Source organism: Magnolia sinica, chromosome 6, assembly GCF_029962835.1.
Source record: "Magnolia sinica isolate HGM2019 chromosome 6, MsV1, whole genome shotgun sequence".
Taxonomy (NCBI): Eukaryota; Viridiplantae; Streptophyta; class Magnoliopsida; order Magnoliales; family Magnoliaceae; genus Magnolia; species Magnolia sinica.
Window position 1 is genome coordinate 27,396,878 of NC_080578.1, and position 144,179 is coordinate 27,541,056.

The 144,179-nt window shown below is 40.0% G+C and overlaps 2 protein-coding genes across 2 annotated transcripts; one reads left to right on the plus strand and one right to left on the minus strand.

Annotated features, from left to right (window-relative positions):
* Positions 1-27,085: 27,085 nt before the first annotated feature.
* On the minus strand, positions 27,086-27,994 carry LOC131249574 (uncharacterized). The gene has a single exon (XM_058250377.1). It carries the CDS (start codon positions 27,992-27,994, stop codon positions 27,086-27,088), a length of 909 nt encoding a protein of 302 aa, XP_058106360.1.
* A 23,259-nt stretch (positions 27,995-51,253) lies between these two features.
* Positions 51,254-105,819, plus strand: LOC131248600 (CDPK-related kinase 6-like). The gene is made up of 5 exons (XM_058248952.1): positions 51,254-51,444; positions 86,236-86,331; positions 86,438-86,474; positions 105,207-105,374; positions 105,467-105,819. The coding sequence occupies exons 2-5, from the start codon at positions 86,327-86,329 to the stop codon at positions 105,659-105,661; spliced, it is 405 nt and encodes a 134-aa protein (XP_058104935.1). The 5' UTR covers positions 51,254-51,444; positions 86,236-86,326; the 3' UTR covers positions 105,662-105,819.
* Positions 105,820-144,179: the final 38,360 nt, after the last annotated feature.

Consider the following 144,179-nt stretch of genomic DNA (forward strand, 5'->3'; position numbering starts at 1 on the left):
AATAATAATAATATATAACAATAATAATAATAAAATCTTGGTGAGCCACCACGTGGACCCACTCATGATATATATGTTGTATCCTCACCGTCCAATATCTGGATGGTGGGATCCACTACGATATATGTGTTTTATACCTGCCGTCCAAGACGGTGTGGCCCCTGGTGTACACGCGTGGCATCCACACCGTCCATCTGAGGACGTGGGATCCACCGTGATCTAAGTGTTTTATCCACGCTGCTGGCCCCACGTGGGATTCCACCTTGATGTAGGGGTTTTAATCCACCCCGTCCATCCGTGCTGGGCCCACCTTGGTGACACGTGTGGTCACTGGAGGTGGGGCCCACCTAGACAAACTGCCTCCAGTACGTGGGGCTCTAAGATGATGTGTTGAATCCTCACCGTCCAACCCATGGACAGTGGGAAGCAGGTTGGCTGGTCTATCACACACCAGCCATATATCCACTGTGTGACGTCTGCAATTCCGTGGGACCCACTGGATATATCCAGACCGTCCGTGGTCCACCATGGTGTACATGTGAATCCACGTCGTTCATACGTGACAGCAGCGTGGTGTACGTGTTTTATGTCCAGGCCGTCCAAGGCCTAGACGTAGCAGCATCATCGTTTATATTTTTTAATATAATATTTTATATATATATTACATGTGGTGGCCCCACATGGGACCCACACGTGATGCATGATAATGGTCAGGACACCACCTAATGTATGTGTCTTATCCTGGCCGTCCAGTCCATCCAAGGACGTGGACCCCACCCACCTTGAAATATGTATTTAGTATCCACACCGGACGGAGGAAAATCCACCTGCTGGCGTGTCTAATCTAGACCGTCCAGATCATGTGGGGCCTACCTTAACACTTGTGGTGCATCCACACCATCCAAGAAACAGATTCAAATCTCTGGTGGGCCACGCCCATGAAGTATATGTTGTATCCTCACCGTCCAGCCCTTGGACGGTGGGACCCACCACAATGCATGTGTTGCATCTATACCATCCATCCATTTGGTGAACTCGTCCTAAGGACTGAGATTTTTTAAAAAAATAAGACAGATCTAACTATCAAGTGGTCAACACAACAAAAGCAGTAGAGGATTGAACGTATACCATTGAAACCCTTCTTGGGTCACAAAAGTTTCGGACCAATATGATATTTATTTTTCCTATTGGTTCAGGTCCTTGTGATCTTATGAACAGACTGGATGGAAAATACATGTTATGATGGCCCCTGTGAAATTTGTTGTACATTGGGAATCACTGTCTCCACTGCTATTTGTGATGTGGTCCAATTGACCATTTGATCACTATCACTACTCTTATTTGTGGTATGATCCGGATGATCTTTTGATATGATTCATTTTTTTTATATAATACTCTAAATGACTTCTAAAAATATACAAACAGTGTAGATGGTGCGGCCCAAGTAGTGCGGCCCACTTATTGTATTTGAGAGGCCTAATAAGTTGTATTTGTGGCCCATTTGTTAAGGCCCATTATGATGTGTTTGGGGCCCATGCGTTAAGGCCCATTGGTGCGGCCCGTTGATGTGTCCCACTTGGCGTATATAAGGCCCATATAATGAGGCCCAACTTGGTGTACTCGAGGCCCGCCATGACGTATATTTGAGGGCCCATGTGATAGGGCCCACCTGCCTTGTATTTAAGGCCCAAATGATGGGGTCCACCTGCTTGAATCGAGGCCTATGGACAAGGCCCATTGTGATGTATTCGTGGCATATGGGCAAGGCCCATTGTGATATGTATTAGGCCCATGACGCATGGCCCATTTAATGTATTTGAGACCCAGATACGTGGCCCATTTGATGCATATGAGACCCATGTGTAAGGCCCACATGTTATGTATATGAGGCTCATTGGTGCGGCCCATTGATGCGGCCCACTTGTTGTATTTAAGGCCCATTGATGCGGCCCATTTGTTGTATTTGAGGCCCATGGGTTGTGGCCCATTATGATGTACTGGGGCCCATGGGTCGTGACCCATTGAGATGTATTTTCGGCCTATATGTTGTGGCCTATTATGATATATTTTCGGCCCATATGTCATGGCCCATTGTGATACATTTCCAGCCCACATGTTATGGCCTATTGTGATATATTTTCGGCTCATACGATTAGGCCCATATGATGTTTTTGAGGCCCAGGTGCAAGGCCCACCTGTTGTGTATACGAGGCCCGATGTGATGTATATGAGGCCCATATAGCGAGGCCTGATGTGATGTAGATATGGCCCATGAGTGAGGCCCATCATGATGTGTACTAGGCCCTTGACTGAGGCCCATGGTGATGTATATTAGGCCCATTGTGTGAGGCCATGGGCCCACTATACTTTTGGCTATATGTAGGCCACTCCTTGGAAGCAATGTTGGTTAAATGTCCACATTGATGGGTAATGATGATTTAATGTTCACATTGTGACCTTCTCTTAGGCCCTTTGTTAGGCTGAGTACCAATTCCGATTATCAAGGCCGATTGTCGAGGCCGATTCCATTTGATGAAGCCGATTCCATTTTTCGGGGCCGATTCCGATTATCGAGACCGATTCCGTTTGGTCGAGGCCGTTTCCGTTTCGTTGTCAAGGCCGGGTCTAATTGTCAAGGCCGATTCCGATTGTTGAGGCCGATTCCGATTGTCAATGTCTATTCCGATTGTCGAGGCCTAATGTAATGTATATAAGGCCCATGGGATGTGGCCCTTTGTGATATATATTAGGCCTGTGTTAGAGGCCCATTGCAATATATATGTGGCCCATGTGATGCGGCCCACTTGATGTATATGAGGCCCAATGTGACGTATTTATGGCCATTAAGGCCCACCTTGATGTGATGCATAATGGACCCGTGTGAGAGGCCCATTACGATGTGTTTGGAGCCCATGGGTTGTAGCCCATTGTGATGTATTCGGGGCCCATGAGATGTGGCAAATCTGATGTATATAAGCCCATGTGACGCAGCCCATTATGATTATATGAGGCCCATGTGGTGCATTTGAGGGTCAGGCTATAAAGCCATTGTGATGTATGTTAGCCCATATGAAAGGCCCATCGTGATGTGTATTAAGCTCTTAAGTGAGGCCAATGGTATTGTATATTTGGCTCCTGTGTGAAGCCATGGGTCCACTATATGTTAGGCTCTATGTGGGTCATTCCTTGAGGGCAATGTTGGTTAAATGTCCACATTGTTTAGGTCGATTATCGATGCAGGTTATTGATACCGATTATGAGTATGTGACAGCATAGTATCATGATATATGCCCATATGCATCATCTGCATGTTTGTTATGAGATGTGGTTGACCATTGCATATGTCATTGGGCAGGTTATTATGAGACTCCTGATAGGCAGAGGTTATCTCACATGTGCACACGATATACGTAGGATTAATGCATAACTAGATTTTATGACTCATGCATCTTGTATTGTGTATTGTGATTACTGTACGTCCTAACGACATCAGGGCCGTAGCCTCCACAGGCATATCGTGGATGGTCAGATGGGACACCGAAAATCTGTTGTTAGCATCGGACTGTCATAGATGGCCCTGGGTGAAAATTTCTAAACCCTCTTGGTACTAGAGGACGCCCTAACGTCGAGGCCGAGTAGATATACATGAGCGCCCGAGTGTGAAATACCAGGAGGTCGCATCTCCCACTGTGTCGTGGTCGGTTGGGAGGGGGTGTGGCCTTACCCGCCCGAGAGAGCGACATAGCTAGGCTGAGTTTGACTAGCTCGAGGATTGAGTCCGCTATTGACGAGCCGGGTAGGTATTGGCAGATTACTGGTCAGGCGGATAGTGAGGTCTCTTCCACTTACCCAGTTGTGCACTTGATGGGGCGGCAGGTGGCGTTGAGTGTACTAGACCCCGTGATGATCCCAGAGAGGAACCCTACTGATATGTGGACTTATTGAGCAGGAGTTGTATACTCATTCATTCATTCACTATCCACTCGAGCTGGTGGTGCGTAACCATTTGTTACATGTACCTTCGCAATAGCTAAGATTTTGGTTGGAGAAGGCGACTAACCTGAGATCAGGAGTTTACCATATTGAGTCTGACTATCCAAATTTAGGTATGGGACTGGTTTGGATAGAATTCCCTTGTGATGGACCCCATAGCCTGCGATACTACGTACTATCATCCCGACTTCACTCCAACTTGGTCATTTCATTTGCACTGCATATTGCATTGCATCCTCGACATCTGATACTTGACTCTTTATGGCATTGTATTGAATACTGGACTTACTATGTCTCCGCATTGCATAGCTGATCTATATTACTTCCTCAGTATTTGCCTAATTATGATCTGCATTGCTTACTCTAATATCATATGATTCATGACTCTATCAGCATGTTTTCGCTTACTTTGATTACTTGATATTGCTTACTTGGCACTTATCTTGTGCACACACTTACACCACCCTCTAAGCTTTCTACAAGCTTATGCATGATAGATGCGTGCAAGTAGCGTTAGGTTGAAGCAACGTTGAGCATGGAGCATGCAGCAAACCTCTAAAGCTTTGATTTTGACATATGTATTTTCCCTTTCAGCATTGTATTCAAATGATTATATTAGTGGATATGTGATGATGATGTTGTCTTTTTGATTTAGGTAAACTTGTGGTTATGTTTCTTATGAGATAAATGCACGTTAGAAAATCCTCCTTATAGGATCTCGGGATCAGAATCTGGCGTATGGACGCTGGGAGCCGAGAATGGGGTACTACGGAAGCTGTCGGCACCGGATTCGGCGATCGAAATTCCTGTGAGTCTGATCTCCGGGTTTGGGGCGTGATACATGCCATCTTTATGCCCATTTTGTACAATTCTTTATACCAATGATATTACGGTTGTTGCAATGCATTGTTGATGGCAAAAACTAAGGCAGATCCAAAGCTCAACTGTGCCACATGATAGGAAACAGTGGGGATTGAAGATCCACAGTTGAAAAAATCATGAGGCATGTGATGCTTGTGAGAAATTCACCTGGTCCATCGATTTTAACGGTTCATTTTATTGCATGGGTCTAAAAATGAAGCCATCGTTAAAGGCAACACATAATCAAGGAATAGTGGGATTTTTTATTTTTTTTTATTTTTATTTTTTATTTTTTAAGGGAATAATGGGATTGAGAACTCATCGTTAAAACATTTTGGGGCCATGATAGGGCTCACTTTGAGCATTGGATCTCTCTCATTTTTGGGCCCATGCCCTAAAGGAGGTAGCAAAACAAATGGACGGAGTGGATTTCTCACAATCTCAAGGTAGGCCCCACAAGGTGGATATTAGGTTGGGACGATAATCAAGGATCAATGAAGTTTTTCAGATAAGTTTTGGACAATTTAAGTCCAGATAGGGAGGGTTTCCTGGCATTAAGTGGGGCCCATGATGATGTGCGTGATAAATCCACTTCGTCTATTGGATTTTTCATATCATTTTACGACATGCGCTAAAAAATGAGGCTGATTCAAAGCTCAGGTGGGCCAAACGAGCAGAAAAGGTGAGGATTGAACGCCTGCTATTGAAACAATCCCGGGATCATACATTGTTTGTGATAAATCTATCATGTCCATTTGTGTCTCCATATCATTTTACGGCACGGGCCAAAAATAACGCAGATCCAAAGTTTAACTGGCCCACACGATAGGTAACATTGGGATTGAACACTAACCGTTGAAACATATTGGGGCCATTAAGGAGCCCACTTTGAACCATGGATGTGGCTCATTTTTGTTGTTGATTCCTTAAAATGAGCTAAAAAACAGATGGACCAGTGGATTTCTAACAAACGTCAAGGTGGGCCCACGTATGGGTTAGGTTAGCATGACAATCCACGTCAATCAATGTGACATGGAGGAAATTTAAGTCAAGACTCAAGAGTAAGAGTTGGTTGACTGTAATTGAGGCCCACCATTAATTTTGTGATAAATCCATTCCGTCCACCGAATTTTTCATCTCATTTTAGGGGAAAATGAGGCCGATGTAAAGCTCCAATACGACAACAAACATGAAACAGTGGGGATAGAATGCCCACCGTTGAAACATTCATGGGGCATGGAATGTTTATGACAAATCCACCCTATCCATCTATTTTTCAGCTCATTTTATGTCATGGGCCCAAAAACAGGCCGATAACAATATCCAGTGGGCCATACAATAGGAAAACAGTAGGATTAAACTCCTACCATTGAAACAAATTGGGTCCATCTTGGAGCACACGTTGAGCTTTAAATTCATTTTATTTTGGGGCCCATGTCATGTAATGAGTCGGAGAAACAGATGAACGGGGTGAATTTGTCACAAACATCAAGATGGGCTCCTCGTGTGGTCAGAATTAGGTTGGTACGTGATCGTGTATTGAGAGGAGATTGGCAAGTGCAGTAATAGGAGGGCAATTTCATTAATATGAAAATATAAAAATCTATTCATATAGATAACTAACAGCAGGCAGTGTTGTGGACCTGAAACCTCATATGAGACCAGGTGCGTTCTGAGTAAATTCTGTTGGGCCCACTTTGAATTCATGTGGTTTATTGACACTGTCCATCTGTTTTTCCAGATCATTTTAGTGGTTGAGCCTAAAAATGAAGTATATCAAAAGCTTAATTAGACCATACAACAGGAAACAGTGGAAGTATTGATTTCCACCGTTGAAATCTTTCCAAGGCCCCCAGTGATGTTTATTTGTCATCCAAACTGTTCATAATAGCACACAGATAGAAAACACTAATATCAGCTTGATCTAAAACTTCCGTGGCCCCCAATAACTTTTCAACAGTAGAATTTAATTCATACTGTTTCCAGTGGTGTGGTCCACTTGACCTTTGGGTATGATTATTATTTGGGTTAAAGCCATAAATTCATATTATAAAACGGATGGATGGAGTTGATACAATGAATGAATAACGATGGGCCCACAGAGTTAATGAGTTACTCAGTAGGCAATCCGCTTCCACTTGGATGTAATCCAACTTAACGAAAGGAAGACTATTTTGTTAGTTTAGCACCATTTTGCGAGCAGTGTCATCCTCAAATGTGGCACTGACGTATATATATATATATATATATATATATATATATATATATATATATATATATAAAAACCGTCTAAATTGTGAATCTGATCTTGTGTAGAGCATATCTCCGTGACCATTGGCTTCTTTAGTAATGACGTCCCAGATGGATTATTGAATCAATCTCACTCAAAAAAAAGTTTAGGTCCAACATTCTCTTCATACATATATGCATCCACTACATAAGGTCCAACCTGAAAAGACTTACTATCTACTGGAACTATTTCAATTTTTTCCTTATTACATAAGATCAAGATCTGATGCAGAGATGAAGGAATGCAGAAGTTGGTGTGAATCCAATCATGATTAAGAAGTGCATTGTAGTTCGAATGTGATGGCATGACAAAGAAAGTTATTAATGCTCGCTTATTTCCAACCACCAAATCAACTGAAAAAATTCTTCTACGTTCGTCACTCCACGTGTAATGTCTGTAGCGGATATTTCAGTAGGAATTAGAACGGAATAAGTTTTCCCCAGTTTTCTTAACATGGTAATTGAAAAAATATTTACAGTTGCCCATTTGTCAACCCAAATATGGGGAATGGGACATCAGTTCATATAGGCTAATATAATTAATGGATTAAGATGCTTTGACATCGCAAATGAAGATTGATCGAAAGTTATTTTATCAATATCTCTGTCAGATTTTATAGTGATGGAATATGACTCTTCATGGCATTTCTTATTATCGTTAATCGCTTATTTAATCAACGTTGCTCCAGTTTCTTCAATGTCTCCTTCAATACTACTCGGCCGATATGATTTAACCAAGAAGTTAGGAACAAGTGTAAACACTATGTTGCAATTCACCCTTATTGGATGTAAATTAAGTTCTGAAGGTAATAGTTGTCGATCTTGCTAATCATCTTCATCATTATCCTTTGAATTCATAACTTGCTGAAAGTGGCGTCTGCTTCCAAAAACTTTGCATTCTCCAATAATTCTTCAATCAACAATTTCGGGAGTCATTGATTTGAATCTCCTTTCAGACAGATCATCTGGCGTTTTGCTTCCAAGCTTCCATTGCCCTGAACTATTTATCAATTTTCATGCAGATTGGTTCTTTCAGTCTTATGTCTCTTATTTGAACTGTTCACCCAAGTATAATTATGACCATTATTTGGTCGTTTACATGTCGCCAACCAGTTTTTTTTTTTATTCACAGGATTCTATTTTTTCAAATTTCCGCAGGCCGCTTGTTGTTGCTGCCAACAACATTTGTGTTCTCATCAACTTGGGATGAACAACCCTAGTCCACTGATTAACAACTTTCGCAATTGTTTTAACCATTCAAGGTTTCTTTTCAGCATGTCCTCTTTGAAAAGTATGTTGTCTTACACCCAAGTAAGTGTTCAAATGAGGAGTAGCTTAGGTGTTTCGAATATTGTTATGTTTTTCATATATATTACTTGTACCTTTTGGCAAATAAAATTCATTTGTTGATGTTATTGATGAATATATTTGTGACATCTTTTACACAAACAATTTTCTCTGATCACCAAACCATTACTAGAAGAACACTGCCCCCTGGTGTTCTTTTGGTGATTATCCATCCTGTCGACATTGTTCGACTGACAACCATATTATTTTCTTGTTGATTCAACTTCTTTACTCTGTCTAGAGGTATTTATACTTCGCAGATCTGCTTTGGCCATGTTAATCCCCAACGTTGGTGGGAATGAGTCAACATTGACCAACATATTCTCATTCTCTTTATTTGAGAATTTGAGCATTCCTGAATCTATATTATCTTGAATCATATTCCCGAAAGCAATAAAATTCCTTGTAGAATGAGAATGTGAACCATGACATTTATAATGTTTTATCTTTTTCAATTCATCCTGCAAAGGGATTCTTTGTTTCAACGGAAGTTTGATGAGTTTGGCCACCAACAAAAGATCAAATATCTCGCCAGCCTTTGTAATATTAAAGGAATATCGCCTGTTTTGTTCTAAAACTCCTTTAATTACGTCTAAACCCTGAAGAGATGATTCATTCCCGGTCTTAACTAAAGCCTTACAAACAAATGATTTATTAAGGTTTATTTTAGCCAATACAATCTCATAATTTGGGTCATGATAATAAGTGTCTGAAGATGAGTTTCTCCTTTGGTTTTCCTCATTGAGCAACCATTTATACCTGGTTTCTTAATCCAATAAATCTACTATGGCTTCAAAATCTAGTTCTTCAAATTTCTTCCGAAGCTCCATGTCTAATTCTTCAACGACTAGTTTCACAAATTAAGATTCCAGCAAAAATAGTTGGCATTTATTATTTGCTTTTTAAAACCAAGTAATATATTTTCAGTTGGTGCATTGGGTAGATGTCTGAGTCGAGAAAAATTGAATAAGGAAAACTTAGGTTCAATTTAATAAAACTAAGCATGGAATCCATATCTTGCTCAGGTAAGTTAATATACTAGGTAATGGTGTCAGTTAGCAAATTTTCAAACTATCGCGGTTTCACATATTCATTGGTAAAAAAACTTGCCACATTGTACAGTGAACCAACCAATATGTTCTACAATAGATTATTTTTTTTTCTCTAGAGAATAACAAGAAATCTTGTATTTTTATTCCCCTTGATACTTCTATTAACCGATCAACCCAATTAGGGTACTGTTTATGATAAACAGGATGATTTGTACATCAATCATGACATTAGTCTATTACCTCCCTAATCAAATTAATAATTTCTTCGCAGCTCGCAGGTGAGAGTCTGGGGTTTCTTATTGGAGGTATCTATAAACCATGAGTAGGCTGCATACCGAGCACGTAACCTCTAAGAATGTCATTATTCAACACAAATGGTCATACACCAGCATGTCGTAATTCAAATCTTTTTTAATTGGTCCATTAAATCAACCATTTCTTCCGTTCCTCTTAATGCCTACCTGTAGTGGCATATTTCGACCTACCACATCCAGACTTGGCCGCATATTGCATGGAGATATCATCAGCATTTTAGGCATAGCATTACTGAATCTATGAATGTAACACCTCGAACTTTTCAATACCCGAGTATTGAAAGTTCTCGAGTGTTACGATGAAATTTAACTTAACATGTACATGTGCACGATACCAATTTAGCCAATCCTAACCTTACATCTAAATGACAGTTGAAAATAATCTTCATCCATAGATCAAGTCATCCGACCATTGATTTTTAAGACAAAATCATAGTATATCTGAGTGTTCTCACTTGTCCATCATAACTGACCATTCAGTCAATTAATCAACCCTAAGTAAAAATATTTGACCGTCCATTACGTTAGTTGATATATGTACCTTCCCTTAATTAATTTGGTGAATAATTCTTTATCCATATTAATTTAGATATAAGTTATTTTGTAAAGATTGCTTAAAAACATGCATTAATCATGTAAAACTATTAGATTTCTCAAAACCCTCATATCAACAATAATTACGAAAATGTTATTAACCTAGACCCTAGAATTCTAGATCACCTGGTTCTCATGATCCGTTTAATGTGAAATTTTATACCAAGCCTATGAATCATAAATTAACCATGCATGTCAAATTTCAACCATTAAATCATTGAAAAAGTGGCCCAATTGACAAATCAGTGCTTAATCATTGATTTTGGTGTCCATCGAATGAGGAAAGCTCATGGGTAGTTGTAGTAAGACATTTCCTTTCATATGAATGACTTAGATTTCGCATCATATAGACCAAGTGTAACATATGATGACCCCATTTTGGTAGACTTTTACTTAGGCGCGAAGTTATCTTTTTAAGACTTATCAAATCTGTATAAATCTAGATCTTCAGATTTAACCACTTCCTGCCGTTTATCGAAACTCAAACTTGGACCACACCTTGGCCCCACATGACTATGATACCATACAAAATTTAGATCCCGATCTATACCGTTGAATGCTGAAGCCAGTTCCTTCCTTTTGACGCAAAAGGTGATATTTTAGACTTAAACTTTTCCCACCATCAATGAACTACCAAACTTTGTCCAAATGTTTGAATATCTTGACTATACATTTCTTTCAAAATTGGGCCCTGATCATTAAGTGTTGACCAATAATTAAGATCAAGTCCGTTTTAGCACCCACTAGGAGAACTTTCAAGGTAAGCTTTTGATCAACTCCATATTCGCAACAATGGCCTAATACGACCCTGTAAAATTCATGAAGGGAGTAGATTTTCCAAAAACCCACCATAGTGGACCCCACATTATATGTACAAACAACTGGAGTGCGCATCCAAGCTACCTCACATACAGAGACATGTTGGAGGAAATTTCCTTCTTCAAATCTCTAGTCCTGGAAGATTCTCTATCATAAAGATCAATATAACCCACCTAAAGTTCAGATCAGCTCCATATTTGAACATATGGGTCTAATGGTCCGACTAAGAGGATGAATGGAATGGATTGATCAAACAAACATCATGATTGGACAGCACCTGGACCATGTTTGTGCCAAAAATTGAAAGCCGATAATGTTTTTAAAAAAAAGGAGAAGAAAGAAATCTCTGATTTCTCTCCCTCCATTCCAGCCACGGTTCTGTCGACAAATCCAGTGAGGAAACTTCCTCCTCAATCCCAGCCATGCAAATGATCCCAACCATTTAATAACCACACCCAACTCGTGTAATAAGAAGGTCACAGTATAATGAAGTTCTCTCTCACTATTGGATTATTTAAGAGGAAACTAAGATTTGGATTAGAAATATGTCCAGATCGTTCATCTTACAAGGATCTTCCATCTAAGTGATTTAGGAATCCAACTAAGAGTAAAAGAAGTGGAAGAATCGAGAGAATCAATGGCTCCATTACCCTTTTTGTGATTGTGCATGAAAATAGCCATGATTGTTTTTACGCGAACCCGTTGGATAAACCATCTCCAACCTCCATTTCTGGGCCCCACAAGCTCCGTGGATCCCATATGGACATCTAACGAGCCCCAATCGAAGAGATGCGCCCTGGAATGGAATCTGCCATTAAAGCCTCTATCACCTTCTTCGATTTGATGGTGATCGTGTGATCTTAAAGTCCCTCAATCTAAAAATCTGAAATGGACACTAGCTTGTGCTCCTCTTTAACAAATCCTAAGAATTCTTGGAGAGCTGGTAATTTGGCTATGAAGCTTGAATCCGAACAACAAAAGGCACTCTATGGTTCAATCAGTTGAGTAAGCCTATTGATCATCTCAACTAACATAGTTCCAGATAATCCTGCTTGCATAAGAAGCCGGAGTTCTTCTTTGAGATTCTGCAACTCAGTCAAGAGAGAAGGAGACTCGGCCACGTTAAGATCATCGACAAGAGCTTGTTCAAGGGAGGAGAGGATGTCGTCAACTAGAAGTCTATATTCAACAAACGTAGGAAGGGTTGAGGCATCATCTGTAAGGTTGAGAGGCATCAGTCGTAGGAGCCTCCTCTATGGCTTGTTCGTGCACGGTTACTTCATGAGATGAAGATTCTTTGACATTTGGAGGAAAATGCTTGACAGATGAGGGAACAGGTCAAGGAGATGATCCTTCGTCAGGACTTTGAGGACTGGCACTCAAGGGTTGTTCTTCTTCTTCTTGTTCTTGGTCGACAACAGCAAGTGGTGTTTGGGGAAGGTCGATCATATATTCAGACTTGGTGATAAGAATCATGGTTTCAGGATAATTATAAAAAGGAAGAGCTTCACCACTGATTATGTCCTCAGAATCCACGACTTGTACATCAGGGACTCTAGGAGCATCGGTCATTGGTTGGCATTATTGTAGTAGTTGTGCCACAATAACTTGTTTTTCTGTAGCCAATAGCTCTCTGGTATTTACAAAAGAAAGAGATAGTCAGACGATGCATAAAAAAGAAAGTTCATAGTAGTTATACAAGTAACCTCCACCTAAATCAGAACAGAGGGCATAGGTGACGAATCGTCTATCCACAGTTTGAGGATTTTTTATAATCATTGACATCGCTCATGTTGAAGTGGAGAATGGTGGCGGGCTGAGATGATAGGGAGTAAGATATTTTTTATCAAATGGGAGATTGAGATTATTTAATCTTTTCCTATCATGTCACCATTTGTTCTAACATTTATTATAATGAGCTTCATAGTGACATTTCAAACATTCATCGATTTCTTTAAAGTAATCTTTAGCGGAGAGTCATGGCCAGTATTTAGTTTTGAAGTATTTTTCAAATGAAGACAGCCTCGGCCGAGAAAGTACCTAATTGTCGTCGTCCCTTCGATGAGATCAGCAGCAGCCGATTTGCTGAGATCGGCTAGGAAGGTGGGTTGGAGCGTTTGAAAACCAGAGTAGGAGATTGAGTAGGCGGACCAATAGGAGTTCCTAAGTCAAGAATCCTCTTTAGAGCAAATGGATGCTGATGAGCTGATGTAGATGCGGGAACAATAGGTACCTTCACCATAGCTTTTTGGCACTTTGGTTGAGTAGTTGGTATCTCTGTTGGTAAAGTTTCCATGAAGGACACAACGGCCAATTTTGTCTTCGGCTTATTTGTCTTTTGACTAGGAATTGTGCTTGATATATGTATTGTTCTTTTCTTTCTTCTAAGATCTATGGTAAAAAAGAGATGAGTTATGACATCTTGTGGAGATTTATTAATTAGTTTCTTATAATGGCTATCCCACTAGACAGCAAAGGTGTCCATTTCATGAGGCTAATTTAGATAGGAAGAGAGATTAAGAGTCAAGTTAGCCGACTAAAAGGTTGAACGAAGAGAGTGATAAAGATCAATGCGATCGGTGATTGGCAGACTGAAAAGAGGTTGATTGCAGGTTATTTGAGTAAATGAGTAAGGAATGCACTGGACCAAGCCAAATTGATGAGCAAGTAAGTTCGGGCAGTACCGTTCGATCCCGACCTTAGGGTTTTTGCCAGTGTCAATTGTACCACCATAAGGAAGATCCCTGTAAACGAGGTAGCTTTCCCACACAAAGTGCATCTAAGATAAGTCTTGATCATCCTCTTAATTATATTGGCCAATGAACCAAGAAGGGTCGTATTCTCCACCATGGAATGGAATGAACTACCGACTTCACTTGCCTTTGTATAAAGAAAAGAATAAATACTCATATATATATATAATGATTGAATTTCTTGAGGGAAATTGATGATGCATTTTCCATGGGAAGAATAAACGGCTCCGGAATGGATGGAATTATGCACAAGTGAATGAGAGAAGTATTCGTAAATCCACATCTGAAGAAGCCACAGTAGTCCTCCTCTAAAATATAGATCTTTGGTGGTGATTTCATAGATGCATCTATATAAGTGGCCGAAAACAAAAGGTGTCAGAACAAGTTTTTGACCTTGACCAAGTGTCTCGGCTAGGTGGACATACTCATTAGTAACTTGTAAAGCATCCACATAGAGTAAATGTCGGCAAATCTAGAGCAATAAGAAAGCTGTATGCTCTTCGTAATCGACCGGTCCACTGCATTTGTGATATGTGTGCATAAAGTGAAAATAAGCCTTGCCGGCTTTATTTGTGAGGCGTTTAGGTTCCTTCTAAGCAAAACTAGGGAAAATAGCCTCATCGAAGGGAAGAAGTTGAGTCAGAGTTGTGACGACCAAGATAGTTGAACTCATGGGGCAGCAACCAAAGAAGAACATATTGGTGGACAAGCTCTAAAATGTTGAAACTGTTATAAGAAGAGTGGGATCTAATAGATAGTTGTGGAGGGATAGCTTCATCCATTCATAAATACCCAAATTTCTCCATGTGACCTCATATTGATATGAGACACGAGCAAATCAAGCATCCCGCTTTAGTAATGGTTTCAGCCATATTTGGAAATTCTTCAGAGCATTGGCAGGTTCGGGAATAAATCCAGATTGGATTAGTAGAGTTTCGCCGGAGCAAATGGGAAACAGAGGATCCATTATGCTAACCTCATCTGCAACTATTGTGGAGAGGATACCGGTCCCATACAATAATAATCTCCAATAGGTGAATTGAAGGGTATTTTTTTTAAATATTTTTCAGAGAGAACATCCATTACTGTAACAAAATCTTCTTGATGGAATGATGGAGGAAGACGATGAGGTAGGCATTGCTTGAAAATGAGAGTGAAATTAAGGATCAGAATGTTGAAAAGGGAAAAAGGAAGCGTAGGATGAAAGAATATCGAAGTGGCGCTTATATCGGCCGAGGTGATGGAGCATTTATTAGGGCATCATTATGATTTTATTGGAAATTATGCAAGAACATGTGTCGTAACAGGGTTCGGCTCTCATCTTGAAAAAGGGTGATTACTGCTGACGTGTTAGGATGGATCGGCCGAAGAGAGTTATTGGGATGTCACCATGTGTAAGTAATTAATGTCACATTAATGAGGGGTGACACATCGCTTTCACATTTTTCCAAAGGCGAAGCGATGTGGGGGGCAATGTTCATCCCTATTGTCGTCATTTCTTATGAGAACCAATCAGACTAAGTTATGTGTGATCTTGATGGATCCACGTGGTGTTTTAGAAGATCTATGGAAATATATGAAGAGGATTTTATGATAATACAACTAGAGTGTATCAAACAATACCACGCCATTGTTTAAGCGGCCGATGGAGGAATGATCGTGTAGAAGCGGTTATAGGAAAGATGGTAAGAGTAGAAGTAAAGTAGGCCATGAAGTGTCGAACGGTTATAGCAACTGTCAGAACGTGGGAAGGATCTAAATAGTTAAGGTAAAACTATAAATAGAATAGGAATTTAACAGAAGAAAGTATCTCACATTAATCCAATCAAACTCAAACATTATCTTTCAATTATCATTTCAATTACCAGTCCTTTTACATTCCGTAGCGTAAATTCATTTACTTTTCTTGCCTAGTTAATTACATTTCTTAGTGCAATCCTTTACTTTTTTCCTGTTATTTACATTTCGTAGTGTAATCGTGGCAGTAATCAAATAGCCGATCACCTTAGAGTTGAGTTTACGTTCATACGATGGATTTAGTCCTTCACTCGAAAAGGCATTGCGCAACCGTTCTCCGTGACTAGCTGTAAGAATCTCTTTCTCATTTTTATTTTATCTGTATTAAAAAGTCATTTTGTACCAAAGGCAAAGATGCAACCCATCATCAGAGGATGAACCTTACGCTCTAATATTGCCTGATCCAATTTACACATTGAGCAAGTGGTTGAATAGGCAGTCGATCTTATCTAATCTTAGTCATATACTACATATATGCCTATCTCAATGCTTGGGGCCATAGTTGTTCGATTTGAATTGAGCCACAAATTCAATTCTAGCATGCCCGCATTCCAACTACCAAAAACCAGCCCCAACACAAGGGAGTCTAATTTTTTTGTCTCCATATTATAGGACTAAATATTTGATCAGGGTGGATCTTACATATGTAAGATCTAATAATATGGAATTGTAAGGACCGTGCTATACATAGGATATGGAGATCTGAAGAACTATACGCCGTACCTTGTTGGGACGCCATTGTTGTAGGTCGGATGCCAGAGTCTTCCTCTCCTTAATTACACCCTTAGAGAAGCTCTGACAGGATTGGTGCTTCTGTTGGTGGTGTTAGATTGGGGACCCAGCCCTGTTAATATAGGTTAGAGGGGTGAGGAGTTTGAAACCCATCAAAACTCCTCTCCCCAAGGCTCCACATGAATTGGTAATCCTAGTTTCTTTAAAACAGTGTGTGTGTGTGTGTGTGTGTGTGTGTGTGTGTATCACAATTGTAGCACTCTACCCCTTGCATGAATTTCTGAATATATCACAACTTTGTGGGGCCCACTAGTACCCGCGATCATATTATCCAACTCTTAAGACAATCTAGACCATTAATCAATAAGGCCCACCTTATAGGATTCTTACAACACAAACATCATGATGAGCCCCATCAAAATCAAGAGCAGTGCCCCATACAATTCTCTTGTTTTTCTAAATAATCTCTCTATATAGTTGGAGAGGGACACCAGGAATTGATTTTTGGCTAGGCCCACCATGATGTGCATGTGAAATCTACTCTGACCATTAGATGCATAATCATGCTTTAGGCCTGGAGCCAAAAAATCAAGTTAACTTGTGACGTGGACCAGGTCAAAGAAAACAGTTGGTAGAGAGGCATCCACCCTTGATTTTTACAGGGTACATTGTGATGATTATATAAAACCTACTCTAACCATTATATGAAACACTAAAATTTAGGCTTAGGGCCTAAAAATCAAGACCATCTGTGATTCAGGTGAGTGATACCAACGGAAACTGTTTGGACAAATGACCAATGCCCTGTACTTTGTTTCCAATCACCTGGTCCACTTAAATCATGGATGGAGGTGATTTTTTTGTCCTTGACCTAACATGAGCTGGTACGCCTAATGATCGAAATGGATTTTACAAAAATATCATGGTGGGGACCACCCAAGCAGCCCACCCATTTCGGTACATTTTTCAAAAAGAATTTTCATTATCTTCATTATTTGATATAATTACCCAAGCCTGGGGCCTAAAAATCAAGCCCATTTGTGATTCACGTGTGCGATGGTAAGGGAAACCAGTTGGAAGGTGATCATTGATATGTACATTGTTTCCAATCGTCTAGTCCACCCGAATTACGGGGTGTGATTTTTTGGCCTTTGATCTAACATGAGGTGGTACACCTAGTGGTCAGAATGGATTTTACATAAACATCATGGTGGGGACCACCCAAGTAGCCCACCCATTTGCTCAAACACCCACCCATCAGCGGTTAAAGAAACGTAAGGGAACGTAGTGGAATCATAATTGTATCAAATAATGATGGACCTTTGGAAATTAATTTTTAAAAGAGGTACCGAAATATAAATTTCATACTAATAAGGTTGTTTTTTATTAAATCCCCTAATAATAGTAAACTATCTCTACTACATAATGCCAAAAGTATTAGATATTCTGACCCTAGCGAATAGTCTTCACAGCATAGGTTAAGAAATAATAAATTTGTTATAAAAATATACTTGTTGGGTAGGAACGGTCAAAGATTTCTCCAAACAAGGAACGACATAGATTGCATCCATTTCCTTTAACACGTATAATGCAGACAGGCCTTTTAGCCTACTGTCACATGTGTAATTAAGGAAATCATGTGACAAAGGCTCTCTATGAGCTACTCTAATGGTTGTGTGACGTACATTTCATACATATGTTATGTACGCTCATGTTGAGATATCATCTAAAAAAATTAGGCTAATTAAGGACCTAAGTGGGCCACAATAAGGAAAACAGTGAGACAGGTGACTCTCCGTTCCCTTCTCTCTCTACATGTAACAGGCTAGTACATGAAGCCTTTACCTTTCCTGTCTCTACTTTTTTTTTCTTTGCCCTCTTGAGTCTTTCCGCCTTTATCTTTCACGTTCATCGCACATGCCATGACCCACGTAGTATATATAAAGCTAGTAGTTTTGAACATTTTGCCATTGCAAATTAGTTAGTAATTTTGGATATTAAAGGGTAAAGCTGTTTTTAAAATTGTGGCTACTTGTCAAGAGACAGTTTAAGGCTCGTTTGATTTCATGTAATAAGTTGTAATCTAATTTAAATAATTAAAAGTAATGCTTACACACAACTTGGACATTACATTTTTGTCCAACTAGCTATGCATTTAATGAAAATTTCTTCTTAATTAATATAAGTAAATGCTTCAATTGTAGACTAATTTCATTTTAACATGGAAAAGAGGCCACACTTGGGTGGGCCCAATCATGGTGTTAATGTAAAATCAACCCCAACCATCATGTATGTCACTCCATATTAGATCAAGGTATCAAAATGTATCCTCATCCGCTAGTTCAAGATGACCACATAATTGGAATCAGTGTACATGGAAAGGTTCACCCTCCAAACAGTTTCCTTTATCGTGGCTCACATGAATCATATATGAACCTGATTTTTGGGATTAGGCTTACTTTTAGCGTGACATCTAATGGTTGGAATATATTTCACAGTTTCGTCATGATGGGCCTTGTAAAAATCAAAGGTAAATGTCTCTCTCATAATTATTCTCATTGGAGTGGTCCATCTGAATCACTCTTTATTGGCTCTAGGCATATTACTTGATTACACATCTAATGGTTAGATTAGATCTCACATACATATCAGAGTAGGCCGGTAAAAAAACCAGGGGTGGGAGTCCATGTGGTGCCTGTTTAGGCGTAATTTAAGGCGGCAGTTAATGCGGGTAGTGCTCGCGGTAGCGAACAGTAGCGAGTTTCCTACTTAAGTGATGTCACCACGTTCTGTGCGCCCACGATGATCTGTGTTGTATTCCCACCGCTCATCCATCTGGAGTGATCATTTCAGGGCATGAGCCCAAAGAATGAGGTAGATCTAAAGTTCAAGTGAACCCTACCACGGGAAAGAGTGGGACAATGACGCCTACCGTTAAGACTTTCATAGGGCCCACCATGACATATATTTGATATCCAACCTGTTTATAAGTTAACACAGACATGGAATAATGGAAACACAAATAACAGCTTGATCAAAAACTTTTGTAGCCTCCATATGTTTTTAAGGGTGGGCATTCAATCCCCACTGTTTTCTATGGTGGGTCCACTTGAGCTTTGGATCTGCCTCATTCTTTGCCTCATGATATAAAATGATCTCTCCAAATAGATGGACGGTATGGATATAACACATACATCACAGTGGGGCCTATATAACGTAGTGATAACGAGTCCTGCTACTGCCAATAGGGGTGTACATGAACCGAGCTAGCTCGGTTCGCTCACTCGACTTGACTCGAAAAAGCTCGATTTGACTCGGTTTGAAGATGAGTTCGAGCCGAGTTGAGCTGATTTTTTGAGCTCGAAAATGAGTTCAAGCAAGCCCCAGCTTGACTCGACTCGACTCGAATCGAATCCAGCTTGCATTCAGGTCAATCGAACTATCGGTTACTTTGCCATTGGTGTTGCTGACCAACTGTTTTGATCTAGAAGGATGGTTCTGATTTTTGAGCAGTCGGACGGGTTGTTGGGGATTCCTCCTTGCAGTTGAACTGTACACCATCCAATAGCAGTCGGATAGGTTGTTGTTCACCAAATGAAATTTTCAGAAGAGCTTGCTAATTTTAGTTGGGATTTCACCATGGAAGTTGTTGCCCGATGCCGATGACCCTTTCGGGATGCCGATGACCACATGCGACTCCTTTCCAGTTGCAGAAATGGCGAACTCGGCTCGATCTCGAAGGTGCAGTCCAAGTGTTTGTGAAAATACCTCAATGGCGAACTTAGCTTGATCTTGGCTCAAACTCGGCCTGAGTTGGCTCGAGCTGCTGATCGAATCGAGCCGAGCTAGCCAGTCAGGCTCGAGGACTGAGCCGAGCCGAGTTCGAGCTGAGGTCAGACAGTGGCCGAGCTGAGGCCAGCTCGACTCGGTTCGACTCAATGTACACCCCTAATAGCTCGACTCGGTTCAACTCAATGTACACCCCTAACTGCCATTATCTAATCGTTGAACGTTAGACCATGCAATCCACCTTAGACGGTTTGGATGTCATATGCACATAAAATGTTAGACATTATCTAATCGCCGCCAGATGTTTTTTTTTTTTTTACACACGCACGCACACACACCACACACTCACGCTAGTGGAATTTCACCACTTATGGATACTTGAACCCTTGACATGGTGTCGAAACTCCTTAAGAGACTACCACCCGAGCAAGAGTAAGGATCCGTGGGCAGCCGGACATTAGACCATAGGTAAGATGACAGTAAGCATCATGGTCAGCCGTGGGAAGGTTTCAACTATGGGTCAATGTCCCATCTGCTTTATGTGGTGTGGGTCGATAATCTACCTCATTTTTTTTATTCATGCCTTAAAATAATATGAAAAACAAAAATAGATGAATGGTATATATATATATATATAACACATCATGGTGGGCCCACAGAATTTGCCACGTCAACACAATACGGCCTGGGTATTGTTTCGCTGGGCAGTGTTGTGTCACTTGTGTGGAACCCGGGTCACACCCTAGTGGGTGTTTCACTGATCGTGATGCCCACCTTCATGTATGTGTTGTATATCCAGGACGTCTATTAGTTTTTCCACATCAATATAGGATATGGTCCCAAAAATGAAATAAATGGAAATCTCAAGTGAACCACACCCACTGTAAATAGTGGTGATTGACCATTATAAACTTCTTAGGGTTGTAAAAGTTTTGGATCAAGCTAATATTTGTTTTTTCACTTTATCCATGTCACAATGAACTTATCATGATAATATTGATTAAGGTTTTCCAAGTATGAGAGATTAAGGGTCACAATGACCATTATAAACATTATGATGGGCCCTAGGAAATTTTTAATGGTGGGTATTTAATGTCTACTCTTTTCTGTAGTGTGGTCTACTTAAAATTTGGATCTAATTCATTTTTGGAATCATATACTGGAATGATACGTAAAAACTGATGGATGGTGTGGATATATAGTGCATACATGAAGGTGGTCCTCACGGTTAGGTAAGTAGGAGTGTACATCGAGTTGAACTGAGTCGAGTTGGCCTCAGCTTGACTCGGCTCGAACAGTGGCTGACCTCATCTTGAACTCAGCATGGCTCGATCCTCAAACCTGATTGGCCAGCTCAGCTCAGCTCGGTCTGGTCAACAGCTCAGGCCAGCTTGGGCCGAGTTCGAGCCGAGTTCGCCATTGAGACATTTCTACAAACACATGAATTGCAACTTCAAAATTTCACTGTTTTACAAACAGGGGCAATGGTTTTCCAAGTATTTTCTCAAACACCTTCTAAGTAACATAAAAACCAAAAAAAAAAAAAAAGATATTTGTTTCATGTACATACCTTCCTTGCCACTAGCCAAACCTGCCTTGCCACCTTGCCACCAATGAAACCTTCCTTGTCACCAGCCAAACCTTCCTTGCCACCAGCCACATTTCATCGAGGCATTTTATCAAACAGTTGGTGAGCAACATCAATGGCAAAGTAATCAAGTCACCGAACTAGTTAGATTTGAGCTGGATTCGATCCGAGTCGAGTTGAGCTTGGGCCTGGTCAAACTTGGCTCGAACTCATTTTCGAGCTCAAAAAATCAGCTCGACTCGGCTCGAACTCAGCTTCGAGCCAAGTCAAATGAAGCTTTTTTGAGTCAAGTCGAGCGAGCTAACCGAGCTAGTTCGGTTCATGTACACCCCTACAGGTAAGCACCCCCACTGCTTTGTTATCAGGTAACACTGATCCACTCCCCCACCAATCTCGGCAATGTCCGACACGTATGGGAAGCAACTGTCCAAGAGGTCCACCCTTTATATTTCCAAAGGGCCTAACGTGATGCGTACCACATGATCTACTCCGATCATTGGATGTGTAATCATGTGCAGGGTCCAAAACAAAAAAAAAATCAGGCTGATATGTGATTCAAGTGGGCCATACTAATAGAAAAAATTAGGAGAGACGTTCACCCTTGATTGTTACCAGGCTCACCTTGATGAGCATGTGAAATACATTTCAGTCATTGGATTCCACACCAAACTCTAAGCCTGATGGCTAAAATAAAGGCTAATAAATTATTCAAGTGGGTCATACCAAGGTAAACAGTTTCAGAGTAAGCATTCCTTGTAGATTCTTTTTAACCGTGTGGTCTATCTGAACCACTGAAGGGGCTGATTTAAGATCTCTGGGTGTAACATTGTGTAACTTAGCTAATGGCTGAGGTGGATTTTACATGAACACCATATGGTGGGGCCATCCGAAGCCATTAACTCCTTTTCCTCCTTAAAGTATCTTTTGCATGGGCATCATTAGTTAACGTTAATTAGCATTAATTCAGACAACTAGTTGGACGATCCGACTAGTTGTTTGTGAGCATTACTCTCTTCTCTCTATGGGAAATGTTACTTTGAGGTCAACCTCATGGAAATTTTTCATGAGGTCAAGTTGTGCGGGCTCCACCGTGATGTGTGTCAAACATCTACCTCATCAGATAAATGCATCATTCCATGGTGGGCACGGGCTTAAAAATCAAGTTAATCCATGACTTGGATGGGCCACACCATATACAAAAGTTGAGAGGGTTGATTTAAGGGCCCTGGGTATAACATTGGCCCACTGAGATGTGGTTCACAAATTCAGCCCATCCATTGTGTGTGTCCCACTTAGATGAGCGGTCAAACCAAGTTTCAGCAGCATCCAAAACTCAAGTGGGCTCCACCTAATGCCTTGATATGTTTTGAGGCATGTCTTTACGTGGTTCTATATGGTATGACCTACCAAAGTTCCCTATATGGCTGATTTTTGGGACATCACTAAAGCTAACCCATCAAATGCACCGTGTTGATGTTCGACACACATCACAATGGGACCCACATAGCCCGACCTCATGTGAAAACACATCACAATGGGCCCACATCACTCGACCTCATGGGAAGTTCCCATGAGGTCAACCTCATAATATCCTTTCCTACACACACTGTGGGCCAACATGGAATGGTACATATGACTAATGGGGTAAATGTTCGACATACATCACATCACAGTGGGGCCCACACAGGTTGACCTCATAGTACCATTTCCCATACACACACTGTGGCCCCACATGGAATGGTGCATCTTACTAATGGGGATAAATATTAGACACACATCACGGTAGGGCCTACACAGCTTGACCTCGACCGCATAACACCATTTCCGCTGCTATGAGGTGGTCAAGTTTGTGTGGGCCCCAATGTGATGTGTGTCGAACATCTGTCCCATCAATTGGATGCACCATTTCATGGTGAGCCGCAGGCTTAAAAATCACGTCAATCCATGACTTGAAGGGCCACACGTCACACCACAAACGACAGTTGAGAGGGGTTACCCTCCCATTAAAACATTCATAATCAATTTACCTTCCCATTAAAACATTCATAATTATTTATGTTACGGGCCTACTGAGATGTGGTTTGGCATAAATCCTTTCTAAAATATGCATCCAAGCATGATTATCAAACTGACAAAGGAAGCCTAATTTCCAATCATCATGCAGCCCCAGGACATAAAAACAATGCAAAACACCCAAAAGCTCCAAATTCATGTATGGCCGCACGCAGTGATCATATCTACTTAGGTTTCTGTGCATCTATCATCACAGTGGGGTGCACCTGCTGCAGGGATGTGGATTACATAACCTCTGCCGTGACCCGGCCATGCCTTCTGCGGATTGGATGCACCGAGGTCAGCGGATCCCTGTGGAGCCCACCGTGTGATATGTGTAACTTAGATTCATGCCGTCTATCCATTTTGAAAGCTCATTTTAGGGCATGATGCCTAAATTGAAGCATATCTAAATCTTAAGGGTCTGTTTGGGCGGTGGGATTAGAAGGAAATAGGTAAGATGGGATTCATCTGATCCTGTGCCAAATTCCACTTCATATTTGGGAAGAATGGAAAAGCTTGGAATTACATTAAATGGAATTGCATTAGGTCCCGTGCCAATTGCACTCAATGTTTGGGAAGTTGTGTAGGTCCCACCATGATGTGTGAACTATATCCACACCGTTCACCCATTTATCTAGATTATTTTAGAGCATGGGCCAAAAAATCAGGTAAATCTAAAGCTCAAGTGGACCCCACCATAGAAAGGTACAGGGATTAAATACTTATCATTGAAAACTTCTTTGGGACCACATAAGTTTTGAATCTATCTCATTTTTGGGTTCATGCCATAAAATGAGGTTTCAAAACAAATGAACGGTTTAGATATCCTGTGCCAAATTCCACTTCATATTTAGGAAGAATGGAAAAGCTTGGAATTACATTAAATGGAATTGCATTAAGTCCCGTGCCAATTGCACTCAATGTTTGGGAAGTTGTGTAGGTCCCGCCATGATGTGTGAATTATATCCGCATCGTTCACCCATTTATCTAGATTATTTTAGAGCATGGGCCAAAATATAAGGTAAATCTAAAGCTCAAGTGGACCCCACCATAGAAAGGTATAGGGATTAAATACTTATCATTGAAAACTTCTTTGGGACCACATAAGTTTTGAATCTATCTCATTTTTAGGTTCATGCCATAAAATGAGGTTTCAAAACAAATGAACCGTTTAGATATAACACATGTGTGTTATTCCCAGTAACTTCAAATGATGATGGGTATATCCATTCAATGTACCACTGTATTATCAACCAAGCATGGCATTAATTTTATCCCATGCCAACAGGGGACAATCCCTGCCATGGGTAATAATTATGCTTTTTGAATTCCAACCCACCTAATCCCTTCTAATCCCACCGCCCAAACAGACCCTAAGGGGTCGTTTGGCACCTTGGATTGGAGGGGATTAGAGAGGATTAGAGGGGGTTTCAAACCCCCATGGTTGTTTGGCAGCATAAAGCAATTGGGGATTGCCAATCCAGGGGGTTTCCAATCCCTCTTTGAGGGGATTTGTAATCTAAGGTGAGAGCTTGGATTACACCTAAAATCATTTGAATAGTTGCAGGTATAAATGTATGTCACTGTACACTATCATTCTACTGGGCACATGGCCCACTAACGATGATCAGCACCGTCCAAACATTGTTCATGTAGATCAGCACCGTCCAAATATTGTCCAGCACCGTCCAAACATTGTCCATATCAATCAACGATTAAAAATCGTTGGTTAGTCACTCAGACATGATCTTGTGCTTGCGGTCCATCTGAGACTTGGAATTTCATTGCTTTTAGGCAAAACATATATTTTAGCGGGCTTATCACAACCATAGTGTTAAAAATTATATATCTCACTAATTGGGGATATTAAAGTTGATTTAGTAATTAAATTCAAACCCCCGTGAATATACCATGTATAGGTATTTTTGAATTAAAGTTGATTCACACTCAAGGTTCCAAACACACCGAGAGGATTGCCAATCCAGGGGGTTTCCCCAATCCTGGGGGTTGCGAATCCAGGGGGTTCCAAATCCCCGCTCCCAAACAGGCCCTAAGTGTATCACACCACAGGAAATAGTGAAACTTTTTTGAACCATAGGAATGCTTATTTGCCATCCAACCTGTTGATAAGGTCGTAATAACTTGGATGAACGGACCACACAAATATCATCTTGATCAAAACGTGTGGCCCATAATAAGTTTTTATTGGTCAATCACCACTGGTTCGTGTGGTGTGGTCCACCTGAGATTTGTATCTGCTTCATTTTTTTTATCACCCCTTAAAATGAGCTCTCAAAACGGATGTACAGCATGTATGTAACGTAAGTAGATCATGGTGAGCTCCACACTCAGGGATCTGCCATGTCTCGGTGGAGCTGCGTCTCTGACCGGACACTACACGACCCACTGCAACGTGACCGGACTCTACAGACCCACATCAATGTACGTCGACGTTTGAAACCTACCTAGGGCCCACTCACAAAGACCTGGATGAAGGAAAACACGAATATGAGCTGATCCAAAACTACTCTCACCCCCCTGAAAGAAGTTTTCATCAGCAGGTGTTCGATCCCCTTTTGTTTTCTATGGGGTGACATGCTAGAGCTTTTGATAAGCTCCAATTTCAGGCTCACGTCCAAAAATGAGCTGGAAAAATAAATGGACGGCATGGATAAAACACATGCGTATACATCATGGTGCCCCCACAGCGTCGGGTCATCATGGAGGTCAATGGTGGCAGGGTCACCATACAACCTGCCTCCGAAACATACCACTTCAGGTGAAATCAGATAACGAAATCTCGAGGAAGTACGCCTATTCGAAAAAAAAAAAAACCTGGAGAAATTCACATTGAGAAAATCTCCAAAAATAAAGAATACATAAAATAAGAGAGTTATAATAAAATACACAAAAACGCAATTGTAATTCATTCCGTTCCAATTCAAAGGTTTCTCTCCGTAACAGAAAAATAAAATTAAAAAGAAAGAAAGAAAATAAATAAAGAAAAAGAAGAAAAAAAATATCAATTCAATGGCACAAAATAAACCCGTAGGTACATGATTCCGCAATCCCCACCACCCATTTCCCGAACGGCCTTCCACGTCAGCATACCGCCCTGAACTTCCCTGAAGACGTAGCGCCCAGCAACGTCCCTTCAACCACCAGCGCGTCGGCCATGGGCCGGATGACCAAAATACCCTCCCCCACCACGGCGCACACCAGCACGCTGAGAAACCCCACGAACGAGAGTACCTCGAATACCGCGTCACCCGGCTTCCACCACACCGAGAGCGCGAGGCACACTGCCTGCGCCGGCACGAAGAAGGCCACTGAAAATGCTAGCCCGAAGATCCGAACCCTCAGCGTCTTGTTGATCACGAGCGACACCGCCCTCCAGCAGACCACCAGGAACCAGGTCAAGAACCCCCCGCCGAACCCGCTGAGGACCACCGTACTGAAGAGCGGGTAGGCACAGAATATCCTGTCCGTGTGTCCCGCCCTCCGCAGGACTACCGAATCCCTCCTGAAGATTTCGGGCAAGTTTCGGAAGATCGAAACCCTGGAGGAGAAAAAGACGAAAAAGACCTGGAGGAAGAGGACGGGGAGGCAGGTAAGGAGGATGGTGGAGAGGGCCTTGGGGAGGGTATTATGGTAATTGGAACAGTGGAGGGAGACGCTGACGAGGAATAGGAGAGTGAGGAAGAAAGCGGGTTGGAAGATACCCTGAGAAGCGACGATGTAGGCCTTGCAGAGGGACTGCTGTTGTGGGAGGGTGAGGACCTTGGAAGGGAGGGAGAGGCGGAGGAGTTCGCTAAGGGACCACAGAAGCACGAATGAGACAAGGAGTATGCGGGTGGGCCACAAAGAATTGAAGTCCCGCAGGTGTTGGGAAGAGTTGAGGGTCTTGAGACGGAAATGGAAGATGAAGGAGATGGAGAAGATGGAGATGAAAATGAGGATTAAGAGGAATGTGAGGGTAGCGAGATCGATGATGGAATTGGGTGTGATCATCGCCCATAGGCTTTTCGACTTTCATCTCATCTCTACAGATTTACACAGAACATTCGATGTATGCACGACCGGAGTGAGGAAAGAAGGTCGGCTGGGTTGAATTTCGGGCGGCCGGGGATCGGGCCCTTTCCCAACCGACGGAGTTGTACCCGAGCCCAGCTCGTTAACAGCTGGGGATGAAAATGATAGAGCGCATGATACGGATGGCAACGATGTTTCTTAGGTTGTACTATTTCGTTTGAGAAGCCACGTCTTCTTCTCTTCTTTTTTTTTTAAAACTCGCCCGAGAGACTCGCCCTTTCATTCGTGTATTTTCATGGCTTGAAAACATCCTAATTTAGAGGATTATGTAATTTTTTACACGCAAGTGTATTGTTACTTTTTATTTGGCAAACGTTTAAAATGATCCCAACCGTTAAAAATATTGTAGAGATGGGACATTTCGTAAACGTCAATGATGGGTGACACGTATGCGTCGGGAATGTGCATGACCAATGGCTGGTGGTCGGTGCTCTGTGGGCCCTACCATGATGTATGTGTTCCATCCATGCCGTCCATCTATTTTTCCATATCATTTTATGGTATGAGACAAAAGTGAGATATATCACAATCTCAAGTGGACCACATTACAAGAAAAAGTGTTGAATGAGCGTTGACCATTAAAAACTTTTTAGGGGCCATAAAAGTTTTGGATCAAGCTGAACTGTGTTTTTTCCATCATCTGGGCTGTATGGCCTAATGAACAGATTGGATGTCAAATAAACAGTACAGTGGGCCTTGCCCTAGGGAGATTTTAATGGTGGATATCCAATCACTATTGTTTTCCTGTGGCGTGGTCCACCTGAGATTTATATCCCTCCCATTTTTCAGATCAAGCCCTAAAATGATCCGTAAAAATGGATGAAACACATACATTATGGTGGGCCCAGAGACCACTAACCACCGGCCACGGGGCTGGTGGCAGGGGGAGTAGCCAATCCGTCTGCGGATAATCGTGCTTAACCAGTGTGGCAGATAAACTACGGAGAGGAAGTTGGCAGCAGATGTGCGGATCCTTGGGGAGCGGATTAGGTGAGATCCGGAGGTGGGTGGGACCCGGAATGTGGGGATAACAGTGATATATTACCTTAAATCCACACCGTCCAACCATTTTGAAAGTTTATTTTAAAGCATGGTTTCAAAAATGAAGCTGACTCAAATCTTAGGTGGACTATACCAGGTGGAATAGTTGTTATTGAATCCCACCATCAAAAACTTGGACCATACCAGGTGAAATAGTTGTTATTGAATCCCACCATCAAAAGCTTCATTGATTATGAGGGAATGTTTATTTGCCATCCCACCTACTAATAAGGTCGCAGACACAGCGATGAAGAGACCACACAAATATCACCTTGATCCAAAGCTTTTGTGGCCTACAACAAGTTTTTAGCGGTTCATTTGGTATTTGGAAGTGCTTCAGTTACTGGATCATGCCCTAAAATGAGCATTAAACATGGATGGACGGCGTGTATGTAGTCACATACATCACAGTGGGCCCACCCACCTCGGTGGATCCGGGGTCTCACCTAATCCGCTGGAATGAAGGGTACTCGCGCGAGTATAATTATCGTCCTCCGTATTCATTGGACGTGGTCTTGGACGCCTTCCGCGTATTCATGGGTAGTATCGAGAGAAGGGATCCATGGTTTTGTTTCGATTTACGGAAATGCCATCGTTTGGCCTTTTCTCGATCTACCACGGTGGTCAACCTTCTAAATACGGGAAAGGAAGGCGAGTCGCAGGAGTAACTTCAGGCTGTGGTCCCCACGCGTTGTGGCCGACTCTTGGTGATCATCCTCTTCATCCCTTGGATCACACCACCGATGGATGGATGTCTTTAAATCCGTTGGTTTTGGGATTAACATTTTTCAGCGCTTCGGATCATTTAGGAGTAGGTAGGGCTATAGAAATTCTGGTCCTTCGATCAGCAATTCGATTTTCAGGACTGTTTTGAAAGGTCTGCCTCCCTACAATTGTAGTCCGCGGTAGCATATATTACAGGGGAGCAGATTGCGTCCGAACCCCTCGGACAATTAAGCCGTCCAACCAGAGCTCTTGTGGGGCCCACCATGATGTATTTATTTATCCATGCTGTCCATCCATTTTCTCAGGTCATTTAAATATATAAGCTAAAAAACAAAGCAGATCCAACGCTCAAGTAGACCACACCAGAGATGACTCTTGCATTTAATGCAACCAAGCTCATTATTTTGGTGTGGTCCAATTGAGCATTGGATCTGTTTTATTTTTGGGCTCATATCTTAAAATGATTTAATAAAATGGATGGACAGCGTTGATAAATGGATACATCACAGTGGGCCCCACACTAGCTTTACTCAAACAAGGGTTCAAACACAATGGGCTTTCGAAATATTGAGGTGACTAAGCTTCAATTGTAATACTTTGAGTGATATGTATTATTTTTATGAATTGGATTAGGTAATGAATGAATCCACTGTATTTTTGGCTCATTTGAAAATAATGTTGGTATGCATACGTTGGATGGATTAAGTATGAAACACGAAAGATCTGGGCTCCACAATTATTAATTGTCCACTTTATTATAAAGAAAAAAAAAGACAATAATGTAATTTCTCGTCTAATGAAGGAATGCCCAAGAATTATTTGCTAATATCCTATTGCAAGGGGAATTTCCCAGTAAAAATTCCTTGAAAATAATGCACCAATAGAGGGGACGTGGCCATCTGATTAATTGAATTTTGCTCATTGAGTCAAAACTTTCATTGCCATGATTAATTTTGGCTTTCTTTACTTTTAACCGTCGGATTACAGTCATATGGGGTCACACTGTCATGGAATGGTTAGATTTTGTTCAATTTATGAGACTGCAGCGATTGAACACCTCTCTGGAAACTTTTGCTAATCCCACACACCATACAAGAGACCACACTCGTCAACCTAACACTCGTATAGGACATCCGGCCCGTGCATCAGGTGGGACCCACTATGAAGTTGATGTAGCAAAAAAATCAGGCCAGCCATGCTTGTACAATGGATATGGACGAATGCCAATTTTTTTAAGCCGGCCATTCGTTTTGTGATTGTTTGGCCCAACTGACAAGTTGATCGGCCAGTTCTTGTGCCAGGTCATCTACACATTGGGTCCCACCTGATGCATCACCTGAGTAGGCCCGCACATGTTAACATCCTGACATGTGTGGCTTTTTTTTAGTGGTTCGTGTGGCCTTGGGATAGTTCCAAACAGACCTACTTTGTAAGATACGTGGGATTTAGTATGATTAACAAGCTTTAAGATAGTTTTATTATCTAGTTGGTTGGGGACAAAATTCAAAGCTAACAAAGAAGCTCAATGTGGGTAGCAGTGAGGGGCTATGCTCACATAGGCTATTACCATGAGTACTGTTGTTAAAAAGAAATAAAAAGGACTGGGAGGTTTTTAGTTTTTGATATTGAATGATTTGAAATACTGGACAAGGTACATTATACATGCCTAAAGAACAACTTGAAAAATAAGGGGGGTTGATGGAAGTTGAGATGACCATGAGCAAGTGCTTTGTTGAAATTTTGAAGGAGATGCGAGTCAAATGAGGAAGAATCCAACACCGTTAAGGAAAAGAGACAGAGTTAACTTGGTTAGCTCGCTCGACTGGACTTGAAAAAGCTCAATTCGACTTGGTTTGAAACTAAGTTCGAGCCGAGTTCGAGTTTGCCCGAGCTCAACTCAACTCAGATCGAACCCCAACTCGAATCGAACTCGGATCGAACCAGTTTGGTGACTTGGTTATTTTGATATTGATGTTGCTTAGCAAGTGTTTGATGAAATGACTAAACAAAGCGTCGGCTGGTGGCGAGGAAGGTGTGGATATGAAACAAATACCCTTGTTTCTTAATTTTTATGTTACCTACTGAGTGTTTGATGAAATAATTGTAAACTAATGTTGCTGCTTTACATTCCGTGAGAAATTGAAGGTGCACTCCATGTGTTTGAGAAAATGCTGCAGAGGCTTGATCTTGGCTCGAACTCAGCTCGAACTGGCTCGAGCTGCTGACCGAGCCGAGTTCGAGTTGGGGTCAAGTAGTGGCCAAACCGAGTTAAGCTGTGCGACTCGGTTCGACTCGTGTACACCTCTAAGATTATCTAAGCTCTTGATCCCCACTCTACTTTGTTACTTTAGAAAAAATTGCCCTTACGAGGATGAATGTGTGGTTTTCTTTGGTTGGGTGGACATTTGGATTGTTTAGATGATAGAGATTGGCTTTGATGGGTGGTTTGGATAGTTGAGATTGGCTAGATGGGAGGTTTGGATGGTTTAGATTGACTAGATGGGTGGTTTGGATGGTTGGGATTAGCTAGATGGGTGAAGGGGGATTTAGATGCTTTGAATGTATAGGGTGGATGGATGGAAATGAAGCTTATGGTTGAAGCTTGGGTGTGTGATTAGGCGTTTGTAGGGTATAGATGGGATGGATGGGTGTAGATGGTGTAGAGAGTGGCGGAGATTGCATAGATGTGTATGGAAGGAGAGAATATAGAGAATGGAGGGAGGCATATGGGTGTGGTGTGGGAGGTGGAAGAATGGACTAAGCTGTCAATGGCTAAAGGGAGAAATGATATAAGGGATGAAGAAATCTCTCTTCCCCCTCCTCATTAGTATGAGAATGAATGTTTGGAGGGCAAGGCTTTTTATAATTGGAGGTGGCGGCATGGGTACAATTTTGGGTTAAATGGGGGAACACATGCTAAATAGGGGCTTGAGATTAGATAAGAAAAGCTTAGTGGCACATGGCACCTCCACATTAGCCCATGGAGTGGTATGGTACGTAGTTAATGGAAGGTGAGGGCACTTTGGGAGACCAAAAGTTAGCTCTTGCCCCGAATGAACATCCCCCAACTTTCTCTCCCTTTCACCTAATCTCCCTTATAAAGCTCCAACTATGCCAGTTGGTGGGTGACACTTAAAGTGCCAGCTACCATGTGGTACTACAGCTTGTAATGGGTTTTGTTTAAGCTTTGGGTCCTCAGGTTTGGGCTAACATGGATCTTACAAGGTTTCGAACTTGAATTTATACTTGGAATAAGGTTTGGAATTGGGTTTGGACTTAGGTTTGAGAATTCGGAGATCATTCATGTTTCGAACTTATTATAATCATGATTCCTGTATTTGGGTGGACTGTTTACACCAATGAATTGAACTTTTGCCTCCAATAATCCCATATTGACCACCTTCATCTAATACAGAGACAAACGCCCAATCTAGTTATACAAAGCATTTGACTCGTGGGCCTTGCCCTCAGCAAACCACATTGTGAAAAATCTTGGCCATTTCAACTACTCCAGTAATGTAGGTCTGGCACAATGAGCAATATCTTTATCCACTCGATGATCAACATCATATTGCATGATAACTTTTCATTTGTCACATTGTAGAACATAACAAGTTATTGAGATGCACTCAACCACAGTACACATAATTATATCTACTTAAAATATAGACTATGCATATTGCAAGATCCGCTATAGATGGGGTATATTATCATATCTCTAGGATCCAATTGATTGGATGATTTCATATGGTATTTTTTTAATAATGCATATGATTAATCATTTGTTCTGAGCAATCACTTGTGAGAGAATTAGAGCTCATCATGTACCTTATATTTTGTATGAATTAGAATTTAAATCACAATTATCATGGAATTGATATGAATTAGAATCCAAAATTTGTATTCGTCAGCTTATAATTGAACTGCATTGGAATTCCTTAGTATATTCACAAGATCTTGATTTTGATTAAGTAAATCAGTTTTAATACCCTTTATGTACATATGATGATTATAATAAGCTCATTGAAATATATACTTTGGCCAAATTTGAGGAAATTTCGAGCATTTGATGGGACACAAAAGTGGTCCCATTAATTCTAAAATGTTAAAGCAGTGTCCACGTCTTTAACATGATAAAACTTATCTATTAAAATGTAAAATATCCCTTAACAAAGGGGATTATCATGAGTTATGAAGCATGGGAGAGAGAGATGATCAGAGAAGCAATGAGGCAGTGGGATCTAGTGATAATTATGAAAGGGAGGGAGGGAGGGAGGGAGGGAGGGGGGAGAGAGAGAGAGAGGGGACGAGTTGAGAGAGAGTGTGTGGGACAAAGAGGAGAGCGACAGAGACTTGCATGTAGTGCTTTTGAAGCTTCAAGCCTAATGGTCAATTTTTTAACCATTTGAAGAACCAGTGGTGATTGGAATTGATTTATCAACCATGATGAGAGAAGTCAATAGTATGTAGTTAGTGTGAAATAGATTTTATTTCACACTAATCCGCACCTCCTAAACAACCTTAATTTTTCCTTCACATCAATTTATACCTACTAAATGAACCCTTATAGTTAATGAGAAGCCTTTAGTTCGAACCCTTCATATTAAAAATTTCATAGTAGAAGAATCAATTCTGCAATGATTATAAATCCAATTTTCTACCATTTTGGAATTGTCCTTGAGTCTTTTTTAGTAGAGTTTCTTTATGTTTGGTTTGAAATACAGTCGTTAGTATATGTGTATGATGCCAAGCATGTCAAAGTTGCCCATGACCCAAGTGCTAAGATAGTTAGATGGATTGTGATCGATGTTTACACCCATTTTCGGCACACTGGGGTAGTGTAACACTCCGTACCTTTCAGTACTCGGGTGTTACCTTGAAAACCCGAATTAATCATACGTGCGTGGGATCACGCGTGACTCACCTTACACATCATCATCCAGTGGTCCTCAATCTATCCATTTGGACCATTTAGGACGATCTTCATACATACATTAAGTCATCTAACCGTTGGGAGTGGAATTCACCTATAAATCGAGCTTTCCATTAAATTAATCCTTAAGATAGGCCGTCATGTAGTTATAGAACTTACTATAAGATAATAATCTTTTTGATAGTTAAATACCTAGTTCTTATTCAAGACAGACCACACAATTCCATTAGGACTCCTTAGATAAACTATAGATCGATCACAACGTTCTGTTGATTGATCTAATGACCGATTTCCCTAACTCGACCATCGGATTATAAAATCGACCATAAGACTGTTTAAGTAGTAGATGTGCATGAGATTGGACACGTGGCTCACTAGGACATGATTCAATTCATTGATAACTCTAATCAAAGGCAGGTTGTATAAGATAACAATAATATTAATGATAATCTTATAACAATAATATTAATGATAAGCAATAATTAAATACAATATCTATATATGCGCACGTAAGAAGAATAATAATGATAATAATAATGATAATTAAATATTTAATAATATAAAGTCATGAGATGGATAGTCCTAACTTACAGAGTGTGACCAATAACTTGAATAAAAATGCATGCATGTGTGATGGAGAAAATAATAATAATAATGATGTTAAAAAAAAAAAACTATAATGTGTATAAGGCCATCTGATCCACAATCCAGCCACCAATTCTAGTTAGGAGATCTCTTGAACCCCTTCTTTTCCTTTAAACTATTAATGATAAGTTTGAACGTAATATGGCCATAGGTTTGAGGTAAACCGATAAATAGGGCCCGAATCAAGTTATGGGGCCCACCTAAGCTTTTTATTTGCTTGGTTCATGGCCAAAGGACCTGATTAAGGCCTCCAACGAAAATAGATGGAGTAAATTTGAAAAATACATTACGGTGGACGCCACACAATCATCGCATGTGCAGCAAAGGCAGTGCACCTACGACGCACTAGACGTTCCAGCCCGACCGACCAGCGTTGACTCGCGCTTTCTCAAAACAGAGGGATCTTCTCTCTCTTACCATTTCTGGCAACAGATGGACAAATGTCCGTTTCTCTGATCGATGGCCCACCATCTTACCCCATTGGGACAATCCAAATTGTCCAGCGCGTTTAGGGCTTGGGCTCGACCGAAACCTTGCTCATCTCGCACATTGGGGTGCGTTGCGTGGGCACAATCTACGGTGCAAACAGGCCCTACAAAACCAACATTTTCGAAAATGGAGTCTGTTTTGCTGTCAAGACTAACGATCCGGGTAAGCTCCTCTCTTTGCATCTCCACCATTCAAACCGGAGAAATCCTAGCCATCCATTCCCTTTTTAGAGGCTAAGGTTTTGGGTAGAAAACCAACAGCCAAAAAATAGCTCTCCCCTAGCAGTTTTCTTCTTCCCTCAAAACCACCAGCCAATCCTCCATGGAGCTTCAAAATCTATAATCTAGAAGCATTAGGAGGCCCATCAAAACTGTCCAGTGGCTTCATTCTATGGAGATAGACCCCCATTCGAAATCCACCATTGATGAGGGTTATCTTTCCTGACTATTGTTTCAGTTTCAGCCACGAATTCAGGTCCAAAATTCTAAACTTCTAATTTGTTTCATTCATTAGGTGGGACATCCTAACAATGGCTGATCCTTAGTCCTAAATATTTAACTTAGATTGCATGGCGTTTAGCGATAGGTATGATCCAGCTGTGCGAACCTGTCAGCGTCAACTCGCTGCTGGGGTAAACAAATCGGACAGTCTTTTTGGGCTACTAATGTGCTGTTAATCAGCGCCGGAATTAGGCCATACTGGGACCGAGATATGGGCCATGAGGGGAGAAGAATCAGACCTCCAGTGGACTGCAAACGTCCTCCATTTGGGCTGCAGTCTGCCTTGCAACGCCTCCCAGCCGGGCCAGCAAAGCGAACTCAAACAACCCTTTCAAACGGGCCCTTCCCTAGGCCCTGCTGTGACCTGAAAATGGCCACAGTTGGGCCATGAATGGGGTGGGAATACGGGCCGAAACCAGCCCATGTTCTAAACTGAAATCGGTTCAAAGATTAGGCCGAAATCGGTCCTTTAATGGGCCGAGGATTGGACTAAATCCAAACTCAAAACAAATCTCAGGTGGGCCAAGGAAACATGCTGCATGGCAAGCCAAGATCGGCCCACGTTTACAAACAGTGGGCCGCATGCATAAATAGTGGGCCGCAACCTATGTAAACAGGTGGGCCGCACCTTGCGAGTTTGGTGGGCCTAGTTCAATCCAATACAGGCCCATGGTCAGTGGGCCGTCCAGATTTAGGCCTGGGACGGTTAGCCCAGCGCAGGCCTTGATTTCATAACACAGGGTGGGCCGAACCAGGCCTAGTCCAGGCCCAGTTTCGGGCTGCAGTTGGGCAGCTAATGTTGGGCCGAACTGGGCTAAGACCAGGCCCAGTTTTGGGTCCCAGTGTTGGGCCACAACTGTTGGGCCTAATTAAGATAGGTGTGGGCCCGGTTTTCACTTGGTTGGGTCCCTATAACCCTCACCTACTTGTGGGTCGCCTAATGATAGTAATGCATGCGACATAGGGCATATGAAAACAGGCCTCATCGCCATTGGATGAAAGGAAAATCGGAGTTGAATCGGGCCTAGATGGTTATGAGCTCAAGCCCACCGGGTTGGATCTGAGAGTTAGAATAGAATAAGTCGAACAAAACTCGTTAATAAATGAGTCGTTGTAATCACCATTGCTACCATTACTACCATTAATAAGAATATTAATATTATATATGAACAGCCATTAGTAAATTACCTATACTAGTATTAGTTACTATAGATAAAATTACAATTGTTAAGTGTTTCCACTATCATGTATAGTAGGGCATGCTATTTATTGTCATCACAATGATTAGTAAGGTCACATCAACCAGTATTAATTTCATCTTTAATGTTCAAGATTACCATGAAATTATCAATATTATTAGCGTATGGACAAAAGTAAATCAATTAACATTTAAACCCTAAAAATCTAGCCTATACCTAAACTCTGGGATGAAATCCTAGACCTAAGTAATCTCAGCTTTAGGTCAATACCCTAAGCCTAGATAGTGTGTTGGGTTTGGATCTAATTGTAGAATTTCAAATTCATGGTGGATCATAGCATCTAGTATCATGACTAGATTCACTAATGATAGTTACAACTATTAACATTAGAAAATAGTTATCATTTTCCTTATAGAACTAATATAATACTTGTCAGCAAAATTATTAGCATTAGTCCTTATTATGTAATCGTTAGTAACGATTCTATTATTACTACTTGTATTATTTAAAAAGATTTTTGGTCATCATAAGAATATTAAATAATGTCGGTACATTTAAAACATGAACTTGGGAACCATCATTAATAATAATGATGGAATTAGTACTCTTATTATGAATATTATTCGATCCATTGTGCAATACTAGTAATAATAATAACACTAATATAGGATTCAAATCCTAGAATCTAAGCATTTAACTGAACTCTAGGACGAAGACCTAATTCTACATCCAAACCCTAAAAAAATAAGTAAACCCAAATCCTAGGTTACATAATCTTAACCATAAATACTTTGTAGGAACCTGATCTCACATATAACTTCACAATCCATGGTAGGATTCAATTCTAAGGGTGCACACGTCTCCTACCAATATCAGTTAGCGATTCAAAGTATAAGGTGATGATTCTTCCCCTTGAGCTTTCCATTTTCCCATTAACTTAAGTTATAGTTTTTATTTTAATTTATAATTGATATATCCATTTTATAATCACATGTGTTAATTGTTGGAATTGAATTACTATATTATATGCGTAATGTTTATCCTGCATATTTATTTCATGCTTGTGGATTATTTCTGGATTGCTTATGGGACTTAAACTGGTACATCAGTGGGAAACCCCCACTTATGAATTTACACCTATACTTGGGATGTAACTCGACTGGTTGTGATCGTAATGAACCTTCGACTTAGTGGTTATTGAGTGGTGGTTTAAATTGATCATTGATGTGAGCCTACCATCTAGGATTGTTGCGTCCAATGGTTTTTAAGGAGAGTTTCTTATCGCATGGTTTTGATATTGGCCCTACGTGGCTTAATTTTAATAATTGCCCTATGTGGCTTAGTTTTGTTATTTTCCCTACATGACTTTGTGTTAGTATTTTCCCTAGATGGGTTTGACATTTTATTTTGTGCAACCTTGTGATGGTAAGCCCCATATATTAAATATGATTTGCCACTAGTCAATTGGGTTCCATTAAACATCCTAAGGAGGTAGCCTCATGAGCTAGGAATGGTGGAATGAGATACTATGCCTGAGCAGTCGGCTTACGCTGGTGACGAGCCCCCATAGTGACCTAGAGCTTATTTAAACTAGTTGATTGTAACTGGACTAATAATGGTTTGGCTAATCATGCAGCATATTGGTGATTTTGGATGTTGTAGCACGTGCCCTAGGCTTATCGAGGTATCGTTTCGCTAGCTCCCAGACCACCAACTATCGGCTTACTTTCGGGTGACGAGCCCAAGTTCCGACTGGGTAAGCATTCCTAGGTCGATGCTTGCATGGGTGACGAGCCCAAGTCTGACTGGATGAGCATCCCCAGGTCGATGTGCATTCACGCATCTATGCATCTAAAAAGACGCATCATCTGTTGTTTTGAATGCCTTGTTGTTTTATAACTATACTTACCTAAAGCGACAGTGTGAAATCTTGAAGGGAATTCACACTGAGTTGGTCACTCATCCATCAAATATATAACCGTACAGGTAGCACAGGTGACTTAAGTGGTATGCAGGTTCAGACTGATGAGGAGTCGTTATAGTGGCCAAGGATGCGTGGTTGTACCTGTTAAGGAAGTTGCGCGATTTTGTGGTTTTCGTTTATATGTTTTTACATTTCTCATGTATGTAATCTTGTAATTGTTAATATAGAGACATTGGTTTGTATAAGTCATTATGGGCAACCTCTCATATATTCTAAATGTAAACATAAATTGTCATTTATGTTGACTTGTCCATTCTACGCTTATCTGCTAACTTTGATAAAAGAAAAAGATTATATGTGGAATTTGGCTCTTTTTAGGTTAATACTCAGGTTTTTGGAAAATGAGTCATATACTCAAGTCCTGAAAACACAGGGCGTTACAGGTAGACCAATATAAGAGGTTGCCACATGTCAGTATTATGGGTTCGATGCTGGCGTAATTGTACTTGCACCTGAAGATATCTTTTACTTCACTTATCTTCGGTGTTACACATTTTCGTCATTAATGTAATGGCATAGAACTATACATAAGCCTTTTGAGAAATGAAGCGACGAACGACACGTAGCCCTAATGCGCGTGATCGAGGTAACGTACACAACACGTCTATAAAAGACCTATTGACGTAAGTATCCTATCACAGATTTGGATAAGCTCGGTAAGGTCGTCGCTTATAATCCTTATGAAATGAGAGATTTTCCTAGAGACGTTAGGAACTCTCACAACGATTATAAAGATTCCAAAGATCAAAATATCAGACCAACATTTGAGCAGATTGACACTAATGGATTAAGGCATGATCGGGATCTAGTGAATCCAGTCCCATCGAATATAAAAATAGTCAACGGCATGACAGGCAGAAGGATGGAGATGGGCTCTGCTTGAGCCAGACTTAGATGCAACAGTCCTAAAGATCTTAGCTATAGGAGAGCATATACGTAAAAGTGGAGATCTGACCAACAATTTTGAATTTATAAAGACTCCATATAGGAAGACTATAGGTTGTAGCTGCGAAGGATCTTGGACCATCAAGGAAACCTAACGATGGTTTTACCACCTCCCAGATCCTATAAAAGCAACAATTAATGAAGAGTTGTAGGCCATGCGGCGAACACAATTTATCTTCATTACATTTACCTTTATATTTATCTTAGCATAACCTAGTCTAACTTTAATACTTTTAGCATAGATTGCCACTATCCAGTGGCATCAGTACAATATCATAGGAATAGTACAATAATTCACAACCTTTTGTTGTTAGATTTCGATCAACCGAGTTCTTTATTAGGAGATCAAACCTTTTGGTTACATCTTGCTTACCATTTATCTGGATCGTTTGTTCATATGGACAAATTAGGTATTTTGTTGGGGGGCTGCAGAAGCACACATGTCACACCCCAAACTCGGAAACCGGGCTCACAAAATTCCCGATCGCCGAATCCGGCGCCGACAGCCTCCGTAGAACCCCATTCTCGGCTCCCAGCGCCCATTCGCCAGGTTCCGATCCTGGGATGCTATAAGGAGGATTTTCAACATCAGTTTGATTCGTAATAAGCATAACCAAAGGCATAACCCACAAACAACAACCAAAAACTCCATCACATTTTCACTATGATAAAAAACTTTGCAAGTACAATGAGCATAAAGGGAAATACAATGAAAATGAACAAAAACTCCAAAATGATCTGCCATGCGTCCAAGCCTCAGCGCTGCTGCGATCCAACGTCATCTGCACGCAACGGTCGTGCATAAGCTTATAGAAAGCTTAGAGGGTGGTGAAAGTGTATGCTCAAGGTGGTAATGCAGTTATGCAGTATCAGAGTATGCGGAACATGCTGATGAATGCCAAGAATACCATTAGCCGTACCAAGGCCATGCGGTTTAAAGAATGATGTCGGCCATACCAAGGCCATGCAATGTGAAATGCAACTCAAGCATATAAATCCTCATCTAAGTCCACATCAATACAGCTCAAAAATCTAAAATATCACCGGGGTCTAGTACACTCCAAGCCAGATTGCCGCCCCATCGCGCGCAATAAGGTGAGTGGAAAAGACCTCACTATCCGCCTGCCAATATCGGGCTCGGCTTAACAATAGCGGACCCATTCCTCGAGCTGGTCAGACTCAGCCTAGCTTTGTCCCCTCCTCTCAGGCGGGTAAGGCCGCACCCCCTTCCAACCGACCACGACACAATGGAAAGCGCAACTGTCTGGTAATCGGCACTCGGCGCTCATGTACCCACTCGGTCTAGACGTTGGAGCAACCTCTTGGTACCATAAGGGTTTAAAAATTTTCACCCAGGGATATCTATAGCACCCCATGTAGAACAAAATTTTCGGTATCCAATCCTGCCAACCACGATACGCCTGTGGATGCTACGACCCTGATGTCGCTAGGGCGTACAGTAACCATATCACACAATGCGAATGCATGAATCACACTATCCAGTCATGCAGCAATCCTGTGCGTATCATGCGCTCATGTAGGGCAATACCCCCTATCTGGGAGCCCCAAAATAATCTGCCCGAAGGCATATGCCATGATCAGTCACTTCTCATATCAAGCATACATATGATGCGTATGATCATGAGTTATGGAGTTATACTACACAAGTTATAAAGTAATGCATTATCCTTACAACACAGATGGCCTAGACGGCCTATACACAACGAGTACAGGCCTATCAATGGGCTCTAGGGAGAGTCGTAATGTGGACGTTTAACCAACATTTAAACGTGCAATGTGGACGTCAAATCAACATTGCTCCCAAGGCACGACTGTCATAAACATCATTACATAAACCATGTTGGGATCACACATTGCAATGGACCTTAGGTACATCCCATTGGGCCTTAAATACATCAAATGGGCCAAATCACATGGGCCTTATATTCATCAAGTGGGCCACATCAATGGGCCGCACCAATGGGCCTTATGTACATTGCAATGGGTTATAACTCGTGGGCCTTTGAATGCATCAAATGGGGCATAATCTTATGGGCCTTATGTGTATCAAATGGGCCACACCAATTGGGCCTTATATGTACATCAAATGGGCCTCGACCCATAGGCCCCAATACATCTTAATGGGCCTTAAACCATGGGCCCCTAATACATCAAATGGGCCTCGATCCATGGGCCTTACATATATATCAAAGTGGGCCTCAACCATCGGCCACAAGTAAGTTGAGATGGGCCTCCTACCACCAGTATATTAGATATAATATAATATATAATTTATATATATAATACATACAATATTATATATAATATAATATTATATATATATATATATATATATATATATATATACACACACGTACACACCCACACACGCACGCATAGGGACACACACATCACAGTGGGCTCTACTGTCCGCCTGGACGGTGGGAGTAAAACATATACACCACTGTGGGCTCCACGTGGGGCCCACCATAATGTCTGCTTTCCATCCAACCCGTTGAGAAGGTCACGCAGACCTGGATTGACGTGAAAAAAATAAATTTCATATTGATCCTAAACTTCTGTGGACCCAAAAGGGGTTTCAATGGTAGAGGTTCAATCCCACTGTTTCCTACGGTGTGGGCCACCTGAGCCTTAGATCAGGATGATTTTTGGAGTGGGCCCACGTCAGGGGGTGGCCCACCCGATGAACGGGTCAGATGTCAGATAAACATCAAGGTGGGGCCCACAGCTACAGCCGTGGGTGGCTGTCCGCCAGCCCGTCTGCCCGGACGCTGGTGCGCAGGCAGTGCCTGCTGCCTCTCTGACACAGCAGCCGACGCTGCTGTGTTGAATTTTTATTTTTTTATTTTTGATTTTTTTTCAGTTTTTCTATGGTTTTCACAGGTGGGGTCCACATCCAGACAATCCACTCCGTCCAATGGCCCTCCATGGCTCCAGACAAGCAAAACAAGTCCAATATTGGGCATATTTCGTCGTATAGACAATCAGGGAAGGTTTCAATGGTGAAAACCACCATTTGGTATGGTATGGCTCGCCCGAAGGTCTGATTGATCCCATCTTTCGCTCAACGCCTAAAAGGGGCTTGGGAAAGGAATGGATGGTGTGGATTGAAGACATACATCAAGGTGGGGCCAAAATAAGTGGGCCTCCCCCGTTGTCTTGGAACCAAGCCAATATTTGTGTTTCCCAACCAAAACGTCCAGCGTCCCTGGACGCTGGACTGTCTGGCCGTGCAAGGTGGGCCTGCTCATGTGGGCCACCACTGATGGATGGTGTGGGTACAATACAGGCAAAGTGGGCCCCACTTATAGGTGATTTGGATGGAATACATACCTTGTGGTGGGGTCCATTCAAGTGGGCCACACAACCTCCTTATCATTACACATAAAGAAAAAAAGAGAGGGAGAGAGAGAGATAGAGATTGGGACACGCGTGATGGAGGAACCCCGGCACTATAGGCCCTCCCTTGCACTAAATCATACATCAAGTGGGTCCCATTACATGTGGGTCCATGAAATCGAAATCCAACGGTGGAGATCCCTTCTCCACTAAAATAGACGGTCTAGATGACCCTAAGTATGCAAGAAAAATAAATATCATGATGGGGTCCATGGAGAATGGCCCCATCATGGAATGATCATGATGATCCAAGTGAGCCATCGGCCACATCTTAGGGTCCAAAGTGAGATCTAAACCATTGATCGGTTGGCCTCACTTGGCCCATCTTAAAAACATTAAAAACTACCCTATCAAAGCACCCACCACTTGATCTTCTTGCTCCCTTAGCTTCCTTAGATCCTTGTGCTTCTCTTTGATGGAGGAAGATGAGAAATGGATGGCTAGGATGGGAGATCTAGGGATGGAAAGGTGGGTCACACTTGAAGCTTGGAAGAGTTGGAGAGCTCATACGTATGGAATTTTTTTTTGCTTAGGGAGAGTTTGAAAATGAGAGAGAGACTTGTAAAGGGAGAGAGAGAGAGGGAGTGATGGGTGATGGAGTGATGGATGTGGTGGTGACGGGTGTAAGAGGCTCCTTTTTGACTTTTGTGGCAAAAGTTGTAAGAAAAGCATGGGTTGTAAGAAACTTTTTGACTTTTGGGGTTGCTTGGGAAATGGTGAAAGGTGATGTGTACTTGACATGATGGGATTGATGGGTTGATTGATTGATGTGACACCTTATAGAGATTCCCTCGGAATTCGCACGTGCGGCGTTTTCCTCGCACCGAACGCTGGCCCACATCTCCCGACCAGGGTATCGCCTCGGCGGTTAAGGGCCGAAGGTTGCCGGAATTCGACCGGGAAGACCACGGAAGCCTATGTAACGGTACGGTCTAGGATACGGGGCTAACAACATAGATGAATTAAGAAAAGTATTTCAATCGCATAATCAAGTCCAATCATAAACACTTCGAATTTAACATGAAAAAAATCTTTGTGGAAAAAAACCATGGCACAAAGCGAAAATTATGCACTATAAAAGTAAAAATTATAAGAGATAAAGATTACCCAATTCGGACAAGCCTCGAATAACTCTTACAAGCCTTTAAAACCCTTTGGAACGAATTAGAAAGCTTTGAGATACACCTTATTCCTGATTACACCCATATATGTAGCATCTATGAGAATCACAATCAAAATAGGAAACAAATCCCACACTTACGCAACTCTGCGTAACTCTGAGCAATCATTCGATGACACCTTAAATGGCATTGACAAACTATCATTGGTATTAAACATTTTCGATGTCATCAAACTAAACACCAAAATGTTCCAGCGATAAAACATGAAATTTTCAAATTTTCTAATGACATCGAGCAAACTTTGATGGCATCGAATTGTTAACGACAGACTTGTTGATTTTCATATTTTAAGACATCAACAACAATCTCCACCATGTCTTCAATCTAAAATATTCATAGCTCATTTTTTTTCATCTCTAACTTCGCCTTGCATCATAGCTCCACCATTACTTCTTGTGCACACTTTGTCTTCATTTATGCCTTAGCTAAGCCCAGAGAAGTTACACATAATTTGAATTTCTATGGGAACTACTTTAGTGAGCATGTTAGCCGGATTCATGCTCGTGTGAATTTTCTCTAGAGTCACGTCTCTTTCCTCAAGTACCTATGAGATAAAATGGTGATGCACATCAATATGTTTAGTATATGAGTGATAAACAAAGTTTTTAGCCAAATTGATCGCTCTTTTGCTGTCACAATTAACCGATATGTTCTCTTAATAAAGTTCCAACCGATTTATCGTCTCCCTCAACCAACACCTTCCTTGAATGCCTCTGTCGCTGCCATATACTTAGCTTTGTTTGTGGAAAGAGCCACTACAGATTGAAGCTTCGACATCTAACTGATTGTTCCACCCGCTAACACAAACGAGTAACCAAAAGTCGACCTTCTAGTATCCACATTGCTCGTGTAATCTGAATCCACATAACATACTGACTTGGCCCCTGATTTCTCAAAAGATAAGACATAGTCATGCATATCTCGAATGTATCGAAGTAGCCATTTAAATATTTCACAATATTGCTTCCCGGGGTTAGACATGTATCTGCTAACAATACCCACCACATGTAAAATATTCAGTCTCGTACAGACCATGGCATATATCAAGCTGCCAACTGCACTCGAATAAGGCACACACGACATCTCCTGCTTTTTTTTATCGGTTTTAAGAAATTATTCAAAAGAAAGCTTAAAATGAGACGTGTGAAGAATGCTTACCGGCTTTGCCCTATCCATCCCATATTTTACCAATACCTTCTTAAGGTATTTCTTCTGAGATAATTAAAGTCTGCTCATTTTTCTATCTTTGTATATATCAATGCCGAGAACTCTCTTTGTAGCTTATAGATCTTTCATCTCGAATGTCCCTGATAATTGAGTCTTCAGTAAGTCAATCTCAGACATGTTGTAACTGGCGATAAGCATGTCATCGACGTACAATACCAGAATAATGAATTTCTCATCATTAGTGTCTTGTAATAGACACAATGATCATATTCACTCATTGTAAACCTCTGAATCATGATAAAAGAATCAAAGTTTTTATACCACTGTCTAGGTGACTGTTTCAAGTTGTAGAATGACCTTTTTAGCCTGTAAACCTTGTTCTCTACCCTTTTTATTTCGAAGTCTTCTGCTTGCTTCATATAGAACTACTCTTTCAATTCCCCATGCAGGAAGACAGTCTTCACATTTATTTTCTCCAGCTTAAGATTGTATTGGGCAACCATTTTCAACACGAATATGATAAATACTTACTTTACCACAAGCGTGAATATCTCAATGAAGTTGACATATTTCCTCTAAACGTATCCCTTCGCTACCAACCTTGTATTGTACCTATCTTGTTTCTTCTGGAAGATCCACTTGCACTTGATCGCTTTTTGGCCAACGAGAAGCTCCACCAACTCGTACGTCTTATTTTTGTATAATGAGTCCATCTCATCATCCATCGCGGCCTTCCACTTTTCGACATCTGGCTTATCAAGAGCCTCCTGAATAGTAGACGGGTCCCTCTCATCTGTAATGAAGGCAAACACGATCTTAAAGTCATCCCTATATCTCGCTGGTAACCTGTGATCCGCGGTGGATTCCTTTTTACAAGTAGTTGCTCCACCCGCTCCTATACCTCTATCTACATCTTTGTCTCAGCCTGAACATCCACCACTAAAATTTTCGGTTCCTCATACTCTTCCTTACGGAGCAAGGATCATTCATCGAATTTGACGCATAACTAATGATGATTTTCCGTGTGATCCGATTATACAACCTGTACCCCTTCACACCATCACTATAGCTAACAAATATGTATTTCTTTGTTCTTTAGTTCAACTTATCTTTCTCAATTGATGGTACATGAGAGTAAGCATCACAACCAAAAACGCGTAGCCTTCAGTAGTCTACTTGCTGACCACTCCACACTTCATCTGGAATCTCACAATCAATGGCCGTAAAAGGGGACTGATTCACCAAGTCACAAGCTGTGTTAACGACTTCAGTCCACAGGTCCTTACCCAACCTAGCATTACTGATCATACATCAGGCTATCTCCAAGAGATTCCGATTCATCTGCTCAGTCACACCATTATGCTCAAGTGTGTGGCGTACTGTGTTGTGCTTCATGATTCCTTTATCATTGCGGTATTGATTAAATTCCTTAGAAGTGAATTCTCCACCATTATTTGTCCTCAACACTTTCACCTTTCGCCATGACTATTTTTCCACCACTGCCTTCTGCTGCTTAAAGTTGGTGAAAACATCAGATTTATTTTTCATAAAATAAACCCATACCTTCCTGAAATAGTTGTCAATGAACGTGACGAACCATGATGACCATCCACCAGAAACCACAAATGACGACTCTCATACATTGAATGCACATAATCAAGAACACCTTTACATACATGTTTTCTAGATTTAAAAGATAACCTTAAATGTTTATCATATATACAATGCTCATATATATTTAAATCAAAACTTTTAAAAGCTAGAATTAAATAACGGTCAGAAAGTACCTTCATGCCCCGCTCGCTCATATGGGCCAAGCGTGAATGTCACATAAGTGCATATGTGGAATTCGTTACAGACATTGTAGCTCCACTCGATGAAGTACTCCCGATCAACCTGTAACGGTATCCGTTCCTCTGTGCCTTCATGACAACGAGTGCTTCCTTTGAAACTTTAATGACACAATCAAAGCCGGTGAATTTCCACCCAAGCGCATTGAGTGCTCCAAGAGATCAATTTTTTTCTCATATCAGGAATGTGTCTCACCTCAGTCAAAGTGTACTCTATGCCATAAAAAATCTTGATACGTACTTATCTAAAACCACAACATTATAAGTGTTATCATTGCCCATAGATACCTGGCCACCATCGCACTCTCTGTAGCTGGTGGACCAACTTCGATGAGGAGTCATGTGATATGATGCCCCTGTATCCAAAATCCACTCGTCCTTACGTTCATCGTATAAGTGTCTAATTATGGACACTAATAGCACATCATAACCACTCATACCTACATCAAACTCTGTAGTGTTGGCCTCCATGGAAGAAGCCTTTGAGTTCTTTTTCTTAGCTTTAAGATTTGTACAATTCTTCTTCATGTGTCCAGACATCCCACAGTTTTAACACTTCAACTTTTCTTTGCCAATAGTTGGATTTGGACATCGATTGAAAAGATTCACCATCCCGATCAGATTTTGCCCCCTTGTAACCAATGCATCAGTAGAGGCTCCCACATCACCTCTTTTATTTTTCATCGCCTTTCCCTGAAGAACTGAGATAACGATATCGACGCTAATGGTTAATCTACTGATGCACAATGAGTCATTGAATGACTCATACGAAGCCGTGAGAGAATTTAACAGGATACATACTTGATCCTCATCTTTCATCATTTCTTCTACATCCGGTAATTTACAAATAATCTTATTAAAGTTACTAATGTGAGGCTTAACATCAGCCCTCTCTACCATCTTCAAATCGAATAAATGAAGCTTCAACTATAGGCAATTCTCAAGAGATTTCTTTGCATAGATGTTCTTTAATTTTGCTCATGTACTTGCTGCAGTTTTCTCTTTCATGACATTGTAGAGGAGCTCATCCGTTAGGCACAATTGGATAGACGTTCTCGCTTTCTTATCCATCTTATTCCATTCTTTATCTGTCATAAATTATGACCACTTATCAAGGAGTACATCTTCCAATACCTGTTGAAGTATGTGACCGGTCATCTTGACTTTCCATAGTTCAAATTTATTTTTTCCGGAATATTTCTCAACATCAAACTTAGGATTAGAAGCCATTGATGCTATGCTTTCAGATTCAAATTGCGTTCTAACGTTTATCTCTGATGCCACTTGTTGGGGGACCGTGGAAGTACATAGAGATGAATTAAGGAAAGTATTCCAATCACACAATTAAGTCCAATCACAAACAATCCGAATTTAATGTGAAAAAAACCCTTATAGGAAAAAAACTACGGCACAAAGCGACAATTATACACTATGAAAGCAGAATTTACAAGAGATAAAGATTACTTAATTTGAACAAGCCTCTAATCACCCTTACAAGCCCATTAAACCCTTTTAGAACGAATTAGAAAGCTCTGAGATACACCCTATTCCCAATTACACACATATATATAACATTTATGAGAATCACAATCGAAATAGGAAACAAATCCCACGCTTACGCAACTTTACACGATTGTTCGATGGCATTGACAGATTATTGATGGCATCAAACATCTTCGATGTCATTGAAGTAAACACCAAAACGTTACAGTTATAAAACATGAATTTTTCGAATTTTTTCCGATGGCATTGAGCAGCCTTCGATGGCATCGAACTGTCATCGATATACCTGTTGATTTTCAGATTTTAAGACATCAATAACATATTTATCTTTTTATTTTCTTTAATTATTTTTTACTCTATCGATTGTAATGAGTATCATTAATCAATTAATAAAATTGGCATTATTTTAGTAGTTTTTTGTTTATTTATTCATTTTTGTTATTTGAGAAATATATTGCCTGTAATTATTGGTGAAAGAAAAGTCCCGAACATAAAGAAATTCTCTAATCTATACTCTTATATTAATTGGCTTATCATTGGCACAATCGGTGGTCGAGAGGGCGGCTAAATTTCCAAATATGGTTTTAATAGCTGCATCTCATCGTGGGGGCACTGGCATTCAATTAAACAATGAGTAAGGTACAACTCAGGCATGTCCACACTTTCTTACTGAACATGCAACAAGAATACATGATCTTGCTCACACGTGTAACCTTGTATTTGATTGACACAAGTAGTCACCCTATAATCAATAGCTAAAGCAGGTAAGCCATATATTCATTCATCTTTTAACAAGTTCTTTTTTACTTTACAGTAAAAACAAACTTTCCTCGATCATAGCAGGGATAATTTCATTCGTGCAGTACGAAAGCAGATGGAATTCAATTAAATGACAAAAATATTTCCGGACAATTTAGGGTAGTGATGCAGATGGGGAGGTCTGCTCGGGTGTGGACAAAAGTAAAATACCACTAAGAAAAGAGAGCATGAAAATTTCAATAGCTCGCATCCAACGCTAAAAATCAAAGGTTAGGATACCAATGAAGCGCGGTATTTTAGAATCGTTCATTTATGACACTAATGAGAATATTGACGGTTGAAATCTTGGGACCATTTTCAATATATTGCCCGTGAGTGGCGACACACGCTGCTGCTTGAATCGCGACGGAGGCAAAATAAACTCAAGAAAAGCAGCCAACCAGTCTCCCGCCACGCCAAAATCTTCTTCACCCGAAACTCTCTCGTCAACAATCGCTGCATCGAGCTTCTCAAACCTCGAATACATCCGGCGCAGCTTCCATTCCTCTCTCTTTGGTTTCTTGAGTGCCCCGCTGTACCACCAAAATTCTCGTACTCGCTCACATTCCGTCTTAACTAACTCTCGCGCCTCAACTCTGCTACTTTCGAAACCCTCCCCGATTCAAATATCAAAAGATCGTCGATGTTTTCCCACTAATCGATCTCAACCCGAGCGGTGGGCCTTGGCGACCCCCGCCGGTTCTTCCGCCGGCCGTTCCCGCCACCGTCGCCGGCCAAGCACATCAAGGTGTCGTTAGCCAAGCAGCAGGGCCCACTGAAGCCCAAGGAGGGCCTGATCCCGGAAGAAGGGATGGAGGCAGAGCGGCAACTCGATAAGAGCTTCGTTTCCAGGAAGAATTTCAGGGCAAAGTACTAGCTGGGGAAGGAAGTTGGGCGGGGGGCATACATGTTCGGCCAGGGCGAAGAAAGGGGAGATCAAGGGCCAGCTCATTGCTGTCAAGATCATCTCCAAAGCTCAGGTGCAGTGGTATGTCTTTTCGGAATTCTGTTTCATTCGTTTTCTCTGATAATCTCTAGCTCTTATTGATAGAAGCTATATTTCAGCTTAGGGAATTCAGTAGTACATTTGAATTGAATCAGTATACTTCTTTTCGTTTTTTAAATGTGTAAGAGGAATTGTAGTTTATACAAAATGTAACTGAATTCCGCGACGGATTGTGTTTCTTGATTGTTCTAGGCAGTTTCTGCAATGTTGGCATTTGGGAATGCTTGATTGAATGGGGAATTATTGCACTGCTTTTCAATTCTGGCAATTTGGGCTCATGGTTTGGTAATCCAGGCCATTGAAATGCTGAGTCCCATAGTGGATGGAGCAAGCCCCAAAAATCTCCCAGTGATCAATATTGGGACCCTGTTTTAGTTGAATGTGGACTGTTGTCTCTTATTAGCTATTTATCTGTAGGCGAAAATCAGAAGCTTAATATTGTCCTATGGGGGGAATTTTGACACAGAGTCAGTTCATAGTGGGACACAACACACCATTGGTCTGGATTACCAAAGCAGGGCCCCACTTGTTAGAATTGAAAAACCCATGTTTGATGTCCAAAGATGTAATCATGTGTCATATACTTAATGAATTTGCCACAGTTGTTGGAGTTGTTTTCCTAAATTAGCCATAGGTGAACCCAAGAATGGAAACTGCAACAAACTATGACAATGTACCATTTTAGAACATGGATTCCCTACTTTTATTGTAGTTGTTGGATAAGTAGTTCTACATTTTATGGTGTTCTAGGAAATCCAATTTGAGCCAGTCCACCATCTGTTAGTTCAAGTTATGGGGCTCATTAGCTAAGTTTCATGGGCTCACTAAAAAGCTATCCAAATGCTTTCTTTTGGTCTTCTGTTCAAATCTTCTCTAATTGGTATTTTCTTCACTTCTGGCAAGCGGAATTATGGTTGGATTTAGGGTCTATGGATCATGAAATTTGACAGATTTGCGTGAAATAGAAATAATGAATTGGGGTGACTTAAGAACAGAGCCCGCTGGATTTAAGGGGTTCGACTTTGCAAATTGAACTTGTTGGGTTCTCATCATGGACAAGTTCAATTTGCTCCATTGTTTGTTTTACAACTTCAGTTTCCAAACAGGTAGAACTTTGCCTTTTCTAAATAAATAATTGACAGAGCTTTGTACAGGGACTGGATCCAGTGCCTCTGGATGCATGGCAGGTACCTGGCCTCCATGTCATTGCTGCACACATGGACTAGATTGAAACCATTCATTTGTAAAGTCAAATGGTGAATTGGCCTCTATTTGGATGATCATAACCCTTTTATCAGTGGCATACAAATGGACGCTAAAAGGTCAAAAATCAGCAATGGCTTACATTCAATGAGAAAAAAGTTTGTTTATTATTTGGTTGGGATAGCCCAAGCAAAGCAATTTTTTAAATCTGTAACCAATCAATGATGGAGCTTGCAGGATGCATTGTTTGGATCAGCATGTACAAGTGCTATTGGAATCAAGGTATTCCATAATGGTAAGGGTGGCCATAACGGCCACCGCCGTTACCTTGACGATACGGGTTGTAACCAAAATATAATCGCATAAGCCATCAGCCTGGGCTGATCACTTATGCTAGCGCATAATCGTAAAAAAAGATAAAAATTAGAAAAAAATTCTAAAAAATTAAGAAAAACTGTCTAATTACTACAAGTGATTGAATTGGGTTTACTTACCTATTTCATTGTAGTTTGGCTATTAGGCCATTTATATGTTGAATTATATTATATTATATTATATATAACAAAACAAATTTAAATAATCAACAAGTTACACGAAGAAAGAATTAATTATTGAAAATTGGAAACATAGAAATTTTATTGATAACTTGAATCTTGATGAGTTGATGCATGCAATACAAGTTACAAGTTACAACCTATTACAATTTACAAGAAATTTAATTGTTGGCCATTTTGCCATGGATGCGGTTATGCCATGGCATAACCATCGCATACTTGAGTATGCCATGGCATACTTCCTACATGGATATGCAACCATGGCATAAGTGATTTGAGCCAGTGTATGTGATTGTGCGATCGCACATGACAACACTTGTTGTAATGTCTATTATGGCCCCTGTAACGACCATTACGGTCTTTTCTTCCTTCTTTTTTTCTTTTTTTTGAAAAATATGTATCAAAGAGCCTGTATCGGGCCCGTAATGGACCGTTACAGCCTTTACGGGGACGTAACGAGCCATTATGGAGGTTGTAACGGCATTTATGACTCATTTTTTTCCCGTAACGGCCGTCACAGCCTTTACGACCACGTATGCCACCATTACTTTCATGTAATAGCCTTTACAACCACGTATGCCACTGTTACTTTTACGTAATGGGCTTTACGGCACACCTTGGTTGGAATTGTGCCCTCGAAAACCAATATGAACCCAATCCACTGGCATGTGTATGTGATGATGATGATCTCAATCGTCGATCATGATAACCAAGTGTCCTAGGTGGATTGATTGTTATGCCTTAGTTAATGTGGTGCACCTTAAACATGCATGAATATGGGAGAAGTAGAGTGACTCCTTTGGTTGTTCTTTGGAACTCGAGATTGGACATAACGATCATTGACTAAGAGAAAGTTGTGGTCCATGGATCTCAATACCCTTTATCCTATGACCATCACAGGTTTTAGGACAAACCTGTGGTCATCATATGATAAAAAATATAGTCATCCTGTGTTAGGGAACTTGGTTAGGATGGAAAGTCTCCACCATTGAGCACGACTTGGTGTTGGTATGCCTCACCCTAGCCCACACTGGAGTGTGAGTATGCCATGGATATAGGCTCTTGTTGGACCTATTGGGCACTTGCGTTGGAGTATCGAGATCAAGTCACAAGTTGGGGGCCTATTTGCCTGGACTATGTCACACTAGATGATACATTGGAACTTGATTAACCCTTAGACTTAAGGATGTGTGAGGGTCAGGATCTTGATTGAATGTTTTTTAGCTCCCTTTACAAGGTGATGTGGCCAATAAAAATGGGTGTGGCTAAGTGCATCTGTGAGGGTTTGTTGATCCTTGAATGAGCTAATAAGGCCTTGTTTGGATTCATGGAAAGTATGGGAAAGGAAACCACATTTCTTGAGAATTGTTGTTTCCAAGAAAGCGTGGGAAAGGAAATACTAATTCTAATGTTTGTTTTTTAATAGATTTTTCACGAGAAAATTCATGTTGTTTCCAAATGAGATGTTTGGCAAAATAAAATTTTCCTGACAATTTTTTCTAGGTAGTAATGTTAGCTTATTATCCCCTTGTGATAATGCCTCAATCATCTTTCATACTTGGTTTGATAGGTGGTCTAGTGATCCCATAAACCCTTTTGTTATCTTCTTCTTTTTCTTCTCAGGAACTTGTCACCATGATTGTGGCCCAGGTGAAGCTCTAGTAGGCACTTTTGAGTAGGAAGTATTCGGGTAACCTTTTGGAGTATTAGACATAGAATGAGTTTGTTCTTCATCAAAAGAGTGGTTGTAAGCTTCCTCATCATTGACATTTGGGCTTAGTGGTGAGCATTGCTCAAAGGCAGTGAAAGAAAAGCTTCCATCAGCCTGAACATTGCCAATGACCTTAGCCAACTCGTCGATGATGTGAATTCGCTTGTTTTAGAAGTTCTTTGCATAAGGATGTGACAGCAAAAATTTAGATATTAGAATTGCATAAGCATGCATAAAATAAATGAGATCAATTTATATATTAATTATTTACCTTTATATATTATTTCCATTCCTCATCAATTGCTATTACTCTTTTCATGCTTTCATCCCCCCTAAACTACTAGCATTTATCAGATCTTTCAAACACTTGAAATGACCTTTTAATGTCCTCAGTCTATTCTTGATGTTATCCACAGATAGATCTAGGCTTGTTCAATCAGTAAATTCATTTTCTACATTTACCACTGCCTCTTTCTTTATACCATTATCCGCTTTGTGACCCAATCGGACTTAGACAAATAGTAGCTCAATGAGGATTGCATCTATCTGAAAAGTCCAAATAATATATTTAGATTTGGTTTTCCCAAGTGTAACGTTCTTTCTGTTACCATCTTCCATTTCTAATAGAAGAGAAAAAATATATTTATATACTTATAACAATTTGATCACATGTAATCACACGATGCATCGCTAAATGAAAGAAAGACAACGTTAAAAAATGGCTTGAAACCAAATCCATTTCAAAGAATACATGTGTACATAAAATGCATAATAAAGTATAAAAAGTTTAGCATATATAATTGCAAATCACCTTTGGCATAAAATTTACATAACAAGCTGTGTTTAGGATACAATAAAATAAACTTCAAGTAGGCGGGTGTTCATCATTGTACATTCTCTTTGCTAATTCATCTCTCATTCTTGCCAATCATCCATTTCTCTTTGAGCAGTTGTTTGAAATACCCGATATTGTGATTCATCAGCATTGTCAACTTCATTGACCGATTGAATAATATCATCATTGATGACTTCAAAATCCAGTTCATCACCTCCCATTCTTTGTATGGAGTGGTGAAGTATGCAACGAGTTAATACAATCAGAACTTGTGTCCTTATCTTATACGATGGTGATGACTTCAATATAGGGAAACATGCTTTTAACACGTCAAAAAGAGCATTCAATGGCACAATGTAAAGATGAATGTTGATAATTGAATAGCTCCTTTTTATTTCGAGGAGTTAGCCTTGTTTTGTACTTATTTAGATGGTAGCACACTCCACATTAAGGAGCCACAGAACCAAGAATGTTTGCATAACCAGCGTTAACAACATAATATTTTCCCGCATCACGAGGTAACCACAACTTATGAATGATGATCAAACTTTATACTAAGACAAAAAGTGATTGTTATTTTTAATTAATCCTTACCAATGGGGATAATAAGTTTATCTTCTTTAGTGAATGATGATTGCAATACGTTTGCGTTAGATGTTGAACGTTCCCACCCAACAAGTACAAAAAAAATTTTTAAGTCAAAGAAGCAGGTTGGCCGGTACTAATGTAGCGATGTGAGTCCCATTTATTGCACCAACACAATATTAGAATTTTATAAGGAGTTACATACAAATAACAATATGTTTTGTTTTCAGTATATAATGAAGTCGTATATCACTTATTTCAAAATAGGGACTCCAACTATAATTAGATGTTATCCTTGAGATGTCTGCGAGCTGATTGGCTTTAGAAAATGTTGGTGAAGAGCTATTACTGCTTTCAATACTCATGAAAAATGCCGACTAATGGTTTAACCCGACCGGGTAAATCGGTAACCAATAACTCAATTTCTTAGGGGTCATTTGGCATCATGGATTTGGGGGGATTTCAAATCCCCTGGGTTGTTTGGCACTGTAAAGTAACTGGGGGTTTCAAACCTAGGGGTTTCAAATCCCCTCAATTTGGATTACATCTAAAATTGTTCCAAGAGTTGCATGTGTAACATTTGTGTCACTAGATTATTAATCTATTGGACACATGACCCACTAATGATATCCTAAAATAATTAGATTATCAATTGCATCACTATAATTACTTTAATATGATGATCAACACCGTCCAAACATTGTCCATGTAAATCAACGGTTAAAAATCGTTGGTGATGCAGGACATGAAAATTTAAACATGGTATGCGAGATTCCAGGCTTTAGATCATACTACAAAACAATCACACAAAATTCCGCATCCCACATAAAGTCAAGCACTCAATAAAGGGGAATCTATGTGGTTCCAGGCCTACACATGCTAGGGCTGGATCAATTAAAATTATAGACTAAATAATACTTAAAGGAGAGTAGATTCACCCACACATGCATATGAATAATTTCCCCAATCCAAGGGATTCACAAGTTCAACTCGGGAAATCCTAGGGTTAGAAAAAAGGCAAAGAAATTAGGAGTTTAAGACAATCTAGGGTTAGGGTTAGAGAAATCAGGTAAGAGAGGAGTGAAAGAGAGGAGAGAGTGAACCTGAAGGCTGCTTGCGCGTGTGGACAGCAGGCCATGCCTGATGCACGTGCGTGGGGCCCACGAACCCAAAAACCCACTCCATGGGGCTGGTCGGCTAGGGTTGGACTATAAACCCCCTAAGTTTCGGTCCGATCTAACGTACGGTCCGTGCGTGGTGCTCCACTGAAGTTTCAACCCTCCTGCAGGGCCAGATTTCGGAAATCTGCTGTAGGGAAGAAACGGTTGCAAAATAACGATGGATTTGTAGGTGGAATGACTGTATGAGAAGAAGAATATGGATGGTAGAAGGTGAGGGCGAATCGGGATGGGTGTGATGCAGGACATAAAATTCAAATATGATATGCAAGATTTCAGGCCTTAGATCACACTAGTTCAGAAACAATTACACAAAATTCCATATCCCACACAAAAGTTCAAACATTTAATCAAGGGGAATCTATGCGGGTTTAGGCCTACACGTGTTAGGGCTGGATCAATAAAATTTATAGACCAAACTATACTCAAACGGAAGTAAATTCATCCGCACATGCACAGAAAGATGTCCCCCAATCTAAGGGATTCACAGGTTTCATTTCAGAGAACCCTAGGGTTAGGTAAAATGGGCAAATAAATTGGAATTAATGCAATCTAGGGTTAGGGTTAGGGAAAGTAAGTAAGAGAGGAATGAAAGAGGGGAAAAATTGGACCTGAAGACAGTCCACGCGTGTGGACAGCGGGTCAGACCTGACGTGCGTGCGCAGGGGCCTTTACGCATGTGCGTGGGGGCCACGAACCCGGAAGGTGACTCCTTGAGTCTGGTCGGCCAGGGGTGGACTCCAAAAACCCGAATTTTAGCTTGATCCGATGCATAGTTTGTGCGTAGTGCTCCAGCAAAGTTTCAGCCCTCCTGCAGGGCCAGATTCTGAAAATCTGCTGTAGAGAGAAAAACGCCTGCAATAGAGGATGGATTTGAAGCATAGATGGCTGTAGGAGAAGAAAAATATGGATGGTAGAAGGTCGGGGCGATTTGGGATAGGTGTGGCTTCGCACCACGGTAGTTAGTCCTTCGAGGAAGGGAGGGTTTCACACCCAATTGAATCTCCACAACTCAGAAATTTAGAGGAGCAGAAAAACGCAGCAATTTTATTAATCTTCATTGAGAAAAAAGATTACAAGGGGTGTCTATTTATAATAAAATCATATACCCCCAAACTCGCGCCATGTGCGCAACCTATTACTTGGCGACGAAGTAAAAAAAAAAACAACTAATCAAAACAATCTAAACTACCCATGATATTCTTAATAACAATAAACAAAACCTAAATTACTAGATTAATTAGAATAGTGGGCCACGATCATGAGAATCTACAGTGTAATTCACATGACTATTGGGCCCACTCCAACGAACCAAAACGCAACCCTCTAACTAGGAGTCCCTCCTTGAACGTCGTCATTGATCCAGATCAATGGTGGGGCCCTCCTCCTTGCGTATGTGCGTAGGGAGGCGTGCATGTGCGCAAGATGTCCCTATCAATTCTCCCCGGTTGCGAAGGTTTTGCCATTGGCGAAACAAAACTCCTGGACCGCTCCGAGATGTAAGGATCAAGTCTTTAAAGCTCCTTCTCAGCGAACCACGTACCGTCTGAAGCTAGGTGTGACTTCCACTTGAATAAGAACTTCTGAAACTCGCCGTCCGACCTGGATATTATCAGATAGTCCAGAATATCCGCTATCTCCTCTTTGGGTGTGGGAAGGGTAAGTATGAGAGGTAGACGCTAGGGAGATGGGTCAAGAGGGGGCTATGGATTAAGGGAAAGGTTTGGGGAATCAGGATGGTTAGGTGACAGGTTGGACAATGTATCAGTGGACCCCTGAAATGCAACTAGATCCTCCACATTGAATGTGGAACTAATTCCTATGGAAGGTGGAAGATCTACCACATACGCATTGAGAACGTTTTGTTTTATAATTTTGAATGGTCCAGTGCTACACGCGTGTAATTTACGAACGGCTCCATGAGGGTACTGCTATGGCCTGATGCGACTATCATAGAGTCCCTTACATTGAATTCCTTGAAACGTTTATGTTGGTCTGCAAAAAGTGTGTAATGTTCATTACTAGTCATGATCTTCTGCTTGATTTATTGATGTCATGAATGAATGTGATGCGCAAAAGACTCTGCAGACTCTGACGGCCTATGAAACAGTGACATAGGGACAAGATCAATAGGTTTCTTAGGTTTATAACTAGTAACGACTTCAAAAGGACTTAGACTTGTGGACCTATTGATAGAACTATTAAACGTAAACTCGGCTATAGGTAGTACGGTGTCCCATGTCCTGGTGTGCTGTATATCCCTCATGGGGGGAACTCATTCGATAGATCATTAGGAAAGATATCATGAAACTCATCTACTACTGGAATAGCCTCGGTGGGTAACTTTACACTAGCCTCTGGTGCACTCTCTCTAGCCACAAGGCTATATATGTTGTACCACTCAAAAAGGTGGTCCATGTCTGCCAACCAATCTTGAAAAACTTTAAGGTCCAAGTAACCATCAAACGTGGGGGCATCTACTCTAACTCCTTTGAGAAGTTGCGCATCGGGGTCATAGTGGTCTTGATATACCTCACGGAGTGGGTGCACGGGTGCGCGCCCATAACCAATTCCTTCGCCACCTCCATTCCTTGGTTTATCCTCCTGACCACCTGCCTGAGATTGGGCATCTTTCCCAATGGTGGGGTTTGCCCTGGCGGAGGTCCAGTGTTCGCAATATCGATACTATCGGCTGATATATCGGCCGATATTATCGGTATTACACTCTTGCGAAACGAAACCATTTGAAAGCTATTTCGGGAAAAAAAATAATCAAGAAATAGCTGTTATTGATCAATATATTGCTAAATATCGGCCGATATTCCTACATATCGCATGATATCACTAAAAATCATGCGGTATTATAGCTTTTAGTTTTTTTGCCGATAGCTACTGTAGCCACCTACCATAGTAAAAATTCGACAAAATTTGGGAAAAAAGGAGTAAAAATTTTTCAAGAGGGAGGATTTGGTACCTGAAAAGGGGTTGGATCTGATCGGAAGCTTCACTTGGTGGGCCATTCGAATTAGAGCTTCACGTCGTTTGAATCTCCTTTTCAAAAATGGAATCCCAAGCTTTCCGCATTCAAATGCCAATTTTCTTTGCGGGATTTGTGGAAATTTAGGGTTTCGGAATCCCGAAACCCTCTCCCTGCTCGGCTGCTACTTTCCCAAAAATAAAATGGCTTCGAGCATTCGAGCCTTTGAGTACTGCACACCACCGAGCTGACGTCACCAAGTTCTATGGGTCCCATCATGAGGTATGTGTTATATCCAGACCGTTCGTCCATTTGGCGAACTCTTCATAGGACTTGAGCCGAAAAATAAGGCAGCTCCAATGATCAAGTGGACCACACTGCAAACAACAGTGGTAGATTAAACTTCTACTATTGAAACCCTTTTGGGGGTCGCAGAAGTTTTGGATCAATATGATATTTATTTTTCCTCTTCATCTAGTTCTGTGTGACCTAATTAACAGATTGGATGTAAAATAAACGTTATGGTGGACCCTACGAATGTTTTAATGGTGAGAATCGGTCCCCCATTGCTATTTGTGATGTGGTCCACTTGAGCTTTGGATATGACTCATTTTTGGGTTCATGATCTAAAATGATCTCTCCAAATGCATGAACGGTGCAGATATAATAAATACATTATTGTGAGGCCACGTAACTTTGAAATGTTCGTACAACTTGAGCTCGAGTAGTGTCAGCGCTGGACAAGTATTTCCTGGCAAAGCCTTCTGCAGGAAGTTCCTGTGCTCAAAACCTTAGTGGGGCCTACTATGATGTTTTTGAGGAATCCACTCCGTCCATCCGTTTTGTGAGATCATTTTAGGACATGGGGTAAAAAATGAGCAGGATCTGATACTCAAGTGTGCCAAAAACGTGAGGATTGAACATCCACACTTGGAATATTCATGGGCCATATAAGTTTTGAACCAGACTAATATTTGTATTTTCAATTCATCCTAGTAGGAATGATGTTATGAACGGTACAGATGGCATGTTAACATCATTGTTGACCCCAAGGAGGTTTCAACGGTAGAAATTTTCCTACCCACCTTTTCCCACCTTTTCCTTTAGTGTGGCCCACTTTAGTCTTGGATCCTACTCATTTTTGCTCTCAAGTTCTAAAATGATCTCAAAATATGGATGGATTGGGTAGATTTCTTACAAACATTACAGTGCGCCCCACCTAGGTTTCGAGCGTAGGAACGTAGCAGGAATCTGCGTCCGACAGCGCTCCAGCGTGGTGGGAAACGGATGCATAGTCAGCAGTGTACTCCCTAAGCTCCGTGGGCCCACTATAATTCGTGTATTTTATCCACTCCATCCATCCATTTTACCAGATAATTTTATGGTTTTAACCTAAAAAATTAAGCATATCCAAATCTCAATTGGACCACACCATGGAAAACATTGCAAATTGAACGTCTACCATTAACAAATCTTTGGGGGCCAAAGAAGTTTTGGATCAGGATGATCTTTGTTTTTATTTTTCCCTTCATCCATGTCTTTGTGATCTTATGAACAAGTTAGATGAAAAATAAACATCACCGTAAGCCCCAATATGCTGATAACTTCACATAAGTTTGAATGAAGAGAAAAAACTACTATCAACTTGATCCAAAACTTTTGTGGCCCACTAATGGTCAATTACCATTGTTTCCTATGGCATGGTCTACCTGATTATTGGATCTGCTATATTTTCTGGATAATGTCCTGAAATGATATGGAAAAACGGATGGACGGGGTGGATACTGAGTATAGTTGTCTTAGTTCAATCGGACAACGCATAGCTTAGGACCCTATACAAAGGAAACCTATTATGTGCACTTCTTTTTTGAAACTTTATGATTTAAAAGTGTGTATTGAAGTCTTTTTTAATAATCCCAGAAGTTTTATTGAAAAATTCAACCATTTTCCCAATGTTTCCCCATGTTTCCCAAAAAGTGCGATAAATTACTCGATACAAACGATATATCCCATGCTATAACCGATACGTATCTATATCCCAAGGATGCGATACATTGCGTGATACTGATATTTCGAACACTGCGGAGGTCTCTAGTTGGGTAATGCACACATCGAGCTGTTCAAAGCGTTGGTCTATACGTTGTTCCAAGCGCTTACCCAAAGACTCAAACTGCTGGGTTAGCTTGTTCATTGACTCTTGCAATTGCTCCATGTTTAGTGTAGGGTGCAAACCAAAACCACGACCCGTACGTGTGGGCATACAACCACTAACTCAACTAAAACACCTTCTAACTCAACTAAAAGACCTTCTAATACGACTATATGTGTCTAAATGAGACTAAATGATCCTATGAGACTCTATATGAGGGAAACTACACAACGCTACCAAAATTCAGCAATATAGCTGTCAAAATAAAGGGATAACAGAAAATTTCAGTAATGTGAATTACTAACTTTCTGATAATAGAAATTTCAGCAGCTTATATCAGGAATTATGGACCTCTAAACAGCTCTACATGATGAGACTTGATGCATAATGGACATAAACAAACTAAACCCTAAACATGCAATGCATTCCCCTATAAAAACCTTGTGCTCTGATACCAAATTTGATACAGGACATGAAATTCAAATATGATATGCAAGATTTCAGGCCTTAGATCACACTAGTTTAGAAACAATTACACAAAATTCCATATCTCACACAAAAGTTTAAACTTTCAATCAAGGGGAATCTATGCCGGTCCAGGCCAACACATGTTTGGGCTGGATCAATAAAATTTATAGACCAAACAATACTCGAAGGGAAGTAAATTCATCCGCACATGCACAAAAATATCCCCCAATCTAAGGGATTCACAGGTTTCACTTCAGAGAATCCTAGGGTTAGGGAAAAGGGGCAAATAAATTTAAATTAATGCAATCTAGGGTTAGGGTTAGGGAAAGTAAGTAAGAGTGGAATGAAAGAGGGGAAAAACTGGACCTGACGATAGTCCACGTGTGTGGACAGCGGGCTAGACCTGACGCACGTGCGCAGGGGCCTGTCCACACGTGCGTGGGGGCCATAAACCTAGAAGGTGACTCCTTGAGTTTGGTCGGCTAGGGGTGGACTCCAAAATCCCCGAATTTCAGCTCGATCTGATGCACAGTTTGTGCGTAGTGCTCCAGCAAAGTTTCAGCCCTCCTGCAGGGCCAGATTCTGGAAATCTGCTGTAGAGAGAAAAACGCTTGCAATAGAAGATGGATTTGAAGCGTAGATGACTGTAGGAGGAGAAATACGGATGGTAGAAGGTGGGGGCGATTTGGGATAGGTGTGGCTTCTCACCACGGTAGTCAGCCCTTCGAGGAAGGGAGAGTTTCACACCCAATTGAATCTCCACAATTTAGAAATTTAGAGGAGCAGAAAAACGCAATAATTTTATTAATTTTCATTGAGAAAAAAGACTACAAGGGGTGCCTATTTATGATAAAAGCATACACCCAAAAACTCGCGTTATGTGCGCAACCTATTACTTGGCAATGTCCCCATCAGGGTGTGGCTTCGCACCACGGTAGTTAGCCCTTCGAAGAAGGGAGGGTTTCGGCCCCAATTGGATTTTCACAACTCGAAGAGGAGAAGGGAAACACAAAAATTTTATTCAATCATCAATCATAAAAAAGACTACAAGGGGTGCCTATTTATAATAAAATCCTATACCCCAAAACTCGCGCCATGTGCGCACCCTATTACTTGGAGACGAAGTAATAAAAAATAGCAACTAATCAAAGCAATCTAAACCGTCCATGATATTTCTAATTACAATAATAAGCAAAACCCAAAGTACTAGATCATTTCGAATAGTGGGCTATGATCATAAGATCCCATGGTGGGATTCACATGACGATCGGGTCCACTTCAAGGAACCAAAACATAGTCCCCTAGCTAGGGGCCCCCCCTTGGATGTCGTCATCGATCTAGATTGATGGTAGGGCCCTCCTTGCGTACGTGTGTAGGAGGGTGTGCGTGTGCGCGTGATGTCCTCATCAACTCTCTTGGCTGCAAAGATTTCGCCACTGGCGAAACAAAACTCTTGAATCGCTCTAAGATGTCAGGATCAAATCTCTGAAGCTCCTCCTCAGTGAGCCATGTACTGTCTGAAGCTGGGCGTGACTTCTACTTAACCAAGTACTTCTGAAACTTGCCGTCCGACGTTGATACTATCTGATGGTTTAGAATATCCTCTATCTCCTCTCTGGGTGTGGGAAGGGTAGGTATGAGAGGTAGAGGCTGGGAAGAAGGGTTGAGAAGAGGTCATGGATCAAGGAACAGGTCTGGGGAATCAGGATGGTTGGGCGAAAGGCCGGACAATGTATCAGTGGTCCCTTGAAAAGCAACTAGATCCTTCACATTGAATGTGGAACTAATTCTTATGGAAGGTGGAAGATCTACCACATACACATTGAGACCGTTTCGTTTTATAATTTTGAATGGTCTAACGATACGCGTGTGCAATTTACGAACGGCTCCGTGAGGGTATCGCTCAGGCCTGATGTGGACCATCATGGAATCCCCTACATTGAATTCCTTGAAACGTTTATGCTAGTCTATAGAAAATTTGTAATGTTCATTATTAGTAGTAATCTTTCGCCTGATTTCTTGATGCAATGAATGAATGTTATGCGCAAAGGACTCTGCAAACTCTAATGACCTATGGGACAGTGACATAGGGGCAAGATCAATAGGCTTCCTAGGTTTATGTGTCCCAAATTAAATAGGAACAACATCACATCAAAATGTGTCTTTATATGATCCAAACTGAATAGGAACAAGACAACAGTGCGAGACTGGAATGGAAGTTTTATCAACCCAAGACACTCTATAGGGTTGAGGATGGGCTTCAAGTTTCAAGCCTAGACGACTCACAATGCCAGTTGATGCCACGTTGGCACGACTATCGCTATCCACGATTATCTTGGAACTCTTATCACCACATTTTATGTTAGTATCAGAGATCGTGTTGCGGCACCAATCATCAGTATTCTGTACTTGTGCAAAGGCGCAACGCGTAATCGCAAGGGTCGCAGACTCTTGCGCTGCCTCTTCCTTATCACTAGGGGCTTCTGTTAGCTCATATTCTTCCTCCTCACCGTTACTTTCTGAGGGCGTTACTTCTACTTGCCCCTCATTAAGGAACACCTTGGTGCCTTCTTTCATGCCACACTAGTGGACAAAGTGACCAAACGCCTGACACCTAAAACATGTAGTCGCCTAACTTTTGCGTGAGCCAGATCCGACAACTTCTTTACCCTTATCATCCTTGGGCCTAGACTGAGAGCTACTAGAAGGCTTCTATTGATATCCAGTGCTAGGTTTATCCCCAGAAGGGTTGGCCTTAGCACCAGAATCACGACTTAAAACTGCTTTCCTACAGATGCTTTGAGGTATTGCTTGACCTCCAACATTACTTCATACATCTGTTCAAGAGTGTCTATGTCCTTGACGAGCAATTCTCTCCTAATGTTAGAACGGAGGCCCGTCTTAAATCGAGCAAGGGTGAGTATGGGGTCCTCATCAACTTCACAACGGGTCAAGTACTCTTCGAGCTTCTCAATGTATTCAACAACACTCATGGAACCATGTTGAAGAGATTGCCATTCCTTAACCAACCTCAAGTGGTAAGAAAAAGGGATGTATTTTTCCTTAAGAGTTTCTTTCATTTCTCCCCAATTCACTATTGGGAGCTCCCTCGCCATTTCTTTCTTTCTTTCGCTCTACAGTAGCCCAAAACCTCTTTGCTTGGCCCACAAGCTTCATCTTGGTGAATCGGACTCGACGAGCATCCGACATGTCATACCACTCAAAATAGTAGTCCATATCTGCCAACCAATCTAGAAACGCTTTAGGGTCTAAGTGGCCATCAAACGTAGGGGCATTTACTCTAACTCCTTTGAGGAGTTGCCCATCGGGGTCATAGTGGTCTTGATGTCCCTCACGGGGTGGGTGCACGGGTACGCACTCGTAACTGATTCCTTCGCCACCTCCATTCCTTGGTCTATTCTCCTGACTACCTGCCTGAGATTGGACATCTTACCCAATAGTGGGGTTTGCCTGGGCGGAGGTCTCTAATTGGGTAATGCGCACGTTAATTTGCTTAAGACGATGGTCAATACGTTGTTCTAAGTATTTACCCAAAGACTCAAACAACCAGGTTAGGTTGTCCGTTGATTCTTGCAATTGCTTCATGTTTAGCGTAGGGTGTAAACCAAAACTGCGACCAGTACGTGTGGGCATACAACTACTCAACTCAAAGACCCTTTAATATAACTATATGTGTCTAAATGAGACTAAATGATCATACAAGACTCTATGATGAGAGTTAATGCAAACTAAACGTGAATAGACCAAACATAAATATGCAATGCATTCCCCTATAAGAACCCTAAGCTTTGATACCAAATTTGATGCAGGACATGAAATTTTAAACATGATATGCGAGATTCCAGGCTTTAGATCATACTAGTTCAAAACAATTACACAAAATTCCACATCCCACATAAAGTCAAGCACTCAATCAAGGGGAATCTATGCGGGTCTAGGCCTACACATGCTAGGGCTGAATCAATTAAAATTATGGACTAAACAATACTCAAAGGAGAGTAGATTCAGCCACACATGCATAAGAATAATTTCCCCAGTCCAAGAGATTCACAAGTTCAATTCGGAAAACCCTAGGGTTGAAAAAAAGGCAAATAAATTGAGAGTTTAAAGACAGTCTAGGATTAGATTTAAGAAAATCAGGTAAGAGAAGAGTGAAAAAGAGGAGAGAGTGAACTTGAAGGCCGCCCGTGTGTGTGAACAATAGGCCACGCCTAATGCAAGTGTGCTGAGGGCAGTTCGCACGTGTGTGGGTCCCACGAACCCAAAAACTCCCTCCTTGTGGCTAGTCGGCTAGGGTTGGACTACAAACCCCCCAAGTTTCAGTCCGATCTAATGAACAGTTCGTGCGTGGTGCTCTGCAGAAGTTTCAGCCCTCGTGTAGAGCCAGATTCCAGAAATCTGCTGTAGAAAAGGAACAACTGCAAAATAACGATGGATTTGCAGGTGGAATGACTGTAGGAGAAGAAGAATATGGATGGTAGAAGGTGGGGGCGAATCGGGATGGGTGTGGCTTTGCACCACGGTAGTTAGCCCTTCGAAGAAGGGAGGGTTTGACACCCAATTGGATTTTCACAACGTAGAAATTTTATTCAATCATTAATCAGAAAAAAGATTAAAATGGGTGCCTATTTATAATAAAATCTTATACCCCAAAACTCGCGCCATGTGCGCACCCTATTATTTGGAGACGAAGCAATAAAAAATAACAACTAATCAAAACAATCTAAACCGTCCATGATATTCCTAATAACAATAATAAGCAAAACCCAAAGTACTAGATCATCTTGAATAGTGGGCCACAATCATGAGATCTTGTGGTGGGATTCACATGACGATCGAGTCCACTCCAAGGAACTAAAACACAGTCCCCTAGCTAGGGGGTCCTTGTTGGACGTCGTCATCGATCCAGATCGATGGTAGGGCCCTCCTCCTCCTTGCGTATGTGCGTAGGGGGGCGTGCGTGTGCGCGGGATGTCCCCATCAGTTGGTTAGTCACTCGGATGTCATCTTGTGTTTGTGGCCCATCCGAGACTTGGAATTTCATCATTTTTAGCAAAGTATACATTTCAGCAGGCTTATTACAACCATTGTGTCAAAAATTACACATGTTCACTAATTAGAGATTTTAAAGTTGATTTAGTAATTAAATTAAATCCCCTATAAATATACTATGAATAACTACTTTTGGATTAAAGTTGATTCTCAATCTAGGGTGCCAAACACAGCAAGAGGATTTCAAATCCAGGGGGTTCGAAATCCACGCTCCCAAATGGGTCCTTACATTATGCCCAGAGGTATGTAAGAACATCACAACTTGTTCATCCAAATTAATTCTCCTTGTATCGTGTAGTAGATTTTTCTCTTGTAATAAAGTGCATAAACGAAAAAACATTATCTCTACGCATCGTCTGTTAGTTCAAGCAATATGTATCATTGCTACGGATTACACCTTTTATAAACCGGAGCTTATGCACATTGCTATGTTGTGAAGGTTCCTTGGAGATGTACGTATCATAGTAATATTTATATGCCACCATCATTGCTGCAGTTGTTGCAATTGCCGTCGCAGTTGTGGCCAACTTCCTTTCAATTACGGTTTTGTTGGTTATCCATCTACAGTGTCATGGTAAAGTGCATTCATCACTAGTTGTTTGGCCATGGTGAATTTATTAAACTTGGGCGCAATTACATTGAATTCATGAAAAAAGCGAGATAAAAATTACAACATCTATTAAGCTCTACCAACAAGTGAAGTGATTTGCTGATTTTTCTTTTTTCTTTTTTTCTTTTTTCTTTTTTTAATTATTTTTTTAATTTTTTAAAAAGTTGAATGGTAGGATCTTCCAATCATGGAGATTTTTGGGGCATGATTCATGGCAACTGAATTTGAACAAACCAATTGGGGAAATTACTCATCATCATTTAAAGCCACACCATAATATTTGCAATATTTCGAATGATTCATGCCCATTGGATCTGAATAAACCAATTGTAGAAAAAGCAAGAGGGTGTTGAATTACTCATTATCATTTAGGATGAGTTGTTATTTATGTAGGTTTCGGTTTGTGTGGACCTTCATGCCTATCATGGTAAAATTTCGAAAACTGAATTTGAGGTAGAATATTGTGCATTGGAGTTCGATATCAATTTTCAGAATTCCTGTTGTTAAAAGACTTGAGCATAACGTGTGTTTTGTCTTTGAAAACAACACCATTCAAGTGGCAACCCTACTTTCTATTCCTTTTGCTTTTAGCTTGCTTGTGTTGCAATTTGTAGCTTTGGGCTAAGAACATGCAAACTTTGATACAAAACACACACGCACACAAAAGGTGATACGTACCCAGATTCACGTGAATCACCACATTGGTGTTTGATAACCCTACAGAAGCATCAATCAAAAGGCTTTTCTTTCACAGAATTTATTATATAGACGCTAAAAAGAATGCATAAAATGAAACTCAATGAACTTCTAGAAGTACACCACATTAGTGTTTGACAACCCCACAGACGCATCGGCCAAAATCCTTTTCTAAATTTTTTTTTTTTTTTACATAGAACTTATTGCATGGCTTCAACAAAGAAACTATAAAGAATTCATAAAATGAAACTCATTGAACTTCTAAAAGTACACAATGTTAGTGTTTGACAACCCTACAGATGCATCGGCCAAAAGTCTTTTTTAAAAAAAAAAACTAAAAAAAAAACTTAAGACTTGTTGCATGACTTCAACAAAGAAACTGTAAAGAATTCATAAAAATGGAACTTAGACACTGTCGATAGTAATTTTAGATCTCTAAAGATGAAAAACAAGTGCACTTGTAATACATACGATTAGTAACAAAATAAAGGAGAACTAGCCATCATGAAAAATTAATTAAAATGCTAGATAGATTATAGCCATTCAAAACTAAACTAAAGATAGGCCAGTGGTACTACGTCGCTTAAGATACAATGAAATTTAGCAAATGAAAATAAAACAGAAGAACCATACTAGCATAAATTGGAGAATGTCCAGAACCATGCAAAGTAAAATCCCGAACAAATGCATTAGAATAATTAAAGCCATTTGAAGTACTTAACTTGTCTGAAGCTAATAGGTCAGTGAGAAGCCCGAAGAACAATTAGAATCATGGGTCGTAATTCAGTTTCAATATGAATCTCAAACTCAAGCCACTGAACTTCTTGGGTTGGTCAAATTCCTTCTTTTGCTCCCAAGTAAAAAAAAGAAAAAGAAAAAAGAGCTCCGACTATCCCATGGCGTTATACAGGAGCTGTCTTGGCTTGGTCATCACCCGCCTGTATGGTTGTTTAGCCACAGTTGGTGCTGCTCCATGGTACACATGGTTGTATGGTGGGTGATGATTGATCATCAATCCAGTCAATGTGGGTGAACCACAATAAAAGAAAACATGGGCTTCAATGGTGTTGTCCAAATTCTGGTTGAGGCTCGAAGACAGTCGGTATTGTTGCAAGATGTTGTGTTGCTGGCCTGTGTTGGAAAATAGGGTGTGTCGATGTCATGCTTCCTCGGTGTTGTTGGCCTTTGTTGGGTGTGGCCTTGTTGTGATGGTTATTCGACTAACGGTATGCAGGAGGGATTTGTAGCAGCTGCCAGTTGCAAGCGATGTCGGTGTTAGTCTGTTAATGATGGCCCACTGATGATGGAAATGGGGCTGTTTGGAATGGTTAAAATTAGACATGTGGATGGTTGGGTGATTTCGGTTTATATGGAATGTTTGGGTGCATGCGTTAGTGATGTTTTGGGTTGGTGTGAATATGTTTGAGTTCTCTGTTTAGGTGGACATGCTCCAGTGCATTGGGGTGGTTTGTTTTGGCTAGCTGTGATGTTTGTTGGGCTTTGTGTTGTGGTTAGCCATAGGGAAACTCTTAGATCTGCTTCTTACTCTGCTGTGAAGATGGAAGCTCTGCTCCTTTGTGTTATTGTGTTTTGGGGCTGCTTGTTTGTATATTGGCAGATCCTAGGTTGTGGAGGCTGGGGAGATAGAATCACGCAGGTTTGCCTGCAGGTTTCTGTCCCTATGTTCTGCACAGATGGGAGCTTGCAGCTGGTGTTGTGATGGTTTTTTTATGCTGCTGCATTTTTTATTTTTATTTTTTAAAATTTTGTAAATTTATGGAGGCTTTTACTGTGCATTTCTTTGTTAGAGATTGCTTTGTTGGGGTATATGATAGGCAAGACATGATCCTTTTTGTGATACCAGCCCGAAGATTGTAAATTTTATTGGATCATCGACAAAGTGATAGGTGGTGTGCTCCCAGCTTTCTCCAAAAAAAGAAGAAGAAGTAATTGAACTTCCTGTTGGTACAGAATTTGAAATAAACCCTTTGAAGTAGAGGATCCCATTTCACACAATTCTATGAATTCACAAATGCATCAAGCTAACACCAGAGCATGAACTTGTATGTTCTAGCAAGATATGAGCATTGAAGCTCCAGGCCTATAATAACATCTTTATAGTCGCAACTCTAACAATATCAGTTAAAAAGATATAGATGAAGAATATAGAAACATTTGTGCATGGTATGGAATGTATGTTACGGAGAACACATATAATTGGTGGAAAGTAGTATATATTACATAGAACTTCACATATGACTGGCCATGTTCAATATACACTAGAATAAGCATCTAAAATAGATAACTGAGAGTGGAGAAAAGGGAAAATGCCATAGATTGGCAGGAATCTTTTTTCCTTAGTCAACAATTTTTTTTTAAATTCAACGATAGAGAACACACACACACACACACACACACACACACACTCTAAGGGAGAGGTATTTAGGATCTGACAGTGAATGAACATCCCATAACTTCCTCTTCCAGAAGGGAATCATCTGCCTCATTAACATCCCTCTTTTGCAAGTGCATCTTTTTTATCGGGGGCTGCTGAGAAATTTAAATTCAGGCCACTTATAGATGCACGTGAACAGTACAAACGCTTCCTCATCTAATGTGTGAAGCCAAATGTTTCCACTCCATCCATCACCAAATGTGGGAACATCCAAACACGCCCTAAGGGAATGATTAACTCTGAGGCAGTAAAGTAATATCCCTCACACTTTGTCATCAACCACGTGGGAAAACAAGCTAGTTACTATCATGATTCCAAACACTAACTGATATTCCATTTATAAACAAGCTAACTACTATCATGATTCCAAACACTAACTGGTAATCCATTTTATGAATTACTAATTTAATAATCACCACGACTGGTAAAAGGACGATGTGGATTGAAAAAAAAAAGAAAAGAAAAGAAAAGAAAAAAGAACACCATGGTAGCAAGTCATTGGATAGCTCAATCGTCAATCCTCTATGTTGTTTGTATCTCTGTTGAAGAACCCATGAATCAACTCAAAATTTGGCTGTGTCAATCCAGATTTAGGCAGAAAGGACATCATATTTAACCATATATGATTTCATAAGTACGAGAAAGTTTGGGCGCTCGGTCTTCTTTCTCCAATCTTCTTTCACATGTGTTTTTCTTGAGTGGGGTCTTCTATATGTCCAATCACATGTGAAAGGTCTTCAACTCTTCAATAGTCGCGTATCCACAAGGATGGCACTTGTGGTTGACGCTTTCTTCGTTAGTACACCTTGAATGCGCTTGTGTTCGCGTCAATTCCCCTCGGGTGAGAAAAACTCGACTTCGACGAGTTGAAACTTTTGTAGCGCTCGAGTAGATCTGGATCAATACCCTGCAATGCGTCGTCCGACAGCCACGTAGATTTAGACGATGGTTTGTTCTTCCACTTGACAAAATACCTTTGGAAACTCCCATCTCTCGTGGATACTATCTCGTCATCAAAGATTTCCTCAATTGCTTCTTTATGGGTAATGGGTGGAGGAGGGGGTGGAAGGGGTTGGGTAGCAAACTCAGAAAAAGGCCATGAAAGGGACGATGTATTAACAATGAGAGTATGGGCACGGACTAGATCTTCCACATTAAAAGTTGGATTAATGCTCATTTCAGGTGGAAGGTCAACCTGATACGCGTTGGACCCAACCTTTTGTAATATCTTGAATGGTCCAGCACTACGCGTTTGTAATTTCTTTGCAGATCCTTGAGAGAATCGCTCTAGCCTTATTCACACCATTACATAGTCTCCTTCTTGAAATTCTTGCACTCTACGATGAGAATCAGCTGAAATTTTATAATCATCATTGCTCTTATTTAACCGTTGTCTAATATGTGTATGCAAATCATGAATATGGCGTGCGAATGCATCGGCTGACTCAGAAGACCTTTGGGTAACAGACATAGGTAAGAGATCTATGGGCATTCTAGGTTTATAACCACTTACAATTTCAAGAGGACTCAACCCTGTAGATCTATTAACTGACCCATTATAAGCAAGTTCAGCAGTTGGTAAAATTAGGTCCCAAGTCTTAACATGTTCACCCATTAGACAACGTAGAAGATTTCCAAGGCTACAGTTTACCACTTCAATTTGACCATCTGTTTGTGGGTGGTAAGCAGTAGAAAATTGCAAACGAGTTCTCATAATGTGCCAGAGTGTCTTCCAAAAATAGCTAGTAAATTGAACATCACGATCAGATACTATGGTTTTAGGTAACCCATGGAGACGCACCACACCATTAAAAAAAAGATGAGCAACATGAGACGCATCTGACGTCTTCGAACATGGGAGAAAATGCGCCATTTTAGAAAAACGGTCCACAACGACAAAAACGGAATCGTGCTTTTTTATAGTCTTGGGAAGCCTGAGTACGAAGTCCATACTAATGTCTTGCCACGGAGCATGTGACACTGGCAATGGCGTGTACAGCCCGGTATTTTGCTTTCTTTGCTTTGCCAGCTGACATGTTCGACACTGCCCTAAAACTTTGGCTACGTCTCGCTTGAGGCTTGGCCAATTGAAACGATCTTCCACGAGGGCAATGGTCTTATCACGACCAAAATGGCCAGCTATCCCTCCTGAATGAAGCTCCCAGATGAGGAATTCACGAAGGGACATACGGGGAATACAAAGTCTGTCTCCCTTGAAAAGAAAGCAATTTTCAAGAACATTCACCCATAATATGCTGGTCACTAGAGAGCGACGCGTAAGTACCCCCAAAATCGGGACATATGGGGTATTCATTTTTCAGTTGCTCAAATCTGACTACCTCTACACTCAAGGAGTTGAGTAATGCCACTCTCCTACTAAGGGCATCCGCTGGTTTGTTTTCAACCCCGGCCTTGTGTTTCAAAACAAACGAATATTCTTGAAGAAACGCTACCCATTTGGCATGCCTTGGGTTGAGTTTCTTCTGAGAATGCAAATATCTCAAAGCCTCATGGTCAGAAAACAAAACGAATTCTTGCGGTAGGAGGTAGTGTCGCCAATGTCTCAGGGATTGCACTACCGCATAAAATTCTTTGTTGTAAGTGGAGTATTTTTGTTTTGTCTCATTCAGTTTCTCACTGAAATAGGCCACTGGGTGTCCTTCTTGACTCAACAGTCCACCTATACCGACACCAGGCGCATCGCACACTACTACAAAGATTTTAGAAAAATCAGGTAGACGCATGACAGAATCTTCCACCATCTTGCCCTTAATTTCTTTAAAAGCCTTGACGGCGGCATTAGACCACACGAACTCTCCCTTTTTCATGCACTCGGTAATGGGAGTTATGATTGTGCTAAAACCCCTAATGAACCGATGATAAAAAGTTGCTATGCCGTGAAAACTTTGCACCTCATGAATGTTCCTTGGTTCTAGCCACTCAACTATGGCCCTGACTTTTTCAGGGTCTGCGTGCATCCCTTCAGATGATACTATAAATCCTAAGAACACAACTTGGCTAAACATGAATGCACATTTTTTAAGATTAGCGTACAACTTTTCCTTCCTAAGGACACTACAGACCTTCCTTAAATGTTCAAGGTGTGATTCCTTAGTGGTACTATAAATAAGAATATCATCAAAGCACACTAGGAATTTTTCCATGAATGGCCTCAAAACTTATGTCATCACCTGCATGAAAGTACTGGGTGCGTTAATCAAGCCGAAGGGCATGACCAACCACTCATACAGCCTATCTTTCGTCTTAAACGCAGTCTTCCACTCATCTCCTGGGCGTATACGGATTTGGTGATATCCACTCTTGAGGTCTATCTTAGAGAATATAGCGGACCTGGCCATCATGTCAAGCATATCATTAAGTCTAGGTATAGGGAACCTATACTTGATAGTAATTTTGTTTATGGCACGACTGTCCACACACATGCAGCACGTGCCGTCTCTCTTTGGCGTTAACAATGCAGGCACGACACACGGGCTCATACTCTCTTGGATGAAATCCTTTTGCAGAAGCTCATCAACTTGCTTCTTCAACTCTGCATGCGCTGCAGGGTTCATCCTGTAGTGAGGAAGGTTCGGTAGAGTAGACCCTGAGACAAGATCAATGGCATGCTGTATGTCCCTCATAGGTGACAACTCATTCGGTAAGTCTTCAGGAAATACATCACTGTATTCCTTCAGGACCGAGGTCACCTCACGGGGCAACTCTGATGGAACCTCAGGTGTAATTTCTCTAGCCATAAGGGCATACACCATAGAATCCTCCTTAGCCTCTTTTTCAAACTCTCTTGCGCTGATTATATGTAAAGACTTAGGTTTGGATTTCTCCATTTCTCTAGGCTCACTTGCCTTCTCATCCTTCTTCTTCCCTAGTGTATTCTCAGGTGGCATGGGATTAAGTTTGATCTTTTTACCATTATACATAAAAGTACACGCATTCGAACGGCCAAAGATCGTGACATCATTATTGAATAGCCACGGTTTACCTAGGATAACATGTCCCACATCCATAGGCAAAACATCACACCACAGGGACTCTTTGTATGACCCAAACTCGATGGGGACTAGACATTACTGGGTGACAGGTAGGGATGTCTTGTCAACCCAAGAAACTTTATACGGGTCTGGATGAGGTGTGGATTTCAGTTTTAAGCGATCTAAGGTGCTAGTGGAAATCACATTCTGACAACTTCCACTGTCCACTATCACCTTACAATTCTTTTCACTACACTTGGCAATAGTGTAGAAGATAGTGCTTCGACGCTAGTCAGCACTACTTTTAGACTGAGCTAACACACGCCTGACTACTGCAAGCGTTGCTTCTCCATCCACTTCTTCTTCATCAGTAAGTCCTCCTTCAGGGTGATACTCTTCAACTTCATAATCACCCTGGTCATCTCCACCCTCGTGGGGCTTGCCTATAACTAAGGCTCTCTCATGGCTCTTCGTAGGACACTGATTAGACATGTGACCAAGGTTGCCACACTCATAGCACCTTACTTGGCTCATGTTACTAGGACCGGCACTAAGAACCCCTTTGCCCTTGTCCTCCCTAGGCCTAGACGGAATGGTCGCCTGTGCCCTAGGTTGACTACCAATATTAGGTCTAGTTCCTTGGGAACTAGATCTAGCACTAGAGTCTCGGGACTCAAAACGACGAACGACAGAAGTCTTCAGATATTGCTCTAACTCCTGCATGACTTGATATGCTTCATCTAAGTCCGTTAAGGGCTGAGTAATAAGCTCGCGCTGAAGATCCGCACAAAGGCCCGTCTTGAAACGCGAGAGCGTTACTAGAGAGTCTTCTCGGATACCACATCACATCACATACTCTTCAAATTTAGCGATATAGTCAGCGGCAGGCACTGACCCTTAGCGTAAGGATTGCCATTGGTTAAGGAGCTTCTGACGGTATGAGAGAGGAATGTACTTCTCCTTCAACTTCTCTTTCATCTCATACCAATGTGTGATAGGGGCTCTACCAATTCTCTCTATCCTACGCTCGGTGTTGGTCCAGAAGAGCTTGGCTTGACCCACAAGCTTCATCTTAGCAAACCGCATTTGATGATTTTCCGACATGCCATATCACTCAAAGTAGTGGTCCATGTCAGCAACCCAGTCAAGGAACGCCTTGGGATTCAAGCGCCCATCAAAACTCGGGGCCTCAACTCTCACACTCTTCATTGCACGCTCATCTGGATCATAGCGGTCTTGATGACCACATGTGGCTTGTACCTCTCGCACCACACCACGACCGTTACCACGATCTCTATCCTCACTACCACCACGTGTGGCAGCGCGTTCTTCAATGATTCCTTCTACTTGGGAGTGCTCATCTTCTCCTACAGCGGGGTTTTCCTTTTGGGACGCCTCTAGTTGCTCCACCTTAGTCATGGTAGTGGTAATTTGGTTCTCAAGGCAGGCAAACTCACGCCTTTGACCCGCTTCTAGGGCGGTTATCTTTTGTATCAATTGAGCAAGTTGCTCAGATAACTGCTCGTTATTCATGGTAGGTTGAAGTCCGAAACCTCTACCTCTTCTCGTGGGCATACAATGAAGACTTGAACCAAACTCTACCTAACTAGACTACTAGGTGTTATGACTTTCAAGATGAATGCGATGAATGCAAAACTACTATGAACTAACACAATTAAGTTGAAACAGGAAACAACTCAAATATGGAAATTTTCCAGATTAGGAATTTTCTAAAATTGAAAACTTTCTAAACCTGGAACTTTCCTAAGTTAAACCTAAAAATCAAAACCCTAATTTGATAACTCGATCTAGACAAAAACCATGCAAGCCTAGGCTTTGATACCAAATTTGACGCAGGACAGCCCTAATTATCATGCATGATCATGGACACAATTAAACAGCGGAAATAAAAGGAATAAATGATCTAAAATTCTAACAGTAATCATCATAACTGAGAAAATCATAAAGGAAACATGCAATGGAGCGGGCCATCACCACAACCATGGATTATAGAATTCAATTACTACTTGGGTTGGATCCGGCGAGGGATGAGACCTCCCGATCTTGCATGGTCACACCTAATCGATCAACGAAGATCACTAGTCCGAAGAACCAAGAAGTTTCTCGGATTAGGGATTTGAGAATTTGGGGGTTTAGGGTTTAGATCGGTTCTCAAGATTTTGATCGAAGAAGGATTAGCCAAAACTGGAAAATAGAAGGAAGAAAATTATTACCTTGAAGAAGTTGGAAGGGCACAAGAAGAAATTAGGAGAAGAAGATCAAGGGAAGAGAAGAAGCACCATTAGAGAGAAGAGAGAAAGGAGGCAACCAAAGGGTTTGCTTTTCATTAATCAATAGTTAAAATTCGAGTTTAGGGCTTTAACCCACTTAAATAAGCAAATAAAGACATAAAATTACTAAAATACCCTTAGGATAAGCAAATAAAGACATAAAATTACTAAAAGACCCCTAACTAAGTCAAAAACGCGCAAATAACATAAGTACGGGAAGGTTTGGGTGCTCGGTCTTCTTTCTCCAATCTTCTTTCACATGTGTCTTCCCTGAGTGGGGTCTTCTATATATCCAATCACATGTGAAAGGTCTTCAGCTCCTCAATAGTCGCCTATCCACAAGGACGACACTTGTGGTTGACGCTTTCTTCGTTGGTACACCTTGAATGCGCTTGTGTTCGCATCAATGGGTCGTAATTCAGTTTCAATATGAATCTCAAACTCAAGTCACTGAACTTCTTGGGTTGGTCAAATTCCTTCTTTTGCTCCTAAGTTGAAAAAAAAAAAAAAAAGAGCTCCGACTATCCCATGGCCTTAGACAGGAGCTGTCTTGGCTTGGTCATCACCCGCCTGTATGGTTATTTAGCCACAGTTGGTGCTGCTCCATGGCACACATGGTTGTATGGTGGGTGATGATTGGTGATGATTGATCATCAATCTAGTAAATGTGGGTGAACCACAATAAAAGAAAACATGGGCTTCAATGGTGTTGTCCAAATTCTGGTTGAGGCTCGAAGACAGTTGGTATTGTTGCAAGATGTTGTGTTGCCGGCCTGTGTTGGAAAATAGGGTGTGTCGATGTCATGCTTCCTCGGTGTTGTTGGCCTTTGTTGGGTGTGGCCTTGTTGTGATGGTTAGTCGACTAACGGCATGCAGGAGCGATTTGTAGCAGCTGCCAGTTGCAAGTGATGTCGGTGTTAGTCTGTTAATGATGGCCCACTGATGATGGAAATGGGGCTGTTTGGAATGGTTAAAATTAGACATGTGGATGGTTGGGTGATTTTGGTTTATATGGAATGTTTGGGTGCATGCGTTAGTGATGTTTTGGGTTGGCGTGAATATGTTTGAGTTCTCTGTTTAGGTGGACATGCTCCAGTGCATTGGGGTGGTTTGTTTTGGCTAGCTGTGATGTTTGTCGGGCTTTGTGTTGTGGTTAGCCATAGGGAAACTCTTAGATCTGCTTCTTACTCTGCTGTGAAGATGGAAGCTCTGCTCCTTTGTGTTGTTGTGTTTTGGGGCTGCTTGTTTGTATATTGGCCGATCCTAGGTTGTGGAGGCTGGGGAGATAGAATCACGCAGGTTTGCCTGCAGTTTTCTGTCCCTATGTCCTGCACAGACGGGAGCTTGCAGCTGGTGTTGTGATGGTTTTTTTGTGCTGCTGCATTTTTTATTTTTATTTTTAAAAATTTTGTAAATTTATGGAGGCTTTTACTGTGCATTTCTTTGATAGAGATTGCTTTGTTGGGGTATATGATAGGCAAGACATGATCCTTTTTGTGATACCCGCCCGAAGATTGTAAATTTTATTGGATCATCGACAAAGTGATAGGTGGTGTGCTCCTAGCTTTCTCCAAAAAAAAAAAGAAGTAATTGAACTTCCTGTTGGTACAAATTTAGAAATAAACCCTTTGAAGTAGAGGATCCTATTCCACACAATCCTACGAATTCACAAATGCATCAAGTGATCACCAGAGCATGAACTTGTATGTTCTAAGATATGAGCATTAAAGCTCCAGGCCTGTAATAACATCTTTATAGTCACAACTCCAATAGTATCAGTTAAAAAAGATGAAGATGAAGAATACATAAACATTTGTGCACAATATGGAGTGTATGTTCTGAAGAACTTCATATACAACTGGTGGAAAGGAGTATATATTTTAGAGAACTTCACATATGACTAGTCATGTTCAATATACACTAGAATAAGCATCTAAAAAAGATAACTGAGAGTGGAGAAAGGGAAAATGCCATAGATTGGCAGGAATCTTTTTTCCTAAGTCAACAATTTTTTTTTATATATTCAACGATAGAGAACACACACACACACACACACACAGGGAGAGGTATTTAGGATCTGACAGTGAATGACATCCCATCACTTCCACTTCCGGAAGAGAATCTTCTGCCACATTAACATCCCTCTTTTGCAAGTGCCTCTTTTTATCAGTGGACTGGTGAGGAATTTAAATTTAGGCTACTTGTAGATGTGTGTGAACAGTACAAACACTACCTCATCCAAATATATGAAGCCGAATGTTTCCACTCCATCTACCACCAAATGTGTGAACATCCAAACACACCCCAAGAGAATAATGAACTCTCAGGCAGTAAAGTAATATCCCTAACACTTTCTCATCAACCACATGGGAAAAGCTAGCTACTATCATGATTCCAAACACTAGCTGATAATCCTTTTAAAGCTAGCTACTATCATGATTCCAAACACTAGCTGATAATCCTTTTATAAATGAAATACTAATTCAGCAATCACCACAACTGGTAAAAGGACGATGTGGATTGGAAAAAAAAAAAAAAAAAAGAGCACCATGGTAGCAAGTCATAGAATAGCTCAGTCATCGATCCTCTATGCTGTTTGTATCTATGTTAAAGAACCCATGAATCAACTCAGATTTTGGCTGTGTCAATCCAGATTTAGGCAGAAAGGACATCATATTTAACCATATATGATTTCATAGATTGCTTTATGATTCTAAAGGACCTCTTCCGTTCCCATCCATGGTTTGCAGTAAGAATGGCTAGAAAAATTAAGGCCATTAGAAATTATGTACCTGCCCTGCATCACAACAATCAATGTGGAGGGCCATGGCTTCCGAGACTGAACTTGTGGCAGCCATGGAAGCCCAGTGTCACCTTGCATGAAAAATCGACAAAAAAAAAAAAAAAAAGAAAAAAAAAGGAAGAAAAAAGAAGAAAAAATCAAAAGAAAAGATGCACACCTTTGGTCGATTAGAGGAGGTTGTTATCGAGTGCCGTCAAGCGTGTTAAATAGCATGGGAAAATGTGGGAAACAAAATCGTGTTTCTGACAGGGGAGGGTGGGAAATTTTTTAAGAGACTTTGGGGGAAATATCCATGCATCAAAAACTCATTTTTGGATAATTTTTGAAGGATCCGTGAATGCACACAGAAGGAAACCCTCTCTCGTTTCCGACAATTTCGAGCTATCCAAACAGGCCACAAAGGATCCACTGGTTTATTTATGGTGGAATCGGAAAGAAAAGATGTTCATGAAGTGATTTTTCTGTTGGGCTTAACACTTAAAAGGTTTTAAAAGGCTTTATGAAGGTTTTCAACCGTTGAAGTTTTGGTTTAACCGTCATAATTGTTTTGACCACACTTCATGATAATCTGATGGTCCACCACTTGATGAGCATGGGCTATGGGTCTTTGGTGAATGGCCATAGTTGTAGAGGGATTGGATCATCAATACATGCATGTATAAGGCGAGTTTATAGGATTCTAATGATGTGGGGCATATGTAAAACTATAGGGTGGTGGAGTACTATAAGTGGTACACCCTTGTAATCCTAATCCCTCATAGGAGAGGATAGTAATCTAGCAGAGGGAGGGGGGAGGGAGCACTGGGAATGCCATAAAAAGCTCTCTATTCTCCTTCCATCCAGGATAGATTAGGGAAAGACTTCCTACATTGGAAGATTGGCATCGACAACCTTTCATCTTTCTACTTGGCGTGCTCAATTCAGGTAAAGTCTAACTGTCCATCGTATAGATTTTGAGTTTTGAAATCTGAGCTTATCAAAGATTGGGATCCCAGGGCATAATTAAATCTGGACATATATATATATATATATATATATATATATATATATATATATATATATATATATATATATATATATTAAAAACCTTAAAACTTAACCAACTTAGGGTGAATTAGGTTCGAATTGGCTGGAGCTGTTGAAGACCCCACTGTCAGTGCACACTCCAGTGTTAGCCACCCCCACTAGGGAATCGATACCAAGACCTCAGTGTTGAAACGAGGTATCTTCACTTAGTCTACCACTTGAGCTATGGATCAGGGTGTGTAAAAAAACCAACTTATGCCTTGTGTATGGCTCACAATATAGAGGCACGAAGATGCTGTGCTTTCAACATAAATGGATCAACTTCTATGTATATATTTATGTATATTATGTGCATAATAGGGTCATATGGATAATCTGAATAATCTTCAAAAAAAGAAAAAAGAAAGAGAGGAAAATCTAAAGAAGCGCAAGTATCTTGCCTAAAATCTTGAATCGCTGGTAGATTCAAGGGAAACTCCTTGAAAAGCTTAGGCCTGATTGCCTGGGAGTGCTCCCTCCATGAGGCAAATGACTTTTGGATTCGTAAGCATATTCCTTGAAGCAGAGAGTCTAACTTGCTAAAGCCCCAAGACAGCTGTGGTTTTATGTTTGCCTTAGACCAATACGATGATCATAATTTTGAGAGACAGTCATTTGAAGAAGTTGATGGTGGAAATGCTGAGGTCGGCTGCTATTTTTAAGCTGGGTAGTAGGCTGTACCTGCTGCGCTTTGAGCTTGAGCTGAAGGCTGATGGAGCTGCAGTTAACTCAAATGGAGGCCTTTGAATTATGATAGCTAGATGTGGATATGAAGTTAACTCAGATTCACACATGCGACTCCGTGACTGCCCATTTCTCAACATCCAGCCCATGGATATGGACGCATGCATCTCATTATAACATAATATTGTTGTGGTTTGCCAAGTGTATACGTCAGTATGAGGTATCCCATGCACATGCCACAAGACATCACATCATGGCTGACAGGTGGAATATCCCACCTGTTCATAACGCGGGTCCCACCATTAGATGTTCTCACCCTAATATAAAGCTGGTCAACTCATTAGTTGTCTACATTGTTAGAAACAGGTGAACAGGTTAGAAAACTTCCACCAAGTTCTTTCTGGCTGTACAATTATTCCAGAACCTGTGTCTCACTTGACTTCACTAGTGGATCGAGCTGATTCTTGGGCCAGGGTACTTACACAGTGGGGCCCCTCCGGTGGATGGATTGGATCTTGTACTTTGGTGCCATGCTAGCATATGGAATGGTGTGTGCATGAGCTTCCTTGTGTGCATGTTTGGGCTTAGCGAAACTTTATAAAGTTATTCATTTTTTAAAGGGTTATATAGTAATTCATTTTATGGTGTTAACTTGATAATTTTGACTCATTCTATTCATTTTTAGTTTATTTTGGCAAGGTAATCTTTGTCTTTCAAGCATGATAAACTGAGTGAAACTAATTGTTGGGAATTGAAGAATGACAAACCTAATGCTGTAAGGTTCAGCTAACATATCTACAACTATCAGCTGGATATTGGTATCAGTATCTATATCTTGTCATGTTGGATAAGATATGATGGGCGTCTTCAAGCATCAGGTTATCATAGTCAGAAATCTATCCAAAGTGGAATGCAAGGAAAGGTGAGGAAGTTTTAGTTGTTACTGGTATCATTTATACAATAAGGAAATACTTTCTCGTGGTATAATCAAAAGTGGCTTTCTTGGGATCGAAGCACTTATACCTAGTTAAGTTTGAGTGATAAGGGTTTGTCTTCCCTATATGGATGGAGAGTGGGAACAACCAAAGATCCCTTTGAATGGTCATTTCAGATCGATATCCAAACCCCACTTATCTCATAAAATGTCTCTATCCAACAAAAGTCACCATTTCAAGAGCTGCAGCAAGCAGACAGCTTTTGCACCATGCTGCACATAGTCGAATTCTTGCCGCATCCATTAAAAAACAGACCCGGAAGTGCCCCTACTTTCTGATCACCATATCCTCATATCAACTGCATCTCAGGAACCCGTCTCATCAAGTCAAACAAACAAAATGGAGGGCAAATAGCTGATTCAGGCCATATCTTGAAATCTGTCCATCTGGAAATTGGACAATCTGTAGGTTGTATTATCCGTGAGTTGTGGGGACTTTTGTTCGACCAATCATGAAAATGCAGGGAACAGTAATTTCTTATGGGTTGCTGCCCCTATTCACAAATGAATTGATTTGTGCATAAACCTGTTGTCATCTCATTTGGTCACTGAGGCTGCAAGGCATGTGTTGGAACATTTGCAAATTTTGCAGGGTCCATATGCATCCTTATCTCTTCGAGTTCTTTCTAAAGGTTGGACAGTGCACTGCCCTGCCACTCGATGCAGGACTGTGTGATCCATCAGACTGTTCACGGTGGTCTCCATTTTGTGTGGAATGCTAATCAGGCCATGATTTGTGGTCCAATTGGACTGTGGGCCAATATATCCAATTTGAAGGCCCATCCATCTGATTAACCAGTCGAGTCCACAGGGTTGATTGGATGGTTGGCTGTACCACATGGTCATACTATGGGGCCCAAATGTCCAACAGAACACTCATTTGGGGCCTATATGGTATATACCAACTGCTAGTTATTTGTGAGCCCATACTCAGATTGGTCATTGCTTTTTTTGGATTATTAAACAAATGTACAAATGTGTGATTTCTTTATACTGTACATCTCTATAAACGGTCAAAATTGTTGTCTGTTGGTATGCACAGTTCCAGTGAGATTTGGACTACATTTAACTCCCTTATTTGTCCATCTTTTATTGCGGGATTGAGATATTTTAGGGGAGTTGTTAATGTGGGCCAGTAGGCTTCTTTTATTCTTGGTGGAAGATTTTCTAACTTGGCCATGAAGCCATTAGATGATGATGATATTTTGACTAAAATTAGTTTCTTGTTCCCTGTGATGGGATTCAAAATCTTGGAGAAGTAATTTTTCCAGAAATCATTTGGTGATACTTCTTATGGCCTTTTGGGAGCAATTCCACATAGTAATATTTATTTACAGTTATTTCATATTTTCTTTCTGATTATTGGATTGATTGGATACAAATCTGAGATCTAAGATGGAATTGACCATGTTATGTTTTGAATCTACACACTTCTAGCTCAATTCCATGCTGTCCAACATATATAAGAGCTAGAGGAATAAATAGGATAGCTGATAAAGCAATTCATCATAATGATTACTTCTATTTCTAGAAGGGCTAATTCAAAGTGGGGAAGAGAGTTTCTTCATTCAATCTGATGCCACCTGACCCAAATAAAATGCTGGGATTTACCAAAAAGCTGGAACTGAATGGTCCCCCTGAAAAAAAAGGAACTTGCTTTACATGTGGTACACTTTTATTGCAGAGGCATTTTTTCACCTAAAGGTCTGGGGTTCAGATCTAGCTAGAACATTTCTATGAGTTCTAAAAGACATGTACCATTCTACCAGATGAAGCAGAGGAGGTGGAAATAGTGGCAGCAACGAGCACCAATGCTTCAGGCTTTTAGCTTCCGAATTCAGTATCTGTATTGTCTTTTGTTTTGTTTCATATTGTTTTTGTTTCTGGATTTTTGGGATGGATGGTTGTAGGATAAATATGTTCTTCAAGTTGCTTTTGGTCTTTGAAAATGAGGAAATCATTCTTAACAGTTCCTTTCGAAAATCATTCTTAACAGTTCCTTTCAAAAAAGAAGAAAAGATGAATTCTTTCGTACAGTTTTTTTTTTTTTTTTCTTCAAATTTTCCTGAATATACTTACTAGCATATAAAGTGGACATGCTTGTGTTCAGGAGCACTTTTTTTTTTCCCCTTTTGCAGATAAATACTGCTACTAGCCTTATGGAAAAAAAAAAAATCATCATCATCAAAGCTTAATTCCAACAAATTGGGGTGGGCTACAAGTATTATCCCAACTTATATTCCTTTTTATTATGGAAATTAAAAACGTTAGCATGCTATCCTTCTTCTTTCAGTAAATTCTATTCTATGCATGTTTCAGGGGTAGTGTAATTCCATCTGGTTTTGTGGAATCTATGAACTATCTTCTCTTTTTGGGATGAACTCAATTTGGTAAACAAATGAGCTTTATTTGGTAGATGACAACATCGATATCAACTGAAGATTTTGTAGGGAGGTGAAAATCTTGAAAGCTTTATCTGGGAATAAAAATCTGGTCAAATTTCATGATCCATGCAAGGATGCAAATTATGTCTGCCTAACAATGGAGTATGTTTTTCTTGGGACCTATTATGGTTAGTAGTTCTTGAAAATCAGCTATCTCTGTCAATTCTTTTTTCCCCTTTCTAATCTCTATATAATTATTGTTGCAAAGTCTTCAAGCTGCTACAAAAGGAAGGGCATCATTTTTGGTAATTATCTGAAAATTATATCTTCTATTACTTTTGTTTGTTTTGAACTGTTTCTTGCAGCTGTTATGCATTCTGCACAGCAGTTTCCTATATCAAAATTATTGAAGTATGGTTAGTTTCTGGTGAGCTTACCATCCAAATGAAATGGAATAACAACATTTATATTAGTTTATCAAATATTTCAGTGATGAAAAATGAGCTTATTCTTGGGAATTCCTATTGGAGGTCATGATTATGGTTTTTAAAACTTTTCTGATATGAATTGGTTTTGCTTGTGTTGTACTGATTTCGGTCCACAATGTAACAAGTCAACAGACTAAAATGTTATTGGAATGGATGACCACAATGTTTGTAGTATCAGTATCTAACTATGTATCATATGCTTGGAAGTGGAAGTGTCATTGGAAACATCAGGGAGTATTGATTGTACTGTGTAATGAATCAGTCCAAGGGAAGCATTGGGGAAACTTTTGGAAAATGGTGAAAATTTTCAGTGAAACTATAGGAGATGTTAAAAGACGTGATTAGAAGTCAATTAGGGGAAACTGTGTTCTTGGTCATCAGTGATGCAATTATATGGTCTTATATATATATATATATATATTTGTATTTTTAAATTTATTTAATTAATTAAATATTTTCAAATGGGGAATGTTTTTAAATAATATTAGTATGTAATGACCCTCCTGATTACATATGAATTATATAGTAACCAATCAGAATTTCTTTTTTCTAATTTTTAATAGAAAATTTTTAGTTAATAATATTTTGTTAATGAACTTTTTAAATAACAATGTCCAGTTATTTAGTAAAAGTATGCAAGGGATTACCCACTGCATGTCTATTAAAATATTTTTAAAATGTATTTTTTAATTATTTTATTTTTTCAGAAAAATGAAAGAGCAAGGCCAATCGATAAATTAGTTGTGCTCATCAACATATATTTTTTCGCACTTACATTAGGATTTTAAAGGGTGAAAATGGGAAACTCGGATTTTCCCAATTTCTTCTGTTTTTCACCTTCAAAATTGAAATTTCTTGCTTGAATCCATGTCAATGTATGAAACCGATGTATGGATATGTTTAAACTTCTTTTTTAACAAATCTGTTGAAAAACAAATTTAAACAACTCCAATCACATTATCGTCTTTTAGAAGGGGGCACTACAGTCACGTTTTTCTCACCTTTGTGATTTTGGCCTGAAATCTCTCTCTGATCGTTTCTCCATGTCTAGTGTTTTGATTTGAAACAACTCGAATGGAGTTGTTAAAACACAATGAGCAATAGATTCCCCAAAAAATTTTATTTTTTATTTTCCCAAGAAAGGGTTTTTATTTTTTTGAATTTTATTGATTCTTAGGGATTTATGCTACCATCGGTTGATACTTTTCAAAATATTGCAGTATCGGTTGAAACACAGTGGACTTTGTAACGTGCTAGTGGTGATATGTTGCGATAAATTGCACTAGTTGCCATGCCTCAGTGGTGGTCTCTCTGGAGTTTCAACATGAGGTTATGGGATCGAGCACCCCTTGTGGTGCGAGTGTGTGAGAGTGTGTGGGGTGGATGTGCATGTGGGGCTGTGAGTGCGTGAGTGTGTGGGGGAGGGGTGAGTGTATGTAAAAAAAAATATTGCGATAAATTGAACATCACGATATGGCAACATCTAACAACGATATTATCATTGATACGTGGTAATTTTAGTATTCCAGGTCGTTTCATATGGTTTACCTAGCTTTAGCTTTACCGATATACCAGCTGATACAATCAATACGTAGAAAATTGGACAAGGAGCGAGGCTACCGGTTTCATTCCCCAAGCGAGTCTCACTTTGTGACTTCTATTAAATCCATGGTTGTGAAAGTAACATGATCCCCCTATCAGATTGTGTGAAGTGGAGAACTATTAGATAGAATTTTATCCAGGTAAACATGACTTGACTGTTTTGTTTATGCCATAATTGCATCTTACTTGTATAATCCTTCTAACCAGGTGCCGCTCCCACTTCAAATCGCACTTTGAACTTGTGCTCCCGCTTCCTAGTTGTTTACAATTGCTATCATTTTGAAACGGACACTTCCCCGCTCCAGCACTTGAATTTATTGCTGCATTGCCTCATGCTTCATGCATGATGCAACTAAAACAGACTTGGTCCGGTGATGGCATTGACAGTAATGGGCACTGGATGGGTTTGAAAGACAGAAAGGGGGTGGTGGAACCTGTATGATGATGATGAGTGTGAATCTAGTCCTCCATCATATAGGGTGTAAGGAGAGGGATGGACAGTGGACTCAAAACAGAAAAAAAGAAAGATCAGCAAAGAGGTTTTGATACCATATTAGATTAAGGGCTACATTGTGGAACATGTATCGTGTATCTTATTCATTGAGATGCGATTGTATTTATACACAAAGGATGCCTGCCTGTAGCGGTGTATAAAGCTGCATGCATATCTCCAAGATGCTATCTACCATATCCAACAATATATCAATGTATTAAATAATGCCCATAGCGTATTGTTTCGGTAACGCTTTGTAGCATAATCAAATATCATAAATCCCCTGTAGCATACGGTATAGGGGTCATAGTGTACGCTACATATATATATATATATATATAAAAGTTGTATGTATTTAAAATGGTGTAAAACTCATATTATGAAAAATCTTATAATGTAAAATTAAAACCAAAATTGCTTTATTGTTTCTAACTTTAAATTGTGGTGTTTCTTTATTAAAACATGTGTTGAATTCACACCATAAAGAAAGTTAAAAAAAAGAGTTCGAAAGAGGGTTTTCGAATAACCCCTGTTTCAAACCGTAGCCTCCAACGCAACTTCTCCTCCACTTTTTCGAATCTATCGTTCTAGAAGGCCATTCAAGGGGATATTTCAACTGATCATTAGAGCTTGCAAGAAGGTTTATTTGCTGTATTTTGAAGAACATTGGAGCTGAAACGAGGGAGAAATTAGATTTCCCCCTTCCGCATTCGTATGGCTATGAAGTTGCAAATTTCAGATTTTTGATTGATTAAATCTCTTGTTGAGCCTGCAAGAGGTATGTTCTTGCCCCTTAATGAGTTCCTTTTCATTTAGAATGAAGATTTGTAGTTATTTATTTTTTATTTTTTTCTTTTTTTTTTTTTTCTTTTCAAAATGCTGGTTACCATGCAATATTTATAGGATAGGGTTGGTATGCAAAATTTTCATTTTCTTTTATTTTTTTAGGTGGTGTTTGTATGGGTGCTATCCATTATTTTCTATGGTGTGGCTCATGTGGGGCCCACTGTGGATAGTGTATGGGTGTGGATATGCATTGTTTTCCATGGTGTGGCACACATGAGGCCCACTGAGGTGTGTGTATGGGTGGATGTACATTGTTTTGAACATGCTTATACTTGAAATTTTTTTAGGCATTTTATATTTTTTGTTTTTTCCTTACTATTTATCATTTTTTTTTCTATTTTAAATTAACAAATAGAAGTATCATGTAACTTACGCTACACACTACAAAGGGCTAAACACTACACAACACGCCACCTCTATTTAAAACACTGCAATATATTAAGATTATGCTAATCTAATCTAACACTCACCAATATTTTTGTGAAATAAATTCCACATGTTGATTGGACTAGACCCGTTCGGGTCTTCCTTCTCACATGTGACCTATGTCTTGATTGCATCAGACTCTAGGAGCGACGTAGATCCGGCTCACCCATGCTGCATTTAGCATGTCTTTGTGTCCATGAGTTTAGCAGTTGAAGATGGATTGTCTCAAATTAGTATATCTAGAGAAAATAAAGAAGACCTACTAAGTGAATGTGAGTTTTTTCCTCTTTTGGCACTCACCTCTCAAACATGCTGATGTGGCACGCTTGGGAATGATAAAAGTTGCCCATCTTGTGGATTCGGCTTCTAGATTCCATGGCTAGAAAGTCGGGCTTTTCATTCATTAGTGATGCAGGACATGGAATTCAAATATGATGTGCGAGATTTCAGGCTTAAGATCACGTTAGTTCAGAAACAATTACACAAATTCCATATCCCACATGAAAGTCCAAACATTCAATTAAGGGGAATCTATGCAGGTCCAGGCCTACACATGATAGGGTTGGATCAATAAAATTTTTGAACCAAACGATACTTAAAGATAAGAAATAATCATCCATACATGCATAGTAATTAGTCCCTAATCCAAGGGATTCAGAAATTCTAATTCGGGGAACTCTAGGGTAAGAAAAGAGGCACAAAATTAGAGATTTGAGTAATTTAGGGTTAGATTTAGGGATTTTGGGTGAAAACGGTGTAAAAGAGAGGGGAAAGACGAACCAGAGAAGTACCATACACGTGTACAACAACAATGGCCTAGATGCACGTGCGTGTGATCTCGGCCACACGTGTGTGGGGTCCACTATTCAGAAAAAAGGCCACCTTGGCCCTAGTTGGCAAGGGATAGACTCCAAAACTCGCAAATCTCAGCTTGATCCAATGTACGGTTTGTGTGTGGTGCTTCGCCGAAGTTTCAGCCCTCCTGTAGGGCCAAATTCTGAAATTCTGTTGTGGGGAGGAGAATTGCTGCAATAGATGATTGATTTGATATGTAGATGATGGGGTGAGATGAGAAGAAGGGATAGTAGGAGATGGGTAGTAGAGATGACGATGGATGGGGGCGAATCGGGATAGATGTGGCTTTACACCATGGTAGTTAACCTTTCGATGAAGGGAGGGCTTCGCACTCAATTAGGCTTCACAACTTAGAAAGTAGGAAAACACAAAATTTTTATTAATCTTCAATGAATCCAAAGAATTACAACGGGTGCCTATTTGTAGGGAAAACCCTATACCCCTAAACTCGCGCCATGTGCGTAACCCATTACTTGGCGATGAAGTAAACTAAAATAAAAATCAAACAAAGAAATCTAAAGCGTACATGATGTTGTAAATAATAACAATAAGCAAACCTAAAATATGAAATCAATTCGACTAGTGGGCTACGATCATAAGATCCCATGGTGGGCTTTTCTTGATTGTCAGTCCCACTCTTTTAAATCAAAACTTCGTCTCCTAACTAGGAGGCCCTCCCCGGACGTCATCGTCGATCCAGATTGACGGTGGGGTCCTCATTCTTCTGGCGTACGTGCGTAGGGGGCAACATGCGTGCGCGTGTGCGCGTGATGTCCCCATCAATTCTCCCCGGCTGTGAAGATTTCGCCACTGATGAAATAAAACTCCTGAACCGCTCCAGGATGTTAGGATTAAGTCTCTAAAGCTCCTCCTCGGTGAGCCACGTGCTGTTTGAAGCTGAGCGTGACTTCCATTTAACTAAGTACTTTTAAAACTCGCCGTCCAAGGTTGAAACTATTTGATGGTCCAGGATATCCTCTATTTTCTCTCTGGGTGTGTGAATGTTAGGTATGAGAGGCAGAGGCTGGGAAGAAAGGTCAGGAAAAGTAGGTATGGGAGGTAGAGGCTGAGAAAATGGGTCAGGACGGGTAGGTATGGGAGGTAGAGGCTGGAAAAATGGATCGGGATGGGTAGTTATGAGACGTAAAGGCTGAGAAATTGGGTCGGGAGGGGGCTATGGATTAACGGATAAATTTGGGGAATCAGGATGGGTGGGCGAAGGGCCGGACAAAGTATTAGTGGTCCCCTGAAAAGTAAGTAGATCCTCCACATCGAATGTGTAATTAATTCCTATGGAAGGTGGAAGATTTACCTCATACACATTGAGACCGTTTCGTTTTATAATTTTGAAGGGTCCAGCGCTACGTGCATGTAACTTACGAACGGCCCCCGGAGGGTATCGCTCGGGCTTGATGCGGACCATCACAGTCCCCAATATTGAATTCTTTTAAACGTTTATGCTGTTTTGCAAAAAATTTGTAATGTTCATTACTAGTAGTGATCATCTGCCTGATTTGTTGATGCCATGAATGAATGTGAAGCGCAAAAGACTCTGCAGGGATAGTGACATATGGACGATATCAATAGGTTTCTCAGGTTTATAACCAGTAACGATTTCATAAGGACTGAGACTTGTGGACTTATCGACAACTATTAAACGCAAACTCGGCTATAGGGGGAGACTCATCCGGTAGATCATCAAGACAGACATCACGAAACTCAGCCACTACTAGAATGACCTCAGTGAGTAACTCTACAGTAGCCTCTAGTACACTCTCTCCATCCACAAGGCCATGCATGTTATACTCCTCAAAATAGTGGTCTTGATGTCTCTCATGGGGTGGGTGCACGCCCATAATTGATTCCTTGACCAACTCCATTCATTGGTTTATGCTCCAGGCCACCTGCCTGAGATTGGACATCTACCCCAATGGTGGGGTTTGTCTTGGCGATGGTCTTTAGTCGGGTAATGCGGACATCAAGTTGTTCAAAGCATTGGTCCATTTCCAAGCGCTTATCCAAAGACTTGATCTGTTGGGACAACTTATTTAGTGACTCTAGCAGTTGTTCCATGTTTAGTGTAAGGTGCAAACCAAAATTCAGCAATATAGTTGTCAAAATATAAGAAAGTTTTTTTAAAAAAGAAACAATCTAATTTCTAAAAAATAAAAAAAATTAAAAAAAAAAGGGAAGTTTCTAAAAATAGAGAGTAAGTTTCTAAAAAAAGAAAAAGGAAAGTAAATTAGTTTCCAAAAAAGAAAAGGGAAAGGAAATTAGTCTCTAAAAACAGATTAAGAAAGTTTCTAAAAAATTAGTTTCTAAAAATAGAAAAGGAAAGTTTCTAAACCTAAAAGTAGAAATTTAAATTAATTTCTAAAATAATTCAAATAAGATGATAACAGAAAATTTCAGCAGCTTATGTCAGGATTTATGGACCTCTAAACTAAGTTAGTTTCTAAAAGAAGAAGGAAAGGAAATTAGTTTCCAAAAATAGATTAAGAAAGTTTCTAAAAACAGAAAAGGAAAGTTTCTAAACCTAGAAATAGAAAGCTAAGTTAATTTCTAAAATAATTCAAATAAGGGGATAACAAAAAGTTTCAGCAGCTTGTGTCAGGGTTTATAGACCTCTAAACAGCTATATATAATGAGAACTGATGCGTAATGGACACAAACAACTAAACCCTAAACATGTAATGCATTCCCCTATAAAAACCCTAAGCTCTGATACCAAATTTGATGCAGCACATGAAATTCAAATATGATGTGCGAGATTTCAGGCTTAAGATCACGTTAGTTCAGAAACAATTATACAAATTCCACATGAAAGTCCAAACATTCAATTAAGGAGAATCTATGTGGGTTCGGGCTTACACATGATAGGGCTGGATCAATAAAAATTTTGAACCAAACGATACTCAAAGATAAGAAATAATCATCCACACATGCATAGTAATCAGTCCCTAATCCAAGGGATTCAGAAATTCTAATTTGGGGAATCCTAAGGTAAGAAAAGGGGTATAAAATTGGAGATTTGAGTAATTTAGGGTTAGGTTTAGGGATTTTGGGTGAAAGCGGAGTGAAAGAGAGGAGAGACGAACCAGAGAAGTACTGCACACGTGGACAACAACAATGGCCCAAACGCACGTGCGTGTGATCCCGGCCGCACGTGTGTGGGGCCCACTATTTAGAAAAAGGCCATCTTGGCCTTGGTCGGCCAGGGATGGACTCCAAAACCTTCAAATCTCAGCTTGATTCGATATATGGTTTGTGAATGGTGCTCCGCTGAAGTTTTAGCCCTCCTGTAGGGCTAGATTTTGAAATTCTGTTGTGGGGAGGAGAATTGCTGTAATAGATGATTGATTCGAAGTGTAGATGATGGGGTGAGATGAGAAGAAGGGGTGGTATAAGATGGGTAGTAGAGATAGCCATGGATGGGGGCAAATCGAGATAGATGTGGCTTCGCACCACGGTAGTTAACCCTTCGATGAAGGGAGGGCTTCACACCCAATTAGGCTTCACAACTCAGAGAGTAGGAAAATGCAGAATTTTTATTAATCTTCAATGAATCCAAAGAATCACAAGGGGTGGCTATTTAAGGGAAAACCTTATACCCCTAAACTTGCGCCATGTGCGCAACCTATTAATTGGCGATGAACTAAAATAAAAACCAAACAAAGAAATCTAAAGCATTCATGATGTTCTAAATAATAATAATAAGCAAAACCTAAAATATGAAATCAATCCAACTAGTGGGCTACGATCATAAGATCCCATGGTGGGCTTTTCTTGATTGTCAGGCCCACTCTTTTGAATAAAAAATTCGTCTCCTAACTAGGAGGCCCTCTCTGGACGTTGTCATCGATCCAGATTGACGGTGGCGTCCTCCTCCTTCTGGTGTAAGTGCATAGGGGGCGGCGTGCGTTCGCGTGTGCGCGTGATGTCCCCATCAATTAAGTATGCCACTTATGAGCTAAAGAATGAACAGTTGAAAGAAACTAAGCAATGGTTTATTGTAATGCATGGCCTGTCCAATGATTGTACATGCCTTATTATTTGGCTGGGCCATGTGCATGGTATGGTATTAAAAAACTATTATGTTACGGCTATATCGGTCGTTAAGTAAGGGAAACAGTCACCCATGTTATATGATACAGGGGTGAATTGGTCTGCTATGAAAACAAGGGCCTTATCGGCCTGTATTGGCATTGTTATGGCTATTAGGCCAATATGGCTACATAGGTGATGTAGGACGGCCTAATCCAACCTTAAATGAGCATGGTATTTGAAAGGGGCAGATTCATGCAATCTTAAAAAATAAATAAAATATCAGCCTGCCTTATACATCATAAACACAAGAAAGAAATAAGGTTAATATAGCATTGATTAGGGCCATCCGTCACAAACACGAAGTATTGAATCTTAAAATCTGAATTTAGTTGGATCCGGTGAAAGATAGAACTTTCGTCTTGCAATAGGTCCGTCTAACGATCCAAGTGGATTTTCTAATCCAGAAAAATAGGAATTCTCTGGATTGGGAAATTTGGAAAATTCAAAAAAGAATTGGTGGTTCTTCAAATTTAGATTTGGGTGATGGGCTTTACGTGGGGATGAAAATCTTTTGAGATTATTGATTTAGATAAAAAGAAACAAGATTTGGCTTCTAGATCTAAAGATTCTAAGAGAAAATGAAGAGAATGAGGTTAAAGAAAAGAGTACCTTGAGAAAAGAGAGAAGGAGAAAGAAATAGAGGATGAGAAATCGTTTACCTAGGCCTTACGCCCTCTTCCAATCATTGGAAGTCGAAGACGAAATCGTCAAAAGCAAAAAACTCTCTTTTTCTTTCATAAATATAACATAACATGTTATGGGTTTAGGGCAACCCTTATAAATTCGTAATTACATGAAATTACCAAAATACCCCTATTAAAAAAAAGTTTCAAAAAAAAGAAATTTGCACAAAATTGTGCACTAACTGTCTCAAAATTTAAATAAGTCAAATGTTCATAAACTAAATGTAAATTGAAAATGCCCGATGGGCCTCGATGAAAGCGCCGTGAAGGTGGTGCAATGAAGGTGGGGCCGTGACGATCCAACGGTCCGATCACACCCTTCTAGCGATCCAATGGTCCAAATGTTTCCTTTAAGCAATTTACACATGTCATGAACACGTGTGTAAGGTTTTCAACCTCTAGAGACCTGACTCGTATCCGTCATCTAACCACATTGATACAGGTAACGCACGCCTCTTGCGTTGATATACTTTGAATGGCCTGATGTTCGCATCAAAAGGGCCCATTGCAAAAGTGTTTATATTCAAAATTTTCTCTTGTTTTTCCACTTCTTTATTCATTTCTACCTTGAAAGAAGCTAAGAAACTAATCTTAAACTAGATCAGGCATATTTTGATAATCAAACCACGAAATTTGAGTGGGATTCGATGTGCCAAAGTAGAGGACCATTTTGGAAAATATAAGAAGGGGTAAACCACCATTTATTTATTATTTTCATTTTTCATCTTTTTTGTTGTATCTGTATTCATGGGCCTTAATCCACCATATCATGCTTGATTTGTACTCAATTAGGCCTATTTGGTTGACTTTTAGCAAGTGCAGATGACATTGCCTAACAACATGCTTACCAAATAATGGACCATTACACCATAAAATACAGCCTAAAAGAAAAAAGAAAGAAAAGAATACATATTTGGGATCCTCACATTTTTTTTTTTAAATTATAATTTTACCAATAATTTCTTAGATTTTTCCCTAAAAGAGTTTTGGTCGTTACATGCTCCTGTATTAGTTGATAAAACCTTGTATGGTATCTGCCAACAAGCTAGCAGAATGCTGATCACTGGCTGATAGCTTAAGTAACACCTTGGCGCGTGGCGAGCCACACTTGAGAAACGTTCCCCATCTTGCACACATGTACTTAGTGATGTGAAATGCGATCACATATTCACATATGCAAATATTCAGATGCAGATTGCATATGCAAAATGTGTGATGATATATGATCATATGCAACATATGCGATCGCATATCTACCAATAGCTAGAAATCCGACCGTTGGCACATTATTATTATTATTATTATTTTGCTGCTGCTGCTGCTGCAAAAAAAACTTTTGCCGATAAAAAGGCAGCCAAACCTCCTCCATTTGAAACATTATCACTGCAAACTCTCGCTCTCCGCATTCCTTGCATTCTTATTTCTAAGTTCCAAGTGCCATTATAATCTCTCTTACATAATTCTTAGTTCCAACCAAGTTTCAACTTCCAAGTTCCTACTTCTCTACAAAGATTAAAGCAAGAAGATCAATTAAGTAGAGAAGTTTCTCTCTCTCTTGGAAGATCAAGATTCAAGTTTCAAGGAAGATTCAAGCACTCCCTCATTCTACATTTCTCTCTCTTACATCCTAGATCCCAATCCTATTTTTCTTCTCCTTCATTCATCCATTCCTATCCATATCTTTTCATTCATTCATTCTGCATCTCTTCATTCATTCATTTTTTAGATTCTAGAATCTACGATTCTACATAGTACATGCATGATACATACAATCTAGTTCTCACTACATTTTATTTCTCTCTTACATTCTAATATTCTATTTCATCCTCATTCATTCTAATTTCTAATCTACATTCTACACTCTACACTTTAGAAGATATGGGTAGGTTATTCTTAAAAGTGATTCCAGGGGCTAGAAGAATCATGATCTTTATGTACAAACACACCATTCTTCTCCATCAAATAAGAAAATACATTGGGTGTAACTTGCTACATCTAGCAGTCACTCATTTCACTACAACATTCTTGACACTATAAATATTGCATTAAAAAACAATCAAAACTAAGAAGCTTTGTAGTGTCGATCGATTGGACAAATGGGCCTTGATCAAAGAAGGCTGAAAGGAAGCTAGTCCAACAAACCATCATTTCAATTTTTTTTTTTTGACACAAGTGATACACAAGTGATAAAGGCATTGAAAGTTTTTGAATCCTTAGTCATTGTTTTGCGATTGGTGGATGGAGATTAGAAGCCACCATTGGGTTACATATATAATGCGATGGAGAGGGCGAGAAATAAAATTATGGACCATTTTAACTATAAAGAGCATGATTACAAGCCCATTTTAGATATTATAGATAGAAGATAGGGAAACCAAATGTCATTTCTATTGTATTCGGCTACCTACATCCTTAACCCAGCCTATTTATTCGCTTCCCTCAATATATATATATATATATATATATATATATATATGGGAAAAGGTACTATGCGCTCGACCTCACGAGTCCGTCCCATGAGGTCGAGCTATGTGGGCCCCACCGTGATGCGTTTCGAACATCTACCCCATCAGTCAGATGCACCATTCCATCGTGGGCCTAGGTCTCAAAAATCAAGTCAATCCGTGACTTGTGTGGGCCACACCACATACAGAAGTGGAGAGGGGCCGTGCACCATTAAAACATTCATAACCATTTTTTGGGCCCACCGAGATGTGGTTTGCAAATCCAGCCCATCCATTATGTGTGTCCCACTTGGATGAGGGTTCAGACCAAGTTTCAGACGCATGCAAATTTCAGGTGGGCCCCACCAAGTGCTTTTATATTTTAACGGGTCTTCACATGATTTTAGATGGTATGGCCTACCTGAGTTCCGTATACGGCTGATTTTTGGAATATCCCATAATTTAAAGGGGACCCATCAAATGCATGGTGTTGATGGTCGACACGCATCACGGTGGGGCCCACACAGCTCGACCTCACGGGAGCTTATCGCGAGGTCGAGCACATAGTACCTTTTCCCTATATATATATATTGTTGGGGATTTGTGCTGTGGAATCACATAGATCTAGATCTAGGATAGCAATCCAAGAGCAACAAGCAATCACAAGAGAACACAAAGATTTAACGTGGAAAACCCTTGTGGGAAAAAACCACGGCACAAAGCAACAGAATTCCATTATGAAAGCATAAATTACAAAGAGAGAGGACTTACCTGATTCGAACAACCTCGAATCTTACCCTTGCTACACCCTTTAGAAACCCTAAAACCCATTTTAGAACCCCTTTAAAAAGCCTTAGCATGCACTAGAATAGCCCTAGGGACCCTTATTTATAGTTTAGGAAACTCTACTTACGCACCTAGTTTGGAAAATTTCAGAAATCGCATCAAATTTACGTAGTCCGCACGTAGGCTGCGTAACCCTCGACTAGTTGAGCCAGGGCCTTGACTGGTTGAAGGACCCCTTCGACCGGTCAAGCCTAACCCTCGACTGGTCGAGTGTCCCGGATACCTAAAAACCATGCTCGTTGGACTTCGAGTCGAGTGGGCCTCGATCGGTCGAGTGGATCCTCGACTGGTCGAGCTAGGCCCTCGACCGGTTGAGCAGAGGGACAGAAGATCTTAAGGCATATGTTTTTACAACAATCTCTACCATGACTTCAATTTTCAACCGTGTAGCTTTTTAACCTCTTCTCTTATTTCTGCATCTCATCATAGCTTCTCGTGCACACTCTGTTCTTCTTTTTTGCCATCGCCAAGCCCAGAGAAATTGCACAGAACTTGAACTTCTCTGCAGGAACATTTTAGGTGAGCATGTCTGCCAGATCAGAATCCACATGCTCAACCACCTTTGCTCCTGTCTTTTCAAAAGGAAAGACGTAGTCTTTTTACCATCTCACCACCACCCAATGTTGTTTGTCGGGGTATTTGCTCACAATACTAATAGCTTGTGAAATAACTGGTCTAATCCAGACCATGGCATGCACTGCCAACCGCATTCGAATAAGGCTTATGAGATATATCCTGTTTTTCCTCATCAGTTTTGGGACATGTCCTGAGAAAAACTTTGAGGAGAGACGCGTAGGGAATGCTCTCTGGCTTTGCCTGGTCTATCACATACTTGATCAATACCTTCCCAAGGTATTCTGCTTGAGATAACCAAAGCCTACTCTTCTTCCAGTCTCAATGTTGAGAACCATCTTTGCAGCCCTCGATCCTTCATTATGAATGTCCCACTTAACCGAGTCTTCAGTATGTTGATATCAGACATGTCATAATTAGCGATCTACATGTCATCAACATACAATACCTGACCCACCATGAAGGAATCAAACTTTATACCACTGCCTAGGCTATAGGTCGTACCACGACCTCCTGCAAACTTTTTTTCTCAGCCCCTTTAACTTCAAACTGCTCTAGTTGCTTCATGTACATCTGCTATTCCAATTTCCGTTGCAGAAGTGCAGACTCTACATCCTTCCTTCCAGCTCAAGATCGCATTGGCCAACCAGCGCTAATCACGAATCTAATAGACACCTGCTATACCGTCGGCACGAATATCTCTGAGAAGCCGATCCCTTCTCTCTGAGCATAACCCTTCGCTACCAACCTCACTCTGTATCTATGTTGTATCCTCCTGAAGATCCACCTGCATCTAACCACTTCCCGGCCCACTGGAAGCTCCACTAGCTCCCATGTGTCGATCTGGTACAACGAGTCCATCACATCGCCCATAGTCACCTTCCACTTCTCAGCACCTGACTCACCTAGAGCCGTTTGATTAGAAGATGAATCTGTTGCGATATTGGACTCTTCCATGTACCTTGTTGATATCCTGTGATTATGCTGTGTGATTCTTCTCACAGGTGGCTGCTCCACCTTCTCTGTATCCCTGTCTGCGCGTCTCAGCCTTCCTGTCCTGCCCGCTCATGTGGCCGTGTCCAACTTGCCACGCACATGCAGAGGTGGAATCCGTTACATCCACTGCAGCTTCACCTTTTGAAGTACTCTCGATTAACCTGTACATGTACCGAGTCGTTGCGCTTTTATGATTACCCGTGCTCCCTTAGATACCTTAAGAGCACCATCAATTCCTGTGAACTTGCAGCCCATTGCCTCAAGTACACCAAGAGAAATCAGATTCTTCTTCAAATCAGGAACGTGCTTGACATCAATCAAGGTACGCTCCACCCCATCAACCATCTTGATGCGCATTGAACTAACAGCCACAACATTACTGGCAAAGCCATTGCCCATAAACACCTGTCCACCATCACACTCCATGTAACTGGTGAACCAACTCCAATAAGGAGTCATGTAAAAAGATGCCCGTGTGTCTAGAATTCGCTCGTCCTTACGATCATCGTATGACTTTCTGATTGTAGACAGACAAAACATCACCATCACATCCACTCGATCCATCTGACATGACAGCATTGGCCTCCCTGTACGAAGCCTCAGAATCTTCTCTCTTAGATTTAGGATTTGTACAATTGTTCTTCACATGTCCTTCCATCCCACATTCCAGCACTTTACCTTTCCTTTGCCCTTGCCCTTGCATTTGGACCTAGAACCTGAAGAACCTTTACCTTGTTTAGAATTCTTACCCCTTGTAAGCAGCGTATCAGAAGATATCCCCATGTCGCCGTTAAGCTTTCTCATAGCCTTCCCTTGAAGGGCTGAGATAACGGTGTCGACACTCAGGGTTTTATTCGTGGTGCACATTGTGTCCTTGAATGACTCATAAGACGTCAGAAGAGAATTCAACAATATATATGCTTGTTCTTCATCTTTCATTACTTCCTCCATATCTAGTAATTTGCAAACCAATTTATTAAAGTTGTTGATGTGAGCCTCCAGATCTCCACCCTCTGCCATCTTGAAGTTATACAACTGCCGCTTCAAGTGTAGGCGATTTTCAGAGGATTTTTTCGCATAGACATCCTCTAACTTCGCCCATAACTTAACTGCAGTTTTCTTCCTCATAACATTGTAGAGAACTTCATCTGTGAGACATAAACAGATCGATGATAAAGCCTTCTTATCAAGAGTATTTCATTCATCATCAGTAATAATAGACTTTCGCTCATCAAGAGCACCATCTTCGCCTTACTTGATTAAGGAACTGATTATCTTGATATTCCATAACTTAAAATTATTTTTCCCTGAGTACTTCTCAATATCATACCTAGTGCTTCCCATTATTACTAATCCCTCATATTCAAATTTGTGCTCCAACGATTGCTCTGATACCACTTGTTGGGGATTTGTGTTGCGGAATCACACAGATCTAGATCTAGGATATCAATCCAAGAGCAACAAGCAATCACAAGAGAACACAAAGTGACAAAATTCACTATGAAAGCATAAATTACAAAGAGAGAGGACTTACCCGATTCGAACAACCTCGAATCTCACCCTTGCTACACCCTTTAGAAACCTTAGAACCCTTTTAGAAACCCTTGGAACCCTTTTAGAAAGCCTTAGCATGCCCTAGAATAGCCATAGGGACCCCTATTTATAGTGTAGGAAACTCCACTTATGCACCTAGTTTGGAAAATTCCGGAAACCGCATCAAATTTACGCAGTTCGCGCGTGGGCTCCGTAACCCTTGACTAATTGAGCCAGGGCCTCGACTGGTCGAGCATCCTGGATACCCAAAAACTATGTTCGCTGGACTTCGAGTCGAGTGGGCCTCGACCGGTCGAGTGGACCCTCGACTGGTCGAGCTAGGCCCTCAACCGCTCGAGCAGCAGGACAGAAGATTTAAGGCATCTATTTTTACAACTATATATATATATATATATATATATAGACACACTGCATATGCGGTTTGACAACATGGCATGTACTACATTGGTAGCACGTATGTTGTGAAGGCAATCCATAGTGCTATGTTCCTCTACAGGAGACAAACAAGACACTATTTTATCAAGAAAGATACATTGAATATTTTAAAATGATAGTTCTCTGTTGCCTGATATCAAAATGATAGTTCTCTGTTGCCTTAAAAAAGATATAAAAAATTCCAATGCTTGTTTTGCTGCAAGGTTTTTTTAATTTTTAATTTTTATTTAATTGCAGGCTCTATCAAAAGCTTACCTAAGTTCTCAGTTTAAACTGATGGAACCAAACATAAATGCATGTTTCTCCCTTGAGAACTTCCAAATGGTAAGTTGGTGCCATAGTATTAAAAAATGGTTATGTAACGGTGTGACTTGTTATGCAATGTCGGGCTGTAATGCTGTTCTGAAAAAAAAATAGCCCATTACAGGCCTGTAGCGGCTGTTACAGGTCCATAATGGTCAGATACAGGGCTGATGACATTTCCTTTCAAAAAAAAGTTTGACTGCGTGGGAGCCGTAGTGGCCATTACAGCCCGTATCATAACAGCCATCAGGCTGGCCGTTACCATTAGTGAAAACCTTGGAGCACCTTTTTGTGACTTCCGTTTTAATGTTCCAATCGAGAGTTGGTTGATGAGTCAAACTTGGGATCGCTTCCACTGTCCACATGGCTTGGCATGTCATGGCATAACGTAGTTATTTAATCAAAAGTTTATGAATCTAAAATATATCATTTATCTATAGATGCTGTTTTTTCTACTAACATCATGGAAAACATTTTAGGGCCTGTTTCGTCCGTGGGATTAAATGGTATAGAATTCTATTGGATGGGATTAACACCATTATTGCACAATGATTGCATGTCTAGAAATACCATGGTATTTTGGCAATCCAATCCCTTTGGGATAAAATTCTTGCTATGGGAAAAGCACTGGATTAAGCAAAACCCTGTTTGGTGGACCATAGAATTGTAATCAACGAACCAAATTCACAACATATGTCGGTCACTTGTACATGTATATAACCAGAATGTCACATGTAAAGGGCGTATATGGATGGACGGCATGGATAAAACACACATGCATTAATGTAGGGCTCACATGTGTAGTGGATTTTAAAATCCACAGAAATCCCGTATGGGACCAAATGCAATTCCATCCCACCTTATCCCAACCCTTCCTGTCCTCCCCAAATGGCAGATGGAATTTGCATTGGACCAAATGCAATTCCATCCCACCTAATCCCATTTAATACCATGCGCCAAATGCCTCCTTATAGACTCTCATGCATAATGCAATTGATGCATCAATGTGGGGCCCATGTGTAGTGGATTTCAAAATCCATGGAAATCTTGCATGGGACCAAATGCAATACCATCCCACCTAATCTCAACCCTTCCCGTCCTCCCCAAACACCGGATGGAATTTGCACAGGACCAAATGTAATTCCATCCCACCTAATCCCATCTAATACCATTCGTCAATCTTTCCTGTTCTCCCCAAATACCAGATGGAATTTGCAGGGAACCAAATGCAATTCCATCCCACCTAATCCCATCTAATACCATTAGCCAAACGCCCCCTTGTAGACCACTCTCATGTGTAATGCAACTGATGCAATGAGGGAAACAAGGGCTCCTGGCATTTGGAATTATGTATGGTATCCAATTCTTTTATAATATTTCCAACATCATCATAATCACGATTGCAGGCATTCTCAACATTTTGTTACAGTATGACTTCTGTTGGATAATAATCATAACATGGTTTATCAAGGAGTGCGTGATCGTTGTACTCTTCACCCTACGTGTGTATGACTGTAGTATGCTTTTCTCCCCATTTAATGCATCTCCAAAGTTTCTTTTGTTTTTTGTTTTTCTTTGATTCCTTTAGGTAGCCACTGAAACATAAGGATGATTTAAGAGGTGGCATGTGGCGAGGATTAGCATTGTAGAGATGAAGATGCTTGAGTTGGACATGTAAGATTTGAAAGGATATAATCAAGAATGAGGTCATCTGTAGTAGCCTAAAATGATAGTGTATTGAGATGGTTTGGCCATGTGCTTATAAAACTTGAGACTGGCCCAGCAAGGATGGGAGCTTTGACTAGGGTTGAAGGGCCGGGAAGAGTACGAGGAGAAGACCTAAAAGGAATCGAATTGAGGTGATGATAAGAGAAATGAAGGCCTGCTCACTTACCAAGTATATAGGGCCATACATGGGAATCACATGCAAAACAGGAATCATAAAGCTTTCCTCAGTTGGGACAAGGCTGTGGTGTTGAATGAAGATGATGACGACAAAGATGGACTTTCTTGGGTAGTTTGAATCTCCAAAGCATGTTGAGTCAGGGGGCACAAAAGAAGTTTAAAAAGTCAGCAATTGGGTCAATCATAAAATTTAGTGGTTGACTCTTGCTCCTTACAGAATGGTTAAATGCTCTCTAGCAATTATTATCAAGTTTAAAAGTTCCATTTTTATTTTTTTTAAAATTTTTTTTGGCTGACTATTCCTTTTATATATATATATATATATATATATATATATATATATATATATATATATTTCTGTTATCTCTGCTGGCTTACATCTCACCCTTGAATTCTTCGATTGAGATAAAGCTGATTTTTAGCTTGTTCATATCTCATGCAATCAAAAGTCCTAACTGGTTGCTTGTTCTATCCATGTCAGATGGATCAGATATCTTATAGAAAGATGGATTTTGAAGATTTCTGTGCTGCTGTAATCAGCTCATGTGAATTGGAGGCCCTCAAAGGCTGGGAGCAGATTGCTAGCATGGCTTTTGAGCATTTTGAACAGGAACGGAACCCAGTCATCTTAGTTGAGGAATTGGCATGGGTATGTCATCCTCGGCTTTGAACTGGTGGCCATGCGTTGTGCTTCCTTTTTTTTATATAGAGATGATGGACACGGTAAAGTTGTCCATGCAGGAAATGAACTTGGGTCCGATGGCCCACTCAATCCTCCATGATTGGATCAAAGAGTGCGGCAGGAAGCCCAACTTCCTTGGTTATACAAAATTTTTGCATGGTGTGACAAGACGTAGCTCAAACACAACATCAGTAGCTTTTGTAGCGGATTTGGTAAATTATTTTCAAAAAAAGATAAGAGAGTGTTGTTTGTAAGTGTGTTTGCAAGTGGTTTTAGTAGACAAATGCTGTGTAAATGAACAGTTCCCCCAAGAAGCCAAGGTGCGAGGTTCTTAGGTAAGTTCAGTTCATGGCTCTCTTCACTTTCACTGTATCAAGGGGAAGATAATCGATTATATTTCACCTGTGGCCAACGTAGTTAGATTGAATAGGATGGGTTTTTAAATAATGGAACAGGAAGGCAGCTTGCATTAGAGCTTGAAAATGCAGCTTGCAAGACCTCATGTTGGGACCGTTCATGAAGTGGGACCCATTCTAGTGGCCAAAGTGCAAAGTTTGGGCGGCAGTTGCATTGAATTTCAATGGTATGGAACAACATCTCTAAAATCTTCAAAATCAACAATAGTGACTGTGATTATGTAATTGTGTTTGGGCCACAGCATACAGAACAATGGACAGCTAGAGGAAATTGTTTTAACTATCATTTGGTACATTGTGGCCCACTTGAGTGATACTACCTGAGAGAGAGAGAGAGAGAGAGAGAGAGAGAGAGAGAGAGAGAGCGCTATGCAGATGTTTATTGATAATGGATAGATTAGGAAAATCCAAGTGGGAAATAGGCACTTGTCAATTTTCGGTTGGGTTGGGCCCACACTGGACATATTTCTGGGCTCGGGCTAAGGCCTGCTGTGCTAGGCCCATGAAGGGCTTCGGCTGGCCTTAGGCCGCAGGTCTAAAGCGCTGGGTTGGGCCGGGCCTAGCATATCCTGGCCCATTTTCATTCCTATCAGGGGTTTCAACAAATGGGTTGGGCAATCCTACTCACGTTTGGTCGTTGAGTGCTTGTGTTGTTCATCCACAGGTGCAGCTATGCCCGGCCCTTGAATTTTAAAGGCCCGTTGAAAAACGAGCTGACTGGCCCGATCCAACTAATGAAAGCAAAGCTACACCAGGGTCATGATGGCTTAAGCTGGGCCAAGATCACGTGGCCTCTGGATCCGTACCACATAAGCTGAATCGACAAGGAGAAAATGTGAAAATGGACGTAAATACTATGGAAATAAAAAAAAAAAAAAGAAATTTGTTTTCTTTTTTCATTTTTAGGGATCTGGTTGGGAAGTGGATTTCGACCACTCCTTTTCAATTTTTATAAAGCAAGAGAAAATTGACAAGTGAAAATGTATGTAAATACTGCAAAAATAAAAAAATAAAAAAATATTATTTTTAAATTTTTTAAAACTAGATCTTTTTAATTTTTTAGGAACTAGTTGGGAAATGGATTTCAACCACTCTTCACCTCTTCAATTTTTATAAAGCAAATCTCTCATTGTGGGAGAAACTTGAGAAGGGGAAAAGTATGCAAGTACTGTAAAAATAAAATTAAAAAAAAAGATAATTTTATTTTTTTTCAAACTGGATGGAAAGTGGATTTTAACCACTCTTTTTCAATTTTTTGAAATCAAATTCCTCATTTTGGGAAAAAATTGAGGAGAGAAAAATTGTGTAAATACTACGAAAATTAGAAAAATAAAAATAAAAAATAGAAAATTTATTTATTTTTAGGAATCTAGTTGGAAAGTGAATTTGGACCACTCTACAATTTTTAGAAAATTTTTAATTATTTAAAATTTATTTGAAGTTGAAAAATGCAAAAAAAAAGTTTTATTTTAAAAATATAATGATATTGTTCCACAAAAATTGCATTGATTTTTTTATTTTATTTTTATTTTTTGTCATTTACAGATGTTAATGAGTGCCGTGTTGATTTTTAATCAAAAATATTTTTTAAGTTTTAAAACTTGTGAAAAAATAAAAATCTTTTCATACTTTTAAAATTTAATGATTTTACTTTATAATTATGTATATATGCGTATATATATAGATAAATGTATGATATACGTATGTCTCAGTATATGCAATGACTGGATAAATGGTTGTGTCGTATGTATGGAAGTATCATACATGAATGAATTGATAGGCGACCATGAATGCATGCAAGTATGTATGTGTATGTGCATGGATGGATGATGGATACTTGATGATATGCTTATGTATGCTTGTATGGATAAAATTTTGCTATTATTGTTTACACTTGACTTATTGCACCCAACTTCGATGGATAGGATGCCGCCACGCTGGCATATTCGTACAGAAATATAGAAAAATTACATGCGAAGCACAAAAGCAAGATCATGAAGATCCTGAATTCCTCTCCCTTGAAGGCGCGTGTTATACCAGGAGGGCTATGATGCTCAGAGACACATGATTAAAAACCCAAAGGCGGCTACTCTCTTGATGACATGTAGAAAATAGACGCAAAAGAAGTATGTGTGTCATATTTCTAAAGACGTGTTTGATGCCGCAATGATACCCAAGGACAGATAGCTAGATACGATTGTGCATGCATACCATAAGACCGTGAAGTGAGGTATTAAGAAAAGGAAGTTGTCCCAAATCAGAGATACACTCGAATATGAAGGAGTATGTGTAGCTGGCCACACTTTAGGAAAGAAAAATATCAAAACAAGGCCGCCAACTTGTTGAACTCTGATTATGAAAGCCTAGGGACTATACTCAAGTCCATCGCCCCACCCAAGGGTATTAAAGCAGCATAGAAAGAAGAGCTTCGGTCCCTTGCCAATCCAAATCAATCAAATCTTTTCATCTTAGTGCTACCTATCATTCATCCGTCCCTCATGGACACATATTTTAGCATAGCCTAGTTTTGGCCTCTCTACTTCCTGTTTAGCACCACATTGCAGTAAGTTTGGATCGATTTAGCTTTGCGTAGTTTAATTCCCGCTTCTTTCCAGTGCATCACAATATCAAGTAGGCTTAGTTTAGATAAATATCCACAGGCACTCATTAGATCCCCTTCAAATCCCTAGTTTCTTACTTAGTAATTTTCTGGTCACATCCTACTGACCAAAAGCCACGACTATATCATGACCATATGATTTCTTCTCATGATTATTTAGGTCCTAGAGATCATCCAATCCATGGCCATCTTGCTCGCTCAAACTATTGTCGGTAACTTTTTATCTTTTATTTACTTTATACACTGATTATATCGAATTCTCATTCATATCAATAAAATTGGAATTAAGCCTTTTAGTTCATGTTTCACTTTCTTTCGTTATTTTTGTGGACAAACGTGATAAAGCTATTATCATTGAGATTCATTATTTTCAATATAAAGAACTCTCATAAGGTGTTCAGTTCAATTTGAGTCGATTATGACTTTGGCACACTCGACAAATATATACTCGCACATGCTTAAATGAAATTAAGCCATTTATTACACGTGTGGCCTTGTGTCCAAATTGTATAACAATAACTATTGCATTGATTTTTTTTATAATATCACATGGTTTATGCTCTTATCAAATGGAAAGTCATCTTATATGATTTTTTTTTTTTTTTGGTAATTTTTGAATTCTTAAATATGTAAACATGTGTCTTTTAACATCCCATGAAATTTTATTGAAATTTTTTTACATTTTTCGCTACATTTCCCCAATAATTCCCTCGATCAACGATGATGTTTTGGGTGGGCATCAGTTATATTATCAACAATAACAATACATATTTTCATATTCCCGATTAGTACCAATAGTACTAACATTGGCTATAAGGGAGAGAATGGTAGAAAGCATTTCCAAAATCATCAGTTTCTCATTGGTTATGGACCTGAAAAAGTCTTCTATTTCTCCAAATTATGGAATTATTATCAATAACTTAATAAGAATTGTAACCGTTTTGGGGTGGAAACGGTGGGAAACAAAATTATCTAAGGGATTTCCAAATTTTTTGCCACCCCAAACACCATGTGGACATGTTTTACTAAAATTGCTAAACCAATAGCTATTTTGGTGGTGCATCCAAATTGGCCCCACATCTAATTTGGGATTAAAGGATTTTTTCTAAATTAAGATAATCAAGTATGGATAATGATGAAAGATTTTTGAGTTGAAAATTACAAATCCAAAAACAATCATTTTGAACAAGCCTTTCAATTGAATATGCAACAAAAAGGTAGCAAGTGGGCTTGGATTGACTTTGGTCCAATTCCCACATGCATCATGCTATCCAAACATTGCACCCACTGCCTCAAACAATGCTACCTTATCCCATTGCAAATATTCTGTCGGCCTTACGTGGGCCCACATATTCACAACTATTACACTTGTTATATCCTGTTTTTGGTCATTCTAAAAAAGCCAATAGGAAGGTGACATATGACATCACACGAGGAATAAGAAATAGATGAAAATATCTTTAAGATACTTGAAGTACTTTTTGCAGGGTTATAGCGGGTGTAAATATAGTTTTATACGTCAGGATATGATTGACGGAGTGTTGTGGTATTATGAGCAAAGAGAGAAAAATGATCGAGCGGTTTAATATATAAAAGGCGACTGAGAGGAACAAAGCCTTGGCCGACAAAAGAGGAACCGTCGTAACAAAAGAAGAATCTAGATAAGAAAATGATTTAGAAAGACTTTTCAATTACCGTAACTATTGCAGTAATGGAAGAATGATATGAAAGAACAAGTTATAAAAAAATACTCTATAAATACCACTGGTATTTTGAAAATCCTTTCTTATGAAGGGCACAAAGTAACCCATCTTTGGAGGAAGAACTCTACCTTTCGATTATTGCCTGATTATTATTAAATTATACAAGTAGCTGAGTAAGTGACCGATCTTTTTAGAATCTAGTCATATATATTCATACTGAACATATCTACTTATTTTGACTTATAAATGCTTAGAAATCAGAGTTGGCACCATTCCTCCGTCTACTATAAGACTTTCCTCCGATGTCTTCTCTTGATAGGGAACTAAGGCTTCATAGAAACAATTGAAGTCTGATCTAGAGTGCGTCAACACTGGCGAAAAAGAGGTCAGCTTTACTGAAGAAGAAGAGGCGGGCCGGGTGCTTGCTTGTGGGCCCCCCTTTGCAACAAGTGCTTGTTGGACCCCCACCCCTGAGAGGGAATGGGGCTGTGTTAGGTATATCGTACCACGCCTGCGCATACCGCACATGACGGAAAGCAAACCAAAGTGTCAACAATACCATTGACCACTAATGGTCAAAAAAATCAACATGATCGTATAATCAGAGCAATCTAGTTAAGGGCATGCAAAATCGGCCGTCTTATCGTTCATTCCACATGCGCTTAAACGGATGGTTTTTATCATCCGGTTGGTGTGATTTTCTGTAACGTGCAATCCCTGATGGTAGGTGGGCCTGATGGATCACTGCTCTCAATGACAGTGCCATGAACATGGATATTCACAAATTTATACCTCTCCTTGCTTCCCTTCTAAGATGTGAAAAATGCATGTAGATTGCAATTGAGATTGTGATGTGCAACGGTGGGCCCCCATTTTTCGCTTGTGGCGTGATTCTTGATTATGGGTGCACGCTTTCAGATATGGTCCACCATTTTAAGCCCACGCATGATAGTAGTGATAATAGTCCTTGTTGGGATCTTATCGGCAGGACCATTCAAAGGGATCTTCTTGACTTCCTGGTACTCATCATTTAGATTATGATGCCCATCAATCGGTCATGTTACATTCGGTTTGCTAGAATTTAACTCCACATATAGCAATATGACACATCAGTATTCTAGCCTTGGATATGGGTCATTCAATGATATAAGCCGTTTATTTGATAGGGTTCCCTTGGATGGGGACCCCCAAAAAGGAATTTTTTAAATTGAATTTTTGAAACCGTTGATTATACAAAAGTTATGGTGACCGTTCATGTATAAAGCAAATGAAGCACATTATTAAACGATTGAAATAATCCAATTGGGAGCGTTTTTTTGTTAACTTTCCACCATCCAAAATGAGTCTCGTCGTATAAACGGTTCGGATCAGTGGAAGATGACCCAGATTTAAAGGGTAAAGGCCTAACGTATTTCAACTGATTGGATGTCTTCGAGCAAACCTCATTTGCTAGTATATGATTTGAGAGAATGAGTGGGTTCTTTTTATTATATGAGTAATTTGTTACTCGATTGCGCTATGACACTTGATATGCAGGTGCTCAGAAATTGTATACTCGACCTAATTTAACTCAAATTAAAATGAATAAATTGTGGAATCCACTGTCCTAACATCTGATTTGTTGAAGAATCCTAATTCTGGTTCGTGGACAATTGCTTGTTGAAATGAGACCGTTGGATTTTTATTTTTTTAACCGTCCAATAATTTTCCACCAATCAAGTAGTCAGATCACCAAATAGCCGAAGGTTTTGGGTCACGGCATATCTAAACTGGGATCCATAATTTGGTCGGTTTAATTTGAATTACCTGTACTCCAAGTTTGCAATTTCTAAGTGCTGCGTATCATCATCACACTCTGCCAGAGTATAAAGTTTTGTGCGGAGGTGCGGCAGTTTAAGTGGATAAATGATAAAAATGCTCGATCCGTTGTACGGAAAATTGAGCTTTGTAATCCGACATGCGTGAACAAGACAGTTCATGTACACACAACCACACGTGGAAGCATTGCACATAGGTAGGAGAAATCCAATCCGTCCATTGGATTCCCACTACCATAATGCTTTGGAACAAGATCTGTTCAGTACGCTTATGTGGTGGGCCATTATCTCTGAAACAAACTCACGGCTTGGAAAAAATCCTGAAGTTTTCTAAGCCACTGCACCTTTTTTTAACATCGTGGCCCACCTGGTCAGCCTACGAGCCTCATTTTTTTTTTACGAGAAACCTGGACTGCTAGGAGATCGCACCTGTCTGTCGCTGGAAGTCTGGAACATGTAGCCGCGTGTAGATGATATGCATTGTACACGCGCGTGGAATTAGCAAACCTCCTGCAAATTTGTGATTCTATGGTCACTGGCAAGAGTCCCATCGTGATTGTGGAAATTTTTAGGGCAATCTAAACCGTCGATCTATTGTGGGACCATGATTGTGGAAATTTTTAGGGCAATCTAAACCGTCAATCTATTGTGGGACCATAGTTAGAGGCTATATCTTAGAAATTGCAGACATGGGATATTTTAGCTGTCATACAAGTGGTATGCAATGAATGGTGAAAAAAGAGAGCAAAAAATTATAATGATGGCATGGCTAGGTTCTAGAGAATGTGATTTGGAGGGCATTAGAATTATTTAGTATATTCACATTACTTACATTCAATTAAATTTGCTTTCATATATATATATATATATATATATATATATATATATATATATATATGGAAAAGGTTCTATGTGGTCGAGCTCATGGGAACTTCCCATGAGCTTGAGCTGTGTGGCCCCCACGGTGATGCATGTCGAACATCTACCCCATCAGTCAGTTGCATCATTCCATGGTGGGCCTAGGGCTTAAAAATCAAGTCAATCCGTGACTTGTGTGGGCCACACCACATACAAAAGTTGAGAGGTGTTACCCTCCATTAAAACATTCATAATCATTTGTTGGGCCCACAAAGATGTGGTTCACAAATCCAGCCCATCCATTATGTGTGTCTCACTTGGATGAAGGGTCAGACCTAGTTTCAAATGCATCTAAATTTTAGGTGGGCCCCACTAAGTGCTTTTATATGTTTTAGGCATGTCTTCACATGATTTTAGATGGTATGGTCCACCTGAGTTCCATATACTGCTGATTTTTGGGATATCCCATTATTTAAAGGGGACCCATCGAATGCACGGTGTAGATGTTCGACATACATCACAGTGGGGACCGCACAACTCGACCTCAGGGGAAGTTTCCACGAGCTCGACTGCATAGAACCATTTCCAACTCGACCTCAGGGGAAGTTTCCACGAGCTCGACTGCATAGAACCTCATGCTCTCGTGCGCACCTTTGCACATGTGTCATGGTTGTCTAATCCGAACGGTCCATGTGAGGCAGAATCCCATGAAATCCCAAGGGACAAATTTTTCCGCCTCACATGGATCGTTCGGATTAGATGCCCATGACACGTGTGCAAAGGTGCGCACGTGCGTAACTGCGCAGGTGAACATGACTCATATATATGTATATGCGGTATTGATAGAATGATTGTAATAAGCATGTTAAAATATATACTTAAGCTAAATAAAAGAGAAAAATTTGAGCTTTGGTGAGTCACAAATGCGAGGATCATATATAAGCTATGTTTTTAATTAACGGTAGATATCTAATGTTTTGATGGTTCAAATCATTCTATTGATATGATTTTAATATTGCAGTTGATAATTAAAGTATTTTAGGGGATCATCAACATGCCATGTGTCTAATAAATTAGTAGCATAAAGACACCCTTGTTACATGTGTGACTTTCCTACCCTTTAAAGGTAAAAGAAAAGATATTTTTATTGTGATTTTAAAACACACCTGAAAGATAATTTTAAAATACTTTTGATTTCATTTACTTCCAAATCCAATGCTGCCAAACGTTAAAAACAGCTATTTGGATTTGAAATACTTACCTTTACTAACAAATCCAAGGTACCAAATGGGGTGATGATGTGGTCCACCTAGGATTTGGATCTATATTAATTTTGAGCTTGCCCTAAAATGACATGGAAAAATAGATGGTCGAGTACATGAATAAAAAAGAAAAAAAAAACCACTCGTCATGGTGGGCCCACAGCACCAACTTAGGCAATTAATGTTGGGAACAATACAAATGAGCCTGGGTTCTTTATTTATTTTCACTTTTTACACACGCACACACACCCCACTCACTCACGCTTGTGGAATTTCACCACTTATGGATACTCGAACCCTTGACTGGGTGTTGAAACTCCTTAGAGTCTACCACCCGAGCAAGAGTAAGGATCCAAATGAGCTCGGGTTCGGCAGTGAGCCCTCCTATGCCATTTCAGTGCTGTAAAAGTTGTGGCTTGACCATGACGTGTGTGTTATTCACACCGTACATCCAATTTTCCTGCTAATTTTAGGGCACGAGCCCAAAAATGAGGCAATCTAAATCTCAGGTAGACCACACTACAAAAAACACTACTTGAACGACAATCTTTAAAAGTTTACAGGGTTAAATTTTTTACCATCGAACTTGTTAATGAGTTAACACATATGTAAATGAAGCTAAAACACCAGAAATTCTCCCTGTAGTCAGCTTGGAGTCTGCTGAGAACTTCGTCCCCGCCTCCTCATTGGGCCAGATGGATCTGGCATGCTCGTCTCCCTCCTAAATTCTCCATTTTCATGTGGAGAGTTTTTCAAAATGCAACCCCGGTCGACAATAGAGTCCAAGCTAAAGGAGTTGCCCTCGCCTCTACGTGTTGCTGCTGCCTTGAAGATGAGAATTCCAGACCGCAATCGGAATCTATTGCTCACCTTTTTCTTTTTGGGCGTCATGCTTCAGCTCTTTGGACTACGTTCGGAATGTTGTGTGGAGTCCCTCCTCTGCTCCAAAACACAGTTGAAGGTAAGCTGTTTCATTGGAAAAATGTAGCGGCAACTGGAGCTGCGCCAAATTCAGTCAGAATCTTGATACCTATCCTCATCCTTTGGGAGCTCTGGCATTCCAGGAATGAAGCGGTCTTGGACAACTCCCCTATGAACATCAGGAGGTATGTGGCCCGAGTTAGATGGTGGGCCAACTTGGTAATCGGTGCTGAGATAATGGACAGTCTTGAATGGCCTCCCAGATTTAGTCCCTTGAAGCCGATTACTCCTTCGAAGCGTTCTGCCTCGGTCCTGGTGAAATGGAGACAGCCGTCCCCTAGTTGGGTCAAATTAAATGTTGATGGTTCCGCTTTAAGTAATCCTGGTCTCTCAGGTGGGGGTGGCATCCATAGAAACGATAGTGGAGCCTTTTTATTTGCTTTCTCTGTGGCCTACGGGTTTGGATCCAACAATATGGCGGAACTTCATGCTATTCACGATGGGATGGTGCTTTGTTTGGAGAAAAGTATGGATAGGATTAGAGTCGAGTCCGATTCTCATTTGGTGATTGCAAGCCTCACAACTCAGTCAAAGAGTCCTTGGAAGTGGAAACCTTGGATATCCAAAATTAACCGCTTGCGCCGGCTTGGCCATTTTTCTTTCTCTCACACTCCCATAGAAGGTAACGGCCCTGCGGACGGTATGGCTCGTCAAGGAAGCATCCACCATCAAACTGCGATTCATCTCAATTCTAGGACCCTGCCTATTCAAGTCCGTGGGATGATCTTCTTGGATAGGGTCGGGCTAGGGTCGATCAGAACTTTCAGATAGCTTTTAAGTTTCCTCCCTTTTCTTCATTTATGGCCTTTCTTGTATATTGGTGGACGTCTACGTCCCCCTTACGATATGCCCTCTCAATTATTTTTGTTGAGAGGGGCCCGGATCCTTTGTGCAGCACTTTGTAAAGAAAATCTTCAACAGCAATGAATTTTTTTTTTGAAAAAAAAAGAAGCTAAAACACCAATATCAGAGGTTGATCCAAAACTTTTGTGCCCGTTATGAAGTTTTCAACCGTGGGCATTCAATCACCACTGTTTTTTAATGGTCTACTTTAACTTAGATTTGGATACGCTTCCTCATGTCCTAAAATGAGATGGAAATACGGAGATACAACCATAGATATCCCTGGGCCTGAAGCTATGTGGGCCATAGATATGTCCATGACAAATCCACTCCGTCCATCTATTTTGAAAGACGATGATATAGCAGGATTCTAACATCAGGAAGATCCAAAACTCAGGTGAGCCATACCACACGAAACAATGAGGATTGAACACTTGGTGGTGACAGAAGTTTTGTATGAGGATTATATTTGTTCCTACAGTTTATCCGAGTGGTAATAATTCTATGAACGGTTTGGATGGCTTATAAACATCATGATCAGCTAGCTCCAGGAAGGTTTCAACGATGGACGTTGTTGTTCCCACTATTTTCGGTGTGGCCCACCTGAGTTTTGGATCTACCTAATTTTTAGAATCCTATGTTATTGTGGTCTTTTAAAACGTATGGACGGAGTTGATTTGTCACGGACATCGCAGTTTGGGATCATCATCTCTGTACCGGGAGTCACAGACCACGCACCGACCAGCACCATAGCGGGTACTTTTCCAGCCTTCGATATGAAAAGTGCTTGCGGATGGCATACATGCTACGACGGTGCACGCGAGCAAGATCGCAAGATCTAGCCCGTTCATTAGGCATGTACTATTGTCTGTTTTCCAGAAACGACAATCAAGCCGTTGCATTCTTCAGATGGTCCGCACTTATATGGTGAATGCGGGCCATAGTGTCAATTACTTGTTTTTTCAAGCTCACGTGGATAATCTGAAGAGCAATCTGACAAGATTTTTTCTCAAGGGTGCACATGGGCAACTTTCCTATCCAAAACTACCGTGGGCCCCCCTCATGTTCTCCCTTGTTTTGGAATGGCCAGATATTTTGGCGTGTCCATTCATCCTAATTGGGCATATCTTCTGGATAGGCTTGATGCAAATACAAAACATGGTGGGCCAAACACACAACCTGGAAGCTTTTTAATGGTGGACCCCACATCTCAACTCCTCGTTGTGGTGTCGCTGACTGAGTTTTAATCGTCCTGATTTATGGGTGCCAAGTAAAACACATGGACGGATTGGATGATGTTATGTGTACATCACAGTGGGCCCTACAAATATATACAACGGGTTGTACGTTAAGCTTGACCTACGAAGCTTTGAAGATGATCCAGTACAATTCAGGGTGTTTCAACAACTACCGGTTAGGCCACGCACGCATGAAAGCAACAGACGGCCTAAAATAACTTGGTGTCATTTTCAAACACGTGTGGCCTGCTTGTATTAATAGCATAAGCTTTCGCCCAAGTGATCAATGTTGAAATCGTGTAACACGCATTTTCTTGAGTCTTTGTTTTTATCATAGCATGGGTTATTATTATTATTATTATTTTTTTCAAGAGTCTTGAATGTGACCGGAATCTTGAGTTTATATGTTTCGGTAGTAGATTCCCAGAGTTTCAACAAGAGCGGTGAAATCCCACTGCGGCGTGAGTGTGGGAGTGTGTAATCTCTATTAGGTAAGCCTTATATGATCATGTGTGTATATCATGTCATGAGATTAGTGTGATTGAGCATACCAATGAGCCCGCTATGATTGTGATCTCTATGGATAGGTATGATTTAATATATCCAGAGTTATAATACTACACTAGTTGATACTAAGTGATTTTGAGGACACCCTAATCCATGGCTCAAGTGGTAGACGGAGTGAAAGATACCTCAGTTTCAACACTGAGGTCTTGGTATTGATTCCCTGGTGGGGGTGGCTAACAGTGAAGTGTGAACTGACTGTTGGTGTACTAACAAGCTAACAGAAAAAAAAGAAAAGAAAAAAAAGTGACTTTGAGAGTAGAAGTTGTCATGAGTTCATCTATTTATGATACTCCACCACTTTATATATTCCTATACCTTATCACATGAGCCTGTGACTGCCTTATCCATACGTTTACTCATAATCCGATGCTTCCACTTTTATCAAATAGTACATCATCGGAGCTAAGCTATCAAGTTATTATTATGCATGATCAAAATAATTTCAATGATTAAAATAAAACTTTAATGGTTGAAAGCCTTCGTAAAATAATTGGAAATCATTTATGTGCTGGGCTCAATGATAAAAGCACTTAATGAGTCTTTGGTCTTATTAGACCTTACCATAAACATATTACTAGGTAAAACGGTGGATTTCTTATTTGCCTGTGAGAATCAATGGACTTCAGTGGATGTACTCAATCACATCCACTTTTAATGGCCACACATAGCCTCCTAAAGAGAGTCGAAGACATTTACTCTTTGGGTGCAATGACTAATCATATTTCTATGCACCATTAATTCTAATCCAAGTTTAGGATAATGGGCCCTTTGACTAGCAATTTGATCCTATGGATCTACTGATGCAACTGCCTAAATATCCTTTATCCACGACACACTTACACTCTCACATGGGATGAGGGCAGAGGGCATATAAATACTAAATCAGTCCTTAATGGTTGAGACTTTCATCCTCAACTAAGTTAGTCCCCTCGCACAAGATAGACATACATTTCATTGAGTGTTGTCCATAATTTCATTGTAGAACATGTGATGTTTATGGTATAACAAGGTGCTGAGATCCATAGACCACAACTCTCCCTGGTCAACAACCATTATGTCCAACCTTGAGTTCCCAAGAACACCTAATTCGAATCACTTCTTACTTAATTGGTATCTATATATGTTTAAGGTGATACCTCATATTAATTAGGACATAGTATTATTCCCTCTAAGGATACTTGGTCATCATGATCTACAATTGAGATCATTCCTATCACATCTACATGGCTAGTGGATTAGGGTTCACATTGTTTTTGAAGGCATAACTCCAATGACAACCTACCTAAAATTTGAAATGACTTGAGTTTGAGTATCCCTTAATCTATTTGGGGTGCAACAGATGATTGCGTTGGACAATTAGAACTACAGTCCTCTCCCCATTATCCCCATCATTCACTTTGATGTGACTCATTCAAGTTATGGATCAAGCCTAATTTTGAGTCTAGGCCTAAGAATGGTGGCACATTCAATGTACAATATTTGATGGAACTCACAAACCACAATGGGCTCGAAATAGCTCAAATGTATGGTAACGTGGAACAAATTGGTAGAGCGCACTAGATGCATGCAGAGAAGTGGCATGAGGAGGTAAAAGATATTTTATGGAATTGCTGATACATAAAATCTAGGAATTTACAGTAAGCTAGACACTGTAGAATTAAGATGACCTATGAGTCAAAATTAACAGTTTAGACTTGAATGACTTTGCATGGTCTATATTTGTAGATTACAAGTAAGGGCCTTGGTTGCGAAGAAGGAATGTGTAAGGCAATCTTCCTCGGTCTCTACTTTATAGGATTTAAGATTATCGGAATTATAGATATAGATTATTACTTGTAAATAAGTAAATGAATAAAGTAAAAAATAAAATAAATATATAATAGGATTTGTATGAGAAGAAAAATGTAGCAACACAATAAATATAGGCAATGTAAAAAAGAAAGTGGTAAATGAACTGTTCAAATTAGCATAGGGCCTAGATACATGAGTGGAGAGAAAAGAACTTTGAGACTTCTTTGAGGGAGAAGATGATCAAAGCTCTTAGATTTTTAATTCCACTCCACTATTTTTATTTAGAAAATATTAGATCCTATGAGCTGGAAAGGAATAACACTAGCACACTCTAATCAGTTAGAAATGATGACTAGAGATCTTCGATCCACGCCCAACTCCTAAGATCTCTTTACAGAACCTATAAGAAGGTAGTCCTAAAGAGAGGGGAGCACCTTGCCTTTAATTTGTACTATGTCTTCACCTGGTCTTCAAAGCTCCACACCTGGCACTTGTGGGAGTATAGTCTTTAGAGAGAGTAGAGAACTTCACCCTTAATCCCTAAAACATCCTCACCTAATCTTTAAAGCTCTGTGGAAGTGTCTCTTATGTGTTAGAAATGAAAGGGATGAGGAGTATTTATAATTGGAGGTGATGTCTTTTTTATTTTTGGTTTTAGATAGGTGAGAGGTAAAATGGCATATGGTTTATTGTAATTGACTCTTAAAAGCTCTTAGATATGCGGTATCTTCTCAATTGGATGGTTGATACAATGTATCTTCTCCCTGGATGGTTGGGGTAGTTGTTTATATAATATTTATAAAGGTTAAGAGAAAAGGTTATATATATATATATATATATAAAAGGATTTTTGGTAGTAAGGGTTGAAATAAGGGGAATGGGTGATAAAAAGAATCTAAAAATTTGAAGAAATGATTACATAACTAGGTCATCATAAAAAGTGAAAGTATTTGTGATCTTTGACCAAATCCTAATATCTGACTGATTGATCATTGCTTAATGAAATACCTACTAACTTCTGGATGAGAAATGGTGAAAAAAAAAGATTTTTGCTACTTATCTTTGAGTAAATCCCTATCATTTAACTAATTAGTCATTGATTTTGAATATGACTGTTAAGTTTTGAATGGAAAAATCTGTCAAAAGAAATTGAATTTTCACCACTGATATTTTGATTGAACCCTAACATCCGACTGATTAGTCATTGATTATAGGAACAAGTGATAGCTTTCAAATAAGAAAAAAGTATCAATATATTTTGAACTTCTACTACCACTATAAGGTTGATTTAGCCTTATTTTGGAGTTTGGATGGTTTGGATTAAGCTTTAGGATAGTTTGAATTTTTTTTTTTGGGGGTGAGATTTTGGAAGAATTATACAAGTTTCGATAGGAGTATGTGTGTGTCGGTTTGTAATTCGGTCACATGGTACACATCTAAGATTTACTGGCGTGCTAGAACCAATTTACAGTCTAATTCAAACAGAATGCTATTGACTCATAGTATCAAGATAAAGCGGTGTATGATCAAATGGTTGGAAGACCAACCATCAAATCTGTCAATTGTCAAGTGCCCTAATCACGCAATTTGAAGAGGTTGGGGATCTTCCTCAAATGAGTTATTTTTTTTCCTGCCCTGAAAACCAAAGATTTTTAAAGGTGTAACAATTGTTTAGTCTAACGAAAAATAAGGATCGAAACAAAAAATTGAAACTTACCACTAAGGTGAGATCACCGTCCTGGCTATGAGTAGTGGAGTGCTTAATTGATCAGCGCATTAATGAGCCAGGAACATGGACGGTTCATAAGATTATGGTCTTCCTTCAGATCCAGGACGTGTTGAGGGTCAAATATTGCATATTATCCCCCATTTATATTTTGGTTTTATAAATATGATAATGCTTACTGTTTTATTTTACTCATGTTTGTGTTGCAAGGTGAATTTAAGAACTTGAATTGAAAATGGTGCTAAAAGTATGGATTTGATGCTCAAGAATCACGAAGGCAATGGATGGATCTTAGGAGACTAAGATTGAAGAATTCATATGCCAAAGCTCCAAGAAAACTAAGGAATGAAGAGAATGAAAGATTTGAAGTGAAGAAAAGAAATTCTGAAATCGTCCTGAAAAACCATATTCTGAAACTCTATGTCATTTTGTGAAATTGTGCAGAGTGAAGTCTATTTTGAAAAATTATGTAAAGAGAAGTCTATTTTAGTAAACTACGTATATTTGAGGCAATTTCTAGAGTTTTCCAAGTAGGTGCAAAGTTGGAGTTCCACAATTATAAATAGGACTCCCTACGATGTTTTTATGCATCTTTTAGGGTTTAAGGAGTGGAGTAAAATGGTAGAGAAGCCGTCGGCAAGAGTTTTTTTTCTTATTCCTTAGTTGTTTTCATGCTTTATTCTAGAGTTTTAAATCCAATTATATCTATGGTTAGGTAAACCTCTTATCTAGGGCTAAGAGTTGAAGCTTGTAGCATGACGGGATGTTTCTATTGCTTTGATTCATGTTTATGTTTAACTCCATGGATTCTAATTTGATATTTAAGGAATACTTTTAGTTTTTAATGGTTTATTGTGACTCAAATTACAGTAGATCTGCAATAACTTTGAGTATCTTCTTTTTATAATCTGAGATTGTGAAATTAGTAAGTCCTGTTGTTCATCATCGTCCCTTAGTCATGGTAGGGTGATGGAATCCTTCATAATCTTCACAATTCTCTTGCTTTGAGATTATGGGATTGGTAAATTCTGTCATTTTTCATTGTCTCCTGGGCATGGTTTGGTGATGAAATCCCTACTAATTATCATAGTTCTCTTTCATTAGGAATTAGGTTAATGAAAGTTCAAATTTAGTTTTATTGATATATTTTCCAATTGGATAGGATATGACTTAAATTCTAATTGTGTTACTTGAATTAAGTAAGAAGGCTCCCCGATTACTACAAGTGGATCCTATATAAGCACCCTAGTTCCCACCTTTTAGTTCTTAGTTTTAATTACTTAATTCACAATTACTCTCTCAATCACCTTAGAATTAGTTTTACATATTCTTCTAGTTCTACTTCTAGTTAATTTCACCTGTGGATTTGAACTCGGTCTTACCGAGGTTATTATTACATCGTGACCCTACACTCGGGGTTGTGAATAAGTTTTTGGCGATGTTGCCGTGGATTGAAGGTTGTGTTTTCTGGATTTGATTAGTTTTAGAATTAGGTTAAGATTATGATTTTTCTACTTTCTATTTTTAGGTTAGGGTTTTTGCAGAATTATTTTAGAAACTAACTTATCTTTCTATTTCTAGGTTTAGAAACTTTCATTTTTTTTTTTGTTTTTAGAAACTAATTTACTTTCTAATTGTAGGATAGAAACATTCCTAATTTATTTTTAGAAACTAATTTTTTTTTATTATTTAGAAACTCTCCTAATCTATTTTTAGAAACTATTTTCCTTTCCTTTTTATGTTTTTAAAAACTAACTTACTTTCTATTTTTAGAAACTTTCCTTTTTCTTTTTCCAAAACTAGGTTGCTTTCTTAGTTCTTTTTTAGAAACTAATTCACTTTCCATTCCTTCTGCGGGATCCCAAAATAGAAACTTCTATTTTGGTAACTTCTTTCTAATTCTCTTTCTTTCTATTTCTAAATTTAGAAACTTTCTTAATTTTTTTAGAAAGTAAATTTCTATTTCTAGATTTAAAAACTTTTTTAATTTGTTTTAGAAACTAAATTTCTATTTCCATATTTAGAAACTTGCTTAATTTGTTTTAAGAAGCTAATTTATTTTTAGGACTAATTTTTTGTTTTGCTTTTAGGTTAAGATTTTTCTGTATTTTATTTATTTATTTATTTATAAGGACAAACGTTGTTTTCTGTTTTGTAGGATCCTAACACAGAACTCTCCAAACTGGTAAACTCTTTCTAACTTCTCCTTTACTTACTTTCCATATTACCGTAGAATTTTTTATTCTTTTATTTTATGTTAGGATTAGGTTCAGGATTACAGTTTCACCATGTATATGTAAGAGTGGGAATGTCAATATGCTAAGCTAGTTTTAGAGAATGCGAGAAATTGTGAGGGGCTGTTAGATGATTATGTTAGAAAACAACATACGTCTCAAAATTTTTCTGGAAACATCATTGAGAACCAAACAGAATACAATGCTCCACCGGTTAAGAAATCCTTATGCGATCATATGCGGGAGAATAATTACACCCTACGGATTAAGAAAACAGTACGTGAGTGTTGGGGTTATCATAACTATGGGAGTGAGAATTATTATCACCCATCAGACAAGAAGAAAATAATGAGAGATTATATTATGGGTGATAATATGTATCAACAACCATCAGATTCTCCCACCTATGACCCGTATGACTATAATCAGTGGAAACATCAATATTGGAAAGATGAACCAGCAATACATCATAGTGACAATTCTCTTGGGTCTTCTACCTTTGAAATCCAACCAGAAATGATCCAACAAGATTCACTTCAGGGTTACACAGACGATTTTACTGGCATTAGAAAAATGATAGAAACGCTTGCATCGTGCCTCGATAAGCTAATGGAGGCTAGTTCACCTCAGTCTCAACCTAATCTAATTCTTCATTCCCAACTCCTTACTTATGATCAGTGGACACATCAAGATTGGGTAGTCGAATCAACAATGCATCATAGTGACAATTCTCTTAGGCCCTATACCTCTGAGATCCAACAAGAAACGATCCAAGAGAATTCACTTCAGAATTTCATACAAAGTCTAGAGCTCATTCGGTAAAACACACTCCAAAGATTATAAGAAATTATAAAAGATATATAATAGTTAGGTTCATGTGATGTGATTATGGAGAATACTGAAATTGAGAATGAGGAGTTGGATTCTGTTAATGATCATATAGTTCAATTTTTCGGAGAGTCGATTTCGATGATGGTCCAAAGTAAAGATCAAGAGACATGGGTATCTTTCAAATATAATGATACTGATACGCTTCACTCACATGATACACTTGGCTTCAATGAGGAGGATAAGGCTAGTTTATTCGAGCCTCAACCCAACCTAGAAACAAAATGTGAGGAAAGCGATCCCATCCCACTTGTGAACTACATTGAATTAGAAGATGGTGAGTATTGAGATGACAATCATGAGTTTACAGCCCATATTCCCCTGGAATCGATCTCAAGTATGGTTCAGGAAAGTGATCACGAGGTACAGGAAATTGTTGACCATAATGATATACTCCACCCATCTGACACACCTAATTTAAATATGGAGGATGAGCCTCTTTCAATCGACCCTTCCAGCTCTTTTGAGGCGTGTGTAGACCACTCTCCTGATTTAGATTATAATATGATTAGGGAGATGGATGAGTTGCTCGAAATAACTCTGAAATTTGAAACCACCCAGTTAAGGCCGTCATCTGAGCTGTCAACCCTTAACGATATAGTGCCTCTACTGAGTAGTAGCAATGAACAGAATCTTCACATTAATGTGCCTACTGATCCATAATCTGTCTATGTAGGGCAGGGCGAGATGTATCCAGTAACAATTGACTCTCACCAAGGTGAAGAGCAAGAGATCATGTTTCCCTCTATTTTAAGAGAAGACGAAGGAATCATTGAGCATATCATCATAGACCTTAATATGAAAAATGAGCCTATCTCAACTGATTATTTCAACTCTCTGAAAGATCACTTGATATATTTTATAGATTCAAATGATCCCATGATAAAAGAAATAATGGATGCCTTTCAAAACAATACCTCAGTGGTTGTTGTTGAACGAGAGAACCCTTATTTTGAAGCCCCTCCTTCCACAGATCTTGAATGTTTACCATTAAGTTAGGAGGAGCTGAAAGTTGAACCGAAGTCTGAAACTTTGAAATATGTTGAGACTACATCACTTACTAAGAATTTCTCTGAATTTTATCTACTTATAGTCTCTGATTTACTATGTTGTGCTAACTCTAAAACTTTCTCTATGTCAGGTGAATCATATTCACTTTGGATACCTCAGGAGATTAAAAGGAAACTTTATGCTGAGGTCCACAAATTTCTCTGAAAATTTATGCTCCAGGACATTTAAGCCTATTGCGAAAAGGGCTTTTAGATGATCTTGTTGAGAAATCTATTGAGAAATTTATCAAGATATTGGCCGGAGGAGGAACCTTGTAGCATGACTGAGTAACTTTTTCCTGTTTTCCTAGTTAGGTTTACTGCTTTCAAAGAATTTAGGATTATGATAGTTTGATTTCCACTATTTTAGGATAGTTTGCTTTCTGCTATTTAGGATAGTTTGCTTATTGTCTGTTGAGTCTTTTGGGTTAACCCATCTTCATATTGAGATCATTAGAAAAGCCTCAAAAATTCCTTCTTTAGGTATTATCTTTCCATCACTTCCTTTTTTTTTTCATTACCTCTTTTGCATTACATGCTTATTTCTTTTACATTGAGGATAATGTAGATTTTAAGTTGGGGGGTATGGATTAGATAAACTAATCAGTGTTTTCTTAGTCTTTGAGCAAAAATTGCGTAAAAATTGATTTTTTTTTGAAAAATTAGAATTACAAGATGCTTAATGTTGATGCCTTATGTCTTTTGGAATTTAGTCACTTAGGAGATCTCAAAATTAAGTTAAGTCATTGATCCTCGATTAGAAGTTTTAAACACGATTGAGTCATGATTTCATATGTCACATCTAGATTACACATTAAAGTGTTAGTTTGATATTGAATTGTTGCCTTGATGATTATTAAGCATGGAAGGAACCAACTTAGGGAATTTGTCCATCATGTTCAATGGGAAGAATTGAAAAGAAAGAAAAAGAAAATACTCAGCTAATAAAAAAATAGTTGTCGTCAAAAATAGCTACCTATTAAAGATCTTTAAAAAGGTTAACATAGTGTGAAAGCCATCGATGGAAAAATCAAAAGCTGGAGGAATACAAGGGGGAACTAAAAGATGAACTATAAGGCAAGCTTTGATTTAGGTTTTGGTTGTCTTGAATACTCTTTTAATTATCAATGTTATCATGAAAGTGACGAATTGAACCTTTAATTGTGATAAGTCTAAACTTCATTATACACCCATGGAACTCAATGTTTGGAATTGTTCTAATTAGAGGATTAATGCTTTGAACTTGATTATGAAACTTACCGAGTGCTACAGTTTAGGAGAAGGTAATGCACAACATTGATGTATTTTAGAATTCTATTATCTTGATTATTTTTTAAAAACCACTTAAGCTTATAGAAATTATGCTGTGGTTCTTGAAATATTTTTCGTATACTTTGCTCGGGAGTAGCAAAATGCTGGTTGGGGATTGTGTTGAGGGTCAAATATTGCATATTATCTCCCATTTATATTTTGGTTTTATGAATATGATAATGCTTAATGTTCTATTTTACTCATGTTTGTGTTGTAAGGTGAATTTAAGAGCTTAGATTGAAAAGGGTGCTAAAAGTATGAATTTGATGCTCAAGAATCACCAAGGCAAGGGATGGATCTTAGAAGACCAAGATTGAAGAATTCACATGCCAAAGATCCAAGAAAACTAAGTGAGGAATGAAGAGAATCAAAGATTTGAATTGAAGAAAAGGAATTCTGAAAAAGCATATTTTGAAACTCTAGGTCATTTTGTGAAATTGTGCAGAGTGAAGTCTATGTTAGCAAATTGCATAAATTTGAGGTGGTCTCTAGAGTTTTCCAACTAGGTGCGAAAGTTGGAGTTTCACAATTATAAATAGGACTCCCTAGGATGTTCCTAGGCATCTTCTAGGTTTAAGGAGTAGAGCAAAAGGGTGAAAAAGCCGTCGCCAAGAGTTTTTCTTCTTCTTCCTTAGTTGTTTTCATACTTTCTTCTAGGGTTTTAGATCCAATCATGTCTACGGTTGGGTAAACCTCTTAGCTAGGGCTAAGAGGTGAAGCTTGTAGCATGATGAGATGTTTATATTGCTTTGATTCATGTTTATGTTAACTCCATGGATTCTAATTTGATATTTAAGGAATAGTTTTAGTTTTTAATGGTTTATTGTGACTCAAATTATAGTAGATCTACAATAGCTTTGAGTATCTTCTTTTCTTGATTTGAGATTGTAAAATTAGTAAGTCCTGTTGTTCACCATCATCCATTGGGCATGGTAGGGTGATGGAATCCTTCATAATCTTCATAATTCTCCTGCTTTGAGATTATGAGATTGGTAAATCCTGTTATTTGCTATTGTTTCCTAGGTATGGTTTGGTGATGGAATCTCTGCTAATTGTCACAGTTCTCCTTCATTGAAAATTAGGTTAATGGAAGTTCAAATTTGGTTTTATTGATATATTTTCCAATTGGATAGGATAAGACTCCAATTCTAATTATGTTACTTAAATCAAGCAAGAGGGCTCGCTGATCACTACAAGTGGATCCTTGGCATCCTAGTTCCCACCTTTAAATTCTTAGTTTTAACTACTTAATTCACAATTACTCTCTTAATCACTTCGAAATTAGTTTTATATCTTCTTCTAGTTCTACTTCTAGTTAATTTCAGAAATGCACAAGATTAATCCCTGTGGATTCGACCTCGGACTTACCGAGATTATTACTACATTGTGACCATACGCTTAGGGTTGTGAACAACACGTAGGTGTAAATAGAAGAGAATTACAGCTACTATCTACAACTAAGTTAGTCCGGCTTAAAGCAAGGACAAATTAAGCTATCATAGAAACTAAGGGCGTGTTTGGCCGTGTGGATTGAAAGGGATTGAATGGTATTAGGGTGGATGGCATGGATTTCAAGGTAATGATGGTGTTGTCAGTGGATTGTCTTAAGATCCATGGGATTTCTATATCAAGTCTGTTTGGCATTCTCGGCCAATCCCGGGATTAAACCTTCCCATCCCTTCCAATCCCTCAAACCAAACATGTCCCAAGCAAATTTGAACAGATTAGGGTGGGTTGGACGGGATTTAAAGGTAATGATGGTGTTGTCAATGGATTGTCATAAGATCCATGGGATTGTTATATCCTGGGATCAGATCACCGAGTCTGTTTGGCACACCTGGCCAATCCCGAGATTTAACTTCTAATCCTTTCCAATACCATCCAATCCCTTCCAATCCGCCCGGCTAAACAAGCCATAAGGGTTCAACATAAATGGGCGGTGGAGATGATAAGAATCTTAGAAGACTGAATAAGTAGTGTTACATTGGATTGACTTTTGGGTTTTGGATTGATGATATAATCTTTTTCTTTGAACTCTCTTTTACTATTTAGAAGCTCCTGGGTGATGCCATGAGAATAATTGTTGCCTCCGTGGCGACTTCGCATATTGCTAGTTGTAAATTGGTAGTTACCTTTACTCTATTATGCTTTGCTTTTGTCATGCACATCCTTATCACTATAGTAAGCTATTGAACATATTTTTATGCTTACATACCCATAATGGTTGCTCATCCTTATTCAAAGAATAACCAAGTACCATGACTCCTCAAGGATTTACTCATTAATGAGTTGTGCTCCGTATATTTGGTGCAGACCGTGAAGATATTGTGCTTGTCACATGGCTGCTTCTGTGTCGGTAATATGGTGCTTTTAAATCTTGTCCAAACACTGGCCACCATGTTTCTCTCTATTTGACCAAGAATGGAGAGAAACATAAAACCTGCTCGCTGAGCATTAATTGCTAAGCCACGTAGCAACACCCTCATTCATCTATCCTACAAACGATGTCTCTATCGTTTCATTCCTTTTATAGCTTTGGCCATGTATCAACCGGAGAAAACGTTATTGTATCGTTGTTGCAGTTTGTCTTGAAAATCCCTCATGTCATCATTTAACAATAAATGTTACGCGTGCGGTGTGCCTCTATACACCCATCCTCCTCTCTTCTTCGTCTTTCACATTTTCAATTTGAGAAATTCTAAACCTTTCTTTTCTTTATCGATTGTCATGGCTCCCAAGAAATCATTAGCTTTATCTTTTACTTCCATATCTCCTCTTCTTCCTATACTGGAATTGTTTTGTGTTTTAACTCACCTGGAGATAATTCTCTTTTGAATATATCAATTTTGATTATTTTCTTTTTCTAGGTTCATCATTTCCTCCCACTTCTTCTCCAACCCTTTTTGATCTTTTAAAACATTTTCCTGTTAATGAGAAGGAAACCTTCCTGATCAGTCATGTCACGCCCCAAACTCAGAAACCGGGCTTACAAAATTCCCGATCACCGAATTCGGTGCTGACAGCTTCTGTAGTACCCCATTCTCGGCTCCCAGCGCCCATACGCTAGATTTCGATCCTGGGATCCTATAAGGAGGATTTTCCAATGTACATTTATCTCATAAGAAGCATAACCACAAGTTTACCCAAATCACAAAGGCAACATCATCATCATATATCCACTAATATAAACAGTTGAATACAACGCTGAAAGGAAAATACATATATAAAAAATCGAAGCTCCAGAAGACAGCTGCACACTCCAAGCTCAACGCTGCTGCGACCTAACGCCACTTGCACGCATTTATCATGCATAATTTTATAGAAAGCTTAGAGGGTGGTGTAAGTGTGTGCGCAAGGTAAGCATGCTAAGAATGTAATATCAGAGTAATGCGACAACATGCTAGCAAGTCCATAAATACCATCAGTCTTATCCAGGCTATGCGATGCAAAAATATAATAGGCCAATGACATATCTAGACCATGCAATACGGAATTATAGTAATCCAAATGTCATATACTGAGGGTGCAATGCATTATGCAATGCAAAGGAATAACAAAGCTAGAGTGTGTAGTTGGGATGATAGAACGTGATATGGCAAGCTGTGGGCTTCATCACAAGGGACTTCTATCCAAACCAGTCCTATACCTAAATTTAGATAGCTAAACTCAATGTGAAGAACTCTTGATCTCAGGTTAGTCATGCGCCCTAACCGAAATCCTGGCCGTTGCGAAGGTACACAAAATAATTTGGTTATGCACCACCAGCCCGAGTGGATGTAAATGAATGAATGAGTCAAATACTGAGTACGCAACTTCTTCTCAGTAAGTCCATATATCAGTACTGTACATATCTGAGATCATCACTGGGGTCTAGTACACTCTACACCAGATCGCGGCCCATTGGACGCGCAACTATGTAAGTGGAAGAGACCTCACTAGTCGCCTAGCCAGTAGTCGGCCAATATCTACCTGGCACATCGATAATGAACCTATTTATGAGCTGGTCAAACTCAGCTTAGCTATGCCCCCTACCCTCGGATGGATAAGGCCACACCCCCTTCCAACCGACCATGATCAATGGGAGTGCTACCTACTGGTATTCGGCATCTGGGTGCTCTTGTTCTTCACCCGATCTTGATGTTGGAGCATCCTCTGCTACCAAGAGAGTTTAAGGACTTTCACCCAGGGACATTTATAGCACCCCATATAGAAAAAGATTTTTGATGTCCCATTTAGCCATCCACGATATGCCTGTGAAGGGTACGACCCTAATATCGCTAAGGCGTACAGTAGTCATATCACACAAATGCGAGATGCATGAATCACGCTATCAGTCATGCAACAATCCTGCGCGTATCGACGATCATGTGGGGCAACTCCGTCTCACAAGGAGTCCCATAAACATCTCAGCCCAATAACATATGCTTTAATCAATCATCCCTCACACATGCATACGAATGATGGGGTCCACAAAAGAACAACTGATCTTGTACAAATATCAAGATAGACTTTAAACAATAGATACACCAAACCTAATACTACATATCATTCTGTCTACGGAAAGGGGTGATATAGATTGCTTTATCGAAGCTCACTGATTTAAAACGCGTCACGATAGTTAAGGAAGGAATCCGACTTATAGCCACCACAACCTCGGACGATACTTTCGATATGGGATAAAGTTCAGCCTTCACTATGTACACAGTAGCATGCCAATCACTGGTAGCTCGCCCAGGCCCTTAGGCCCCGCCCACATGTACAACAGTGACGGAGTGTCACAATATCCCCCATCGAGGGCAGAGCTAAGTCTAAGTACAATAAGTGGGCTTCCTTACCCTCTATATCGGTTAATAAACTAGACTTCCTATTGGCCCAATATATACACAAGGTGGGCTCTAAGGTGTGGGTGATTCTATAAGACATGGTGGGAAGTACCATCATCAATGGAGGCCCAATGATTAGGGTCAACCCACTTAGAGAATAATAAGAATGGGCCTAACAAGGCCTAAGGGAAGGTCACAATGAGGACATTTAACCATCATTGCCCATCAATGTGGACATTTAACCAACATTGCTCCTAAGGAGTGGCCCACATAGAGCCAAACATATAGTGGGCCCATGGCCTCATACAAGGGCCTAATATACATCACAATGGGCCTCACACAAGGACCACATATACATCACATCGGGCCTCACCACATATACATCACATTGGGCCTCACACATGGGCCACATATACTTCACATCGGGCCACATTCATGGGCCACATATACATCATAATGGGCCTCATCACATGGGCCAAATATTCATCACAATGGCTCATAAATATATCACATTAAGGTGGGCCCTACACATTCCAAATGGGCCATAAATACATCATATTGGCCCTCATCAGATGGGCCACAATACATCACATTGGACTCACAGCAGGTGGGCCCTGCACATTCCAAATGGGCCACCAATACATCACATTGGGCCTCATCAGATGGGCCACAATACATCACATTGGGCCTCACAACAGGTGGGCCCTTGCATACATCAGCAGGTGGGCCCTGGAAGCTGCAGGTGGGCCCTGCAGATGAACGGCCTGCATGAAACACATACATCACGGTGAACCCCACGTCTCATAGACAGGGTGGATATATAACACATATATAACGGTGGCCCCACGTCCCATGGACAGGGTGAATATACAACACAATATAATGGTGGCCCCACGTCTCACATGGCTGGACAAAGTAGATACAACACGTACATCGGTGGGACCCACTTGAAATTTAGATCTGCCTTATTCTCGTTACAATGCCATAAAATGATCTCTGCAAATGGCTGGACGGTATGGATACAACACATACCTTAAGGTGGGCCCCATCCCACACATGCAGAACGTGTGGGTGGGTCCCACTTCTAGAAAATGGACGGGCAGTGGAGATAAAATACATACATTATAGGTGGGTTCGCACCATCCCAAACAGTGGACGGTGTGGATGAATCACATGCTTCACGGTGGTCTCACGTGGGTGTGGGCCACATGTGTCATCAAGGTGAGCCCTACGTGTACAGCACAGATGACATAAAACATATACATCAAAGGTGGGTCCCACCGTCCAACAAACTGGATGGTGAGGATATACACATACCTCATGAACAGACGCACAGAACTTGCTTACGTCAATACATCAGCTATACAGCTGATGTGAGATACACTAGCCAATCTGCTACCACGGTAGGTGGGTCCCATGTGGGGCTCACCATTATATATATATATATATATATATAGAAAATCTAGACAGTCCAGATTGTTGATCAAATCAGGTGGGCCACACACACATATCATCACATCATAAAAGAAAGAAAATAAAGAGAGGAGGAGGGAGAGAGAGAGACGAGCGATGGAGGGGCCTCGCCACTATGGGCCCCTCTAATACATGTATTAATACATACATCAATATAGGTCTCAAATCATGTGGGCCCTAAATCAAAATCACGATCTAGTGCTATTAACACCCACCGATTTTCATTTCTTCTAGGCTCCTTGATCTCCCAAGCTCCTAAGCTTCCTCTTGGATAGAATATGATGAGAATTGAAGGGTTGGATGGTGAGATCTTGAGGTAGGAAGTGGGCCACATTTGGCTCCTTGCTCTCCTTAGAGCTTGGGTGACCTCTCTCTTGGAATGGGTAGAAAATGAGAGAGAGAATAAGAATTTTTTGTTGTGAGGGAGATGGGAGAAATTGGTGTTGTAAGGGAAGTGACATGAGAGGTATGGGCTTAGTTGACTTTGGGAATGAGAGAGGTATAGGTTATCATGCATTGTTAGTAAAATAGGGATGGGTTGTACTTGATTGATGTGATGGATGGTATAGATTCTCTCGAGATTCGCAATGCGCGGCATTTTTTCAAAATATTCCCGGGCCCACAACTCCCTGGCCTGGGTATCGCATCGGCGTATGAGATGCGACGTTGGAATCACAGCGATGGTGTAGTTGCAATGGTACAAGTCTCAAGTCGAGTCGACTTGAGTTAACAGGGTGCGACTCAGAGTCACGCGCAAATGCCGGTTATGGTCGCGGGTTGTCAGAATTTGACGGAGAGGATCACGGGGGTCTAAGGAACGCTACAGACTAAGATACGAGCCTTATAAGTCGTGATTCCATCGATTGGAATCATTAGCACCCCGACGAATTCCTCAGATTGTGGTACAAAACCTCTTCAGAATGGGTTCATTAGTGTAATAGGGTTAAGGCCAAGTATAATTCTCCATGAGAAGAACTCGGCATTCCCGAGTGCATTCATCTGTTTGTCTATGAAATCACTAATCCTATCATTCTCATCACAGTGGCTCATTTCTAGAGCAGGTCATCTAACTCTTTACATTTCAGATGTCATCCTATGAGTTATACCATTTTAGATGCATATGCCCTAACAGGTCTTTCACCTATGAGAATCGAATTCTATCCAGGGTATCATCCTAATTTGACCAATCATTCTTACGACCGTTCTAACACCCAAATGTCATATGGCTTTTACATGGTATAAGAGGCGAAGACTGAAGTTGAGGTTTTATATGGCCTGTATCCTAGTCCATACCATTCCTTAGACTTCTGCGATCATCCCCGTCGAATTTTGGCGACCCGCGACTTGTAATCGGCGTTTGCACGTGACCCTAAGTCGCATCCCGTATATCTGAGTCGACTCAACCCGAGACTTATACCTTAGCGACCGCGTTGTTACCGTGGTTCTAACGTCGTGTCTCGCACGCTAATGTGATACTCAGGCCAGGAGTTGTGGGCCCATGTATATTTCAAGGAAACGTCGCGCGTTGTAAAATTTGAGAGAATTTCTATCCAAACATCACATCAATCAATCAAGTACACATCCCATCTCAACTCATACCTAGCCCATCCCTCTCCCATTCCCAAAGTCAACTCTCTCTCTCTCTCTCTCTCTCTCTCCACCCATCCCTTTTCTTACCCACACCCATCCCTCTCTTACACCACCCATCCCTCTCATCCCATCCTTCTTACAACACCATTTCACTCCATCCCTCTCTCATTCTCTCTACCATTTCCCAAGCTTCCATGAGAGAAAAGCTCTAAGGAGAGAAAAGATCAAGGCCCACTTCCTACCCCCACATCTTACCATCGAACCCTTTAATTTTCATCATCCTCCATCAAAGAAGAAGCTTAAGAGCCAAGGATTGTAAGGAGCTAAAGAAAAGGACAAAGGGTAGGTGTTTTTTAAGGATTAGATTGTATTTTGATGATGGGCCAAGTGGGGCCTACTGATAGATGGTATGGATCTCACTTTGGACCCTAGGTGTGGCTGATGGCCCACCATGATTCATAAATCATCCCATGATGGGGCCATTCTCCATGGACCCCATTATGATGTTTATTTTCCCATTGTGAATGATCATTTAGACCTTGCATTTTATGGTGGAAAGGGATCTTCACCGTTGATTTTGAGACCCACTTGATGTATGTTTTATAATGCACGAAAGGGCGGGCCTATAGTGTCGGGTCCCTCCCATCGCACGTGTCTCTCTCTCTCTCTCCCCCATGTGTTGTGGACCCCACTGTGATGTATGATCCAAGCCGTCCGTCTGACGGGCCACACCGTGATATATGTATTTTATTTATGCTGTAAGGCAGCATGTGTGGCCCACCTTGATGACATGCTGCATCCAGCACGTGGACCCACCTTGATGATGTCCGTGTCCAGGCCGTCCAGCTCACTGGACGTTGGTTAAAAAAATAAAAATAATATAATATAATAAAAAAATATATAATAGTGTATAATATACACATACACACATACATATATGTATATCTGGTGGGCCCCATGTGGGACCCACCTACCGTGGAAGCAGATTGGCTGGTTTACCGCACACCAGCTATATAGCTGTTGTATTACGTTAGCAAGCTTTGTGGGTCTGATCTGATGTATGTGTTACATCCAAACCGTCCATCTATGTGGACCCCACTAGCATCTTAGCTGCTATCTGACGTCAGCAGTTGGGTGGGCCTTGATCATGAGGGGTGTGTTATATCCCAACCATTCATCTGGGGACCCACGATCAGCATAGCTGCTATATTGACGTTTACAAGTTCTGTGGGTCTGATCAGAGGTATGTGTTATATCCAAACTATCCATCTGTAAGGACGTTAGCAAGTTCTGAAGGTCTGATAAGAGGTATGCGTTATATCCAACCGTCTATTAGTATGGACATCAATGAGTTCGGTGGGTCTGATCATGAGGTGTGTTACATCCACACCGTCCATCCACGTCGTTGATCTGTCTATCAAGTGGACCACACTACAAAAATCAGTGGAGGATTGAATGTCTACCATTGAAATCGTTTGGGGGTCACATAAGTTCTGGATCAATATGAGATTTGTTTTTCCTTTTAATTCAGGTCTTTGTGACCTTATGAATAGATTGGATGGAAAATAAACGTTAAGGTGGCCCTCGTGAATTGTTAACAGTGAAAATCATTATCTCCACTGCTATTTGTGGTATGGTCCAGATGATCTTTCGATATGATTCATTTTTTGGGTAATGCTCTAAAATGATCTCTAAAAATAGATGAATGGTGTAGATAGTCCAACTAAGGTGATGTGCCCCACTTGATGCCCAATGTGATGTATGTGAGGCCCAGATGGTGAGGCCCAATGTGATGTATATGAGGCCCATGAGTGAGGCCTGATGTGATGTATGAGAAGCTTATGGATGTGGCTCATTGTAATGTATTCGAGGCCCATGGGACGTGGCCCATTGAGGCCCATGAGATGTGGCCCAATGCGATGTACATGAGGCCCTTCTATGAGGCCCAATGTGATGCATGTGAGGCCCTTGAGTGAGGCCCAATGCGATGTATGTGAGGCCCTTGTGTGTGGCCCAAAACGATGTATATGAGAACCAATGTGATGTGTGATTCCACCATGATGTATGTAATAATGTTTATGATGGGCCATGCCTTAGGAGCAATAATGGTTTGATGTCCACATTGTAAAAGCAATGATGGTTAAATGTCCACATTGTAACTCTCCCTAGGGCCCATTGTTAGACCCATTCTCACCTCCCCTTAGTGGGTTAACCCAAACCGTTGGGCCCCCATGATCGTTAGGCCCATTCTTGATATGAGTAGGTCGTCTAGGCTCATCCTTGATATGAGGAGAGTATATCATCATCATATAACATGCTTAGTATAGCTTCATGATCCATGCCTATGCGCATCATATGTATGCTTAATATAAGGAGTGATTGATCATATCACATATCATTGGGCGGATTATTATGGGACTCCCTGATAGGAGGAGTTTCCCACATGAGCGCGCGATACGCGTAGGAATGCTGCATGACTGGATAGTATGATTCATGCATCTCGCATTTGTGTGATATGATTTCCATACACTCTAGCGACATTAAGGCTATAGCCTCCACAAGCATATCATGGATGACAGGATTGGATATAAAAAATACTGTTACTAGCATCGGGGCGCCATAGATGTCACTGGGTGAAACTTCCTAAACCCAATGGTACCAGAGGATGACTCCAATATCGAGACCGAGTGGATACATGAGTGCACGAGGGCCGTATACTAGTAGGCTGCGTCTCCCACTGTGTCATGGTCAGTTGGAAGGGGGTGTGGCCTTATCCACTCTAGGGTAGGGGGCATAACTAGGTTGAGTTTGACTAGCTCATAAATGGGTCCTCTATCAACATGCCGGGCCGATATTGCTAGGTAGATAGTGAGGTCTCTTCCACTTGCATGGTTGCGCGTCCAGTGAGCGGCGATCTGGTGTATAGTTTATTAGACCCCAGTGATATATATTCCAGAGATAAACTGTATTGATATGAGGATTCAGATGAGATTTGGTATGCTTGAGTTGCACCTCGCATATGACATTGGCCTTGTAGGCCTTGCATCGCATAACTTTGGTATGACCGATAGCATTCATGCCTTGCATCATATAGCCTTGATATGATCGATAACATTCATGCCTTGCATCGCATAGCCTTGATATGGCTGTTAACATTCATAGACTTACCAGTATCAGGTGACGTTAGGCTGTAGCTGAGCAGGAGCAGGAGCGTGCCGCAAAGCTTCTGGAGTTTTGTTATTATTATCATTGCATTTCCATTTATGTGCATTATACTTAAAGTTTTTGATCACAGTGAATTTTATGATGGCGTTCTAGTTATTGTTCGTGAGTTATGCTGAAACAAATTTATATTGAAAATCCTCCATATAGGATCCCAAGATCGGAACCTGGTATATGGGTGCTAGGAGCCGAGAATGTGGTACTACGGAGGCTGTTGGCGCCGAATTTGGTGATCAAGAATTTTGTGAGCTCGGTTTCCGAGTTTGGGGTGTGATAGGTCTCCTGTCAAAAGCATTGTACTGTCCTCCTGATATAGATTTGTCGTTTCTTGGTTTGTGTCTAAGTCGATCAATCGACCAAAGAGTATACCGACTTAGTCGAAACTCTTGTATCCGGTGAAAAAATGGTACTAGCTCCTTTCATTCTTTCCCATCTCTATCAGGCCTTCATGATCTCTCGACCAAAGGTCCTCAACTAATAGGAGGTCCTTTTTGGCTTCTTTAATTTTAACTTTGCGAGTACTTCCCTTAACTTTATGATGAGATTACCAAACCTATCTACCAATTCTCTTCCTATGGCATGAGAAGGGTCTATGCTCCTATAAATCGTATATCTTTTCGCGATTAAATCTTTTCTTTTCTCTTCAACCTGATAGGCTTGACCGTACATTCTGTCTATTCTTGGAGTGAAAGATTGGTCCAAATTGGTTTATTGATAAAGATTTTGATGTGACCAACCCAGATATTATCTCACAATGCCATTCGATCTGGGAAGATTATCTAATGAATCGAGATATACCATTCAGTGGTGCTGATGTGAACCGAGGCAACAACATCAAGATGATGTAGAGATATACTCTCCCAATCTCTTTGCCTGTCAGTTCGGCTATGGAAAATGCATTGCTTTTCCTTCCTGTCAACTTTCTCTCAACCAACTTCCTTGCAAACATCGTCACTTCAAATCAATCGATGTGATTTTATCTGTTCTTGCCAACCACACTAAAAATATATGATCCTTCATTCTAGATGCTCTATCCTTCCATCCTTTGTCGCAAACATGTTTAATACTTGTTGGTCTACTTACTATGAAAATTGATGGACGTTGTCAATCGAACCAATCATTGACAAACTTTCTCCACTTGCCCGATCTCCCAAGGTCAAACCAATCAAGGTGTTGGCATCTAATCCTCCAGCTCACTAGAAGAGAGTTATGTCTTCAGCCAAGGAGTTTAATATGGCATGTCCCCTGACTGCTCTTTAAGGAAAATAATGAAAGTTGAAATCCGACAAAGCTAAGATCCATTTTCCAATTCGGCCTCTCAATATAAGCCGTGTTAACATATACTTTACAAGATTGGTGGAAGTAATTACATGGATTTTATTGAACATAAAATATTAGTGTAAATTTACAGTAAAAAATTATAACGAAAGACATAACTTCTTAATTGGTGAATATCACTTTTCACCACCATTTAGTCATTTGCTCTAATAATAAATGGCTTGTTCCTTCCGATCATCCTTTTCCTATGTTAGCAAAGTTCCAATTGATCCTTCGACTGCTGATATGTATAACTTGAGAGATCTTTCTTTTCATGGTGGGATTAACACTAGTGTCTTTGTTAAATATTTTTTTATTTTATCAAAATCTACCTAATGACATTCTTCCCATTTAAATTCTTGGTTAGTCTTCAATTTAATCAAACGAGAAAAATATACATTTGTCTTTCCTACTGAATTTGAAATGAAACAATGAAAATAATTAACTTGCATAAGGAATTTTTGCAATTCTTTTTTATTCTTTAGAGACTATACCTCGATAATCAAGAATTTTAATGTTGATATCCCAAATGCACACTTTAACGTATTTATCTTTAACTTATGCAACCTCATGTGTTCGAATGATTGGCATAAATGGGATAACTGATCCACAAAATTGAATGGTTTCACAACTAGATCATTGATGTATAACTCTACCACATGGTCGATCATGTCATGAAAGATCACATTTTTAGCACTCTGGTATGTTGATCCGACATTCTTGAGTTTAAACGGCATCATTCCCCAATAGTATGTGCCGATGGCTCCTGGGCGTTTGAAGGCCATTTTCACAACATTGTTCTCTATGATGAAGATTTGGTTATAGCCACAATGACCATTCATGAATGAGATCATCCTACGACCTATTGTTGATCCATCAATCAACTGATTAACAACGGGCATAAGATATTCATCTTTTGGGGTCACTTGGTTTAGATTTCTAAAATCAATGCAAACTCTGATTTTTCCACTCTTTTTTACTATTGGAAAGATATTAGAAATCCATTCTATGTACCTTATGGGTTTGATGACCCTAAATAATGTTTTTACTTCTTTTATTTTGACCGTGAACTCGATAGTCATTCATCTTGGTGGTTGCTTAACTAGTCAGAAACCTTCCTTTATTGGTAATCTATGCTCGACTAACTTCCAGTATAGACCAGGAAGTTCGTGATATTCCTAGGCAAAATAGTCTTTATACTTTTAAAAGCAATTGACTATCACCTTATGTTCATCAGGTAATAAGTTTCCACTGATGTATGTTGATTGAGAATTTTCTTCTGTTTCCAAATTTGCTTCTTTCAAGTCATCTAACTTAGCTAAAGTCTCCTCACCAGTATCCCTTGATCCACTTTGGGTTTTATTACCCTTAAGTCTCTATAACTTAATCAAATTTGTAGCAGGGCTAATCACCTAGGGATGACCATGACTAGGGCAAAGGTCGTTACCTGACCTAAGTGTGGAGAAGGCACGCCACCCATATCATCATCATCATGATAGGTTTGTGGCATTCATATGTGCTCGATGGTTACTACGCGGAGACTCGTCACCTAATGTTTTACTAACAAGGTAGGCCCGTCACCCAATGATTTACTAATATGGCAGGCCCGTCGCCCCAGCGTAGGCCGATAGCTCAGACACGATGTCGCATACCACCATGTCTAGCCTCCGAGTCTTGTCAGATCGTATCACGCTAATGGTTATGAATGAACTTCATTTGTTGGTAACATGGTATCCCAGATTTCATATTGTGTTGCCAACATTGGTCATATATGCGATCAAGCCACGCAATGGACTATTCTGATTGTCTAAGGGGAACCTTGGATAGACTGGTACTGGGTCCAAGCATCTCATATAGTTCCAACCACTAACGATTGCCCAAATTTTGACTCAGTTAGCTGCATGAGTGGGGATGGCCGAATTCGGTGACCATCCCTTATTTCAAGGTTAGATAGGGCTCAACTTCTTTCTATCATAGCCTAATTTATACAATATGACTAATCAGTAATATAACATTTATTTGATATTAACATGGGTCTCAAGCTTACCTCTAATAAAGTAATGTATCTCAAGGCAAACATCAATCGAAATTTACAAGTATCCATATTTAAGTTACACTAAAATATACAACGGACATGCCCAATGCTATAAATACATTAAACACCCTTGAAATCTACTATTATTATCACAAACCCTAATCAATCATCAACAAGGCAAGAATTAAAATGAGCAAGCATTTCATCATACATGTTAGCTACTAATACTAACAAAATCAAAGATTTCTAGGGCAAAGCATTTAGGGCATAATTGACTCAAGGGTTCCTACTAAATCAAAAGGGATCATAGTCTATCACCCTTAAGGGTTGATAAACGAAAACTTAGGAGAATACTCTGCACCTTGGAAGGATTTCTCTTAATTTATAGCACTTCTAGGGTTAGGGTTTATGGAAAAATCATCGGTACTTAATCAAATGCCAAAGCTATTGTTAGATACACATGATTTAATCTAAAAAGACTTTGATTAAGAAGAATGACTCAATCCTTATCTCGTATTATTGACGAAAGGGGTGAAAAGGAGGATCCAGAAGCTACTAGGGATTTTATTGAAGGGGAGAATGGTAAGAAGATGCTAAATCTCACAAGCACTCACCCACCTACTCTCTCTCTCTCTCTCTCTCTCTCTCTCTCTCTCTCTCTTCCTCTTTTTCTTCTCTTCTCTCCTATCTAGTGCACGAATTCTTGTGGGGTGAAGGGCTAGCCAAAAACAATCCCTTTATAGCACCAGAAATGGTGCAAATGGCCCCATGGCCAAGGGTTAAGGGTTTAACCCTATGAGAGGCTAATTTCTACTAATGAGGCCCACAAGAAAGTGCATGCATTGATCTAGGTCATGAAATATGTGACTTTAGTGGGGATCTACATAAGGGTGTGGCCATTCTGACATCTGGATGCGTTAATCAACGGTTAAGGTCTTATTTTAGTTCAATAGTCACTGATGGTCGATTAGGGTCACGACTACATGAATATGGTCAGCGTAATATCCTACGTCAGTATCTTAAGTTTGATTGTAATCTAACGGTCCGAAAGCCACAACTTCATCAAGATTCTGATGGAGAAAATTAACTTAAGTTCCTAACAAATTCTAAGGGCATTTGCACATATTATGTGCTCATTTTGCTAGCCCAAGTTGAACGATTCAGTGTGTTGTCTTGGCTCAAGGTGCCGCGATAGATGTCAAGCCCTCTAAGACAAACATCTTTATATAGTTTCGAGTTTAGTAGCCCACTAATGAGCACACTAAAGCTTATTCGGATAATTATGACATTTTTAGAATGAACTGGGTAGCGAGATTTCTTGTGTGCGATGATTAGGGTTTGAATGATCTAAGTTCATAGTGTGGCCTATTTGTAATTAACGAAAATGATAATTTGATCCTAATCACCTTAAATTGTTGGTTCTTTAATTAATAAAGTAACTAGGTTGGTTTGGTTTGTTAATCAAGATCCGATCATAGTTGTCTTAGCTGTAAGTAGGTCTTTATTTAGTTATAATTGTCTTGATTAGTCAGTGATATGTTGACTAATTATGAGCCCTAAACGAATAGGTCATATGGTTATACCTAAGAGTTTGGTGATTGAGCATACTCGTTAGTTTTCTACAGTTAATTAATTGAATTTATGTAGTTCTTTATTGGTAACACTCGCGTATAAGTTAACATTAAGTGTCAAGGGTTAGTAAATGACAAAATAACCTAATTCTAACAATTTTTTTTATAGAAATTTAAAAATCTAAAATAACAAAAATTTGAGACGTTACAAACGTTCCTAAAATGGGGTGCCTTAGTGTTGTAATGACGATATTAAGAGAATCTTTCATTGAAACACTCCAAAATTTTATCAAAGGCTTCAACCAGAACCTTAGTTTGCTCGACCTAAAGCTTTTCCTATTCTGCCAGTTGTTGTAGGCTCACATGAACCTTGCCTAAAGTCTTATTAATATATTCTAGGGAGTTAATATATGATAATGACCCTATCTCTTGGATAGCCGAAGGAGAAAGGTCTAAGGCTTCTGGATTAGCCTGCATCGGAAGTATTTCTGAGGCCTGGTGGAGTTCTTGTTCTTCATGTTACCACTATTTCAAGGGGACCGTCTGCTCATATTATTATATAATTCAATTAACAGTATAGTTTTGGATTTCCTTGTGAAAAGTGATCATTCATAGGCCCTATTTATTTCATTACTTACTATACGATAATGTACAGAAAATGTTCAAAGATTGCAAGTTACTTTACCTGTCTCCTAACAACATTTGCATTGATTCCACGTTTGATTTATTGGCAGGAAAATTATAATGATAATATTTACACATTATTTTGATGTTAAATCATCACTAAAATACATTGATGTCACTCTTTGAATTAATTTTTTTAAAAGTAATAATATAAAAAAGTGCAATAATTATAAATTTGTTTACTGGTCTCTTGAACACATCCGTATTTGACCAATAATTCTTATATTTGATTTATATGGTGATAAAATCATAATAATAGCACATTTACTTTACTTTAAAGGCAACCCAAGAAACAAGCAAGCCCATAAATTGTGATCCGTTGTTCTCTTACTAAGTAGGGCGTCTATAGGTAACTATTATGAGTGTGAACTGAGTGGGGTGTCTATAGATAACTATTATACGTGTGAACTAAATGTGATTATTCCCACAAGTACTCGAACGAAATGCCCACCACGTATTTACGTGAGAAGCCTAGTTCTAACCCCAGTCCGACCACAAGTTTAACCGGTGCAACATGCGACATCACCCTGACATCATAACTAAAGAAATATGAGGAAACGAAATGGCCTGGACAAGTGCCGGTCCAACCGTCCTGGTTTTTAAACATTGGTCTGAGATAGGAATAAGAGTATCAGGAGTCCAGGACATGAGTCTTCGAAAGAGGTATGCTATCCCACATTCTACCCAAAATAAAGCATTCTCATCACATGCAGAAAAAAGAGAGCCAGAGTTAACCATCTTAGGTCACGACTT

Excerpts from the sequence above, each read along its gene's own strand:
- LOC131248600 (XM_058248952.1), top strand. Across the intron at positions 86,475-105,206 it reads AAGGAAGGGCATCATTTTTG|ATGGATCAGATATCTTATAG; the intron begins GTAATTATCTGA and ends TATCCATGTCAG. Across the intron at positions 105,375-105,466 it reads TAGTTGAGGAATTGGCATGG|GAAATGAACTTGGGTCCGAT; the intron begins GTATGTCATCCT and ends TTGTCCATGCAG.
- LOC131249574 (XM_058250377.1), bottom strand. The coding sequence starts at position 27,994 with ATGATCACACCCAATTCCATCATCGATCTCGCTACCCTCACATTCCTC.